The sequence below is a fragment of the Mercenaria mercenaria genome, chromosome 8 (genome assembly GCF_021730395.1).
Source record: "Mercenaria mercenaria strain notata chromosome 8, MADL_Memer_1, whole genome shotgun sequence".
Lineage (NCBI taxonomy): Eukaryota > Metazoa > Mollusca > Bivalvia > Venerida > Veneridae > Mercenaria > Mercenaria mercenaria.
The window spans coordinates 40,276,404-40,420,582 of NC_069368.1; the positions used below are offsets into that span (position 1 = coordinate 40,276,404).

Below are 144,179 nucleotides of genomic sequence, written 5' to 3' on the forward strand. Positions count from 1 at the left end.
TAGGGAAAGACAGGATTATCTATCCCCGGCGCGTGCTCGGATAAATGTATACTTTCCCCGCTAGGTAGGCAAGAAAGCTTTTTCCTCAACCCTCGTGACAGCTTTGATACAAAACCTCGCTAACGCTCGGTTTTTCATTCCGCACTGTCCGTAGGTTATATATAGACAGGCATGTAAGATCCTTACAATGAACAGAAAGACGGAAAGACAACGCAGAAGACTATATCCATACGCCATGGGCGGAGATAATAACAAGGGAAAAGGTGACAGAGCATCAGAACTTTAACTAAGCTGTGGACACGGACGCCGGCACCGGGGCGCTTATGATAGTTTTCTATATATTCGTATAAACGAGCTAAAATAAACTCAAAATGTCATATTACACTTTTATTTTTACTACAGAGCATTTTGATAAAAAGTGTCAACAAATCACATGTGTATAGATATATTCCATGATTCACATTGCACTATAAGCATAGAATCAACTACCACTGAATATTTCCAATATTAACAAGAGATTACTCATTTTGACTACAACAACGGTAAAACATAACATTTAATATCTCTCGGATGTGGTTTAAATTGGTAAACACAGTGAACAAAAAAAGCTGAAAAGTATAAATTTGGTATTTATATGTACTTTACTAGATAGTTTCATAATTTTATCTCATTTAATTGGAAATGATTTGAAAATGTTACCGATTAACTTAAATGAATGTTAACTTAAGATAGGCCCATGCTTTTGGTCCACATAACTTATGTACATGACAAGAACCACTTCCACACAACTTTGCAATATTACTTTTACTACAAATGTGCATAGGCAGGAAAAATACGCGCAACATTCGACACAAAAATAAATGTTCATAGTAAAGAAAAAGCAAAATTTACTTTCCCAGGCTCCAAGTTATCAAAATTAAGCTTGTCTTTGTTCGAGAGGAGCCCGGCCTGTCAGCAGACAGATTCGTTACCTAGCAGTGGATACACAGTCAATATGCTGTCTTATGTTCCAGGATCACTGTACACCTGTTCCAGGATGTTTCAGGATCACTGTACACCTGTTCCAGGACGTTTCAGGATCACTGTACACCTGTTCCAGGATGTTCCAGGATCACTGTACACCTGTTCCAGATCACTGTACACCTGTTCCAGGATCACTGTACACCTGTTCAAGAAGGTCATACACTGCATGATTTACTGCACACGATTTATATTATTTTGTTTTCCATTCACAACATAATGAGAAACAGCAGTTAGCTGTTAAGTGTCTTTATTGTTCTACTCAGCTTTTTTTCTGCAATTTTCGGCTAACACACGTGTTCGTATGCTGTACTAGTACTACAATGAAAATTGCTCACTTTTGGATTATGGATTAAATTAGTGAGTTTTTCTACAACCAGTTATTTTAATGTAATATATCTGCGATTTTGTCAGTATTTGTGTGACAGAATGGTGTAGCTACATAACGAATCTCAGTAAATATTCAGCGGAACAATGTAACTTAGCTGTAAAGCATTAAAAGCTGAATGCCTATTAAAATGAACACCAAAATGCATTTAAAGAACACGAATTTAGAACACATACAGAGATATAATTAAATCTTTATAAGATCTTCACAATGTTTTGTAAAGGTACCGTGTTTGATCACAGTTTCATTGGTCCTAATCGTTATGCTGATAAATTCCCTCGGGTAAAGTATTAATATTAAGAATTTAGAGACGCGCTTTATATATTGACTGCACATTCAACTAAATTGATGGTTTAGATTTTGACAGGCAGAAATGGTACAAGTACAAAATCTTAACCTCTTTATTGCCAAGAACCCTACAGCCTGTGAGCATCTTTAGAAACAATATTCCCCAACAATTAAATAACATTGCAAAACATTTCTTTTAAACTTGATCATTTGCATGTAAAAGAAAAGTTCAAAAATACATGTTTGTTTCTGTGATGTAACCTAAACAATCTCTTGTTCACAAAAACAAACACTGAATGTGCTATTTCGTAGGTAAACTACCAAGAACGTCCAATACATACAACAGCCACTATTTAGTAGTACAACTACCCCATTAGTGTAACGGTACCCTGCATATCTTTTTCAATACTTGCACAGTATATGGCCAAGGTGGCTATCATGGACAATAATATTAACAACATTTCTAGTAATATGTTCGTGCTTAATAAACTTCACGATACATGTATTATGCCATGTCAAGTGACCGACATGCTGTGCTTGAATTAGTGTTACGAATGTTATACTACAGTCAATTCGTCTCTCAAAGTCAAACGTTGTATATAAACATTTCTAAAAAAGCTGAGTTTGAAATTATTATCTTGTCCATGTTTCCATAATTCACATTTTATAAGTTGAACAAAATATAATATTTCTACATGTATATTCGGACCGAATTACAGAAAATGTCATGGTAAAGGTGTGTCACAGTAACTAAAATGTCATCACAAAACTACACTGAAACCGCTAGAAAATGCTATGAATCCAAAGAAACGAACAAATCCTGACAAAGTCTGTGTTGATAATGCTGAACAATCTTCAAGCGAGACCATATCCCGGCAAGGTCACTTCCTCTGGCTTCTGGAGCTGCAGCTGAAATATTGAATCAAAATATTCCATCAAAAATAACGCAAGTCAAAACAGAAACGGCATAGAATAGCAAATAGTAATTAATTTTGGTTGTCTTTATTATCAATATAAGTTAATGTATTCATCCTAAAAATATTAATTCTTATTCGCCTGCATTCTTAAACGGGTGGTAATTTCAATATTTGAAAATGCTCATAAAAACAAGAGTTGGTTAGATGAAGACTCTATGTACGTGTTTTATTAAATTTCAAAATTTCAATGAAAAAATTCGTTAATATACATATTTGACTGTTAACGTTTTAAACATTATTTTTCCATGTTTTAAAGTGTTCAAAGTCGCCTTTCCTATATAATGTTTTGTTTAATCCATACAGAGATATGAGCCAAGAAAACGTGCAAGTGATGTCTTGTAGAAGCCATGCAGAAATTAACTTTATAGCAACTACCTAACTCTTTATGTTCGAAAGAGTTTTGTATAATTAACTGAAATAGCAAAAACGAATTTCTCTTCAAGCGGTAATATTAATATCTGTTGATATCATCCGTTTTGAGTAGTTTGTCTTTGCCGTATTAATTCAAATACGTTTTACAATGATCGGAGTTATCAGCTTAAAAACTCCTTTGATCAGATAAAAAATAACAACATGCGAAGGATATTTCTATTCGGCAATTCAGCCATGTTTTCAATCATTACAATGCAAGCGCGTATCAAGCACAAATGATAACCAAGTTATCTATGTAATTATTTTACTTTTATTATACCTCACTTTTGTCTACAATGTTAAAATCCCATTACCCGAAAAGGAGATATTTTGTCTATCAGAAACATTTTCAGTCTTTTTGACACGTGACCAAGCGAAAGTGACTGTCAGGTCATGTGACCGCGCTGATATTTTGAATGTCATATAAGGGCAAATAACTGCTTCAGGTTTTTAGCCATATGATTGCGTCCCTTGTACACAATGTCATATTGTAATGACGTCGCTATTCAGTGTGTACACAAATGATTACCGCGCTAAAGATGAAACTGTTGAATTAAATGAACCAGAAACATTTTTAAAACTTTTTTATGTGTTTAGTTTTGTTCGGTATAATAAAATAAATACCATTATGGCAGCGTGTGTGACATTGATATTGTCAACCCTCGGAACAGAATGTCACCACTCGGCTATCGCCTCGGGTGACATTCTGCCCTCGGGTTGACAATATCAATGTCACACACGCTGCCATATGGTATTTATATAATGTTTTGTATTCATATCTTTTACATAAATCCTATCTTTTTCTTGCTGTTGCAAGATGTCTAACAAACATACAGTTACACTGTATTCATGAGAACAATGTTAAAATAAAAGTTAAAGTGCATTGCGTGGCTTATTTTGCTTGTCATAATGAACCAAGCAAGAGATATCTGTTGTCTATATGTGTACTTTGAAAGAAAAATACCCTAGATTTTAGAATTTCTATATGACGAAGAAAAAGTAATTAAATAATAAGAAGGTGGTGTTACTAAAGCACTGGAAATTGTTAATATACAATAGTACTGGTGTAATGATGACTTGTTGGGTTTGATACAGACATGAACTGGTACTAAAGCAACAAAGACAGTTAGTATATAAATACATAAGACTTATGCCACAGAGAATTTGTTAACAAACTCTCATATTTACTTCAATAACAACATAAGATATCTACGTTAAAACTGAATATGTCGCATGTCAAAGGTAAAAAACGTCCAAGAGTGTATACTCTAGTAGTTTATAACTGAATAAATGACGCACGTATGTACTGGGAGACACAGTGTAAAGTCTCATTTTTGGCGTAAGGATCTGAATGCCATAAAACATGGCTGACAGTGCAGGGACGAGCAAGAAGATCCTTGGAAAGCATAGAATGCAACCATGCAAGCTAATAGGAGTTCGGTTTGATCGAGTCTGTTCATGAGAGGTAATTAAAGTGCAACATCCCTCACGCCCTCTAGTGCGGGATATTTTTATGTCCGCCACACGGCACTTCAAGAGTGTTAGTTAATAAAATCTGAAAGAAGGTCCTTTGGAAGCGTAGAATGCAACCATTCAAAATAATAACAGACTCGGTTTGATTGAGTCTGAAAAGAAAGTAGCAAAGTTTAGAACTTATCATGACAGTTATTTGTTGGGGTTCATGTCAGTAATTCTTTCCTTTTGCAACATAATTACCCTTTAAGTTAAGCACAATCAGTTTGTTCAATTAAATACGGGTTTGAACCAAGATCATATAAGAAGGCAGATAAAACAAAGGTTATTTTGTGCAGATTGTGGCAATCATACAAACGTTCTTGGCATTTAACAAAACTCATTCTATACATATCTTGATCTCCACCAAAGGTAAAGAAAAACAAATGGGCATGTGTCTATAGTATAAAATTTACCTGATTGGTTATAAATCATGAAGTAAATAATGAAGTATGACGTATATTTTAAGTACGTTGAAATATCTTGAATTACATACTCAACTAATGAAAAGGAAATGTTAATCGCTGCTGATTGGCTGCAGGGGTGTAAACGTGTTAGTACACAGAAGCAACATATACATCGCTAATCAAATGTTAAATGACAACACAGCCACATATTTTTTTTAAAAAGCAACGATACATATTAGGAAAGCAAACCTACCTAGAAAACGTCAATTAAAATGAATATTGTGTAAACAAAACACAACAAGGATAATATTTTGCACACGACCCTCAGATTGAAATATTTATATTATGCATACAAAAAGGCAACATGCATTTATAAACCTTGCACCACAAGTTTTTATTACATATATATATTACTGTTAGCTCATGTATATACCTCTTTTAAAGGCGGGTTATTTGTGTCTGCAAGTAAGGAGGTTTTTTTATCATTTTATACAATAATCAATTTTTATATCAAATAAATATGTATCAATTATAACACTTTAACTATATTCTATCATAGCAATTTCAAGCCAATATCTGGACAATTTTATCGAATTATACTGGTATAAAGTGGGATAATGGTAACAGTGTCTGCAGTGAAAGTATGTCAGTATTAATTGCATCTATACACAGTGTTATAGTCTACACTCTTTGTACGAAGGTAGTAATATATATCAAAATATATATTGGTATACGGAGGCCATTGTTTTAGCTGTCAGATATAATTGTGCTTTCCCAGTCGCAGTACTCATCTTTCAATTTTAACTAGAACTGTTTATAAGATGAAAACAATAAACTAATGTATATCAACAGTGCATTACGGTAGGATGTCGACAAAGACAATTTAATGGACCATGTTCTTTTATCATTATTCTAAATGCAACATAAAGGCTGCATGGAAACAATTTACCACTTCGTCAGAGACCCATTGCAAGTGTTGTTATATCATAAACAAAAGTTGTCACAGAAGACAGCGTGCTCTGCTATTTCGATGCTAATGAAATTGGACACATCTGAGGAAGCTGGAGCTGTCACCGGGGTGTTTAATGATTCCAATGTGGACGAAGATATTGGACAACAGTTTAATTATGTGTCAAATGCATTTAGTTATAACAGAGATAAAAGAAAAGTGTATCAAAATATGAACTAAGTTTAAAAGGGATATATTCATGGAACATTTCTGCAAGAGTAATGCACCATGTGTCACATCATGTGACTAATATTGTGGAACATTTATTTCAAGTACGACTCAAATATGTTTAGTAATAAATAAGACAGAGCAAAAGTGTACCACAACTTGAACCTGAAATTTTAAGTAAAAGGGGGCACAATTAATATCATATGGCTGCCAGAATTATGGGCCTTGTATTATATGATATGAAACAAATGCATTAAGTAACAACAGAGTTATGATGGAAAAGCGTCAAACTTAAACTGAAATGTTAAAAAAAGGTGGACATAATTAATGAAATATCTGCATCAGAGTTATAGACCTTGTGTCACATAATGAAGATGGTAATGTGGTTTAACTATTTTAAATCTGAATCAATTCACGTAATAACAAAGGTATACTGAAAGTGTGCCAAAATTAATATGAAATCTTAAGTGGAAGGGGTAGGGAGAGCATAATTCATTAAAATATTAATGCACGAGTTATGGCGATTGTGTCTTATGATATGGGAAACGGTGTGAAACAACTATTTTAAGTTTGAATCAAATCAATCTGGTAATAACTGAGATAGAATGACAGTGCTTCAAAACTTTAACTTGAAATTTTTAAGTAAAAATGGTTGATATATAATGAAATATTGATGCAAGTTATGGTCATTTTGTCAAATGATGTGAGTGATAATGTGAATGGTTCATTTTAAGTTTGAATCAGATCTCTTCTGTTATAACAATGATGTAGTAAAAATTCTAAGTAAAAAGATGGCATAATTCATAAAAAATTGGTGTAGAAATGGACCATGTGTAATATGATGTGAGTGTTAAAGTGGAACAGTTATTTTAAGTTTGAATCAAACCCATTTAGCAACTAAGAATGAAAGTGCACCAAAACTTTAACCTGTAATTCTATGTAAAATTGGGATACTTGATATTATATTGGTGCAAGAGTTATGGCCATTGTGGCACACATGATGGTGGTGGTGATGAGGTATAACAATTTTAAGTTTGAAGCAAATCCATCAAGTAATTACAGAGATAAAGCGAAAGTGCTTCAAAACTTTAACTAAGGCGTGGACACGGAAGGATGTCAACGCCAGGCCGAGTAGAACAGCTCTCCATATACTTCGTATAATCGAACTAAAAGTGAAAAAAATGTTTTCAGTCTTAAAGGTGGATAATCAGATTTTGGCCATGTAACGGATTTGTTCGAAACTTTAGCATCTGATCATTTACACTCATTTATGTTCACTAAACACTTAATACAAATTAGATTTTCACTGGAGGTATTTTTAAAATTTCATTTTCCTATCCTGGTTGCCCAACCAAGATAGAGTTATTTTATCATAAGTATAAATTTGATAAACATACTTTGCCTAAGGAAATGTATAAATATTAGACATATTGTAATATATTTGTAAAATATTTGCATTAAAAATTATGTATTTAGATGGAATTCATTAGAAACGCAAGTTTGAAAAATTATTATTACCTCCCTTTGCCTATCTTGGTTGCGCAACCAAGATAGATTGGAAATAAATGAATTCAGAAGCTACACACAGCTTTAAAACTTGCATTTTGCTTCAGATTGTTCAATAATTGATATGTCTATCAAATGCAAATGTAAAAACTAGACATTGTATCGAAATAAAAAGAAAAACCCAGCTTTTTATATACTTTCATATTAAAGGGGAGTAATTACAAAATTTTATAAAAATAATAAAATATACATTTCAAATAGGAATCTAACTCTATGTAATCGGTCTTTTTGTTCCTTAAATAATTCTCTACCAGAATATACAAAAAGTAAAAAATGTCATTAAATGTTGATTAAATGTGATTGACCACCTTTAAATAACTTTACGTGTGGCAATTTTTTTTTTGTCAAGTTGTAATTCACTGAAAAGAAAAAGTCAGCAATAGAAGCACAGTAAGATGACGTTTATTTCAAATAAACGTTTTCACAGCACTTTAGGAAAACACATATTCCAACAATAAGGTATTTTTTTATGAAAGTGTTAAGTAACAGTATAAGTTAGAAGTTATTGCGCGAGTATTACAAGTTTGTTAGGTTTTACTGTTAAATCTGATTATTGCAAAATGTGGAGTATATGGTGCAACTAGTGTGAAGTAAATTGTAACTGAAACTGACAAATTTTAATCCAAAAACAAACTTTGTTCATTTTACACATGTTTGTTTCCTATTCAGGACAACAATCAGGTAACCCTAGCATAAATACTTAAGGTCATTATTCTGCAAAGTAAAACAGAAACAAAAAGAGCAACCTAAAATTTATGAAATAGACATTTCTGACAATGTCATGGACATACTGTTTAGAGTAACATCAAAATACAGCGACATACATAGATCTACCTTGTGTTCAAAACAATGTATCATTAGAAAAAGAATTATCCCCAGTAAAGCTGGTTTGCAAAGATAAGGTTTGCAGTTGAAATAATGATTTAATCATGAAAACATTGAATGCACTGATTGTTAACTCTGTGTGTTTAATGCATACCTTTCCATTCGATGCAGCCTCAATCATTCTGGAAATGTCCTCTAGTTTCAACTCCTGTGCGCGCTCTTTCAGTGACGTCATAGAGTGTCCACACTCCATCATTGCACACATTGGGTCATTTGGGTCGCATTTGTTGTACTGTAATACAATCATGTACTAATTTACTAAATACACAACCCTGTGCTGTTCAATAATTTTGAACATGTGGAAATATTAAAGAAAACTAGATCTAAATTATTTAGATTTTTCCAAGAATGCAAATTTTAGTGAACTACTGTAGTTAATATGGAAAAACACGAAGGTAAAGTTATGAAAATCAAATGAATGATTATGTTATCTATTGTTTATAAAGTAATAAACACTCCAAAAATTTCACAATAACATTCCATCCTCTTTCGCCAAAGTACATAGTAATCGTAAGTTGAATGCATCGCCACGCCTATTTAACAGTTATGCATATTTATTCACAAAAATCTCTCAAAAATATACAATTATTTTATTATCATAACTTACTCTTATAACTGGCTTGCTTAAGGATACCTTAGACTTTATGTAAATAATTATATGAGACAAACTTTTACGTCCTACTTATAACTGTGTTAAAAACATAAAGTAGTAGCGAAAATGTTGGGGAAAATTGATTATTTGCACATTGTATACACTTATTTATTTGTTTCTATCATATCCTATCATTCTGACATATGCTGTATTACAGATCAAACAATTTTGATTCATTTTCATCTAAATCCATCAAACGAACGGCAAGGACTTCTGCAATAATCGCATATATATACGCCGCTATACAAGCATTATTTTGGTGCCATTATTGTCATTTCCTACTCAAAATCCTATCAAAATATTGGTTTATACAATTTCATATCAAAGTTCTTCCAAATATTGATATAACCAAATCAGTTGAATAAATGTATTTTTGAGATATAAAGTAAAACAATTTGTTTCACAAACGCGTATATATCGTAACTGGGCATCTAGTCGTTTGACATTATTATAAAAAAAAGCCTGTCATTTTTAACTTGACACAAATGTGATATTTACCTGCTTATAAACATCGGTCTGAAACCCATTCACAATAAGGAATTTAGCAATTTCAACGGCCCTACTGTCCAGACAGTCAAAGAGGGTACTGCTATACCGTGAAACATCCCCGAAACTCTTCAGGCCTGTCACCAAAGATTTCACGGTCTCTAGATCCCCACTCTGTTGATTAAAAATCATGTCAGCTTGATATATTCGAAATATAAAATTCAGCAGTCGAGATATGTACAAAATACAAGCTTTCCAGACGGCCTTAGATCGATCATGTACATGTAGCAATAAAGCAACATAGATAAAAAGTGACAACATGCACTGAAGGTATATATTCTTATAGAATAAGGAATCCGAAACAAAAAATAAGTGCATCGGGTAATTTAAAGCAATGTAACAATACGCAGGAAAACTCTCTGAAGTGTTAAGAACATAATAAAAATGTGAAGCAGAATAGAAGAAATTTAGTTGTTTCTTACATCATACTCATAATAGAACATCAAGCAAAACAATACTCTGTTTTATAAAAAAAATTAATTTAATATACTTTGCTTTGTTTATTTTTGTTAAAATTTTACCATTCGTCTGAATGCATGCTTTTTAAAGTTACCAGTGTCGTTCTAGAAGAATTTGGTTTTAAAAAATCCTGAAATAATCATTTAAAATTCTTCCAAGGAAATTATGAACAAAAGGTACTTTGAAAGGAAAACAAAGAAGAGAATTTACCGAAATTGCACTTTTGAACGTAGTTTCGAAGTCTGTCTCTGACAGGTAAACATTTAAATCGAAATCTTTCACCTCCTTTTGTAACCGTTGGAACTTCTGATTTCCGCAAACATCTTTCTTGTAATCATTTGTTGTCAGACCATTCTAAAAACAAAGAATAAAGATATCTAGAATCATTGCATATTCATTTTTTCTCCCCGCTTATTGGAACAAGAAACGTCAACTTTTTTTTTTTCAAATCTGACGTCGGAATTTTATAATTATCAGGTGTTTGACGTCATTTTAATGTGTGCCGTAACGTTAATTTGTTTATTTACGTCAGTGCTGTAAAACTTTATTTAGACTTTTGAACAAATTTATAATATTTATGTAATATCAATATGTGTAGATACGTTAGTAATATTAAGATTATATGCTTTGCATCAAGAAATATGCACTCGTCCTTTAGCAGAACAATACTGTGCTCCTAAAGTCATACAATATTTTCAAAGCAGAACGAACGCGTGCATATTTCACCATACAAAACTAAAAATTTGTAACTACAAGCAACTTTAGAATTAATATGCAATTGTTTCAATATAAATATTATCAAAACAGACCAGAAGAACATAACATTTGAAATATCAATAAGAGGACCGTAGACAAAAGGAAAAGACGTCACTGCGATAATATCAAACCTAACATGACTTCACAAGCATAAAACTGATATTGTGCGCAACCCTCAGTCTTGTAATGCTATTAGATCTTGCTGTTGGGCTTTTTTTTTAAAGCACTAAATGCGTTTTCTGTGGGTTTTTTGTGTGCTCACTTTCTGTTTGATTTGATCGAAATGAATTATTCATATACCTCATGCGAAGAGTATAACCATTTATCAATTGTGTATATACAATTACGCGTGAATGCAAAACAAAGATCTATCAAATTTAATAAGTAATAATTCATCAAGAGCAGATCACTGTTTGAGATGTATTATTTCGATTCTAACATATTATGGAGGATGATTATGTAGTTACATGACATCAACCGGATATTTGCCCTTTTTTATGTCGGTTTCTTTTCCAGCGCGCCGTTTTGACGTTTGACGCTATGACGTCATAACTGTGACATACAAGCAGTTAATTGTTGCATAATAACACACAACTCTCAGTCTTCTTTGTTTAAGAAATGATATATCATATTCAGTGTATTGTCGCTTTAAATAAAATAATCATTGTTTAGAGTTCAGATGCGAAGGCATTATATAACGAGGGCGCAGCCCGAGTGGTGATATAATAATACGCATCTGAACGACAATGATCTTATTCAAGAGCAAATACCTATATAAGATATATCATTTCGATTGTAACACGTTACCAAGGATTTTAAAGTACTGGCTAGACGACATCTATTAAATATTTGTCTGTTTTCAGTTGGTTTCTTTTCCAGTTAATCTCTGGAACTGTGGGGGTGTCTGAATAGTTAAACACTGCAGTTTGTATTCGTTAACCAAGCAAGTTTAGTAACACATGTACTACACGACTTATTATTGGTATACCAGTAAAATATTATACAATATTAGTACTGGCTTTTAGTAATGTCGATATGAGGATCAAGTGATACTGACCGAGTCAGTCCTCAGACATACAACATTTAAAACTTACAGCATCAAAGAGTTTTGGGTCTGCACCAAGCTTCGTCATCCGATTGACCGTGTCTGCATTCTCTATGAATAGTTGTGCGTAGTGCAAAGGGGTCCTGTCCAGCTGCAATGTGATATAAAAATATGAACACTATAGAAACCTGCTGTCCATCTTTTAACTTTTTTTAAAAGTTCAAATCGAATCTCTATTACTATTGAGCTTTGAAAATGCAAAGCTACTCTTACACGAATTTCACGTGAAACTTGTAGAACGATCGGAAGTTAAGGACTAAGGGCGTACAAAGTGGCGATTAGTGATATGGGTATATGGGTTCAGTTGCTATAGACAAACTTGAAACCTCCAAGGGTTTCATTTTGCTTTTTAGTTTAATGAGTAATACGTTACTTGAAAGACAGTCATTGCCAAGAAGGTATATCAACTAATCATTGAAAGTTTAACAAGATACCTAATCCTCTTTAACAGAATTTACAGCTGCCTAAAATTATGATTGTATCTGAACCAGTCTTAAATATCAAAGACTTTTATTTTGAAATTTTATACTTCATAAATTAATACAAGTAAGTAGACCAAGTAGGGAAATGTTTTCTAAGTTGCAATTTGTCTTACATATTTCTCTTATATAATAACAATTTTAGTTATGAATATTTTTGTACAAAAATGGTTTCCAGCTGAAACAATAATTATCGGTCATATATATTTCTCAAATGTTACAACAATGTACACTTGAAATAATTTCAAAATTTGCAAGAGACGGTAGTATCAAAGCTATAACATAAGTTTAATCTAAAATATGGTACAAATTTTTCGTTGCTATCATAATGAATTCTGAATAATATGCGTGATGAAAAAGTTTAACAAGAGCACCGCCTTGCGGGTGCTGACGCTCATCTGATTTTTTTTGTGTAATAGAAATATTGTCCTACCCATGATTTTCTAAGTCTAAAAAGGGCCATCATTCTTGCAAAAAGCAGGATAGAGTTATGTTTCTTGATGTACAGTGTCCACTTCTGATGGTGAAAAACTGTTGCAAGTTTTAAAGCAATAGCTTTGATAGTTTATGAGAAAAGTTGACTTAAACATAATACTCAACCAAGAAAATGATTTTCTAAGTCCAAAAGGGGCAATAATTATTGCAAAAAGCAGGATGGAGTTATGTTGCTTGCTGTACAGGGTCTGCTTATGATGGTGAACAAGTGTTGCAAGTTTCAAAGCAATAGCTTTGATAGTTTAAGAGAAAAAGTTGACCTAAACATAAAACTTAACCAAGAAATCTGATATTTTCTAAGTCCAAAAGGGGCCATAAATCTTGCAAAAAGCAGGACAGAGTTATGTTTCTTGCTATACAGGGTCAACTTATGATGGTGAACAAGTGTTGCAAGTTTTAAAGCAATAGCTTTGATAGTTTAGGATAAAAGCTGACCTAAACATAAAACTTAACCAAGAAAACTGATTTTCTAAGTCCAAAAGGGGCAATAAATCTTGCAAAAAGCAAGATGGAGTTATGTTTCTTGATGTACAGGGTCTGCTTATGATGGTGAACAAATATTCCAAGTTTCAAAGCAATAGCTTTGATAGTTTAGGAGAAAAGTTGACCTAAACATAAAACTTAACCAAGAAATCTGATATTTTCTAAGTACAAAAGGGGCCATAAATCTTGCAAAAAGCAAGATGGAGTTATGTTTCTTGCTATACAGGGTCAGCTTATGATGGTGAACAAGTATTCCAAGTTTCAAAGCAATAGCTTTGATAGTTTAGGAGAAAAGCTGACCTAAACATAAAACTTAACCAGGCAACGCCGACGCAGACGCCGACGCCGACGCCGACACCGACGCCGACGCCGACGCCGACAACCGCTCAAGTGATGACAATAACTCATCATTTTTTTTCAAAAAATCAGATGAGCTAAAAACTGATGATTTACTACGAATTAGATCATGTATACTCGACGTTTACGTTATAATTTTACAATATAACATCTGTGGAGGAACAAAGTATATAAAGTACAAACTTCCAAAACGAAAATTTCCATCAACTTATTATTCCTAATATAGTTTTTGACTAAAATATTTTATTGAAAATGTAAAAAGTGTTCAACAAATCATTTTTTAACTAAATGGTTTTACTTCTAAGTTTGAACTTGACTCAAGAGTTACAGGCCTGCCGAACACATGTATCGAATAAAAATGAAATCCCATGATAAACGACAGACTAATTAAACGGACTGTCACGACAGTAACATTTGACTTTCAAACATGATCCCAGTACTTGAGTTTTGTGCGCAACATATCAGCACATTATAGATAACATCTGTGCCAAGAAATATTAGGGGATCGATCCCTCTACGGTAACATGCGATATAGCGAATGAGATAAATACTATCGAATTAACAAGAGCTGTCACAGGAGACAGCGCGCTCGACTATTTCGATGCTGGATAGTGAAACTGTGCACATCTGAGGAAACTAGAGCTGTCACTGGTGTGTTTAACGACTCCAATTGTGGACGAAGATATTGCACAAAAGTCCGAGTCTATGTCAAAAATATCAACTTAAAGTAATAAGAGAGGTAAAGATAAAATGCATCAAAACACTATATAAGTATATCCTAAGAAAAAAGGGGCATAATTCATTAAATACTGGTGCCAGAGTTATGCACCTTGTGTCATATGGTGTGGGTGATGATGTTGAACAACTATTTTAGGTTTGAATCAAATCCATTCAGTAATAACAGAGAATAAGTAAAAGTGCATCAAAACTTTAACCTAAAATTCTAAGTAAAAAGGGGAAATAATTAATGAAAAACTGGTGCCAGAGTTATGCACCCTGTATCATAATTATGATGTGGGTGATGATGTTGAACAACTATTTTAAGTTTGAATCAAATCAATTCAGTAATAACAGGGACAAAGTGAAAGTGCATTAAAACTTTAACCTAAAATTCTAAGTAAAAAGGGGAAATAATTCATGAAAAATTGGTCCCAGAGTTATGTACCTTGTGTCATATGATAAGGGTAATGATGGTGAACAATTGTTTAAGTTTGAATCAGATCCATTCAGTAATAATAAAGATAGAGTGAAAGTGCATAAAAATTTAACCTGAAATTCTAGGTAAAAAGGGAAATAATTCATGAAAAATTGTGCCAGAGTTATGCACCTTGTGTCATATGATAAGGGTAATGATATTGAACAATTGTTTAAGTTTGAATCAGATCCATTCAGTAATAACAGAGATATAGTGAAAGTGCACCAAAACTTTAACCTGAAATTCTAAGTAAAAAGGGGAAATAATTCATGAAAAAATGGTGCCAGAGTTATGCACCTTGTGTCATATGATGTGGGTGATGATGTTGAACAACTGTTTTAAGTTTGAATCAAATCCATTCAGTATTAACAGAGATAGAGTAAAACTGCATCAAAACTTTAACCTGAAGATCTAAGTGAAAAGGGGGGGGGGGGATAATTCATGAAATATTGGTGCCAGAATTATGGCCTTTATGTCAGATGATGTGGATGATGATGAGGAATAAGTATTTCAAGTTTGAATCAAATCCATCAAGTAATAACAGAGATAAGTTGAAAAAAGAGAAAGTGCACCAAAACTTTAACCAAGGTGGGGACGCGGAAAGACGCCGACGCCGACGCCGACGCCGACGCCGACGCCAGGGCGAGTAGGATAGCTCTCCTTATACTTCGTATAGTCGAGCTTAAAACTGTGTACTTCCGGCACGTGCACAGAGCGTCCGACTTCGGGTTTTTTGGAAGAATACGATTTTTCCTTCTGCCTTATAAGCGTCCACATAACTTGTCCGAACCGCAACGTCTTGCGCATCAGTACAAATACGGATATAGTGTATACACATAGTGTGCACTTGTAAATAAAAGCACATAGTGAGCACAGTTCATATAAATAAATATACCTCTGCGGAGGGTGCGCCTATCCAAGAGACGGAAATTATCTGTAATACAATACAACATGGGCAGTATTGTTTTTATTCCAAAATTTACCTTTAAATTGATAGGGAATCGACCCTACGCGTAGCGTGAGAAAATCAGGATCGATCCCTCTACGGTAACATGCGATATACCGAATGAGATATTTACTATCTAATTAAAAAGTGTGTCCTTCCGTACTGTCTATTCATTTCAAATGATATGGGATGAGTTAGAGTCGGATCGATTCTCGATAGAGGCAGTGCCTTATTTCATCTTAAAATCCCCTGATGGATGAGTTATAGATCAGACAAGAATTGGACCAACTGACGGGACGGACTCACTAGCGAACAGGAGAGCGAGCTGAAACAAGAGCTGTCGGATGACAGCGCGCTCGACTATTCGAATAAATGATTGAAGAATGGGCTCAAAGTATTACCACAGATATTCAGACAAAAGAAAAAAAGGATCAGACAAACAATGTTCTTGTATTTGTGGATTTTGATAAGTCTTGCACTAAATGGCAATGTGTGAACCAATTCAAAGTTCAAAAAGGGCCATAATTCAGCCAAAATAGTTGTTAGAGTTATGTACTCTTGCCTACAGATTGAAATCATGATGATAAACAAGTGTTCAAAGTTTAAAAGCAATATGTCAAATAGTTTTGACAAAATGTTGACATGTATGAAAACAGAACAAATTTCCAAGTCCAAAAAGGGCCATAATTCAGCCAAAATAGATGACATAGTTATGTACTCTTTCCCACAGATAGAGACTATTATACTGAACAAGTGATAAAAGTTTCAAAGCCATATGTCAAACACTACACAAAATATTAACTGGTAAGAAAAACTTAACCAAGATTTCTAAGTCAAAAGGGGCCATAATTCAGCCAAAATTCTTGATGGAGTTATGTACTCTTGCCTATAACTGGACATGGTGATGGTAAACAGGTGTTGAAAGTTTGAAAGCTTTATCTCAAAAGACTTTGTCAAAGTGTGGACTGGTACGAAAAACTTAACCAAGATTTCTAAGTCAAAAAGGGCCATAATTCAGCCAAAATCATTGATGGAGTTATGGTTTCTTGCCTATGACTGGGCATGGTGATGGTTAACAAGTGTTGAAAGTTTCAAAGCTTTATCTAAAAAGACTTTGTCAAAATATGAACTGGTACGAAAAACTTAACCGAGATTTTTAAGTCGAAAGGGGCCATAATTCAGCCAAAACCCTTGATGGAGTTATGTACTCTTGCCTATAACTGGCCCATGGACATGGTGATGGTAAACAAGTGTTGAAACTTTGAAAGCTTTATCTCAAAAGACTTTGTCAAAATATGAACTGGTACGAAAAACTTAACCATTATTTCTAAGTCAAAAGGGGCCATAATTCAGCCAAAATTCTTGATGGAGTTATGTGCTCTTGCCTATAACTGGTCATGGTGATGGTAAACAAGTGTTGAAAGTTTGAAAGCTTTATCTCAAAAGACTTTGTCAAAGTGTGGACTGGTACGAAAAACTTAACCAAGGTGTGACGCCGTCGCCGACGCCTACGCCGACACCGACGCCGTGGTGAGTAGGATAGCTCTACTTATTCTTCGAATAGTCGAGCTAAAAACGTTAGTCCCAAGAAGTGTTAAACAGTAGGGGACTAAAATTACATAGACCTTAATCGCATTAACTTTTAACACAGTATCGTTAAAAGTCTGTGGATATTTTTACTTGCAATGTAAATTCTAAATGATGTGACAAAGAACTAGGGCGTATTAAAGAGATGGTATATATGAATATTCTTTATTTATTAACAGTATTTAATAAACTTGCCAAGTATTGCCACTGGCTCTTAAAACTAGCTAGTATCATTTCATGTCCTCAATTCTGCATCCCATTTTAATGCGTTTTTTTCTTCTTCTGTAAACAAGTGGTATCTGTTGACCGCTCAAGATAATATGTTGATCGCTCAAGATAAGATGTTGATCGCTGAGATAATATGTTGATCGCTCAAGATAAGATGTTGATCGCTTGAAATGATATGTTGATCGCTCAAGATAATATGTTGATCGCTCGAGATAAGATGTTGATCGCTCAAGATAAGATGTCGTGCGCACGAAATAAGATGTTGATCGCTCTAGATAAGATGTTGATCGCTCAAGATAATATGTTGATCGCTCAAGATAATATGTTGATCGCTCGAGATAAGATGTTGATCGCTCAAGATAAGATATTGTGCGCACGAGATAATATGTTGATCGCTCGAGATAAGATGTCGTGCGCACGAGATAAGATGTTGATCGCTCAAGATAAGATGTCGTGCGCACGAGATAATTTAATCTTAAAAAAATAACATATGTCCTAAACATACCACCGTAGTATCTTGACATTCACGTTTTTAATTTTTTAAATTTTATTTGACGTGAATTTCGTGTAGTCCTAATTAGGGTGATTTTACTAGTCTTTTTGATCTGAAATATTTACGTGTCTTTCCTGAAATTTGCATACATTTGCATATAATGATTTCCGTATAACACGTGTGATTTACGTTACTGACGTATTCACAAGCGAAAAACAACTATTAAATTAATTACTTATATGGTATTGTCCTTTTGCATGTTTACCTGTTCAGTGTTCACGATGTATTTATCAAGATATATGAATATATCTCTGTTATAGTACCTTTTGTATTAATTAATAATTCAGACAAATGCAATGTTGTGTAAAACAATTTTACAAATACAGTTGATCAGGGAATACAGGATCTGATCACACAGGCATACATGTTCAAAACTTGATTATTTTAGCAATTCTGATTTAACCCCCTCGTGGAAACCTTCTACACAGTAATATAAGGCTATTTACAACATTGTTGACAATCGCTTGGAATTTTAAGGTACTACGAGATTTGTAATATCGGGCCTCAGTCGGGGACAATGTAAAGATCACAGCAAGTGGAATCATACTGAGCAGTCTATTACTAAAAACAGTAATTCTGTAAAAAATGTAAGAAATATTTTAAATATGTTAAAGCTCAGCCCCAAGGACAATTTATGGGGAAAAGATGCATTCAGCTACATATCTTTTTATACAAGTGACTCTATATATTGTTGACATAAACACATGTTTGATTCAAGTGGTAACTTTAGTATATATTTAAGTAATTACTCACACTATCTCTTGAGTTGATGAGAACTGGAAACTCTTCTAAAAGATACAAAATAATGTCTTCTCGCCGTTTGAGAATGGCTCTATGCAGAACGGTCCGGCCGCACCTGTCTCGAACTTCTCCGTATCGTTTACAGTTAAGGAGCTTCCTTAAGTCCTCTGTTGCCCCGTCGTCTACTGACTGGAATACTCGACGAACATATGCCTAAAATAATTGGAACTGTAACTTATGATGTCAACAATGACCCCACCTTTCTTAAAAGGCAAATATTCTCTTTTTAAACTAGAACGAATTCTCATTTAATTAACCTCCCTCTCTAAAAGAACAACAACAAACAAACAAAAAACAAAACAACAAAAATAAAAAAATATCAACAACAACAACGGAAAAACAAGAGCTGTCACAGGAGACAGCGCGCTCGACTATTTCGATGCTGGATAGTGAAACTGGGCACATCTGAGGAAACTAGAGCTGTCACTGGAGTGTTTAATGACTCCAATTGTGGATGAAGATATTGCACAATAGCCTGAGTTTATGTCAAAAATATCAACTTAAAGTAATAAGAGAGGTAAAGATAAAATGTATCAAACACTATATAAGTATATCCTAAGCAAAAAGGAGCATAATTCATTAAATATTGGTGCCAGAGTTATGCAGCTTGTGTCATATAGTGTGGGTGATGATGTTGAACAACTATTTTTTAAGTTTGAATCAAATCCATTCAGTAATAACAGAGACAGAGTGAAAGTGCATCAAAACTTTAACCAAAAATTTTAAGTAAAAAAGGGGGAAATAATTAATAAAAAACTGGTGCCAGAGTTATGCACCTTGCGCCATATGGTGTGGGTGATGATGTTGAACAACTATTTAAAGTTCGAATCAAATCCATTCAGTAATAACAGAGACAGAGTGAAAGTGCATCAAAACTTAAACCTAAAATTCTAAGTAAAAAGGGGAAATAATTCATGAAAAATTGGTCCCAGAGTGATGCACCTTGTGTCATATGATAAGGGCAATGATGCTGAACAACTGTTTAAGTTTGAATCAGATCCATTCAGTAATAACAGACATAGAGTGAAAGTGCATAAAACTTTAACCCGAAATTCTATGTAAAAAGGGGAATAATTCATGAAAAATTGTACCAGAGTTATGCATCTTGTGCCATATGATGTGGGTGATGATGCTGAACAACTATTTTAAGTTTGAATCAAATCCATTCAGTAATAACTGAGGTAGAGTGAAAGTGCACCAAAACTTTAACCTGAAATTTAAGTAAAAAGGGGGAATTATTCATGAAAAATTGGTCCCAGAGTTATGCACCTTATGTCATATGATGTGGGTGATGATATTGAACAACTATTTTAAGTTTGAATCAAATCCATTCAGTAATAACAGAGATAGAGTGAAAGTGCATCAAAATTTTAACCTGAAAATCTAAGTAAAAAGGGGGGATAATTCATGAAATATTGGTGCCAGAGTTATGGCCTTTATGTCAGATGATGTGGATGATGATGAGGAATAAGTATTTCAAGTTTGAATCAAATCCATCAAGTAATTACAGAGATAAGTTGAAAAAGGAGAAAGTGTAAAAAACTTTAACCAAGGTGGGGACGCAGAAAGGCGCCGACGCCGGGGCGAGTAGGATAGCTCTCCTTATACTTCGTATAGTCGAGCTAACGGCCCTGTATCGCTCACCTGAGTTAAGTTGCTTGCTTGAATGAATTTCCTTGCTAAAGCTTCAAAAACAAGGAAGTAGGTCAATAGGTCATATTCATGGTCACTGAAAGTCAGTTTTAAGATCGGTTTGCAAAACTGTACATGTCATCCAAATTTCATGGCTATAACTTAAAAAACAAGAAAGTAGGTCAGTAGGTCAAGGTCACAGTCGGGTGACCCCTATCACTTGGGTCATCAGGTAAATATAATTAAACAGTCTAGGAAATATGATCTGATAACTTTTGAAGTATTTTTTCCTATATAACTCATATATCAAGTGACCCCTAGGACAGGGCCTTTTTCACCCCAGGGACATAATTCGAACAATCGTGTTAGAGATCAGCCAGGCAATGATACATACAAAATATCAAAGGCATAGGCTTTCAACTTTCAGACAAGAGGATTTTTAATTTTTTTTTCCTGTATAAGTCTATGTAAAACTTGGGACCCCCAGGGCAGGGCCTCTTTCACCCCAGGGGCATAATTTGAATAATTTTGGTAGTAGACCACTAGGCAATGCAACATACCAAATATCAAAAGCATAGGCCTTGCAGTTTAAGGCAAAAAGATTTTTAAAGTTTTTTCCTATATATGTCTATGTAAAACTAGGGAACCCTGTGGCAGGGCCTCTTTTTACCCCAGGGGAATAATTTGAACAAACTTGGTAGAGGACTACAAGGCAATGCTACATACCAAGAATCAAAAGCCTAGGTCTTGTGGTTTCAGACAAGAAGATTTTTAACGTTTTTTTTCCTATACAAGTCTATATAAACCAAGAGACCCCCCTGGGCGGGGCCATATTTCATCCTAGGGGGTCATTTGAACAATCTTGGTAGAGGTCCACTATATGATGTTACATACCAAATATCAAAACCCTAGGCCTTTTTGTTTTTTACAAGAAGATTTTCTAACTGTTTCCCTATATGAGTCTATAGAAACAATGTGTCCCCCCAGGGCGGGGCCATATTATACCCTAGGGGGATAATTTGAACAATCTTTGTAGAGGCCCACTAGATGATGCTATATACTAAATATCAAAGCCCTAGGCCTTATGGTTTTGGACAAGACGATTTTCAAAGTGTTTCCCAATATAAGTCTATATAAACCATGTGGCCCTCGGGGCGGGGCCATATTTGACCCTAGGGGGATAATTTGAAAAATCTTGGTAGAGGCCCCCTAGATGATGCTACATTCAAAATATCAAAGCCCTAGGCCTTGTGGTTTTGGACAAGAATGTTTTTAAAGTTTTTCCTTTTGGTTGCCATGGTAACCAGAGTTCTGTACGGAATTCAATTCTTTGAACAATTTTTAAAGAAGACCATCCAAGGATCATCACTGCGAAGTTTCATCAAAATGGCCTTGTGCTTTAGGGCGAGATGTTGTTTAAAGGAAAGTGTGGACGGACACCGGACGGACGGACGACGGACGGACGTAGGAAGCCGGGCGGTGAGCGATCACAATAGCTCACTTTGAGCCTTTGGCTCAGGTGAGCTAACAAGAACAAAACAGACAGGAGGACCAGACCACAGTCTACAGTGTGCAACGTTTGGAGAAGACCATACTATGCTCCAGGTGTGGCAAGTTACAGGGGCAGTAGAACTTGATTACATAAATATGGGTGGAAAAATAAACAGAGACAGCTTTAACAGATCGATGGTGTTCCGGAAGGTCGCTTTTCAATGGTCGTCTGCTTTCTACAGTTTACGAGAATGTTTTTCTATATTACGCTCTAGTGAACCCTAAAAGTGGGCCGGTGCCCACATTTGAAAAAGTCTGGAATAGCCACAGCGACCCATAAAGGGCCTTAGCTCCCCCATTTGGACCTTATAATGATACTGAAGACCAAGGTTGGTGAAAATATAAAATGTGGTTCGTAAATCGTAAAAATTAGTCGTTTATTTAGGCTTTTTTCTATTTTAAGCTCTAGCAGCCTCTGAAAGCGCCGAAGCGCCAACATATGAACAAACTATATAGTGGACTCTATAGTAATGCTAAACACCAAGTTTGACGAGTATCCATTAACCGGTTTATGAGAAGATGCCATTCAAAGGTTTTTCTATTTTTAGCACTGGCAGCCCGCCAAAAATGGCTAAGATGACACATCTGAACAAACCTGATACAGGACAATGCCAGCATGTTATTGACCACGTTTAGTGCAGTTCTGACCAGTTACTTCGGAATTAGATGTCATTTGGAGAAAGTGAGGACGAAAGACGGACGGGCGATGGACGATTAGCGATCTCAGGTGAGTTAAAATCATTGTATAACAAACAAATGGCATAGTAAGGCAATATAAAGATTAAGTTAGAGATTTATATTAACACTGTTTCAATAATCAAAAATGTGGTAAAACTTTCATTTTTCATCATTCACTGTCGCACCGGCTTTTTTAATAAAACATCTGTGTGTTTACTTTACTTCACTGACGAGAGTTAGTCCTTGTACGATCGAACAAGATTGTGCGAAGTAACACATTTTATATAACCAATTAAATACAATTAAAAGTAGCAATTGCTGGTATTTTGTTACATATTTTTTGGTTATACATAAAAGAAAATAGGTCACTAATTCTATACTACCGTATAGACTTAGCGATTGATAACATGATAGGTACATGTAGCTTAAAATGGATAAAGTAGCTTTATGCATTTCCCCTTGTTAAATGGCATTTTCATGATTTATGAAGGTCAGTTGCTATTCAAGAAATAATATATCTCATTTTGTGTTGTGTCGTTGAATAAAATCATTGTTTAGAGTTCTGATGCAAATGAATTATATCACGAGGGCGTCTATATAAACCATGTGGCACTCGGGGCGGTGCCATATTTGACCCTAGGGGGATAATTTGAAAAATCTTGGTAGAGGCCCCCTAGATGATGCTACATTCCAAATATCAAAGCCCTAGGCCTTGTGATTTTGGACAAGAAGATTTTTTAAAGTTTTTCCTTTTGGTGGTCAGATTGTTTTATGTTTGTGACAGGCAATCTAACCCATAAGAAAAATAACTCAATATTTCCTAGGATCGCGTCAAATAAGTTGGACTACACGAGGGCGCAGCCCGACTGATATAATCATATGCATCTGAACGATAAGCAATGATTTTATCCGAGAGCAAATCTCTAAAAAGAGATTCTAACACGTTACCAAGGATGTTTAAGTACGTCCTGCCTGTTTTCTGTTGGTTTCTTTTCCAGCGCACCGCTGTGCCGTTTACCGCTAATAATGGCGTAATGATTGTGACGTCAGAAAAATGAATTGTTGTATAATGACTAAAATTTTCAGCCTTCTTTGTTTAATCGGAAAATGAATCGGGTCGTGTTAGAATTTTATTCCATCTATACAAGACTGTAGTGGCATTCTCAACGATAATTTCTGTATTTTAGACATGTAAATAAGTATTATTGTACATGTCTTTTTTATATTCTCTAATATGTCTATTTTGAAGACGTTCCATGGTGTGCACATGTCAGTAAAAATATAATCTCACTTAAATGGTACTTGATTCTGACTTTGCTTTATGTTTTTGTTGTTCAAACCTCATTTATTTATATAAAAATTGTGTACAATAAAATGTTACAAGATTTGGATGTGTATCCTAACAAGAAATCATGGACATATCACACTAAATATTTACTTGAATCTTTAGGTTTTAACCATGTATGGCTGTTTCAAGGTGTTGCCAATAAAAATATGTTTTTAGAAGTATTTAAACAAAGACTGCACGATACTGGATTGCAGCAATGGAGCGCCCAGCTAGAAATCTCGACCAGGGCAAGAACATATAGATTATTTTCATGTTTTAAATATCAACCTTATTTAGAAATGCTTTTACAAGACTGAGAGTATTTGCACATCATTTAGAAGTAGAAGCAGGCAGATGGCATAAGCCAAATAAAATAGCGTTTGACCAAAGAAAATGTAAGTTATGCAATACACTGGAAGACGAATTCCATTTCTTATTTGAATGCCCACTGTATCAAGATATTCGACATATGCATATGAAAAAATACTGCTGGAAAAAGCCAAATACCCTAAAATTTAAAGAATTGTTTCAATCTGACAACATATGGATAGTAAAAAATCTAGCAATGTATATATTTAAAAGTTTTGAAAAAGAGGTGTTATACTTTACCAACAGTAACCATGTCCCCCCACCATTTGGTAAATTTTGTTATAACAATGTATTTTGATCTGTTTGTATAATATGTGTATGATATGCCATTGACATGTTTTCATATTAATGACTGTATATATATATATATATATATATATATATATATATATATATATATATATATATTGTGTACTGATGGGCATACTGCCTTTGTACGAATAAAAATCTATCTATCTATCTATCATGATACTGCAAGTAATTCGTTTTTAAACGGTCCTATGAGATGGGTGTTTGTGTTTTGAAAAGAGCAAATTAACAAACAAACAAATATATAAAAATAAAATACAATACAATACACCACAAAAGCTAAAAACTGTAAAATATACTGTACCTGTATGGGCGCTGTCAGTTTCACAATTTCATATATATTCTTTGTGCTCGATTTTTTGGCAATTTCTGTCATTGATCTACTGCCCTCGCTCATATCCAAAATGTGATCATAGTTTTGTAAAATAAGTTTTTCAATCGTTTCAAACTTCTTCTCTTTCACTAATTTAATGACAAATTCATCAATTAGTCTAACATATTTTGGACGATTTGATTTTTCTGCTAAATCACGAGCAGTTCTTCCTTGACAGTCACGTGCAGACAGATCAACACCGCACTGTAATATATGTCTAAAAATAGAGTCTGACTGATTGGTAGAAACAGCAACATGTAAAATCGTTTGACCCGTGCTGTCGCGAGCCGTGAGATCACTTCCTTTAAGCACCCGCATTGTAATTTTTTCATCATATGGTGCACCAAGTCCACAAAGAACCTGAAAAACATAATTATTTCATTTGATTATATAATCATTCAGGTTATTGAAAATAAAAGTCATACATCCTTACATTTCATGTTCTTACATATGCAATCACAGGGGTAGTTTCCCAATTTACAGTAGAAACAGGTCATCAAGAAAAAAATCTTTGACACAGATCAATCAAATAGGAAATGCAGTATAAAATGCAAGAGAACGCTGGTATTGCCCGAACATTGATCACTGGTTAAGACATATGTATGATCAATTTTACAAAATCTTTCCAACAATGATACAGGTTTATATACTTTCTGAATACAACAAAACAGACATGAATGAGCGAATAATATTCATAAAGTGATATACGACACCTTAACAGAACGTAAAAATAACATATAACAGAATTAACCAGTTTGACACACAATAGTTCTGTGTATTTCAGAATGACATTATAATGAAAAATATTTGTAGAATCTTTTAAGGCGAATTACATTGTTTCGACAAAACCTTCAAGTGTTAAGCATAAATATTTTTGTAAAGGTCTCTTGTGGCTCTACTGAGACAAAAGTTATAATCTTGTGTCTCCAAAAAGCTACAGACCACTGAAGGAAATAAAGCGTTTTTCACATCGGTATTGTTTATCAAGGCTTACTGGAATGGGTAACCCCCCCCCCCCCCACCACTCCAAACGTTTCCCGTATTTATACATAATTTCCTGTTTGAGAGAAGTATATCACAGTTGTTTGTGTGGTAAGGGGTATTACCATCAGTCACTGTAGACATAACCCTAAAACTAATAAGAAAATCTGCGATACTGTTCCTACAAACAAGGAATACTAGAATACAGTAAACCTTGTAGGTCACCCCTACCTGTAAGAGTGGTCCGAAAATTGAGACATTTTATTTCTGTATGTAGCCATAAGGACTATTGTCAGTTTGTTTTTTATCTATCTACAGATTTAAAGACCTTTCTAAAATGTATATGTTCACATATTTTCTGAGTAAGTATAAACAAGAAACTACTTTTGAAAAAAAGTGCATGCCCTCATACAGCTTCAATTGGTAACCGATATGTAATATCTGGGAAAATGTTTGGTCAAACTTCTTACAACCTATATGTTATGGCCCGGACAGGGGAAAAGCCCTATTGACATTTGACCTCCGAGTTTGATCTTGATTTTGGGGCTGGGGGTGAATGACAAGTTATTATATTCTTGGAAACATTTATGCCTAAAATATTAAAATTCTTTGATGGTTGGCAGAGTTATGGACCGAAGTCTGCTTGTTGCGCATGACACACCATCACATTATGGGATATATTTGTGCCATGTAATATTAGATCCCTTTAAGAACGACAGAGTTATGGGTCGTACAGAAAAAACACTACATACATTTGACCACCAAGTGTGCTAGTTGTCCGAGTGTCGCGCATAATTATGGGATACATTTGTGCCAAGTTATACCAAAATCGCTAAAAAGATGAAAGAGTTAAATCTCTTGATTGAGTTGTGTTACAGACCGGGCAGGAAAAAAGCCTCGTTGTTTTTTGACCTCTTGACCTTTGAGCTAGGGGTCCAAGTCTTGTGCATAACGCAATGCCTCATTATAGGGAACATTTGTGCCAAGTAATATTAAACTCACTTGTTGTATGACAAAATTGCAGACAGGACACGAATTCGGGACGAACGTACGGGCGCTGCAATTACTATGTGCCGCCACCAAAGAGGATGCCAGGGCATGAAAATACAAAATTTTCATTCGTGCCAAGTAATATTAAACTCCCTTGTTGGATGACAAAGTTGCAGACAGGACACGAATTCGGGACGAACAAACGTACGGGCGCTGCAATTACTATGTGCCGCCACCAAAGAGGATGCCAGGGCATAAAAATACAAAATTTTCAAGATTTTATCGACTGCGTAAAACGTCACCGTAGGAATAGTGTTCCCAAATTTATCAAAACTTTAAATCTGTTCATCAAATATTAAAACACTTGGAGATGGAGAGCATATTTGAGGTTTTATTACATTTCAGAATGCGTTTAGAAGTCAAACAAGAAGTTTTTTTTTGTATAATGAGTTACCAGTAATTTACAAACAGTAATAACTCTCCTGTATGCTTAATATTTCAAGTAAAATTCATTTCACTGACCTGAAAGAACACTGGTTTGGGTGGATTTTTGTAATCATGATCAGGAGTCCACAGCACTCTTGTGTCTGGTTTGAGTTCCATTATAACATCTACTGCCTCGAAATTGTTTGACTCCCAGGACGCTGCAATGATTGGGCGTGGCGATACAGGGGCGTCCGACCAATGATACTGATAACAGTAATCTTTTGTATTCACGTCCATATTGCTGATAATACCTGTAGAAAACAAAAGTAAGTTAAGCTGTGCATCTTAACTATTACAAGACATAGGTTAGAAGTATGGGCGACCCTTCAACAATAGTGTTTACTATTCATCTTTGGAGTTTGGGCATAGCCCATGGATATGATGACTGAGTATATTTTTCACAATTAAATACTGTGAAAATAGATATATTTGCGACCATTCACATATGTTTTTGGACATTTAGGCAATATATAATATTCTTAAGGTTATGATTTATTGCTTGCGGCAAGTGATTCTGCCTTTGCAATCCGTGTAGGCTGATCATGGTCTGCACTGTTCGCTATTCAGTCAGTAAATTTTCAGTGAACACCCCTTCAAATTATAAATGGTACTGCCCATATTGAAAGATGGACAAGTTCATTATAGAAATTTAGCAGGGTAATGGTTAAAGATTTTTTTTTGGATAAAAGTTTAAAAGCTTGAAACATTTCTTTATTTTATGAACTTTTGGTGTATCTTCCTATAATTTACATCTACACTAACAGTTACAACATTTATTTGAAAACTAGGTCAAACAGGTTCTACTATTTAAAACATTCCCTATTTCTACGGCAAAAATATACCCTGTTCATGAACAAAGACTTAAGTTTTTTGCTCAATGTATCAGGCAGGTAGGAAAGACAGATGAGAGTGGTGTCTTCACGTATAAAGATACAGAATTTTGATAACCCTCTGATGTTATTGAGGATGCGTTAAATAAAAAACATGTCATATTTAAATTGATCAATCATGTCGTTATGCAGTTGCATATTTATGACGGTAACGATAAAGCTTTTAAGCTTAAACTGTGGTTCAGTAACGTCTCTTTTTTGAAAGCAGATTTTATGATGATTACAAGTGCATTACATTCATAATGTTAGATTGCATATACGCACAAAGACAAAAGGTAGGTTTTATGGAGTCAAATGTTAATTAAGAACTTGTTTTCAAAGGCAGACGTTTTTGTGCATTTGTTTTGCTTCAATCAACAAAGAACTTTTCATTATGTGTCACTAATAAGCTTTCTGTGTGGTAGGTAAAATGTTAAGAAATAGCTGAGTACAGTTCATACATACAAATGCAAGTCTGAATCTTTTAATTCCTGTAAAATTGGGAAAAAGTGGACGCTAGCTGGCGTTTCCAACCTCTTCATAGTAAATTCCTAAGCAGTGACCCCTACCAGAATGAAGAGTCGTAAGAAGTTGGCGATATGTATATACTGTGATGAGAAATTTAGGGTTATAAAAACTGACAAAATGTTGATACAGTATAATTATATTTGTGTAACTAGTGAGTAAAATTCTCTGTACTATTCGTGAATAATTCGGCGAAATGTGGATTTGCTGAATAAACTACGGTAGTCAATGTTATCATTTTTTTAATCTTAAATAATAATGCGAATTTGAAGAGTTGAAAAATGGTATGTTTCAGAGAAAAAAGTATATGTAAGATTAATAGGAAGTAATTGCGCTGGTTTTAGTCAGTTCCTAATTAACGGTACATACCATGTGTTTTGTATGATATGTTTACCAGTCTGGTCGATATAGTTCACGACACATTTAAGTAAAATCACATCACTAAAGCAAATAAAAAATCCAATTAAATGCAGTAAATCATAAAAATTATATTATCATGATAAATTATCTCAAAATTATATTTCATAGACCTATAAAGTCGTAAGTTTTTACGTAATAATACATTCCTTATGCAAAGTGTTTAAAAAACCAGTTGCAATAAAAAATCTTGCGGAGTGACTCAAACTATTAAACATAATTTGAGCTGAACTGTATACAAATATAGTGTGTTTCACGGATTTGCCAGAAGTCCCTGTGCGATTTATACCCGTCAAAACTAATGCTGCCGTTGTTTACTGTTTATGTCAAGCTATATTGTTTATACATCTTCAGATATCGAAAGACTACATTACTACAACATTTGTTACAAGACATTTGAATGGCCGAAACAGATCCTGTCACCAGTGTTTATTCTCCAATAACAATTCCAAGGTTGATGCCACTGGTAAAACAGTAAACAATGTAAATAAACCATTGTTGAAAACCGTCATTTCTGTTGAAAAGTGACCAAACAAAAAGCTAGTTGCACTGTCAGTTGGTTTGCTCGAGACAAAATTTAAATGACGTAAGTACAGACTCCATTTAAACCGCAGTAACTTCCTCGTCCTTGGACAAAACAATACTTTTGTGATTCCTCATTTTAGTAAGATCATTTCCTTTGTAAATCTGGAAAGAAATGTCTTGGTAGTTTTTGGTACTTAAAGACTATAAAAATGTAACAAAAATATAATGATTAATTTCTGTTCGCACACTAGAACGTTCTCAAAATAACGCGCAAATTTTTCATTAAAAGTGGAAATCCACTTTATTCAATGTACATGTGATTTTGCAAATGATATACATGAATAAATTTACAAAATACAGAACTCAGTCCTATAATGGAATCTTTATACAATAACAGAAGATATGTATTATATCCATAATATGAGCTGAACGAGCAGAGAGCTTTGTTTAAGAACAAGAGCTGTCCGTAAGACAGCCAAGCTCGACTATTCGAAATATTGTCACAGAAGCAGGAAATTAACCCAAATGTTAATATCAAAAGCATTTTAAGTTGAAAGGGGACATAATTTGACCAAATGCATATCAGAGTTATGGGACTTGATGCTATCAACTAGTTTTATAACCCCGAGAAAATGTTAAGTTTCAATTCCATATCTGCAATAGTTTTGGAGATAGAACTTGCATGTAAACTTTAACCAGAATTTTCTAAGTCAAAGAGGGGCTAATTTGCCCAAAATACATGTCAAGTTATGGGACTTGATTCTGTCACTAGTTTTATAACCCGAAGACACATGTGAAGTTCAATTCAATATCTATTTAGTTTGGAGATATGTAACTTGCATTAAAACTTAACCAGAATTTTCTAAGTCCAAAAGGGGCATAATTTGCCCAAATCAATGCAAGTTTATCGACTTGACCAGTGGGTAGGTAATTGATCTAGAAAAAGAAAAATAAGTTTTAAATTCCTTGCCTTTTAGTAATACTGATTAAGTATGACTTGCACGCAAAACTTTAACCTAGATATTTTCTAAGTCAAGAAGCGGCTAATTTGGCCAAAATACATGTCAGAGTTATTGGACTTGACCTAGTGATGTAGGTAATTGATCTAGAAAAGAAAAAAAAGTTTCAAATCTATATGACCTTTTGGTAATAGCTGTATCTACTCTCACGCAAAACTTTAACCAAATTTTCTAAGTCCAAAAGGGGGTTAATTTTGGCCAAAATGAAGGCAGAGTTATGAGCGTTGCTGCTATAACTAGTCTTATAACTCTACAGACACAGTGGTCACATTTAATAATTCATTTTTTGGAGATTCAGTACTTGCATGTAAAACTTTAACCAGAATTTCTAATCCAAAAGGGCATAATTTGCCCAAAATACATGTCAGGTTATGGACTTGAACCCAGTGAGGTCAGGTTATTGATGCTGAAAAAGAAAAATAATTTATATTATCATCATGCATTTTAAATAGCTTATGTACTTGCATGACAAAACTTTAAGAAAATTTTTCTAAAGTCCAAAAGGGGCATAATTTGCCAAATACATGTCAGAGTTATTGGACTTGACCTAGTGATGTAGGTAAATGATCTAGAAAAAGAAAAATAAGTTTCAAATCTATATGCCTTTTGGTAATAGCTGTATGTACTTGCACGCAAAACTTTAACCAAAATTTTCTAAGTCCAAAAGGGGGCATAATTTGGCCAAAATGAAGGTCAGAGTTATGGGACTTGCTGCTATGAACTAGTTTTATAACCCCGAAGACACATGTGAAGTTTCAATTCAATATCTACATTAGTTTTGGAGATAGTAACTTGCATGTAAAACTTTAACCAGAATTTTCTAAGTCCAAAAGGGGGGATAATTTGCTCAAAATACATGTTAGAGTTATGGAACTTGACCCAGTGAGGTTGGTAATTGACCTAGAAAAAGAATAAATAAGTTTCAAAGCTATATGCCTTTAAATGATAGCTGTATGTACTTGCATGCAAAAACTTAACCAAGGTGTGACGCCGACGCCGACGCCGACGCCGACGCCGACGCCGACGCCAGGGTGAGTAGAATAGCTAGACTATTCTTCGAATAGTCGAGCTAAAAACAAAAGCTAGGTCAAACATACTATTGGGTGGATTTATTATGTGTGGAACATCGGTTCATCATGTTAACAGATGAATGCTAACTGACAATCATTTCATGCAAAAAGCCAATCACTTAATGTTAAATGCCGAGTACTTACTGCTAAATGCTACACAGCAAATAGTATTTACTGCCCACTTAAGTGCTAAATGACAAATGCTAAATATCAAATAGTTTATGCTTATTGTCACTGTTGAAAGCCAGTCCGAGATGAGATATGGAGCAATAAAGTGTTCTACCGGTCATGAGAACATGGGACTGAAACTGTTACTCTATTTTTTTTAAAATTTAACCGAGAAAAAAATTATATAACAAAGGCCAAAAACTATTTTAAGGATGCATTCATCCGCTGATATTTTCAACCCTTCAACACAAATAAGCATTTGGCATTTATTGTTTCGCATTTAACAATTAGCACTGACCAGGTGTCCGAAGTCAATATTTGATATTTGACATCTGGTTAATAGCACCTGGCATTACCATGGCGCACCGGACGACCGAACATATGCTTTTGCAATTTTAGGGCGTTTCAACAATAAAACACTATATAATTAAGTACTGAAAGTAAATGCTTGAATCACACATTATCAAATGGATAATCATTATGTATTCAATGGAACTGCTAACTGTTATGAACTTACAGCTTTATTTTTAAGTCTTACAGGTAGTTTATGATAAAGTCCGAGTAAAAAGGGTTTCAACATTCCAAAAGGATTTACCTTGTTTGACCCACATCCTTACGATGAACCCCATCCCTGCTGTAGTAGCAAGAGCAAGCTCATTTGTGTTTTCATATTTCTCCAGTAACTGTAGGAGATCCACTTTATGTATATCGTTCTCTACCAGGAACTTCATGCTCATCACTTTTCCTTGTTTTACAGTAGTCACGCGGCACCAGTTCTTAAGTAGAGTTTCCACCAATTTTCGATCCGGATTTTCGCAGTTCAATGCACACCACAAACCTGAAAGAATATAAACAATTACATTACTTCAACTTATTTTTATGAAATATATCATATATGTGTTCTAATGTATCCCTTTCGAAAAAACAACAACAACAAAACATTTCCACCTTTTGTTAAAGAGACGTTAAAAGAAATGACACTACCAAAATATATACTGATTTATTTTTCGGTGAAAATTTAAAATTACTTCATACTGAATTTGATGAAAAAAGCGTGCTATGATAAAATTGTTAGTTTTTTTAAACAAAAAAAAAAAAAAATGAAAGAAAGACAAGAGGGCCAAGATGGCCCTAGGTCGCTCACCTGAGAAACACACCATAACAGTGTAAACATGTTTGACATAGTGATTTCATGGAAACAAATATTCTGACCAATTTCCATAAAGATTGCATCAAAAATGTGGTCTCAAGTGTAAACAAGCATTTTCTTCAATTTGACCTAGTGACCTAGTTTTTGAGCTAAGATGATCTACATTCGAATCTGACATAGATTTGATCAAGGCAATCATTCTGACTAAATTTCATCAACCTCGATTGAAAAATACACAGCCTCCATCGCATACAAAACCCTTTTCTTTGATATATCCTAGCGGCCTAGTTTTTGACCCCAGATGACCCATATTCAAACTTGACCTTAATTTCATCAAGGCTAGCATTCTGACCAAATTTCATGAAGATCAATTGAAAAATACAGTCTCTATTGCATATACAAGGTTTTTCTTTTATTTGACCTAGTGACCTAGCTTTTGACCACAGATGTCCCATTTTCGAACCTGACCTAGATCTTGTCAAGGCAATCATTCTGACTAAAGTCTATGAATATCCAGTGGAAACTGCAGCCCCTATTGCGTACAGAAGGTTTTTCTTTAATTTGACCGGGTGACCTAGTTTTTGACCCTAGATGACCCATATTCAAACTCCTCCTAGTTTTCATAAAGACAAACATTCTGATTAAATTTCATGAAGATCCGATGTAAAATGCAGCCCTATTGCATACACAAGGTTTTTATTTGATTTGACCTAGTGACCTAGTTTTTAATCCCAGATAACCCATATTCAAACTTGACCTAGATTTTATCAAGGCAATCATTCTGAATATAATTCATAAAGATCAACTGAAAATACAGCCTCTATCGCATACAAAAGGTTTTTATTTGATTTGACCTAGTGACCTAGTTTTTGACCCCAGATAACCCATTTTTGAACTTGGCCTAGATTTTATCAAGGTTATCATTATGACCAAATTTGATGAAGATCAGTTGAAAAATACAGCCTCTATTGCATACACAAGGTTTTCCTTTGATTTAACCTAGTGACCTAGTTTTTAACCCCAGATATACTCCATTTTCAAACTCGGCCTAGATTTCATCAAGGTAATCATTCTGACAAAAATTCATGAAGATAAAATGAAAAATACAGCCTCTATCGCATACACAAGGTTTTTCTTTGATTTGACCTAGTTACCTAGTTTTTGACCCCGGGTGACCCATTTTCAAAGTTTGCCTAGATTTCATCAAGGTGATCATTCTGACCAAATATCATGAAGATCAATTGAAAAATACAGCCTGTATCGCATAGACAAGGTTTTTATTTGATTTGACCTAGTGACCTAGTTTTTAACCCCAGATATACTTTATTTTCGAACTCGGCCTAGATTTTATCAAGGTAATCATTCTGACAAAAATTCATGAAGATAAAATGAAAAATACAGCCTCTATCGCATACACAAGGTTTTTCTTTGATTTGACCTAGTGACCTAGTTTTTGACCCCGGGTGGCCCATTTTCAAACATGGCCTAGATTTCATCAAGGTAATCATTCTGACCAAATTTCATGAAGATTAATTGAAAAATACAACCTCTATCGCATACACAAGGTTTTTCTTTGATTTGACTTAGTGACCTAGTTTTTGACCCCAGACACCCCATTTTCAAACTCGGCCTAGATTTTATCAAGGCAATTATTTTGACCAAATTTCATGAAGATCAGTTGAAAAATACAGCCTCTATCGCATACACAAGGTTTTTATTTGATTTCACCTAGTGACCTAGTTTTTGACCTCAGATGACCCATTTTCAAACTCGGCCTAGATTTTATCAAGGTAATCATTCTGACCAAAATTCATGAAGATTAATTGAAAAATACAACCTCTATCGCATACACAAGGTTTTTCTTTGATTTGACCTAGTGACCTAGTTTTTGACCCCAGATAACCTAGTTTCAAACTCGGCCTAGATTTCATCAAGGTAATCATTCTGACCAAATTTCACGAAGATCAGTTGAAAAGTACAGCCTCTATCGCATACACAAGCTAAATGTTAACAGACAGACGACAGACGACGGACGCCGGACATCGAGCGATCAGAAAAACTCTTTGCTCAGGTGAGCTAAAAAAGAAACAAAGTGACACGTTAGTGCGGCATTAGTCTGTTTCTCTGTTTGGATAGCTATTTTATCTGGTCCTTATGGGACTTCAATTATGTATAAATTGCATGTACAATTGAAGGTAACTCCAATTTATTGTTGAAAAGAACAAAAAACAAAAACAAAAACAAAAACAAAAAAAAAAACGATTAGGATAGATTTCCGTAGCAGCGTGGTCAAGGTCACTGGTTTTGAATTACTGGGTCCTCCTCGCTGTGGGTTTTAAAGTTAGTTTCGGTGTAGGATTCTTTTATGAAAGGAAGCCATTCGGCTGACTTTTGGACGGTCGGTGGTTTCACCCAAGGTGTCCGCCCAAGCTTCGGTACTTGGGACCTTTCACAACCAGTTGCTGTATGTCAAATAACTGTGTCGGAGTGACATTAATCCGTGTAAAAACTAGAAATGTGTCCATGGGACAATGATGCCCCAACTACATGACATTAAAATTACATTTTTTCCCAGGTCAGGGGCCATAACTCCTACAATACTGAATGAATCTGGACACGAAACCCTAGGTGCACAACTGCACATGCTGACCAACATTCCTGTAAACTTTGGTGACTCTAAGTCAAATACTTTTCTAGCTACGCGAAACACAACATTAAATGACCAATTTTTAACTAAGTCAGGGGCCATAACTCCTACACGACTGAATGAATCCGGACGCAAAACCCCAGGCGCACAACTGCACATGCTGACCAACATTCCTGTAAACTTTGGTGACTCTAGGTCAAATACTTTTGGAGCTACGCATGACACAATAAAATGACCAATTTTTAACTAAGTCAGGGGCTATAACTCCTACAAGACTGAATGAATCCGGACACGAAACCCCATGTGCACAACTGCACATGCTGACCAACATTCCTGTAAACTTTGGTGACTCTAGGTCAAATACTTTTGGAGCTATGCGCGACAAAACATTAAAATGACCAATTTTTTACTAAGTCAGCGGCCATAACTCCTAAAACGACTGAATGAATCCGGACGCAAAATCCCAGCTGCACAACTACACATGCTGACCAACATTCCTGTAAAGTTTTGTGACTATGTCAAATACTTTTGGAGCTAGGCGCGACACAACATTCTCGGAAGGACGGACGGACGGAAGGACGGACGGACAAGAGCAAATCTATATGCCCCCCTCCCTCAAGTGGGGGGCATAAAAAGTGCTAGTAAATTTCAATTTTGATAGATTATAACATTATTACGTAATTCAGTATATTTTCTAAATACATAGGTAATTTACACATAGTACACACCCTTTGATACAGGGTATAAAAAGTTGGTATATAAATGCACTGTACACTGAACACTGTTAATAAGCGGACAAAACAAATTGCAAAAGAATATGAGGAGCTCGAGTGCATTATAAATGATGCGCTAGGACAGTTTTATATGCGGTAATATTTTATAATCTTTGAGCAGAGCGTCCTTATTTATTCGTTGGATTAGACTTATTCTCAATAATACCTAGACCCTTTAATGTAATTTCTTTAATAGCTTTACCATTCCTATAAGAGACGCGAACAGGTAATCAGCCGAAAACGTCTACATTTCTTTCTTTCATCTATTGTAACCAATCCATAAATCGCACATTCAATACAAGATGCTAATCTTGCGTGTAGGTATCTTTCGTTAGGTTTGCCTTTTTCATCAAACTGTACTTTCATTTTCAATATAGAATAAAATCTTTTACGATGACAATGTCACGGGGCGAATTAAATATCAAATGATTACTATGTATACCAAAGAGTCAACTGTATAGATGTCAAGAGGAACTCAAACAACAGGACAGGACATTTAATAGATGGCAGAGTGACAGCAAATCGAGCTTACCGGGTTTTAGTTTTCGGTACCAGTGCAAATTCTCTTCCCAACCGTCTGGTCTCTCTTTTTCGAGAAGTTGTTCAACATCAAGGCCGTTGTTGTTCTTTATAGCCGTGTCAGCACCACATCTGTGGAAAAATGAATGAAATGTTTAAAGTGACAGAAATCCTCATATATATATATATATATATATATATATATATATATATATATATATATATATATATATATATATATATATATATATATATAAAATACTAGTGTACATGTATACATATATCTATAAAGGTTTGTTCTAGCGCTGTTTTGCATGTGATCATTGGTAGAGGTACCCGCAATACATTTGTAGAAAATAACATTCGGACTTTATACAGACATATATCTAAGTCAGATCTGGTGGGCATCGAATCCACAATTGTGGAAAAGTGATAACAGCGGACAACCATTGAGAGTGAGGTATCAGAGATACAATTGTCATAAAATAAATGTGTATACAACACAGATGTATCGGGACAATATCTGTGAATAGTGAAGTATGCTTAAGGGGACGCATATTGCTACATTCACAGTTCATACAGAAATGCGGAAGGGGTGCATATTCAAGAAATCGATGGTGGGAAAATAAACTGATATAATACTGATGGACACCTGTAATATTCAGTATTTTGTGGATACGGATGTGGTACTATGAATGTAATAGGAAAACAGAGGTCGATCTTTGTGAAAGTACATTCAACACAAAATATTAAGCTTTTGTATAAGGAAAAAACAGGTTTTTTAGAATAACAGTGTTCCAAATAATGTTGAAGGGATGAGATTTTCTTTCTAACACACCAGGTTTGCTTAAACATGTAAAAATTTAACGCCACGTCATTTCAGCTCGGGATGGACGCCATATTTCTCATTGATAAAAATGTAAACAAAAAAAAATCAGAGTGGGATTAGCATTGCAAGGGCATAACATGACATTCTACACAATGAATACCTTAGAACAGATATCTAAGATGCTACACAGGTCAGGCGGGTTAAATGCATAATGGCGATCACTTGAAATTCATCTTGAAAAGGTGGTTAATTTTAGTTTATTTACATGGTTTTTAATTTTCCCACGACTTCTCGGCGATTCACTGCAAATGTATTACTGCGCCGGACGAAAGGTAACTCTAATAAACAACGGGAGACAACTTAGGTGTCAGCACGTGTACGATTTTTAAAAAAAACATGTCGATGATTATAATTTCTTATCAAATAATGAATCCTATTCAGATATTCGTCTTTAATATTAGAAAATTATTAATTTCTGTGGACATTTGTCAAAAAATATTACTTACATTGGACTACTTTGCGCATCAAACTGGTTTCCGCTTCAGTTGTGAGGCACTTCCGTTATACTTTTTGACAACAATAACAAAACACAAAATGAGTCAATAAAGTCACTTATAAACCGACTGCTACTTAAATCAGTGTAAGTAAAGTTGTTGTTACAACATTATACATGTTCGTTACGTTATGAGATAAAGTTTACCTTAAACTGCATAATCCATTAATTACGTTTAGATGATATTGCATTTACAACTTATTTGACCCCATTTTTTACGTGAATGACAGCATTCTCGTGCAACTCGTGCAAACAGAGTTATGAAAAGTATGGTGGAGAATTCAAGGACAAATTATAAATGACATTAAAGTGAGGATAACTGTATATTCGTCCAGTTTTGATCATTGACATGCCTGTTGTGTATTAGTAACTTTTGTGAACAAGATTAGAATGTTACTTTTGCACATATACACATTGATTGGACCACTCAACCAAATTTCATACCTTATTTTAGGGATTTTTAAGACAATACATTTTCAAAAGTTTGTTGAATGTTTTTGATATTTAAGTGCATTGTAGTTCATGAATACCAAGTTAAAAATTAATAATGGCAACTTTTCTAGGCCCTTATTGTAAGCCACTAGACTTCTGTAACGATAAATGTTTAATGTATTAAGGGGAATATACTCTTTTAGTTTTGGAATGTGGCATTCCTTGACCACCGTATCTTTTCTTATGCACTACTTTGTAAACAAACTAAATAATATGTTTTAGCTTACATATGCGAAATGAAAAGCAAGACAGTGACAATATTTCACATTCTTTCTTTAAATTAGAATCTGTAGGACATTGATAAATGTTTGGACAAGGTGAAGCACTATTATTTTCGCACCAAAAAGTCTTAATTGTTGACTTTGAATGTACACAATAAGTCTTATGTAATTCAACAATAACTTTCTTGTTTCAGTTTTCTCATTTTTATTTTAGTGAGCAATCCTTTATGTACTTATAACAGTTGAAACAGTATCCATTTCATGTACCAAAACCTTGTACTTTTTTGCAGGTAAATTTTATCATACCCCACCCACTTTTTTCTAATTTCAAAGTATGCGTCCCCTTAATCACCAACAGGTGTACCAGTACAATATAGCCTTTGGTCACCAGTAGGAGTATAAGTACAATATCTGTGAATGGTGAAATAGGAGTTTAATACAATATCTGTGAATGGTGAAATAGGAGTATAATACAATATCTGTGAATGGTGAAACCCTTATATCACCAACAGGTTTATCAGAATAATATGAGTAAATTGTGAAACCCGTTGAGGAGTATCGGTACATTATTTGTGAATAGTGAAACACTTTGGTCACCAGTAGGAGTATCGGTACAATATGTGTGAATAGTGAAGCACTTTGATCACCAGTAGGAGTATCGGTACATTATCTGTGAATAGTGAAACACTTTGATCACCAGTAGGAGTATCGGTACATTATCTGTTAATGGTGAAGCACTTTGATCACCAGTAGGAGTATCGGTACATTATCTGTTAATAGTGAAGCACTTTGGTCACCAGTAGAAGTATCGGTACATTATCTGTGAATAGTGAAACACTTTGGTCACCAGTAGGAGTATCGGTACATTATCTGTTAATAGTGAAGCACTTTGATCACCAATAGGAGTATCGGTACATTATCTGTGAAAAGTGAAACACTTTGGTCACCAGTAGGAATATCGGTACATTATCTGTGAATAGTGAAGCACTTTGATCACCAATAGGAGTATCGGTACATTATCTGTGAATAGTGAAACACTTTGGTCACCAGTATCGGTACATTATCTGTGAATAATGAAACACTTTGGTCACCAGTAGGAGTATCGGTACATTATCTGTGAATAGTGAAGCACTTTGATCACCAACAGGAGTATCGGTACATTATCTGTGAATAGTGAAACACTTTGGTCACCAGTAGGAGTATCGTACATTATCTGTTAATAATGAAGCACTTTGATCACCAATAGGAGTATCGGTACATTATCTGTGAATAGTGAAACACTTTGGTCACCAGTAGGAGTATCGGTACATTATCTGTGAATAGTGAAACACTTTGGTCACCAGTAGGAATATCGGTACATTATCTGTGAATAGTGAAACACTTTGGTCACCAGTAGGAATATCGGTACATTATCTGTTAATAATGAAACACTTTGGTCACCAGTAGGAGTATCGGTATATTATCTGTGAATTGTGAAGCACTTTGATCACCAACAGGAGTATCGGTACATTATCTGTGAATAGTGAAACACTTTGGTCACCTGTAGAAGTATCGGTACATTATCTGTTAATAGTGAAACACTTTGATCACCAATAGGAGTATCGGTACATTATCTGTGAATAGTGAAACACTTTGGTCACCAGTAGGAGTATCGGTACATTATCTGTGAATAGTGAAACACTTTGGTCACCAGTAGGAATATCGGTACATTATCTGTGAATAGTGAAACACTTTGGTCACCAGTAGGAATATCGGTACATTATCTGTTAATAGTGAAACACTTTGACCATCAGTAGGAGTATCTGTACATTATCTGTTAATAGTGAAGCACTTTGATCACCAGTAGGAGTATCGGTATATCGGTACATTATCTGTGAATAGTGAAACACTTTGGTCACCAGTATCGGTACATTATCTGTGAATAATGAAACACTTTGGTCACCAGTAGGAGTTTCGATACATTATCTGTGAATAGTGAAGCACTCTGATCACCAACAGGAGTATCGGTACATTATCTGTGAATAGTGAAACACTTTGGTCACCAGTAGGAGTATCGGTACATTATCTGTGAATAGTGAAACACTTTGGTCACCAGTAGGAGTATCGGTACATTATCTGTGAATAGTGAAACACTTTGGTCACCAGTATCGGTACATTATCTGTGAATAATGAAACACTTTGGTCACCAGTAGGAGTATCGATACATTATCTGTGAATAGTGAAGCACTTTGATCACCAACAGGAGTATCGGTACATTATCTGTTAATAGTGAAGCACTTTGATCACCAATAGGAGTATCGGTACATTATCTGTGAATAGTGAAACACTTTGGTCACCAGTAGGAGTATCGGTACATTATCTGTGAATAGTGAAACACTTTGGTCACCAGTAGGAATATCGGTACATTATCTGTGAACAGTGAAACACTTTGGTCACCAGTAGGAATATCGGTACATTATCTGTTAATAGTGAAACACTTTGATCACCAGTATCGGTACATTATCTGTGAATAATGAAACACTTTGGTCACCAGTAGGAGTATCGGTACATTATCTGTGAATTGTGAAGCACTTTGATCACCAACAGGAGTATCGGTACATTATCTGTGAATAGTGAAACACTTTGGTCACCTGTAGGAGTATCGGTACATTATCTGTTAATAGTGAAGCACTTTGATCACCAATAGGAGTATCGGTACATTATCTGTGAATAGTGAAACACTTTGGTCACCAGTAGGAGTATCGGTACATTATCTGTGAATAGTGAAACACTTTGGTCACCAGTAGGAATATCGGTACATTATCTGTGAATAGTGAAACACTTTGGTCACCAGTAGGAATATCGGTACATTATCTGTTAATAGTGAAACACTTTGACCACCAGTAGGAGTATCGGTACATTATCTGTTAATAGTGAAGCACTTTGATCACCAGTAGGAGTATCGGTATATCGGTATATTATCTGTCAATAGTGAAACTCTTTGATCACCAGTTTTAGTATCGGTACACTATATGTGAATAGTAAAAACTCTTTGATCACCAACGTGAGTATCGATGCATGTTCTGCGAAAAGTGAAACTCTTTGATCACCAACAGGAGTATCGGTTATTTATATGTGAAAAGTGAAAACATTTGATCACCAGTAAGAGTATCGGTACATTATATGTGAATAATGAAACCCTTTGATCACCAACGTGAGTATCGGTACAATATGGTCAAAATACACATAAAAATTAGATGTACCATTCATGCTGTACCACAGAAAAGTGGTAATGGGTTTTCCCTTCGACCAATAATAAAAAAGTTGAAAAATAAGCTATGTTTAGTAAAAGCAATGGGAAGTAATTCTATAAAAACATTGTAAGTTTACAAAACAGGGATCTGCTAAATAAAAAAGACTGATCAATGCATGTCAACGTTATGGCCTAAAATCTTGTATGACCTATGACCCCTAAGTGTGACTTTGACCTTTGAGGCAAACATTTATGCCGAATAAAAAACAATAACAGCCCAGACAAGCTATAAAATGACCTTTGACCACCAAGTGTGACATTGACCTTTGAGATAGGGACTTTGGATTTGCGCGCTATACTCCATCTCATTTAGGTGAACATTTTTACCAATTAAAATTGCTTGCTCCATACTTATCAAAGTTATTGCCTGGACAAGCTCTAAAGTGACCTTTAACCCCTAATTTTGACCTTGAACTTTGAGATAGGAACCTGCGGTTTGTGTGCGACACCCAGTCTAATGGAGGTAAGCATTCATACCAAACATAAACAAGACTGCTTTATGTATGTCAAAGTTATGACCCGGACAAGATCCGACATGGCATTTGACCTCTAAGTGTGACTTTGACCTTTGAAATAGGAGCATAGGGATTGTGCATGACACTCCCTCTCAATGATGTTAACATTCATGTGAAATATAACCAGGACTGCTCGGACTGCTCCATGCATGTCAAAGTTATTGTCCAAAAAAAAAAAAATCCGGACGGACACAATCACATATACCGAACAGCCATTTGGACGAATATGTTTTCGCTCTCCGCAAGCTGGCTCGACAAAAAAAAGTCATCTTGATTTTTCGAACTTGTCTGAAATTTTGTCGAGGTACCATCTCTATTATTAATCAGATCAGTTGCTTGGTATGTTTTTACAGGATGTTGTCATTTTATTCTGCTCAAATTTTATAATTTTAATATTGCGCCTATAAACAGCACATTAGAAGCTTGGTTGTTTAAGAACATGTCCTCTGGGGCTGATCACTGCACTCTCAATGTTAAAAGTATTACATTTATGGATTTGATTTAAACTTTGCATTAAACTAAAGATGTTTTCAGTGAATGTCTTTCGTATCGTAATATAAACCTTTGTTTTGTTATTTAAAAGAAACATCCCATGTGAGCGCTATTCAAAGCAATCAATAATCACAAAAATTTCAGACTATAGCAACTGAAAAGTAAATATCTAAATATAATCCACATGCTGTACAATATGTTCTAAAATATGACACAGTGCGTCCTACCTTTACGAAGAGCCTTAAATAACATAAATACAGTTTATAGCTAATGTTTACCTATGGGCTAGATCGGCTAGTAATAACATGGTTGGTGAATACGTTTAAGGGTGAATTTGTCCCAGGGAGACATTAAATGCAAATACGAAAAATAAAAGAGTTGTAGTTTAGTCAGTACTCGGTGTGACTACAAAAACAACTTATAACATTAAATTTTGCAAAAAGATTATATATAGAATACTTTTTTGTATGTATAAACTAAGGCTTGATAAGTGTGTTGGTTTGTTAACGGTCCGGCTCTTGTTCACCCTTTACCTTATTTCTGTTACTTTCTTTTTTTCAGAAAAGCATGACAATTAACAGGTTCGAACAGATACAGGGACTGTAGCAAAAATCGATGTAGTAAGTGTGTCGTCCGCACACCGACAGCGTGTCGTTATTAGTTCTGGTCCCTTGGGATCACAGAGTCCATTCTTGGTGCTGTATAACAGAGTTCAACTAAAGTCGTTACTAGGGAGGTGCCGAGGGTGGATGCACGAGTGTTAATACATGTGCCACTGCCTCTCATAAACGGACTCAGTCGAACCGAATCAATGATTATTGATATTAGTTGTGTTTAATTCTTCCAGATTTTATCTTGTGGTCACAGACCTGTATCATGATAACTACTGTAACTTTCTGTTAATCCTGAAAATTGATGACTCCGTTAACTATTACCACCACATCACCAGTTTTTACGCCTACACTAAACGCATGCGTATTCGGACCTGTTTGTGTTTGCACGCGTTTTCTTTTCAAGTTATCAGTTACTCGAGAGATATTTCTTACATTTCTGTTTCAGAAGTACAAAGTGCTATGAGTAACGTCCGTGTGACATTGAGGTAAAATTTATGAAAATGGTGATGTTGTTGTTATGTTTTATAAAGTAATGGTAGAGTTCTTTTTGCATCTAATTTGTGTGTTTTAAGCTCACGAGTGTGGTTGGGTGTATTTATTAGTAAGCCGCATAAATCTCTTTAACCGCAAGTAGACCGCGCGTCTCAAATAGTGTTAAGGCCACAGTAATTTGTCATTTTAAAATTAATCTGTACTTTACTTTTCTTTCTTTTCCCTACAAAGACACCTGAAATTTTTCAACAACCATGAATAAATGTCCGTGTTTTATACTATTTTCAATTGCCATCAACGTTTGGGATATGATGGTATCTAGAACGGTCCCGTATTATTTTACAAGATTTGAATAGAAATGAAGAAAGTGTAGGTGCCGAACTGTTAACCAAGAGAGTACAAAATTTTGTGAATAATGGAACGAGATCATATATCACATCTGTACTAATATTTGTCCCAATTTAATAATTCTGTTTATCTATATTTACAATTTTTTTGTGCCCACTGAATACATATTCTGCACAGAAAAAATTATTTATGTGGTCATGAAATCGAGATCAATCTGCAAGTTGCATTTAAGGTAGTTCTGCATATTTGATAAACCGGAAGTAATGGCGTAGCGTCATTTATCCAGAAAACGTAGAATAAAGCCTTTATTCGGAGTATAAAATCATTTTATGAATTAATGACAACTTGTGGGTAAATTTGTTACAACGGCAACTTTACTATCTTTCTAGAGTTAAAATATGATATTAAAACAGCTGACACGTTAAATAATTCCAACAAATGTCTAAAAATCAGCTCGAAATGTGTGTATTTCTTTAATCACTGGCAAATATCTGGAAACAAGCACACAGACATATACATTTTATTTCACCAGATTATAGGCTTTACCAGGTAGAGATAGGTCATAATACACCTACAAATATACTATTTATGTTGTACTACAGAAAAGTGGTCTGGGTTTTTTCCCTACGGCCAATAAGTTTTAAACAAGAGGGCCAAGATGGCCCTAGGTCGCTCACCTGAGAAACACACCATAACAGTGTAAACATGTTTGACCTAGTGATTTCATGGAAACAAATATTCTGACCAATTATCATTAAAATTGGAGCAAAAATCTTAAGTATAAACAAGTATTTTTTTTATTTGACCTAGTGACCTAGTTTTTGACCCCAGATGACCCATATTCGAACTTGACCTAGATTTCATCAAGGCTATCATTCTGACCAAACTTCATGAAGATCAATTGAAAATTACAGCCTCTATCGCATAAACAAGGTTTTTCTTTGATTTGACCTAGTGACCTAGATTTTGACCCCAGGCTATCCATATTCGCACTTGACTTAGATTTCATCAAGGCAACCATTCTGGCCAAATTTTATGAAAATCCAGTGTAAAATGCAGCCCCTATTGCATTCACAAAGTTTTTCCTTGATTTGACCTAGTGACCTAGTTTTTCAAATCAGATGACCCATATTCAAACTTGACCTAGATTTCATTAAGGCTATTATTCTGACAAAATTTCATGAAGATCAGTTGAAAAATACAGCCTCTCTATCGCATACATGAGGTTTTTCTTTGCTTTGACCTAGTGACCTACTTTTTGACCCCAGATGACCCATTTTCATACCCGACCTAAATTTCATTTAGGTAATTATTCTGACTTAATTTCAGGAATATCAATTAAAAAATACAGCCTCTATCGCATACACAAGGTTTTCCTTTGATTTGACCTAGTGACCTAGTTTTTGATCCCAGATAAACCATTTTCAAACTTGGTCTAGATTTCATCAAGATAATCATTCTGACTAAATTTCCTAAAGACTAATTGAAAAATACAGCCTCTATTGCATACACAAGGTTTTTGTTTGATTTGACTTAGTGACCTAGTTTTTAACCCCAGATAACCCATTTTCGAACTCGTCCTAGATTTCATCAAGGTTATCATTCTGACCAAAATTCATGAGCCTCAATTGAAAAATACAGCCTCTATCGCATACACAAGGTTTTTCTTTGATCTGACCTAGTGACCTAGTTTTTATCTCCAGATGACCCATTTTCAAACTCTTCCTAGATTTCCTCAATACAATCATTCTGACCAAAATTCATGAAGATTAATTGAAAAATACAGCCTCTATCGCATACACAAGGTTTTTCTTTGATTTGACCTTGTGACCTACTTCTTGACCCCAGATAACCCATTTTCAAAATGGCCAAGATTTTATCAATTCAATCATTCTGACCAAAATTCATGAAGATTAATTGAAAAATACAGCCTCTATCGCATACACAAGGCTTTTCTTTGATTTAACCTCGTGACCTAGTTTTTGACCCCAGATGATCCATTTTCAAAATCGGCCAAGATTTTATTGTATCATAGCTCGGTGTTTTTTCTTAACAAATTTGGTGCAGGTAAATCGTATACACTGAGCGCAGGGTGCGGTAACTAAAAGTGTGCAGGTATTAAATACCCGCACGCTAGTTACCGCACTGTTGGATAGGAAAGTATGCCAGCGTGTATGGGCGTGTCTCTCACAGCGACAGCGACGTGTATTTAATTGATTTTCTGTGCTCGCATTGGTTTATTTTACCTGAGCTTTACACATTTACAAAGCAAGGATTTTGAGTACTCACTGAACTACTGTATTTGGCAATGTGGAACGCCTATTGAACTACCATATATGGATGGCTATGATACAAAACAGAAAGAACATTAAAACTCTCGGGTAAACGACTTATACTCGGGGGCTACGCCCCCTCGTACAAATCGTTTACCCTCGAGTTTCAATGCTCTTTCTATTACTTGTATCATAGCTCGGTGTTTTTTCTTAACAAATTTGGTGCAGGTAAATCGTATACACTGACTACAGGGTGCGGTAACTAAAAGTGTGCAGGTATTTAATACCCGCACGCTAGTTACCGCACTGTTGGATAGGAAAGTATGCCAACGTGTCTGGAACAGTAGACAGCGAAGGGTATTTTATTGATTTTCTGCTCTCACATTGGTTTATTTTACCTGGGCTTTACACATTTGTAAAGCAAGGATTTTAAGTACTCACTGAACTGCTGTATATGGCAATGAGGAACGCCTACAACTACCATATATGGAAGGCTATGATACAAAACAGAAAGAACATTAAAACTCTCGGGTAAACGATTTATACTCGGGGGGCTACGCCCCCTCGTACAAATCGTTTACCCTTGAGTTTCAATGCTCTTTCTATTACTTAAGGTTATTATTCTGACCAAGTTTCATGAATATCTGTTGAAAAATACAGCCTCTATCGCAAACACAATGTTTTTCTTTGATTTGACCTAGTGACCTAGTTTTTGACCCCAGATAATCCATTTCCAAACTCGGCCCAGATTTTATCAATACAATCATTCTGACCAAAATTCATGAAGATTAATTGAAAAATATAGCCTCTATCGCATACATAAGGTTTTTCTTTGATTTAACCTCGTGACCTAGTTTTTGACCCCAGATGACCCATTTTCAAACTCGGTCTAGATTTCATCAAGGTTATCATTCTGACCAAATTGCATGAAGATCAGTTGAAAAATACAGCCTCTATCGCATACACAAGCTAAATGTTGACAGACAGACAGTCGACAGACGACAGACAGACGACGGACGCCGGACATCGAGCAACCAGAAAAGCTCACCTTGCTCAGGTGAGCTAAAATTCAGGGTTTAATCAAATTATACAGTCAGTGTAGAAAAACTTTTGATCCAAACGTGCAGATCTACCTTAATTTTTATTCTAAAGGCTTTAGAAACAGAACTGTACATACTGGTCATATGTCAAAAATAAACAAACTATCCATTTGACAAGAAAAATATGTTAATTGTGTAGTGCTGGAAGAACCTTTATTTTTTTTACCTTTTTCATTAATGTATTGGTAACATTAAATACATTTTCATGAAATTCACATCGGGAAAAGGTAGGCTGAAGTTGGTCCTTAAATACTTAGAGCTAAAACCCTACAGACTGAATGCTAACATGCTCAATTGACAAAATGGCGAAATCGGAAGAATGTTAGATACAGATGTTACGTGAATAATAAAAATATCCAGATACTTCAAATTTCTTTCATAGAATCAGAAATTAAAATACCACTATCCTTGCTATCTGAAGTTGACGTGAATTAAGACACTTATAAACTATAGCAGTTATATAATGGCTGCCAATTAAGTCTGTACATTCAAGTAAAATATTATAAAATATATATCTAAATAATTAATACGTGACTTCAATTGCTATTAAAGTGTTATTAATTAAAATGTACCAACACATTTCGCCCATCAATGTAAATGATTTACACTAATGAGTACAAACTTAAATTGTATGCAGATACCGACGATACATGACGGAATAAACGGCTGAATAGAAATGAACGTATTTTAAACATAACACGTCTGCGACATTTTGGTATTCTGTAAACTCTTTCAAAAAATGCTAGGAGTCCAGAATTCGAAAATATATTTTCAACATTTCACACAAGAAAAATGATCACAAACCAAACTACTGTAACTGTGTAAAGCGTAAGAAGCATCGGCTTGGAATCGCTGTGGCTTCTAGTCGCACTCGAAATGTTCATTTGAGGACTTCCAAAATGTCATCTTGTTGGAAATTACACCCGAAGGACATCCGGATTCTTCCTAAAACGTTTAAAGCTGGGACAAATAACCACACAGTTTAATTTTCCGATACACAAGTATAGCATCCACTGTACAAAATGTCCACTTTCAAATTAAACAGAACGGATACGGATCCTTTTTAAATTGAGGTAGAAGCATTTAGTTTGTAATGAAATCGTATATTGCTGTAAAAAGTGACCTCAAATGACTTATTCTAAACAATTTATCATTGCAAGTTATTGAAAAGTCATCTAAAGCTTCTCGTTTAATTTCCTTCATCTGTTTCTCCTATTTCGGGGGTATTCGGGCAAAAAAATCGAGTCTATTTTGTTATTTCTTCACGTCAGAATTTAAGCCTCCATTATAGCTTTAACAGAGTACAAATGTCTGATAATTTTTTTTCATATCCAAGATTGCGGAAATGGCCTTATCCCAGATATGGACTGAGGACTCAATTCAATTGTTGAATAGTTTTATCTGTGTTTCCTCATGGGCTATATGTGTAACCCAAGGATGGTTCACTAACAAGAACATGTGAATTCTATACATGTATGTAATGTTGATTAAGGAGGAAAATGAACATGGTTAAAATGCCTTCTTGATTTATGTTCAAAATAAAACAACATTTAAGTATGCCATTGTAAATCATAGTGGTACATAATTACTTGCCGGTTTAATGTCCATTAAGTTGACAGATGAAACGTTTCAAACCGTAGTAAAAAACGAGGACCTTGTGCTATGCGATGAAACATTTTAAGGAAATATCATATATTGCTTAAGGGGGATATTTGTTTATAAAAGATAGTGATTCAAAAGAAAAAAATAGTAAAAGTACATTCTCATTATGCCTTATTGAATGTATTTCCGTACTTCACTGATGCTCTAGCAAGTTATAAATCATGCAAGTACAATGATATTTTATATATCCTGAACAGTAATTTGTCGTGAAGTAAAATCATTGTTTGGAGTTCAAATGTATGGTGGCTGATTTCTGCCATGTCAGGCTTGCGTGTTGGGGAGGCGAAAACAACACGAAAACACGACGTTTAGATTGCGCCAACACGACACATTTACTTGTCAAGTTTTCGAGTTGGCAGGTATGAATATGCAGTGTTGGCGCCCTTTATTTGTCGTGTTGTCGTGACTTCGCCCCGCCGACACGAAAACACGACAGATACCTTATATGTCGAGTTTTCGTTTCGGCGAGGCGAAAACAAGAAAACTCGACACATCTTATTTGTCGAGTTTTATTGCTTTCATTTTGGCGAATACGACAAATATTTTTATAAAGTATTTGTTGTATTTTCGTGTCGGCGGGGAGAAAACACGAAAACTCGACAAATAAAGGGCGCCAGCATGACATATTCATACCCGCCAACATGAAACCTCGACAGATAAATTTTTCATGTCGACACCCTCTAAACGTCCGTTTTCTTGTAGACTTTTTCGTTTTTCGCCCCGCTAACACGAAAAGCCGACAAATAAGGTGTTTGTCGAGTTTTCGCCTCTCTTATACGCCAAGAACATAGCAGAAATTAGTCACCATACAGATGCGAATAATATCACGAGGACGCAAGAATATTTACATACTGTACGCTGATTGTTGTGTACTGACGTCAAGTAACATTAAAATAAATTCACTTTAACACTACTCCAACAAAACACTAATATAGTAAGATATATATTTACTTATTTGTAATTTTTCTATTAATAAGTATTTTAACCCTTTTATTGTAACGGCATTTAGTGAAGTGTGTGAAGTTGGCGAGAAGTTCGACATCCGACATTGAACATTCGATCTCAGAACGACATTGGACATTTGAAGCGTGAAGTTGGCAATAAGTTAAACTTTCGACATTGAACATTCGATCTCAGAACGACATTGGACATTGAAACTGAAAAGGACATTAGACATTCAATTTCAAAATGACATTGGACATTCGATACCAGAAGGATATTGGACATTCGATTTCAGAACGACATTGAACATTCGGTACCAGAACGACATTCGACATTCGATACCAGAACGACATTCGACATTCAATTTCAGAACGACATTGGACATTCGATTTCAGAACGACATTGGACATTCGTTTTCAGAACAACATTGGACATTCGGTACCTGAACGACATCGGACATTCGATACCAGAATGACATTGGACATTCGATACCAGAACGACATTGGACATTCGCTTCCAGAACGACATTAGACATTCGATTTCAGAACGACATTGGATATTTGATACCAGAACTAAATTGGACATTCGATTTCAGAACGACATTGGACATTCGATTTCAGAACAATATGCGACATTCGCTTCCAGAACGATATTAGTTATCGTTTTAGAAAACTTCTTCACTGTCACAGGATTGTTAAGTCTGGATTTCTTACATTATATGCCTTTTTCACGTATTTGCAAATTCTTAATACTGTTTCTTCTCATTTAAAAACATTAGTCTATTGAAAAGGTAAATATTTGGCCAGGATGTATTTGGTAACAGGTGTGTTTTAGAAGTTTTATACATATATTATTCGTCAGTTTTCTATATATTTCTTGTGTCAGTGTAAAATATTTGATTCTGTAATGATGCGGTATAAGCAACAAATAGATTAGTAGCTTAAATGTCATTTCTATACTTAGAGGTCAAAGGTCAAAGAACTGCAGTTTTCCTTGTCCGTGCTGTAATTTAGTAATGAAAATTGAGGGATTCATAAATAAGTGTTTGCCTCAGTGGGATAGTCTGTCAAATGTAAGTACTGGAAAGGTGAGGTCACAAGTTAATACAGCTTCTCTTATCTGGGCTGTTATTTAGCAATGGATGGTGATGTTCTGAAATAACTTGGCAGAAATGTTTGCTGCAATCAATTTTTTTTATAGTATCATAAATGTTAGTCCTTTTGACAGCTGGCTGCATCTACTCTATATACTAGTATGTCACTGCACGTGAAAAGTATTTTATGTGCTGAAATTTTAACGAATGTTTTAATATTTTTTTCTTCATACGTTAATGCTGGTGTAAACAATATTTAAAGCAATTGTATTAGTTGCCTGTATAGTTATGTTACTAACAGCAAAATCAAAATGTGAAACTACTCTGTCAGTGCACGCTATATATTATAATTAGCATTAAAATTATGCATCTTATCACAGTTTTAAGTGTTCTAAATATTATGCTACTGCCAGAAGACTAACATTTAGAGGTTTCCAGAGATAGCTATGCTGACCCTTCTAACACCGACTATGTCCACGGCAGCTTACTAGATCCATACTAAAGACAAGGCCCCGTGGAGCCGCTTCAAATGTATTGTTTTAAGGTTTATTGGCTAACCGGGATATTTCGCTGCTTAAGACACAATTGCTTCCACAATTGTTAATAGCGAAGAGAAAATATATGGCTGAATAGTAAATTTACTTTTTTTGCTCGGTTTTGTGTAGATATTGTAAACGTAAACACAATATGCCGTGTCATTATCATTTCCCAGCACCTGAAGGAAGTTACCCTTTCTAACTGTACTATCGAAAAATGCGACAGTGTTTCCTCCCATTACTACTACTAAGGTAAGTACGTATATTCAGCCGAGTTATAGATATACTTTGACATTCAAAAATGACCTTTGGGCGAGTTCATGAACTAAGGTGGATCTGGTTTTCGGATAATGTCGGCTGATGATTTACATAAGAAATAGGTATGTAATGTAAGAAATGAACCGGTTTGCGATCAAAGACTGCTCAGCGTATTGGTAAGTGCGATTGCCCCTGATACACGGCATGCACACAACCTGTGGGTTCGAATCCCAACAGAATTTCTTTTTATTGTATTATGAATCAGAATTCAAAAAGTACGTAACATATTTTATTGCCTGAACTTCAATATTTACTGCTTTGAATTATTTTGCTTAATTTTTCCCATTCGTGCCCACCCGCTTTGCGCAGTAGGGAGAGCGTTTGTCTATGGGTCGCGGGGTCGGTGGATGTTCTCCGTGACGATTTGATGAAAGACATTTTGTCTGAAATCATTCGTCCTCCACCTCTGATAATTCATGTGGGGAAGTTGGCAGTTACTTGCAAAGAACAGGTTTTTACTGGTATAGAAGCCTGGAATACTGGCTAGATTAACTGCCCGCCGTTACATGACTAAATACTGTTGAAAAACGGCGTTAAATCCAAAACAAACAAATCAGTTTTCCCATTCGTTTTCTGTTACTTTTTTCTCTCTAAAAATTCATTTCATATCAGAAAAAAGTATTATTTCAATTCACAAATAAACAAGGTTAAGATAGAAATTGTTCATATCACGGCCCCGGTGCAGTCAATCCGGTGGCCATTTGTCCAGCTTCAGGGCACCTGTGTTTATAAACAAAACCTTTGCTCAGCTTAGATGAGATAAATGCCCATAAACCATAAATAACTCATTACCAGAAGTGTCATTCTTGTGTTCATTTTCCATCATGTTTATACATTTAAAACAAACAACGCAATAAGAATGAAAATAAAAAAAGATATGTGTCGACAGCTCGTTTTGAACTCGCAAGTAATAAATACAAAAAAAAAACCTTACAGATACGCAAAAAACAGATATATAACATGATTAACAATTTAAAGGCCGCCTTTCAAGGACGAAGACCTACTTACTAAAGATGCTACTTTTAGCCAATTTTCGTTTTTGATTCGAATGTCCAATGTCGTTTTGGATTCGAATGCACAATGTCGTTCGGAAGTCCAATGTCTAATGTCGTTCTGAAATGGATGTCAAATGTCGTTCTGAAATCGAATGTCCAATGTCGTTCTGAAATCGAATGTCCAATGTCGTTCTGGTATCGAATGTCCAATGTCGTTCTGAAATCGAATGTCCAATGTCGTTCTGGTATCGAATGTCGAATGACGTTCTGAAATCGAATGTCGAATGTCGTTCTGAAATCGAATGTCCAATGTAGTTCTGGTATCAAATGTCCAATGTCGTTCTGAAATCGAATGTTCAATGTCGATCTGAAATCGAATGTCGAATGTCATTCTGGTATCAAATGTCCAATGTCGTTCTGTAATCGAATGTCTAATGTCGTTCTTAAATCGAATGTCCAATGTCGTTCTGGTATCGAATGTCGAATGTCGTTCTGAAATCGAATGTCCAATGCCGATCTGGTATCAAATGTCCAATGTCGTTCTGAAATCGAATGTACAGTGTCGTTCTGAAATCGAATGTCCAATGTCCAATGTCGTTCTGAAATCGAATGTCCAATGTCGTTCTGAAATCGAATGTCGGATGTAGATCTGGTATCAAATGTCCAATGTCGTTCTGGTATCGAATGTCCAATGTCGATCTGGTATCAAATGTCCAATGTCGTTCTGAAATCGAATGTCCAATGTCGTTCTGAAATCGAATGTCAAATGTCGTTCTGAAATCGAATGTCGAATGTAGATCTAGTATCAAATGTCCAATGTCGTTCTCGTATCGAATATCGAATGTTGTTCTGGTATCGAATGTCGAATGTCGTTCTGAAATCGAATGTTCAATGTCGATTTGAAATCGAATGTCGAATGTCGTTCTGGTATCAAATGTCCAATGTCGTTCTGAAATCGAATGTCGAATGTCGTTCTGAAATCGAATGTCAAATGTCGTTCTGAAATCGAATGTCGAATGTAGATCTGGTATCAAATGTCCAATGTCGTTCTCGTATCGAATATCGAATGTTGTTCTGGTATCGAATGTCGAATGTCGTTCTGAAATCGAATGTTCAATGTCGATCTGAAATCGAATGTCGAATGTCGTTCTGGTATCAAATGTCGAATGTCGTTCTGAAATCGAATGTCGAATGTCGTTCTGAAATCGAATGTCCAATGTCGTTCTGGTATCGAATGTCGAATGTCGTTCTGAAATCGAATGTCCAATGTTGATCTGGTATCAAATGTCCAATGTCGTTCTGAAATCGAATGCCCAATGTCCAATGTCGTTCTGAAATCGAATGTCGAATATCGTTCTGAAATCGAATGTCGAATGTAGATCTGGTATCAAATGTCGAATGTCGTTCTGGTATCGAATGTCGAATGTCATTCTGAAATCGAATGTCCATTGTCGATCTGGTATCAAATGTCCAATGTCGTTCTGAAATCGAATGTCGAATGTAGATCTGGTATCAAATGTCCAATGTCGTTCTCGTATCGAATATCGAATGTCGTTCTGGTATCGAATATCGAATGTCGTTCTGAAATCGATTGTTCAATGTCGATCTGAAATCGAATGTCGAATGTCGTTCTGGTATCAAATGTCTAATGTCGTTCTGAAATCGAATGTCGAATGTCGTTCTGAAATCGAATGTCCAATGTCGTTCTGAAATCGAATGTCCAATGTCGTTCTGGTATCGAATGTCGAATGTCGTTCTGAAATCGAATGTCCAATGTCGATCTGGTATCAAATGTCGAATGACGTTCTGGTATCGAATGTCCAATGTCCAATGTCGTTCTGAAATCGAATGTCGAATATCGTTCTGAAATCGAATGTCCAATGTAGATCTGGTATCAAATGTCCAATGTCGTTCTGGTATCGAATGTCGAATGTCGTTCTGAAATCGAATGTCCATAGTCGATCTGGTATCAAATGTCCAATGTCGTTATGAAATCGAATGTCCAATGTCGTTCTGAAATCGAATGTCCAATGTCGTTCTGAAATCGAATGTCGAATGTAGATCTGGTATCAAATGTCCAATGTCGTTCTGGTATCGAATGTCGAATGTCGTTCTGAAATCGAATGTCGAATGTCGATCTGGTATCAAATGTCCAATGTCGTTCTGAAATCGAATGTCCAATGTCGTTCTGGTATCGAATGTCCAATGTCGTTCTGGATTCGAATGTCTAATGTCGTTCTAAAATTGAATGTCCAATGTCGTTCTGGATTCGAATGTCTAATGTCGTTCTAAAATTGAATGTCCAATGTCGTTCTGGTATCGAATGTCCAATGTCGTTCTGAGATCGAATGTTCAATGTCGAAAGTTTAACTTACTGCCAACTTCACGCTTCAAATGTCCAATGTCGTTCTGAGATCGAATGTTCAATGTCGAATTTCTCGCCAACTTCACACACTTTATTTAGTGTATATTACAGACACAATGGTATGGTCTGTAAGTACTGACATGACACTCATGAACATTCCATATATTCTGGGTTTTGGGTTCGAGTCCTACGTCTGACCATATCTTTTTTTCAAATTTTATCTGCAAAATTACCAGGCAGAAAAGTTGTCATACTTATTATGATTTTTATGGCACATTTATTGAAACTTGTACTGAAATTAAGCGTTGAAGAAAATGTCGAATAAAACATCTTTAAAAGTATCTTAGATAAAAAGACACATTTTTGTCACCAGCATTTCCAGAAAATAAATACTAAAAGAGAAAACAATTAAAATTCGCGACATATGTTACAGAAAATGTAAGAATAAAAGCAATATCGATATCATTTTATTAAATAAAAACAAATGACAGAGGTGATTTCGAACGCGCGCGGAAGTCGGACACCTAACCAAAACACCACCTAGTCACTGGTTAACTACACTGATTATTTTAGTAATAACATATAAATATTGCATAAACTAACGAAAATGCCCGAAAATGTTGGCGAAGATTAATGAGTGCCAGGTTGTTACTTTCGGACAATAAATAATAGTTTTTTTATATAGACATCAATGCAAAAGTACCGGTTAAATAAAAAAAGAACAACAACAACAAAAAAAAAAAAACAAACAGTACCAATGTTGTTAAAATCGTCTACAACATCCAGATTATGGCCATCGTCCAGTACACTCGCATATTATTGTATTGCACGATAGTGATAGTCTGAAACCTTTCTGAATCAAACACTTCCTTCAGAAAGCCTATAGTTCATGATCATCTTGGGTTTCATACAATCAAATTTCACCAAGTACCAATGACATTATTAACAGGTTTGATACTCTGAATGGTGTTATATATATTTCACCGGATGTGATAGACTAGCATCGAACTTTTCTTCCCTTTCGCGTAATACTTGAGAAATATCATATGTTGCGTTGTTAATGTCTCTTGCTTTCACAACATGTCATGCCTCTGTCAGGAAGACGGAAGTCATGCCTCTGTCAGGAAGACGGAGGTCATGCCTCTGTCAGGAAGACGGAAGTCATGCCTCTGTGAAGAAGACAGAAGTTGATCGTTCATTTTTGTCTCTATCAACAGTGCATGTATTTATCAATGTTTTAGGAACTTGACTATTGGTACTCGCAAATTCAAAACTTTCGGTCTGATATATCTGTCAAAGTAGAATAAATACTCCTTAAGCTGACATAAAGTAAGACTTTACAATAAGCAGTAGCTTATTAACAAAACAACACAAACTTCTAAGTTGAAGTATTTTGATCCAAAGCAAAAAAGGACAAAGGAGCACTATCACACCCTGAAAGATGCTGTTACGGGTCTTCTTTACAAAGGCCCATGCTTGAAAGGTGATTAAAACCAATTTAATAAATCGATGAGGTAAGATCCCAATTGGTATTAGAACTTTCTCGAGTTTGAGAAGCATTCAGAATACATGTATTTGAATATAGAAGGAAAAAAAACCCTGACAATTATAAGGCATTTCTCGAAACAAACTCGAGTTAATTTTGGTTAAAAATGTTAACAACTGCATTTTTAAAGGTCCACAAAACTCTTAGTTATCACATAATCAATATACATGTATAAATGTAGAGAAACGAAAGAAGTTAAAACCACACAAAATTATGCTTACCAACATTTCTTCTACCATCTCGTGAGATCTTTTAGCTGAGGTTTGTTTGGTTCAGGTAAGTCATTAACACGTTGCCACAGAATAGGTGTATACTTAAAATATTTTCAGAGGATTTCAGCCAGTACAGTTATATTTTAGATTAGGTTCAATAAGGCAAAGGAAACACCGCGAATGTAAATATAAAACATGAACATAAGTTTCATATTTCTACAAGTTGATATATGTTTGGCTGTATGATAACTGATAAACAAGCATGTGCATTTTCTTATTAAAGTTTTGCGATTACACAGTTTGTGATGTTTCCAAGAAAACATATTAATGTTGAAATCCATAAGGTATAATCATAATAAATGTAATATTCCTGCTGCGTCATGTGTCAGGATGTAATTTTCAACAGCAGACAATCTTTTAAATTCCTTCCAACAGTTATAGCAACTCCCTCACATACTAGGTGAGAAAAACAAAATCCTCATAAAACGAAATACATAAGACATGTGCTGTCTCACCTTGGATTAAGAGCGGACACAGTGGTCCAGTGACTACAAAACCAGGGGTCATGAGATCGAGCCCCCGCTCCTCCAACGAAAATTACTAACATTGGGATAAGAGTCCCATGTATGGGTGCTTTACACCTGGTACGCTAAAGAACCAGGGAAACTTCTGGAATTGGGGCATCTTCTGTATCTTGCACTATCCTCTTACTAACATTACTAACAGTCTCCTTGTGGTGTCGCCCATATGGGTTACCGTTGGCGACTATAAATAAACTTATATACGTACATACTCCTCATAAAATAAACAAACGGGTCTGTAAACATGGACGATTCCAAACTGAAGGGGATCCATGCTAAAAAATAATGACAAAATACAATACATATCGCATATCCGTAGCCCTGACCAACCTATAAACCGGGCCAGTCTATTTTATAAGTACAACAACACTGTTAGGAGTATATAACTTTGATTATAAACATAGATGGGCATCTCAGGGCAAGAAGTGATAAACTGTTTCTTTATATGAAAGCTTTGTGTGAAGGACAGTATGTAGGAAATAATTGTGCAATGTTTTCATGACACTTCTGGCCCTAACAAAACATGAATTTGTAATTAAAAAACGAAACTTTAAAAATGAGTATGATTTGATTGAAAAAGTTTCCATTTTACTCAAATTTTAGTTTATTTAATTTTAACAAATTTCTGTGAACCAGTCGCTTTATACCTGCAACAGTATTTGTTACAGAAATCAATGGTGCAAGAGGTCAGGCTGATTGCACAGAAGCAATGATGTAACTTTATATCAGACCGTTTTTTATATTTTACATTCACGTGGGCTCAACAGCTTTATCAAAATAACTTCTGCAAATGTCTTATTGTGAGGGAGGTTTTTTTTTAAACATTGCGTCTCGAGCTTTAAATTAAATGATACAGCGGCGAGACAAAGGACTTAAACCAAATGGTTCGTGTTTATCAGCTGCCAAAATACTGATTTTGGCAATTTAATAAAACATATTGTCATTTTTATTGTCTATTTTTCATTACATCGAATATTATTCCGTATCTGATTGTAGATGAATACAATGGGGTTATTATAATAGTAGCGCGATCTGGGATGCTGTATTTGGCTCGAGTAGATTTTTGCCAGGGCGTGCAAGACTTTGCAAAATCCATGACAGCCGAATACAAAATCCCAGATCTAGCTACTGTTATAATGACCCTTTTATTATATACATCCACCTTTTTGTTTGTTGTTTTGTTAATGAACGAAATCTTCATAAAATGGAACTTAGTGCAGCTTTTATGTGCGTCTATATATAGAAGTGTGTCAGGTCATGCATATTAATGAAATTAGTCCGGCAATATATAACACAAAAGGTAAAATACGGATTTTTTCCTGCTTGCTCATGGTTACTTGTTAAATACAAGCCGATTTTTTTACAGACTTTATATTCGTTAGTGAAATACATGCTGTATTTCAGCCAAAGATTCGTAGGCATGTACTGAAACCTTTTATACATGCACTTCAGCACAATTTCATTACAGAGAAAATTCAATAGATAGTTCTTGTGATAAAAATGCCATTAAACTGTCACATTACTGAACTTACTAACATTATATATAATATTATACATATGTAAATCTTTCAATCGGATAAAATGGTAATTGCACAAGGGTAACAATAACGGCTGTATGGTGTGTTGTGGGTAGGATGATCTTGGGGCATGGGAGTGTGACAAATTAGTTGCATTTTCGATTCATCTTGCATAAATATTCACAGATGACTTTCGTCATGATGATCTTGCAAAATTCAAGGTGTAAGACCTAAACCTTTAAACTTTTAAGGTACCGTAACTTTATGGTTTGTTTTAATATAGTGCAACAGGAACTGCCATATATATAGAATTTAACTCTGCCAGCTATACCATTTTGTACGTAAGAACAGCCATATATAGAATCTAACTCTGCCAGCTATAACATTTTGGAAGTGTTGCTTAGGGTATTCAAATATTTTTCATATATCTTTTCTTGTTCCTTTTGAGATAACAACAAAACACATACGCAGAGAATAAGTCGTGATGAAAGATCAAAGTTTAAAAAGGTCGACAAATTTGAGCGTGATAAGTTTTATTGTGAGGTGTTTTGTTATGGTAAAGGGGGAGGGGGTTAGGGCAATTAAATCAGCGGGAGGAGATTACGGGATACGAAGAGAAATATAAAACACTGAACTATTTTTCCTTGTATGTGCGTGTTTGTGTAGGGACGAGGCTGTCGGGAGAGGTTGTATTATCATGGCAAAGAAGTGTGTAAAGTTCTATGTAGTTGTTCTGTTTTAACAGTAACTGAGATACTAATTCAACTTCACATACTGAATAACAATCCTATTAAGTTTGATAACTCTGGGCCAAAAACTTTTTGAGAAATGTTCGGACAAATTCGGACGGAAGGACAATGATTTCCAGTGCCCACTAAAAAAAATTGGGGCACAAAATGACTAGGTGTAAGAACGGGCATTATTTCATCAAAATGAAAGCAAGAGTTCCAGAACCTCTGCCATTCAGCTAGTATTTCTCATTCACTATTGATTATAACTTATGTATGAGCTTGCTTACAATCGCTTACAATGTGTCTTCATACACAAAGCCAGAGCCAGGGATCGAAAAACCTCTGATAACTTCCGTCTTGGCGAGCCAAAAGGCGATTTTTTTTTTCAAATTTCACAATCTGCTCAAACCTAAATTCTGCTATATAACCTAACACTGATATTCCTACAAAGTCCGATAAAAACTATTGAAGGAATCATCCAGACAGTCCAATAGACAGGTAAACAGACAGACCAGACAGACAGGCAGACTTGGGCAAAAAATGTACCGCATCACGAAGAGGGAGAGAAAATTCAACAATAACTCTGACTGATGAATCTTTACTGGTCGCTAAGTGTGAACAAGAAGTCTAACTTTATATACATAGAGTGGAAGTGTATTTAAAATGGTGCGACAATAAATAGCTGTTCTTAGGATAAATTTGAAATTCCGTGTGATTATCTACGTGAAAAGCTTTTGTATATACACGTTTTAATGAGCTCCGCGAACTTTTGAACTCGGGTTTCGTATTGAAGTATTAAGAAATAATGGGTTTTTCACATCTTATAAAACAAATTAACGAGTATGGGGATGAACCGATCATGCTGGACGAAGTCGGGTGGGCCTTTTGTTAAACCACCCAATTTTTAACCTGGAGAAACTATGTCATATTTGCATTATCTAATAAATGCTTAAAAAATCTCTGATATGCAAATGCCTTATTAGTTTTAGTACACTGGGAGCTATGTATTGTCATACTGAATGTTACCCAGTTTGCTTGCGGCAAGTCTGGTTTCCGCCTATCCCAAAATGGATTCCAGGATCTTCCATCAGTAAAGCTATAAAATGACATTCCAAACCAGTAACAAATATATATTATATAATATGTTATCTCACGGAATATTAACCACATTTTTTCCTTGGATGTTTAAGTTTAAATTAAATGTCAAAACGACCTCTTTTTTTTCGTCGGATTTAAGAATCGAAATTAAATACATTGAACACTCTCTCCATTATATTTTAACATATTTTGATTATCTCGGCCAATGCCGTTCCACAAGTGATATTTTTCTACAGGCTCGAGAGAAAACACACGTAAATGCATTCGAATATATCCGTACCACTTATCAAATTGAAGTTAAAACAGAATTTTGAGAGCCAAGAAGCTATAACTACAGACACGCCGAAAATTGCATTTTGTAGCTATTTAGAAATGCATGCTTTAAATCTACAAAGCCATGCGCAATTTTCACTTTATGCAAAAACATCAAGTTGATAGCTACATCAGTGTAAGGCACACCCAAATGTTTATCGGGTCAGTACGTAAGAAAATATATGTATATCCACAGTGTATATATATATGTTTATATACTCCTTAATTTTTTTTATTTACATCAATAAAATTTATAGCTGTGAAATTTATATCTAGTACGATCTCTCCATGCATATGACTGGAATTCAAATTAAATTAAAGTGTAATGAAATGGTTTACTACTTTTTTTGTTGTTGTTTTGAACTGTTGGAGTGAAATTTAATATTCCATGTAAGAATACCCAGTGCAATGTGAATTATACATTGGTGTAACTAAAGAAAAGTGTGCTTAAAACGCTAAATATGCCATCTTCTTTCCTAACAGGACTGTTTAATACAACTTCAATGAAAAATTTAACTATCTAAGGTAAATATAACTTCAATGATGACTTTAACCAAATATAATAATTTCAACTAAAAGGTTAATTTTGATTATCTTTTAAATCATGTTTCAACTTCAATACATCTAACTGAACATCTTTGTGAGCAAGCACCAGATGTCACGGTTTCCAAAAAATTCGTTTTCAGTTTTGTTCAAGTAGAGAAGAGCTTCTTTCAATGTTGCAGATGAACTTATACCGTCAGAGCCAGAAAAGAGTTTTGGGGGACAAAACATATTGGAAATTGGACCCACCGCTAAAAGTCACCATAGAATTCAATATGTCTTCGGGACTGCTCGGTAGTTCTCGGTGTACTCCGTTATTTGCAGCCGATCCCTTTTTTCTTGTTCACCGTTGTATTAATATTTAAAAAATTTAAAAAAAAATAATTATAAGGATTAAACTTGCCAAACTAATATTAAAGACTCGATGTTTTAGTGGTTATTGGCAAAAATAAATTGGTCAATCAACAGGGAACATAAACATTATTTCGCGGATTAACCGGAATAGCGATATTCTCAACCAATCTTGAAAGTAAAGAATATATCTATAACAAAGTGCTAATTTCTATCATCGGTGGACTGAACAGAAGCTCGCTTTTATTTTATAGTCGTAATGAAATTAACGCTTAAAACAATTTTGTATAGTAAGAGAAAAATGATTATCAAGCTCGAGCCTTCATTCAATGTCGAACCAGCTAGAAAACCGAACATAATTTTTTTGAACGTTCTTCTTAAGGTTGGACACGCGCAAGACCATAGTTCAGCTTTTAAATCTCTGGCATTGCATTTCCAGCCGGATGGAAAATATCGAAATGTAATATATACAAGAAGCTAAATATTCTAACCCTGCATTATAATTATTATGTAGATATAACTGTAAAAAAAAACAAAATTCAAATTCTGAATCGAAATTTTGAATTTCAGTCCGCTAACTGGCTCGTTTAATTTAAGATTGAAATATGTTTCATTTAGCTTACGATTTTTAACAGACTCGAAGTTCAACGATTTCTTGAATATAACACGGAATAAAATTGGATACTGACAGTTAATAAAATCAAATTATGGAGCTTCCACTAATTTCTAAACCCACACAAGTGTGCAGTTTAGCCGGTAATAAAATCAGCTGTACCGTTAGGAAATATAAAATCCTTAAGAAATTCGAGTATTGCTGATAACGAAAAATACCGATACATATTTACAGAAAGCTTCAAAATGACAATATAGACATAAAGTATACGCAAAAAGACCATATTCTGAAAAAGAAAAGACAATATATTGAATATTACCTCATCATTTGCCAAGCTAAAATATCTATAATACTACTTTTCTTAAATTTAGATAAGGTAATGGACTTCTTCCCTGCGCAACATACAAATATCTTAACTCGTGCGAAAGGAACTCTACCACTAATATTATATTTGGTGAACTTGGTACTTTACTTCTACTTAACTTGGTAGTCGAGAGAGAAAGTTTGTAATTTCATTCAGTCAATATTATATTGTTATTCATTAGGAATTTTCATACTAACTTTGTTATTTAGCTGAGGTCACGGTCCCAGGCCAAATAATAAATCCGACATGAAATCAATTACTGAGTATTTGATTCATTCACTTTATACCATTTATTGAAATACATACAGTATTTTATTATTAAATTATGTTGTGAACAAACAAACAAGAAAACAAACAAAAAAGAAATAAAACATTTTTCTTTTTTATGATCATGAATTCAAATATCGCCGTAATTTACATCATGATTACTTTCGAAAGGCAAAAAACTAGATCAGTTTAAACTTAAAGCTTATCTAATCTTGTATGTGTTGAAAACCATCGATGCAAACTCCACAAATTTCAAGTTGCAATCAGGCCTTCAACCACAACCAAGTAAACGCAATGCCTAGGCAGAGCGCCATTTGATTCAAAAGGGAAATTCGTAGGCCAGGAAAATGAAAATGTGAATTCAACAATGCAAACATTCGAGTAAAATTGTAGGTAGATAATTCTTCGATCGACACCAATGTATGCTTCGAGGCCTTTCGTTAATTTCGACATGCAGGGTATGGCGACTAAATTATTTATTTCAAATAGGCGACTAAATTATTTATTTCAAATAATTTCAGTAAATTTACCAAGAAGTGTTGACAAAACATTAAAAATTCGAAATGACCTCTATTTTTCTGCCAAAAACAGATCCTGATATTGGCCGGGTTTGCATAACCAATGAGAAATATTGTTTTTGGCCAAGTTCATTAACTAGTCAAATCCAATGTTGGTTCAGAACCCCCCCCCCCTCCGCCAAAAAAAAAAAAAAAAAAAAAAAAAAAAAAAAAAAAAAAAAAGAAAACAGCAAAACAGCGGCATAAGCCGAGATGAAGCAAAATATTGCCTACTTTATCCTACGGTATTACTTACTAAATATTGCGACAAAATATCAATTAATAACAGCAGATAAAACAATAGCTGTCCGTAAGACAGCGCGCTCCACTATTCGGCAATTTGCGGTAAAAAGAATTTATGTCTCAGTAAGAGACCTCCACTTTAAAAGGCAGATACACCAAGATATAAAAAGACCCAACTACTCATAGGGGTTAAAGTTATTTCCAGAAAACGAAGTTTGTCAAAAAATTTAAGTATGAAAGGGGCGTAATTTGGTCAAAAATACAAATCAGAGTTATGGGGATTGTTACCACACATGCAGATGATGACGATAAAGATACATTTTAAGTTTCAAGTCATTATCTTATATTGCACTAAAGTTATAATTATCCAGGAAGCGAATATTGCCAAAAAACTTTTAAGTATGAAAGGGGCATAATTCTGTCAAAAATACAATTAGAGTTATGGGGATTGTAACTACATATGCAGATGATGATTATGAAGAAATATTTTTAATTTCAAGTCATTATATTTTAAAGTACAAAATATATGTCTATAAACGAAGCCTTCGAAAAACAAAAATAACATGAAAATAATTCCAAGTATAACAGCTTGGTGACCTTGACCTTGGGTATAATGGGCACAGCCCCTGCACATACTTTTTTTATATACTGGACAGTGTTTATGTGAACTTACATAAGTTATAAGCAATAGTAACAAAGATATGACAGAAAAACAAAGGTTGCCGAAAAACTCTAACCTTAAAAATAACCTAAGTATAACACCTTGGTGACCTTGACCTTATGTATAATGGGCTCAGCCCCTGCAATACTTTGTTTGTATGCTGGACAATGTTTATATGAACTCACAGTAAGATATAAGCAAATAGTAACAAAGATATGGCAGAAAAACAAAGGTTGCCGAAAAACCTTGGTGACCTTGATCTTTGGTATAATGGGCCCAGCCCCTGCACATACTTTGTTTACATGCTGAACAATGTTATTGTGAAGTTACAGTAAAATATAAGCAATAACAACAAAGAAAAACAAAGGCTGCCGAAAAACATTCACCAAGAAGCTCACGCCGATGCCGATGCCGACGCCGGGCCTATTCTCCGAACAGTGGAGCTAAAAAGCATTCTGATGTAGCGTGAAAACTGAGTTGCATCGATTGAGTGACTTATCAGAATGAATCTGTGATATATAAGGAAACTTTTTTTTTTTTTTTGGCTTTTTATAAAGGGTTTTCCTGTAAGGTACTTTTCGTTGAAATATAACACCAATTTTCTAACGCGTTAACAGCTCTATATCTCATTGTGATATCTATTTGGTCATTTATACTTTTTCTTTGCTTTCATTTTGTGAAAAAAGGGTTTTATCTGGACGCTTAAATATTCCAAATACTTCAATGTCTTCAAGCAGCCAATATAGGGTTTGATGATCTTATGACTACCCGATATTTGTTTAACATTTGGGTTACGCTGTGCATTTTTTCTGTCTTTCAACACGTTTTGTTTTGCGAATCGATGCCTTGTTGAGCTGGAATAAACTATTTGTAATTCAATTTGCCGTACAACCCCGAGGTAAAATCCACCAACCGTGAATGTGCATATAACATAAAAACACAATAAAACTTTTATTGCTACGTTGTACATATTCAATGTCAAATAAACTGCGGTGTATGAAAATAAATTGTAGCGTTTTCTAAAACTAATTGCTATTCAATACTACAAAACCTATCTAATATCTAACAAAGTCGTAATTATGTCAATGTTTGTTCGGCCTGGACGCCAGAAAAAAATCACAAATTTACCAATATGTTAAATGTATAAGAATTCGCTATCAATTTGGGTTGCATTAAACTTTTTTTTATCTTAAAACATATAACAACTAGAGCATTAATACACCACAGACCGCTGACGCCGTTCTGACACAAGGAAAGTAAACTGTTGTGATCATAACCTCTGACTTGTCAAAGTGTGAACTTGACCTTTGCGTGCATTTTGATGTGGTCCAATATTGACGCTAGCTTTGCAAATATCTTCCAGATAGTTTAGAAAATAACTTTTGTAGCAGACACGAATTTGCTCAACAGATCTTTGACCTTAAAGTGTGGCATTGACCTTGAACTAGTGACCTGGATTCTGCGCCTTACACATCATCTTGACGAGGTTAATAATTACAGGACGTTTTATGAAATTTTTCTGAGCGGTGTACAAGACATGAAGGGGAAACGAAACATGGACGGTTGAGCGAACAGACGGACAAATGAACATGCATGCCTCATATAATTCCATATACTTTGTATCTGGGGGTATAGTAAGACACTTGAAGTTTTGGTTCGATTTACAAATGCGATGGAAGAACCACAACCAAAGGAAATAGAACACGCGCCTTACTTCTAGTTTTCAAGTTTATTTCTGACATCTGATAACGCACGTTACTGATAAAACAGCTCTACTTCACTAAAAATACTCGAGATGAAAAATAAAGGGTCAGATTGTATAACGGTTTTTAAATATTCAGCCACAGAGGAAATGGGAACACGGTCAGCTTGAAGCAATTTGCTGGTCGTAAATGCAAATGTTTCACTTCTCAAAATTTCTGTAATCAATTGTTATTTTTATAGACCTTTTATTTAATATCTATGAAAAAAAGTCATATTTATTGCTGTGTTAAATAAGCCCATCTATGAGATTGTATTATAGGATGGAACTGGCTAAACAAAGCTCTCTAATTCCCATTAATCTTAAAGAATTGCTTCTTCTATCTCTGTAACGTTTGTCTTCATCTGGATGACACTGGCCGAGATTTTACTTGAGCGTTAGACAAACATACCAATAACAGTGAATAATTCTCAGTCTGGGGGTCCGGATTTCCCATGCCAATAATTCTCAATCTCGCGGGTCCGGATGTATCATGCCAATCGTACATTTGGTATAACTCTTAGAGACGAAACGGAAGTCTTATATGAGTATATGGAAATATTTCTCTAGGTGAAATGCTCGGGGGAACTAGTGAGCTTATTTTTGTCTGAACTTGATAACTAACATTCTTAGTGTTTTCAACCAGCTTACCCATATCAGTATTTTGCCAAAGAACACGTGCAAACATAATGTCAAAAAACTCTCAAGTACATCCATTTTATTGACAAGATTATGAAACCGCACAGTGTTACCTTATCGGTGGGTTGATTCATAAATACTCTTGTTATCATCCACTATAATATGATGAAAATCAAGAAATAAATGTTAAGCTGTATGAAATTACAGTTTCAGAATGCTGGATGCAGTCTAAATATTAATATATCATCCGGCACAGTCCGTTGCAGGTGTTGGTCTAAAATTTACAATAAAAAGTTTAACGTTAGTTATTCTGTGGTTAATGCGCTAATTTTAAGACCTCAACGATCACAGTAGAACAGTTATTTTCTTATTAATCATTTTTCTTAGTTGAAGAATGTTTTAAAGAAGCGAAACTATCATTCGAAAGAAAAATTAGGCATAGCCTTTGTTAATATATAAGATTTCACGGTTGTCATTGAGTTTTACAGAAACTAAAAAGAGCTTATGATACAGAACAGAAAAGGAAGTCTAGGGTGACATTTCCCTTCCGTACCTAATACTGCGGAGTTTGACACAAAAAATCACCCACTTTTATGAAACAAGATGTAAACAACACGAGGAAACCACAGTATTTCCTTGAATGTCTCACCTAGCATTGATTATGACACACTTTGGCTCAGAAACTATCATAATTTTATTATTCTGTTGACACCGCAGATGCCGCATATTTCAATAGATTAAACATATGTAACCACTAAAAGAAAAGAAAGATTTCACTGAGGATCGGCCCATATATCTATATAGATTTAAAATCCAAGGTCATAACAAACATGGTTGATTAGGAAATGAATGGATATAATGACATGTATTGTCATTTTGATTGCCCTGTTCAATAACTATATAGAATCAATATCAAAATTTAATTGCTGTTATATTTTCATAATAGCCGGCTTCTACTCCTATATTCTATATCGTTTACAGACAGAAATGGAAAATCACAGGAAAACCTTTGGTACTACTTATGAACAATTAAAGTCGAAAGGGGTGAAAGGTCATGTAGTACTACTTATGACCAGGTCAAGTTGGAAGGGGTGAAAGGTCATTTGGTACTACTTTTGACCAGGTCAAGTCAGAAGGGGTGAAAGGTCATTTTCATTTTTCAGTTCAAATTACCAAGATATTAACCACATTTAAGAATGTTCTTTTTCTGTGTAGTAACTGAGTCTTTTTTAATTTGTTTTCATTTTTATTATTACTTACACCTTTAATCTTAATGGTTTATATATTCAACAAATTATCATACCATTTCTATGGACTTTCTTGTTGTGTCCATAGCTTCCTATAGAGAATATTTTAATGTTACACTCACTTCTTCGAAAACATTCTGTAGAAATACATGAATGCGTGCCTTCCTGGTTGTATTTTACAGTATTTGCTGATCATTTGTTCACAATTAACTTTTAAACCTGATAATGGTAAAGACAAAACATGTACTAAGGAAAACTAAAAAGTAACTTCCTTTTATGGTACATGTATATATTCCATTCGTGTGGATTCTTTTATGTACATTATCATAAAATCAAATATGTTGTTTCATTTATGGCCACTACCACCTGTGCACGTGAAACTGTCATACCAAATTCAAAGCGTGCATTTACAAAGCTTAAGTAGCTTACAAACCCATGAACCCGGACGATTCTTCGAAACTTCCCACTTTGTTATAATTTAACGCATGTTTATTATTGTTGTGATATCTCAAAAATGTTATTTTGCCACAAGACCATTCAGGATTCAGTTATTTCGGTACGTTGGAGTTGCCAAAAGTATATCGGGCTGTATTAGAAACATAACTACATCAATACAAGCTTTAGGTGCTGGAGTCACGCTTCAGTATGCTTATGGTGGATTTATTATGCAAATATAATAAATATACACATTACGAGCATTTACTTGAACAAATTCTTTCAATTATTAGAACTTGACAGTTCCTAGAGTGACCAGAACTACCCAAAATCAGAGATTGGCTATTCTTACAGGGAAGAAAATGACAAAATTTCTCGTGTTAAACAGCAGTTTCTCATACGTTCCATATTGCTGCTTGCTGCATATAGTTCCACAGAGTTACACATTCCTGCAGAAAGAGTTATAATAAACATATGACATGAAAGGTGGGCATATCAGCAAAGTTGGTGTGTAACATAAAATAACCAGAATTTAACTCTATTACTACTTACATGTATATAGTTACATGTTCATTAGAAAACATAAACGGCAGTGTATTGTAAAGTAACTACTTTCAAAAAATCTTTAAAAGTCCCCTTTGTACGATAAGATTGTAATGTCATAAAGTGCATTTACAGTACATAATTAGTCATAACTGTTTACCAAATACAGCGATTGATATGCGATATCTATAGTACACAGGCCAATGACATGTAAACATTAGTTTATCTGGTCTCCTCATACACCGAATTGGTCCAATTTATACCTAATATGCAACTGATATAATTGTATTTTATGTATTCTAGCATGAAACTAAAACACCTTTTTATGTATGCGCGTTTCGTGGCAAAGGGTAAACGTAAAACGACCCCATAACGGATAATTGAAGAATGAACGCAGATATTCTCGCGAATTTCATGGAAATTTAATGACGTTGAGGAAAAATATATTCATTATTAGTTTTCACACGCTTTATGCTAGAATAGCGTTAGCGCATGTTCATTCCGTGTTATAACATCTTCGTAATCGCTTGGGATTAGTTGGTAAACTCGCCCGACAGGGTTCGAGTACCATCTAGCCGCTCGGGATTCTGCTAATGTTAAAACACGAAAAAGCATGCGTTATCCCTAAAATTGTTATACAAATGCTTTTCAAGGCACGGAAAAAATTGGTTAAAATATGTACTTATCACTCATAAGACAAAATTGAACATTATAAACCTTTTATATTACAAACATACAGAGACAGTAAAGCCGTTTAAATATTATTTTTAATATCTTCATAAATGCACTATTATTATTATTATTATTATTATTATTATTATTATTATTATAACTCTTATTTACATTAAACAGAACGATAGTGCTGGCATAGTTAGCCATTGAAGGTTTGTAACAAAGTGGTAAGTAAGATTTATTCTTAAATATGTGAATAAGAAACCATCTATCATTGTAAAAGTTTACAAGGCATAGTAAATTACTGAATTCATATTGAGAAATCTGTTCTCGTTTTTAACCTTCACAATTAGGTACCATTTTCCAGTGCACAATTCACAGTTTGGAGGCCATGTTAAAAATCTTTGAAAGACAATTCGGTGATTTCATGATTTCAGCTACTAACTGACATAGCAGTAAAATCGAAAAGAAAGTAGCACCAGCAGAACAACATAAAGCCGATATACTCAAAATATTAATAAGCAGGCAAACTGTAACATAAATATGTAGGCATCATGCAGGCATGAGCAAAAATGCCAGCAGAGGAATATGAAGTATGAAACCTTACTAAATATTAAGGGAACAAAGTATAAAAGAGTACCATGCGTGGAACTCTGTTCAGCAGTTAGTTAACTCAGTATTATAACGGAACAAAGTTTGCAACTCTGTTCAGCAGTTAGTTAACTCAGTATTGTAACGGAACGAAGTTTGCAACTCTGTTCAGCAGTCAGTTAACTCAGTATTATAACGGAACGAAGTTTGAAACTCTGTTCAGCAGTCAGTTAACTCAGTATTATAACGGAACGAAGTTTGAAACTCTGTTCAGCAGTTAGTATTATAACGGGAACGAAGTTTGAAACTCTGTTCAGCAGTCAGTTAACTCAGTATTATAACGGGAACGAAGTTTGAAACTTAGTTAAACTGTAAGTCAACTTAGTGTAAAGGAGCGTTAATTGTGAAACATATCTAGATATTGTAACTGAACATAAAGGCACATGTAAACAGAAATTTAAGGAATATGAATTATAAAACTCAGCTAGACCGCATGTAACCTGAAAATATAGGAACATGAAAAAAAAAAGGAACATGAAACATAAATTTCACAGGTTTATAAAATCTAGACAAAAATTAGCCAGACGTTAGGTGGCCTGAAAATAAAGGAACACGTAACTCAGTTACACAGTAGCCACATTAAGTATGAAACTATCTAGACAGCAAGTTATCTAAAAATTTGAAAACATGAAGTATAATTTTCGACTGGACATCTGAACACCTAAACCTAAATGAACAAGTAAACAGAGAGTTAAGAAACGTGAAACATAAACCTCAGGAGGACAGTGGATAACTTGAAAATAAAGGAAGTCAAATGTAGAATTGAATAGATTGACAATATATATGAACAAGAAGTATAAATTTTCCTAGATAATAGGTAACTTATAAAGGAGCATAAAGTATAAAACTAAAGGAGCATAAAGTATAAAACTAAAGGAGCATAAAGTATAAAACTATCTCTGATAGGCAGCAAGTCACTTAAAAAGTAGTAGATATCTTTAACTTAATAATAAAAGAACGTTAAGTATAAAACTTTGCTAGACAGCAGCTAACCTAAAAGTAAAGGAACATTAAGCTTGACAGTGCTTAACTTAAAAAAAAACAAGATCTGTCGGACAGGACAGCACGCTCGACTATTTCAAAGCTTAATAGTGAATTCGGGATTATCTGAGAAAACTAGAGCTACCACTGGAAAAAATAATAACCTCTGATGTGGAAGATTATGTTGGGTAATAGTTTAAATTTGACTTAAATTCATTTTATGGAAGATTATGTTGGGCAATGGTTTAAATAGAATGAAAGTGTATCAAAACAGTAAACAGTATTTGTAAGTATGAAATGAGTATTATTCATGGAGCATTCTGCCAGAGTAATGCACCTTGTGTAATATGATGCGGGCGATTACGGCAACGATATGTCATAAATTTAGTAAAAAACAAGATAGAATGTATGTGCTTCAAAACTTACACTTGAAATTTTAAGTAAAAAGGGGGGATACTTCAAGAAATATCTGCGCCAGAGTTATGATCCTTGTGTCATGTGATCACAGCGGTAATATATGACAATTATTTCAAACTTAACAGTTGGGTAATATGAACTGAATAATAGATATAAAAGAGAACGATGACCTCCAGTCTAAATAAACTGAAATTAAAGCTACACGGGTTACAAATCTCAGCTATACAGCAGAAGACTGAATGTATTAGGCACAAGAATAGTAAACCAAACTCTTATATCTAGTTGATGGGATAAGAATAAGGAACACAGAGTAACATGAAAATATTGAAAAAGTTACTATATCAGATGACAATGAAAGCTGATCAACGAAGAAAGGAGAATTTCGATTATACTATGAAGTGTTTGGTCATTTATCACTCGTCCACCATGCAAAATTTGTCAACATCCCCTGAGCAAGCTAAGTTAATCCTACCGTTTCTTGTTTCTTTCATTTAAAAGTTTTATACTAAATTTCTCTTAAGACAGAAGTCTTCATGACCAACTAATCAAAGAGATTATTTAACGCAAAACGATTTTGCAAACGCATTAACACGGCAGTAAGAAAACGAAGTCTTTGTTTAATATGTGCAGTTAGTCTACACAGAATCATAAACAGTTCAACTAAAATCCTTGTAGAACTGCTCAAACAAGTAACTACACTTTAATCCAAAACAACGAAGTACAGAATACAATGTAAATAGAAGTTAATCCTTATTCTAAAATGTAACTAATATTTATAGATTAACATGCAATATAAATATTTTTGCTATAGTTAGTTATAGCACGTGCCAAGATGGGCAGACCTATGGCAATGGATATTTTGAATTTCTACAATTCATTACTATATTATTATTGGTACAAAAATACCTCATTAGGGCGAGGATAATCCTGTATCCACCCTTGATCCGCATGGCCTTGTGCAAGCCCGTCTCCCCCATGTTGTCTCGAGCGTCAATGTCTATATCTTTGCATACTAGCATATAAACCCCGGACACGGTTTGTCCGGTGATAAACCGGTCTCCGTGCTCTACAATAAGATGGAGTAAAGTCCCTCCAGTCACATCGTCCCTTATATTAGGGTCCTTTCCACTCTTAAGGTAATCCATTAAGGCCTTTAAAATGGCCTCTGTTGTACCAGTCTGAATTATTTTAAACAATTTTAACTTTCTCAAACTCATTTTGTACCGTTTTTTCTTCTCAAAATTAGTTAAGAAAAAGAAACAGAATTAAAACAATCTGTTGAAAAATCTTATCATGTTTTAAGCGTAGCGAAGCTAACTATACAAAGAAAAACATATTACAATATGTCATATAGCGAGAAAGTAAACAGTGAATTCAATACGTCGTTTCTGTTACGCATATGCGACAGGTAAACTCAGGTGTGTTAAATGTACACAGTATAGATTTTCCTGCGCGTTGTTATCATCCAATGTATCATTAACAATATTCTATTTTTGTTCCGTAGTAACTAACAGCGTTTTAAAAAAGAATACATTCCACAGGCTCCGCTGTCAAGGCGGACATTTTAGTCCGATTTTGTCTCGTCTTTAAACTTAAGCTACCGAACAAATATAGAAGTCCTTAATATCTTACTTATCAATACACAAATTTAAGCTTTCTATTTTACCTTTCACAGGGAGAAGTGGTGCGAGAAATTATTGAATATCGCGAGACTCTCGCGGCCGCTCAGGTAGAACGAACATAGGTTAAGTAGAAATTAATGAAAGCGCCTCGGGCTGAATAGAGTGGTATTAAGACTATATATATATGTACTGAAATATAACTAGAACGCTATTTGTACAAGTATTTGTTCTATTAAACTTACTTTAAACGGAAAAGAAACATTATTGTTAAAACTATCTTTGATAAATCAACATTGACATATATGTACACTTTATGTATATTTGTTAAACACACACCAAACAGATTAAATTGATATTAACTTGAATTTAAATCTGAAATGGCGATGTTTTTTTTTAACGTTTTTTAGGTTGAAAATGTAAATGAACACCTGTGGACTCTAATTCCTGTACATCCTTAATATCAGGTTTCCAAAATAAATCACTGATGAAAATATTTTGAAACGTGTCTTGGAATATGAAGTTAAAAAACTAAATCATAAAGTTTAACTCTAGCGATTGTAAGTTTTTTTGTGTGTTATAAACATTTTTTTTCTGAAGCTATTAAATTCAGCCCAAGTGTCAGCGTATTTCAAGATGTCACTCATGCAGACTGAATTATTTTATTCTGAAGTATATTTATGTCTAACATTCAACTGTCAGTTGTAAAACACTTCTGAACAAAAATGCATCATCTATTTATCGCAAATATTTCATTCTTGCAACTTGTACGCAAACATTTGTTTCATATTCAATTATCATTATTCGTTAAATCTGATAAATTGTGGCGGTTCCGTCTGTTATATACGATACTTGACCCGTGTACGTATAAACAACAAAGACAAATATCAAACAGGCAATGCCACGTACCAAACACGCATCCACCCAAAAACGAAACCCAAAGCACGCATACGTGCACACCACATGGACACACACACACACACACGCACACACACGCGCACACACAAAGCCACCACACGAGGACAAACACAGTCGAGTGTATTCAAATTATCTCTTGTTTAATGTAAGTTTTAATTTTGTTCCAGTCTGCTTTTCTGTAAAGATGTATTTCTCTTATGCTTTTGTTTATTTATTTTTGGGTTAAGGTAGTTCTGCACGTTTTGATCGAAATTGTTTCTACAATGTAGAATTTGATTAAACTCTGGTTTTTCAAAACTTCAGAATATTCCTAGAAAATTCAGCAAATAAAAAAGATAGGGTCGTGTGTTTGGTTTTTTGCTAGACTGATTTGAAAAATAGGTACCTCACGCAATAATTCATAACGGGAGTCTATGGGAAAATCATAACATTCATAACATTTTCGTGTATAGAAATTTTTCTACAATGTAGATTTTCATGAAACTTCTCACAATTGTAAATAAAGACATGTCCTATGATTTGATGAAATAAAATGTATAGGTCCATGTGCTTATTTTTGAGATATTTGACCATGATTAAAGTAAACCGGACATTTCACGCTAATTTTAAGACATTATTTTGAATTATTTAACGTGTGATGTTTTAATATCATATTTCGACTTTAGAAATATAGCAACAGAGCCACTGTAATAAATTTACTCACAGGTTGCGATTAATCCATTAAATGATTTTCATTTCCGTACGCCGAATCAAGTCTTTATTCTACGTTTTCCGGAAAAAATGACGCTACGCCATCACTTCCGGTTTATCAAACGTGCAGGACTACCTTAACATCTGATAATATTTCTACTTCTATGTGATTTGCACGTCAGCATCTAGCATGCTGTGTAAGATAGGGTTTTCCCAACCGGAGCGACATCTTAACCACGCTTTCTCCAGGATATTACAATATTTTTCTTGCCTACCTGGCAGGGAAGACAATATTTTTACTTTTGCTAGATAAGCAACACAAGCGTATTTGTGATGCTTCTTAAAAAGTGTTACAATGATTTAAAAGGGAGATAAAAGATCTAACAAGTTTATTAGTGAAAGAATGGTGTTTCTCCAGCCCAAAAGACAGTGCGGTTAAAAATCTCGCGGTTTTCAACTCCATACTTGCCTTTCAGCCAGACGATCCTTTGTATTTTGATTTCAGCAGACAATCACCTTGAATATAAGATTAAATGCACTTCAGTATAGAAACAAAGACAACCAGTTGAAACAATAGTCACATAACAATAACAGCTGAAATAGCCTAATGAAAACTGAAATATGCCAGTCATATTACAATACACGTTAAAAACTGAAAAATATAGTCAAATACATCTGTCACATTACAAAACCTGTTGACGCACAAACTGTTGACGCACAAACTGTTGACATTTTCCTAGCAGAAAATTCTCAAGATTTACAAACCATGTTGAATGCCTTGAAAGATTGGTGTAATCTGAATGATATGCATATAAATTGTAATAAGAGCAAGGTTGTTCATTTTAGACCAACAGCTGTTGATCGCAGTAACATTTTTACATGTGGTGAAGATATTATTGAAATTGTAGATAAATATACCTATCTTGGGCTTGTACTTAATGAGCACCTTGACTTTCACATAACAGCTAAATTTGTTGCCCAGAGTGCGAGCGGTGCACTTGGTTTGGTAATTGCTAAATGCAAATCAATTGGTGGAGTCCCGTATAATGTGTATACAAAACTGTACGACTCCATTGTTTGGCCTGTTATAAATTACGGTGCCGCAGTCTGGGGCTGTCGGTCATTCTCTTCCATCAACGCTGTTCATAATCGGGCTATGAGGTTCTTTTTGGGTGTTGGAAAGTATACCCCAAATGCAGCGTTGGTTGGAGAGATGGCCTGGCAGCCTACAGTTGTCCGCCAGTGGAAAAGTGTGATTAATTTTTGGGCTCGGCTGTGTAATACTGGTAATGTTCGTTTGAATAAGCGGGTCGCACTGTGGGCAGCATCAAGGGCTACCAACTCTCGTAAAACTTGGTACACCGTAGTAAAGGCTAAACTGATTGAATGTCATTTGCATATGTATTGTGATATTAGGAATCCTGCTCCTAAGCAATATATTACTGAGACCGTCTGTAAATCACTCATGGACAAGTTTGTAAATGATTGGAAGGAAAGTTTAAACAGTCAAGTTGGTAAATCGAGAAAAGGTAGAAATAAGCTTAGAACATATTGTACTTTCAAAAGAGAACTTAGTGTAGAAAAATATTGTCAAATGATATTACCACCTTCACACAGGTCGGCATACTGTAAATTTAGGTGTGGGGTAGCACCAGTCAGACTGGAAACTGGTCGGTATGAGAATTTAGCCATTGAAGAAAGAAAATGCCCATTTTGTGATACCGTTGAGACAGAGTCACATGTACTGTTTAACTGCTACTTGTATGATGACTTACGAAAAAGTCTGTTTGAAAAAGCTTTGTCTGTAAATCCTCTGTTTGAAAATATGCCAGAATCCGAAAAGCTAGCATTTATTTTTACAAATAAGGAGACAATTAGATCATGTGCCAGAACCTGTTTTCTTATTCTTAATAGAAGAAAGTCTTATCTTTGTAAATAATGTCATTATAATTCTTAACTTAGTCATATTCGTTTAGCTCATCTAAGTAACAGTTGCTAATCAGTTCATCTTAGATCTGATCTGGGTGATATATGATTTTTTAAAAAGTTTTTTATATAAGCGCATTAGTGCCTGTATTTCTTCTCAAAATTGTAATCTTGAACTTCGTCTTAACTGTGTTTTAATGAAAGATTAGCAGCTACTACTTAGTTTTACCATGTACTGTAGATTATATAATCAATTTTATTATGTACCTTTCAAAGTGCATCATTTTGTATTGTAAGAGGCAAAATGGCCCCTTCTTGCTGTGGTGCATTTGGAATGCACGACTCTGAAACAATTTCATGAATTTATTAGCTCGTCTTTTCGAAGGATATGTAGAGCTATTGCATTCGCCTATGCGGATAAAGTCAAGTGTCTGTGTTACTGGCTATTGACTTAGAATCTAAATAGGTGTTGATTATCAGTGTACGCCAGGAGTGACAATCACCATAATTATATTTGAATTTGACAGAATTATGCCCCTTTAATTGTAATGTAGTGGTTTTGGATAAAGTTTCTGAAAAGTTACTTATTATTGTCACTATTACAGATTTTGACTTGAAGCTTAAAGTAGTAATTATTATAGTAGTCTACACCAGGAGAAACAACCTCCATAACTCTTATTTGAATTTTGGTAGAATTATGCCTGTCTTTTAACTCTTAATTAAGAGTCAGGCACTGAGAAAGGTCAAGCGTGCTGTATTACGGACAGCTCTTGGTTGCATTTATGGTTTCTGAGTGGTGGGTCCCAGGTGCATTGGAGCAAGTGGTGTCACAGCTGATACAGTCTCTTATAGTCCTACTTTTAGAGCGGCTAGGTACTTAGTTTTATTTATGTATAATTGAATTGTAAACTTACATGTTTGCATAAAGATGAGACTAAAATAAAAATAAAACAATACATGCATGCACAACACAACACAACACAACCACAACATAGTATACACATACACACAACTTCAGTACACACACGCACACACACAAGCACACACACACAAACATGCACCACTTGAAATGAACACAACACAAAATGCAACACAATACACTCGCAATAGTTTTACTGTGATTTTAATAGTGTAATGTACTATTTTTTTAAAAAAAAAAAAAAAAAAAAGTCTCTTGTAATTCTATATAGAATGGCCATTTACTTGTATGATATGTGATTTTTATTGTTTGTATATGTGTATAAAATGTAAATGGATGAGACTATAATAATAAAATAAATAAATTACAAACTGAAAATGTAGCAAAATTTGTCAGTCATATTACAATACCCGTTATGAAACAAACAAACTGAAAACTGTAGCAAAATATGCCAGTCACATTACAATACCCGCTGAACTGTAGCAAAACATGCCAGTCATATTACAATATTCTCTGACGTACAAACAAAAACTGTAGCTAATTATGCCAGTCACACTACAAAACCTAAATAAAAATGAAAATGTAGCCAAATTTGTCAGTCACATTACAATATCAGTTTACATACAAACCCAAAACTGTTGCCAAATACTTTATTAATACCAGCTGGCATACAAACCAAACCCTGTTGTCAAATATACCGGTCGCATTACAATACCTGCAGGCATATAGATAGAAAACTGTTGTCAAATAAAACAGACGCATTACAATACCTGCTGGCAAAAAAATAGAAAACTGTTGTTAAATATAATAGACGCATTACAATACCTGCTGGCATATAGATAGAAAACTGTTGTCAAATAAAACAGACGCATTACAATACCTGCTGGCAAAAAAATAGAAAACTGTTGTTAAATATAATAGACGCATTACAATACCTGCTGGCATATAGATAGAAAACTGTTGTCAAATAAAACAGACGCATTACAATACCTGCTGGCAAAAAATAGAAAACTGTTGTTAAATAAAATAGACGCATTACAATACCTGCTGGCAAACAAATAGAAAACTGTTGTCAAATAAAACACACGCCTTACAATACCTGCTGGCAAAAAAATAGAAAACTGTTGTTAAATATAATAGACGCATTACAATACCTGCTGGCAAACAAATAGAAAACTGTTGTCAAATATAGCCGACACATTACAATTCCTGCTGGCAAACAAATAGAAAACTGTTGTCAAATATAGCCGACACATTACAATTCCTGCTGGCATACAAATAGAAAATTGTTGTTAAATATATCTGTCACAGTGAAATACCCGCTGACATACAAATAGAAAACTGTTGCTAAATATACCAGTCACATTACAATACCGACTGGTATATAAATAGAACACTTTTGTCAAATCTAGCAAACAAATTACAATACCCACTGAGATACAAATAGAAAACTGTTGCCAAATATACCAGTCACATATCAATACCTGCTGGCATATCAATAGAAAACTGTTGTCAAATATATCAGTCACTTTACAATACCCTGCTTGCATATAAATAGAAAATTGTAGCTAAAATACCTGACACACTACAATACCGGCTGGCGTATAAATAGAAAACTGTTGTCAAATAAATCAGTCACATTAAAATTTCCCCTGATTTACAAATAGAAAACTGTTGCCAAATAAACCAGTCACATTACAATACCGGCAGGCATATAAATAGAAAACTGTTGTCAAATATACCAGTCATATTACAATACCCGATGGCATAAAAAAGAAAACTGTTGCCAAATATATGTGTCACATTACAATACCCGCTGGCATACAAATAGAAAACTGTTGTCATATAAACCAGTCGCATTACGATATATACTGGCATACAAATAGAAAACTGTTGTCAAATATACCAGTCACATTGCAATACATTCTGGCATACAAACAGAAAACTGTTGTCAAATATACCAGTCACATTACAATACATGCTGGCATACAAATAGAAAACTTTTGCCAAATATATAAGTGACATTACAATACCCGCTGGCATACAAGTAGAAAATTGTTGTCAAATATAACAGTCGCATTACAATACATGCTGTTGTACAAATAGAAAACTGTTGTCAAATATACCAGTCGCATTATAATACATGCTGACATAAAAATAGAAAACTGTTGTCAAATATATCAGGCACATTACAATACCAGCAGGCATACAAATAGAAAACTGTTGGCAAATATACCAGTCACATTGCAATACCTGATGGCATAGAATTAGAAAACATTTGTAAATAATTATATCAGACACATTACAATTCCATGCTGGCATATCAATAGAAAACTTTTGCCACATATATCAGTCACATTTTAATATACGCTGGCAGAAAAATGGAAAACTCCTGCAAAATATACCAGTCACATTACAATAACCGCTGGCACAAAAATAGACAACTGTTGTCAAATATAGCAGTGATATTACAATACCTGCTGGAATAAAAATAGAAAATTGTTGTCAAATATATAAGTCACAGTACAATACCTGCTGGCATACAAATAGAAACTGTTGTCAAATATAGCAGTCACATTACAATAACAGCTTGGATACAAATAGAAAATTGTTGTCAAATAAATCAGTCACATTACAATACACGCTGGAATACAAATAGAAAACGGTTTCCAAATATATCAGTCACATTACAATACCTACTGGGATACAAAAAGAAAACTGTTGCCAAATATATCAGTCACATTACAATACACACTGACACACAAATAGAAAAATATTGTCAAATATACCAGTCATATTACAATACCTGCTGATATACAAATAGAAAACAGTTGCGAAATATACAAGTCACATTACAATACCTGCTGGCATACAAAAAGAAAACTTTTACCAAATATATCAGTCACATTACAATACCCGCTGGCATACAAATAGAAAACAGTTGTTAAATATACAAATCATATTACAATACCAGCTGGCATACAAAAAGAAAGCTGTTACCAAATATACTAGTCATATTACAAAACCGGCTGGCATAAAAGAAAACAATTGCCAAATAATTATATCAGTCACATTACAATACCTGCTGGCCCACCAATTGAAAACTGTTGCCAAATATATCAGTCGCATTACAATACCTGCTATCTATATGCCAGCAGGGTATTGTAATTTGACTGGTAAATTTGGCAACAGTTTGCTATTTCTATGCCAATACGTATTGTAATGTGACTGATATATTTGGCAACAGTTTTCTATTTAAATACCAGAGGGTATTGTAATGTGAATGATATATTTGACAACACTTTTCTATTTATATGCCAGCAGGTATTGAATGTGACTGATATAGTTGCCAACAGTTTTCTATTGATATGCCAGCATGTATTGTAATGTGGCTGGTGTATTTGGCAAAAAATTTCAATTTATATGCCAAAAGGTATTGTAATGTGACTGATATATTTGGCAACAGTTTTCTATTTATATGTCAGCAGGATATTGTGATGTAACTGGTATATTTTTCAACATTTTTCTATTTATATGTCAGCAGGTATTAAAATGTGACTGATATATTTGACAACAGTTTTCTTTTTATATGCCAGCGGGTATTGTAATGTGAATGACATATATGTCAACAGTTTTCTATTTGTGTGTTAGCGGATAATGTAATGTGACTGATATATTTGACAACAGTTTTCTTTAATATGCCAGCAAGGTATTTTAATATGCATGGTATATTTGACAAAAGCTTTCTATTTATATGCCAACAGGGTATTGTAATGTGACTGATATATTTGACAACAGTTTTCTATTTATACACCAGCAGGTATTGAAATATGTTTTATATATTTGACGACAGTTTTGTATTTATATGCAAGCAGATATTGTAATGTGACTAGTGTATTTTGCAACAGTTGTTAATTAATATGTCAGGAAGTATTGTAATACGACCGATATACTTGGCAACAGTTTTCTATTTATATGCTAGCAGTTATTGTAATGGGACTGGACTATTTGACAAAAGTTTTCATTTAATATGCCAACAGGTATTGTAATGTGACTGATATATTTGGCAACAGTTTTCTAATTGTATGCGAGCGGGTACTGTAATGTGACTGATATATTTGACAACAGTTTTCTATTTATATGCCAGTGGTAATTGTAATGTGACTGGTATATTTGGCAATAGCTTTTTTTGTATGCAAGCGGGTATTGTAATATGACTGGTACATTTGACAGCAGGTTTCTATTTGTATGGCAGCGGGTATTGTAATATGACTGGTATATTTGACAACAGTAGTCTATTTCAATGTCTGCGGGTATTGTAAAGTGACTGATATATTAGGCAACAGTATTCCTTTTGTATGCCAGCGAGTATTGTAATGTGATTGGTATATTTTGCAACATTGTTCTATTTTTATGCCAGTAGGTATTGTAATGGGACTGGACTATTTGACAAAAGTTTTCATTTAATATGCCAGCAGGTATTGTAATGTGACTGATATATTTGGCAACAGTTTTGTAATTGTATGCGAGCGGGTTCTGTAATGTGACTGATATATTTGACAACAGTTTTCTATTTATATGCCAGTGGTAACTGTAATGTGACTGGTATATTTGGCAATAGCTTTTTTTGTATGCAAGCGGGTATTGTAATATGACTGGTACATTTGACAGCAGGTTTCTATTTGTATGGCAGAGGGTATTGTAATATGACTGGTATATTTGACAACAGTAGTCTATTTCAATGTCTGCGGGTATTGTAAAGTGACTGATATATTAGGCAACAGTATTCCTTTTGTATGCCAGCGAGTATTGTAATGTGATTGGTATATTTTGCAACATTGTTCTATTTTTATGCCAGTAGGTATTGTAATGTGACTGCTATATTTGACAGCATTTTTGTATTTGTATTCCAGCAGGTATTGTAATATGACTGCTAAATTGGACATCAGTTTTCTATTTGTGACCCAGCGGGTATTGTAATGTGTCTAAATATTTGGCAACAGTTTTCTTTCCGTGTGCCAGTGTGTATTGTAAAATGACCGGTATATTTGCCAACAGTTTTCTATTTATATTGCAGAAGTTATTGTAATGCGACAGGTATATTTGACAACAGTGATCTATTTGTATGCCAGTAGGTATTGTAATGTGACTGGTATATTTGGCAGGGTTTTTCTATTTGTATATCAGCGGGTACTATAATGTACTGGTATATTTGTCAACAGTTTTCTCTTTGTATTTCAGCGCATATTGTAATGTGACTGATATATTTGACAACAGTTTTCTATTTGTATGTCAGCAGTTATTGTTATGTGACTGGTATATCTGGCAACAGATGTTTATTCGTTTGTCAGCGGATATTGCAATAAGACTGGCATATTTGGCAACTGTTTTCTATTTGTATGTCACTTGATATTGTAATGTGATTAGTAAATTTGACAACAGGTTTCTATTTGTATGTCAGCAGGTATTGCAATTTAACTGATATATTTGGAAACCGTTTCCTATTTATTTGCCAGCATGTATTGTAATCTGACTGGTATATTTATCAACAGTTTTCTATTTATTTGCCAGCAGGGTATTGTAATGTGACTGATATATTTGACAACAATTTTCTATTGATTTGCCAGCTTGGTATTTCAATGTGACTGATATATTTGACGACAGTTTTCTATTTGTATGCCAGCTGGTATAATTGTAAAGTGACTAATATATTTGGCAGCAGGTTTCTATGTGAATGGCAGCAGGTATTGTAATGTGATTGATAGATTTGACAAATGTTTTCTGTTTCTATGCCAGCAGGGTATTGTAATGTGTCTGGTATATTTGGCAACAGTTTTCTATTTGATATCAGCGGGTATTGTAATGTGACTGACATATTTTGCAACAGATGTGATTTGTATATCAGCCGTTATTGTAATATCACTGATATATTTGACAACAGTTTTCTATTTGTATGTCAGCGGGAATTGTAATGTGACTGATGTATTTGACAACAGTTTTTTTATTAATATGCCAGTAATTAATGTAATGCGACTGGTATATTTGACAGCAGTTTTCTATTTGTATGCCAGCAGGTATTGTAATGTGACTGGTATATTTGGCAAGGGATTTCTATTTGTAATGTGGCTGCTATATTTGACAACAGTTTTCTATTTTTATGCCAGTAGGTATTGTAATGTGACTGCTATATTTGACAACAGTTTTCATTTTTTCTATTGGTATCTAGCCCATATTGTAATGTGACTGCTAAATTTGCCAACAAATTTGAAAATGGTTGACTGATATCTTTAGCAATAGTTTTCTTTTTGTATGCCAGCAGGTATTGTAATGTGACTGGTATATTTGGCAACAGTTTTCTCTTGATATGCTAGCGGGTATTTTAATGTGACAGATATATTTGACAACAGTTTTCTGTTTGTATTCCAGCAGGTATTGTAATGTGACAGCTACATTTGACAATAGTTTTCTATTTGTATGCCAGCAGGTATTGTAATGTGACTGCTAAATTTGACAACAGCTTTCTATTTCTATGCCAGCGGGTATTGTAATATGTCTTGATATTTGGCAACAATATTCTTTCTGTGTGTCTGCGTGTATTGTAAAGTGACCTGTATATTTGATACAGTTTTCTATTTATATGCCAGAAATTATTGTTATGCGACTGATATATTTGACAACAGTTTTCTATTTGTATGTCAGCAGGTATTGTTATGTGACTGGTATATTTGGCAAAAGTTGTATATTTGTTTGTAAGCGGGTATTGCAATACGACTGGTATATTTGGCATCAATTTTCTATTTGTATGTCAGTTGATATTTTAATGTGACTGGTAAAATTGAGAACAGTTTTCTATTGGTGAGCCAGCAGGTATTGTAATTTGACTGACATATTTTGGTAACCGTTTCCTATTTATATGCCAGCAGGTATTATAATGTGACTGGTATATTTGGCAACAGGTTTCTAATTGTATGCCAGTGGGTATGGTAATGTGACTGATATATTTGACAATAGTTTTCTATTTATTTTCCAGCAGGGTATTGTCATGTGACTGGTGTATTTGACAACTGTTTTCTATTTATTTTCCAGCAGGGTATTGTAATGTGACTGATATGTGTGACAACAGATTTCTATTTCTATGCTAACGGGTATTGTAATGTGACTGATATATTTGACAACAATTTTCTATTGATTTGCCAGCTGGGTATTTTTAATGTGACTGATATATTTAACAACAATTTTCTATCTGTATGCCAGCTGGTATTGTAATGTGATTGATATACTTGACAAAAGTTTTCTTTTATATGCCAGCAGGGTATTGTAATGTGACTGGTATATTTGACAACAGTTTTCTATTTGATATCAGCGGGTATTGTAATGTGACTGATATATTTGGCAACAGTTTTTATTTCTATGTCAGCAGTTATTGTAATGTGACTGACATATTTGACAACAGTTTTCTATCTATATTGTAGCAGTGTATTGCAATGTGACTGGTGTATTTGACAACAGTTTTCTATCTCATTATTTTGGAAATTATTTTGCACTCTTTTAGAGACTGTGACTGTGATTTTTAAGAGATTGAAGTAACGTGAACTGGATGATTTTATTGTGTAAATACATTCCAATATGAACTATTTTATAACAAATACAAAAATACAGTTGTTTGTAATAACTTCTGGACATGTCGCAATAACCCACTTGTTCTTACTTAATAATAAACAGCTATCTTAGAGTATCTTAATGTTCTAATATTTTATTAATCTTATTTGATGCCTGATCGTTTGTTTAATGCTTACTAAATATTTATTCACAATGATATTTATGCTAATTTATGTCATATGTCATTTAAAATGTCTTACTTTTTGTCGTATTTTTTATGTATTTGTAAAACGCCATTGAATATATTTTACGTAAAAATAGGCGTTTAATCAAATAAAAAAGTTTCAGTTAAACAGCTTCAGTTTTATCTGTATGCCAGCTGGTATTGTAATGTGATTGATAGATTTGACAAAAAGTTTTCTGTTTATATGCCAGCAGGATATTGTAATGTGACTGGTATATTTGACATCAGTTTTCTATTTGATGTCAGCTGGTATTGTAATGTGACTGAAATATTTGACATTAGTTTTCTATTTATATGCCAGCAGGTATTGGAATATGACTTGTATATTTGACAACATTTTTCTATTTGTATTCCAGCGGGTATTGTAATGTGACTGATATATTTGAAAAAAGTTGTCTATTAATTTGCCAGCAGGTATTGTAATGTTACTGGTATATTTGATAACATTTTTGTATCTGTATGCCAGCGGATATTGTAATGTGACTGATACATTTGGCAAAAGTTTTTTATGCCAGCAGGTATTGTATTGTGACTGGTATATTTGAGAATATTTTTCTATTTGTATCTCAGCGGGTATTGTAATGTGACTGAAAGATTTGTCAACAGCTTTCTGCTGATATGGCAGTCGGTATTGTAATGTGACTGGTATATTTGGCAACAGTTTTCTATTTTTATGCCAGCAGGTGTTGTAATTTGACTGGTATTTTGGCAAGATTTTTTCTATTTGTATGTCAGCGGGTATTGTTCTGTAACTGATATATTTGACAACCGTTTCCTATTTGAATGCCAGCGGGTTTTGTAATGTGACTGATATATTTGACAACAGTTGGCAATACCCGCTGGCATACAAAAAGAAAACTGTTGTCAAATATATCAGTCACATTACAATACCTGCTGGTATATAAATAGAACACTGTTGTCAAATATACCAGTCAGATTACAATACATGATGGCATATAAATAGAAAACCGTTGCCAAATATATCAGTCACATTACAATACCCGCTGGCATACGAATAGAAAACTGTTGTCAAATATATTAGACACGTTACAATACCCGCTGGCATATAAATAGAAAACTGTTGCCGAATATAATAGTCACATTATTATACCTGCTGGCATATAAATAGAAAAGTGTTGCCAAATATATCAGTCGCATTTTAATACCTGCTGGCATATAAATTGAAAACGGTTGCCAATATACCAGTCTCATTATAATACCTGCTGACATATAAATAGAAAACTGTTGCCAAATATACCAGTCACATTATAATATCTGCTGGCATTTAAATAGAAAACTGTTGCCAAATATATCAGACACAGTTACCAATTTTTTTACCGGTATTCATTCCAAATGAAAGGCAAATCCGTGAAATTACGGTAGCAATTCATCGTTAATTTGCCGGTCATATCGCATAAATCCCCCATAAATGTTATTTCATTTCATATATTTAAGAAATAATTAGTTCCCAAACGTTGTTTTTCGTAGCATAACCCAAGATTTTCGTTCTTATGCGAAACAATATATCTCTCAGGCCTACGGCCTTCGTGATATATTCTTACGCATAGGAACTCAAAACTCGGGTTATTCTACGATAAATCACACTTGGGAACTTATTATTTCGATTCTAACACGACATACTAGTATCAAAAATGTTAGAAAAAAGTGGTAACTACTTTTTACGACCGTATTACGCACCTGGATCCGATGACGTCATTGCACGCGAGTGGTATATTGCAGAATAACGTCGGTGACGTCATATTACTTGCACTTTACCAACGTGGTTTTGAGACTCTCTTGAGGCTTATAACTCTTCATGTGAGGAAGCTATCCAGCTGGCTTACGGAATGTTGATGGCTCTAGCATAATGCCCGCCCATGATGAAATGAAATCTTCCTCCACCACAAAAAGCTGGAAATCGCCATATGACCTATAATTATGTCGGTGTGAAACCCAACAAAAAGAAAATACATCATTCGCAGTTCATACAAAATCAATGTCTTGATTTTTAATGGAACGAATAGGGAGAATGAAAATATTTAAAAAATGATACCCATGGTGCCAGATAAATCTCTAACAAAGGTAACTGTAACAAAAGACAGGATCTGTAAAACAGTAAGACATACAAATAATTATAAATGAATCGTTTATTACGATGGATTTGGTTAGAAATTTAACATCAAAAGCTGTTCAGCCCGATTGTGTTTTAAGAACTACTTATCAGTGCGTCTATAGTTGGTTGGCAGTTTCATTTCTATTAAGACATATAAAACGTTTATAGAAACGGTTACATAATAACATAGATCTTTGCTGTCAAAAACACTTGCGTATAGTGCAATGCAAAATATAGTAATTCGCAATCTTTGTGAAGTTTGGATCGCAAAGAACGTTTTATTACCGTGGTTACGCACAACTGTCATGATTTGTATGCAGCTGCTAATTGGTCCAGTGATAACCAAATAGTTTTCCAGAAATTACTCCAAGTACTGCAAAACGTCAAGAACACCTTACTTTCAGCGTCACCCGGACGTTAGAAACAACGTTTAAACTGAGTGAGTATTTCTCAGTATTTTAGTCTTCTATGCAGCGGTATTCCTTACAATGAAACTAACGGAAGTAACCGCTTGTGGGAGCGGGAGTTTGGCTGGCTATAGCATGCGTAATGTCGTCATCAGACATGGATAATAGGGAAGTTATTACGTTCTGTATATTTTTGTTGTTGTGCAAACTGAAATTAATGAATAAATAAAGTAAACACCACAGCAATGTTTTATCGTCCATGACTTGGTATTCGAGATGGCCAAAAATTGCGTTTTAAAAAACAACCCTTGTGAATCCTGAGATAAGGACGCAAACCTTATTTGAGATGATCAGCATGAGTATGATATTGATACAGTTAACCTTATTCTAGCCGAACAACAAATTATGTTATCAAAATGATATAAAGTAATTCATAAATATAAACCTATGCAGAATAAATGGAAATTGAAGTCACAGCCTCGTAAACGTCGTTGAATAAAACGACCGTGCGACGGCTTTATTAGTGACTGTTTCCTATAAGATATTACTCCTGACAGTACGATCATAATTGAATTAAATTTGCAGTAAAGTACCTGTCAGGACGTAAATTATATGAACATGGTCCTTATTTACCTTTAATTTAAGGTGATTGAAAATACAATTTTATTCAAGTCAAATGCAACCAAACAAAATCCACGAAGGAAAAACTGAACCACTAATGTAAAATACATGTATAAGATTTAGCAACATATATACTAAATTATGAAAACATCTGATATACGTAACAAATATTAACATAAAGCGATACCGCTGCAGTAGTGCCTACAGATCAATTCCAGTTAAAATGCTATACAAAGTCTGGTTGCACAGTTTTGATTGTTTTGACTTCCAGCGTTTTAGGCGAAAATATTTTCTTTCAAAATCCATAAAAAAGTGAGATTTCTGGGAGTGACTAGTGGTACAAAGTTATTGACATAACATTTTTGCAAGATATTCTTAGAAATAACCAAATTCATCTTGCCTCCTACAAGTTTCTTGCATTTCTATTGGTCAATAGACGTCACGTGGAGACAGGATATATTCCATATCCTGCTAGTATATTTCAGATATGAATTTTGATTAAAACAAAATGGTTGCCACACTGCTGGCTTAATTAAATCAAGTCAGATTATTTATTAGCTCCAGTGATAGTATCGTTTCCGAGAGTAAAATGCCGATTTCAATGAGCTTTTGTGTTTTGTGATTTAACCAAAACACAGGTCATTGTGCATTTTATGGCTGGTGTAAATCAACTAGTGATGACCAAACAAATGATTTGTAGGATTCCAGTCTGCACAGTAAGTAGCTTTGTTAATTTACAAAATGTGTTGATTATAGCATGTAAGTAAATGGTAGTCGGCAAGATAAAATCGTTACACTGCTTGTTGGTGACAGGATACGGGATATACGCTGTCTCGAAAATCCATATCAGGCTCGAGCTTCGCTCTCGCCTGATATGGATTTCCTCGACAGCGTATATCCCATATCCTGTCACCAACAAGCAGTGTAACTAATAATATTGTATAGAAGGTTGTAAAACGTTACACTGCTTTTGAAGGCAGAAAATTTACATTCTTCTTGCATTTTTACCAATATCTAACTTTTATTTCCACACATATTATCATTTTTCAGTGTCAAATGTACATTCTATGTCAAACTTGATGGAAATAAACATGTTGAAAATTTTCACCCGAATCGTAGGCAAGTAGCTACAATTTGTTTCTCTCCGAGTTTCTGGTCAAGACTTTGAACAATGTATTTGGAATGATTTGACAGAAAAGTGGTGACAAAAACAATATTTTTCCAAATAAGAGGAATTTTTGCCACTTTTTAAAAAAGAATTTAATTATTTTCATGATACTTTTTACAGCTGATAAAACAATTCGACGCATTTTAAGAGATCTCTGACCATATGATCTCTTTCGACCAATCAAACTTCTTGTAGCAAATACAATTGTCATTTTTTTTATAACTAGAAATTATATCCGAGGTGTGTTTTGATAACGGACTTTTGATCTTCTTCTTCTTCTTGTCGTTCGCGACTACACTGTCAGACCAGTAGCCTCGATGAAACTTGTGGTTTGCCGCAGATCCTCAATGCCTCCATACAGTTTCTGGTGGATTGAGGTATCTATCGGCCAAGTCGCAGCTCGTTCCTGGTCATGCCTTTTACATCTCTGAAGTATATGCTCCGCAGTCTGATCTTCTTCACCACATGGACAAGTTGGCGATGATTTCAGTCTGTATTTCTTGTACATGTGAGCATTGAGCTTGTTGTGCCCTGAGCGGAGCCTGACCATCATCACTTGTTCAGACCGATCAAGGAGATGAAAAGTATCTTCCTCCATCCTTGGTCTCTTTAGTGCCTTGATGATGGTGACTTTCTCCTTGTAACTCACAGGTTCTGTTGGTTGTTCTGACTGAGCTCCTAGCTTAGCCAGTTTGTCTGCCTCTTCATTGCCTGCAAGTCCACAATGGGATAAAATCCACTGAAGTGCTACTTTGCAGGTTATACTCAGGCTCTGCATTCTCCTGGATAGCTGCGGAGCTTTATTGTTGATCAGAGCTTCCGAATGCCTTCATCCTCTTGCTTCTCGCGGTCAAGACGAGGAACAGCAAGTCTCACAGTCACTGAGGACAGATCATTCGCTAGTGGGTTTATAGTGTCTTCACTACCTAGGGGAGTTGTTGGTATGCTCAGCTCAGTTTTGAACTCTCGGTTGAGTTTCTTTGCCTCATGTACGAAGCTGCTACCTTTGAGCCGATTCTTTGTGTAGCCATCTAGCTTGGCTTTCATGGGATGGTCTTGAAAAGACCTGAACTTCTCTGCTTGAAACAGAACCTTTGCATGTCTTCTGGCTTGTAACGGCTGTGTGCCTGTTAGCTTCTCCATGAAGGAGATTGGTGTAGACTTTGTAGCACCTGTTATGGTCCGCAATGCTTGGTTCTGAACCTTGTCTAAAGCCTGTTGGTTAGTTTTGACAGTAGTGGACCAGGCAGTTGAGCTATACTCTAAATGGGGTCTCACTGTTCCCTGATATACTGTCTTGAGTATTTGCTCATTTGCTCCCCACGTTGTTCCAGCAAGTTTGCGCATCATGGCAAGCTTCCTACGGGCCTTCCCTTCTGCTTGACTAATGTGGGGCTTCCAGGTTAGCCGTTTGTCAAAGGTCACTCCGAGGTATTTTGCCTCGTCTGCTTCAATCAGCGAAGTATTTCCCATCTTGATTTTACCCGCCCTCTGCTTTGACCACAGGGAGAATAGTGTGGTGGACGATTTCTCTGTATTGATCGATACACACCAATCTTCAGCCCAAGCTGAAAGCTTGTTGATGGCTTCTTGCATCCTGTATGTGGCTGTAGTGGCATGTTCTTCCTTACACCATAACACCAGATCGTCAGCGTAGAGAGCAGCCTTAACCCCTTTCGGTAGGTCAGACACCAGATCATTGATGAAAAGCAAGAAGAGTGTAGAGGATAAGACTTCGCCTTATGGGACACCATGACGCAACAGGAACTTCCTACTGCTGGCATGTTCTAAACTGACTCTTGCTCTCCTGTTGTGGAGACCTCAGCATGTGACCTCCTACTCCAGTCCTCATCAGCTTGACGAGGAGTCCATCAGTCCAGACTTTGTCAAACGCCCTCTGCAGATCAATCCATGCTGTAAGCACGACTTTCTGCTCTTGGAAGGCGTCCTTTATCTCTTGCCATAGATAAGTGGTCTGGTTCTCAGTGGAGCGGAATTGTCTGAAGCCAGCTTGTTGCGTTGCGAATAGGTTGTTAGTCTCCATGTACCACTTCAGGCGTGCATTTACAATCCTCTCCATGGTCTTTCCAACACAACTGGTTAGGCTGATTGGGCGGTAGCTTGCTGCCAACTTTGGATCCTTCCCTTTCTTGTGGATGGGGATCATGACTGCCTTTTTCCATATCTGTGGAAGCAGTCCTTGTGTCCAGCTGTAGTTGTAAATTTCCAGGAGTTTGCAAATTGTTTCAGTGCCTAGATCGGTCAGCATTTCATTTGTGACTCCATCTGGTCCAGGAGACTTCTTTGTCTTCAACTGCCTAAGAGCTGTCTGTAGCTCATGCAGTTTAAGACCCTGCTTCATGCATTCTGGTGTCACTTGGCTTGTCTGCCTTTCCCTTTTTTCTCTTCGGGCTTCCCTTTGCCGTTCCCTGTTGATGGGGATGTTGGAAACATCTTTGTTGCTAGAGGCAAAAGTGTTTGCCGCTTGTTTACCCGTCAACAGTTCACCATTTTCTTCCAAATTTACTGAGCCTCTTCCTGTTTCTTCATCGTTCAGCTGTCTCGTCAATCTCCACAGCTTTTGGTCATCTCGCTCTAGGTTGAGCGAGGCTGTTTTGTTTCTCCAGCTCTTCCTCTGTGCTTCCTGCCTGTGCCTGAGGAATTTGGCCCTGGCTTGCTGTAGAGAGAGGTTACTTTCTTGTGAGGGATTGTTTTCTGCTTCCTCCCTGACTTCTGATAACTTTGCCTGTAGATTCTCCAACTCATCACTCCAGTAGGGCTTATAGTCCTTTCTTGCTCCCCTTTGAATTGCGCTGTAAGCAGCCTTAAATATACTGGTGTTGAAGTCTTTGACAACCCGGTTGATGTCTCTACCTTCTACTCTGATGTCTTTACAGAGCTCATCACTCAGACTTTGGTAAAATGTCCACCTGGCCTTCTTGTAGTTCCATCTGGGGATGTTAGGTGAAGTAGAGGCTATACGGTCCATAGAAAGTTGGACTGGGCGATAGTCGCTACCTCCTAGTTGTTCATTGACTTCCCGCTTGACATGTCCATGTATGTCATCAGTACATAGAGCAAGATCAGGGGTTGATGTTGTTCGCCAGCTTCTGGAGTAAAAAGTTGGGGGATCCAGGTGGTCATATCCCCAGCTTTGTGAGTGACTGTTAAAGTCTCCTACAATGATGAACCTGGTTTCATCAGTTGTAACTTTGTCAAGTGACAGAGCTTTGTCACTTGGAGAGTACATGTTCACAAGTTTCAAACTAAACTCGTTCTTTCTGAGGCTCAGAACTTGGAACTCGGAGTCATCCATATGCGTGTTGGTCTGGACAGCGCTGATGTTGTTCCTGACCAATGTCATGATGCCTCCTTTTCGTCTGCCAATTCTGTCACAGCGGAAATACTGGTATCCTCTGACTTTGAAGGATATCTCTGGCTGTAGGTGAGTTTCTTGAATGCAACAGACATTGATGTCTTTCTCATAGAGGATATGCTCAAGTTCAGCTTTCTTGTTGAAGACACCCTCCGCATTCCAATGCATCAGCCTGAAAGGTTGAAGCGGATTGTTTCTTCTCCTTGGTATTTTCCTCCTTCTTCTCATTGCATGTTGTGGATTGAAGGAGGGACCCCCCCAGTAGCTGTGGGTGGACTCTGTCGAGGCTCAGAGCCCGGCACTGAATCCCCCTGGAGGGACCTCAGAGATTCAGCACCACATTGTTGAATACCGGATGGCTGTGTAGTCATAGCGATATTGCATGGTGCTGTGGTTCGTTAAGAGAGTGCCAATGGCCCAGCACCTCTGTCTTCAACTCTCTGGGGTTCTTTCGGGGTTACCTCACCCTTAGTTCCGAGTTAAAACCCTATCCTGGGAACACAGGAGCTATTTGTCCCATAGCTGGGGGTCTGTTCATAGGCATCAGGGCGTGTGCCTGGCATGCCACATGTCTGGGAGCAGACTTCCTCCGAGTCCCCTGCAGTTCTGCCTGAGGCCGCAAGTTGCTCAGTTACCGTGTGGCGCCAACTCGGAGGCACTGCAAAAGGGCGTGTCTGCAGAGAGGCTATGGACTGGCAGGGAAGACTTACGCACTCGGCTCCTTTTTCACAAGAAGGCTAGCCAGCGGTGGAGGCTGAAAGCGGAAGGTGACAAGCACACAACACACAGCACACCACACTTGACGCATCAGCAGACCAATTGCCACACGGACTTTTGATCATAATTTCTTATTGCTACTTTAGTTAGATTATGTTTAACTAACAAAAGAAGTCAGATGGATCTTCAGTGGTCTCTCAACAAGGCCAAAACTGAACCACTAAAACACTAAACAATCACATTGATTTTGCGTATTGAAGAGCTATAATAACAAAAATAAGATGTTGTGAGTAAAATCAAATGAAAGTAGGCTATTTCGGCGATACTGCGCAATGCATCTGCTGTCTGTATATTAGTACAATGAGGGTATCCATATACAACATTCTACTTCAATTAGGTTCTTTTAAAAGTTCATTAACTGCTTAAGGACTCATTGAAATAGAATATCATTTCGGGCAAACTGAGATAATAATGATACCTATTAACTACCCAGAATGTATCGATGCCATATGTCGACGTTACCGTCTGCTGCTGAATGAAGAGAAATTAATGACGATGTCGAGAAAAATTTGATAATAATTATAGATATCAACCATCCAAACTGCACGAGTATGCACGACCGATGTGCACACGGATTTTTAACAAAATATTAATAATAGGTTCTGGAAACTTCAAAGCAACCCGATATATTACATTTGTATAATTAATGTGTCATAAGGATTCATTACGATAAATTCTACATTTGGAAATTTCAAAGTAACTTGATACACCTTTATACAATGCACCTGACGAACTGTAAAATATCAATAAAAGCTGAGAAGGAGACAGCATCAGTTGATGGTTTTCCACTTTTTTATATTCTTTTTATTTTATTGTACTAACTGCATAGAGGTTTAGGGATAAGGTTGTCTATGCATTTGCCAATAATTGTGCCCAAATAATTGGTATTTTTACCATTTGGTTCAGATAAAAAAAATCTGAAAATGAGACTTTTAACTTTTATATGCAAGGAAAACAGAATTAAGTTTATCAAGTAGGGTCTAATCTCCGTAGCCCATACTTATATCATTCATGCGAAGTGGTCATGCCTATTAAAGAAGGTGCAAAAGAAGCCATAAACATTAATGTTGGTGGGGTAAATATATACCGCACATCAAAAATGCTTTTGTACTAACGTGCTATTGGAAGTTTTGGAAGTTTCTTATAATCAGTATGCTGTTTTGACTTCATATGAACTTCAGCTTCAATGCGCCTGTTACTCTGTTTGTTAATATGTATTTCATTTCAGTTTGATATAACTTACCGTCAGGGGAGGTAACTAGAGTCACGGATTGGGACTAGTCCAAGGCAAGTTATTGAGAATGGCCAACCCCTTCCGGTTTTATGACAGTACTATGGTAAATAAAAATACACAAGTTATATTCAGAACTGGAAGTTGCAAAAACATTAATTTTGAAATGAAATTTAAATAAAAGTAAGACTATAATTAAAGCTAGCCATACATATGAAAATTCTTCAACATACTTGAAATCGAAGACAAGGGACACTAACGCCGAGCTAAGATGTAGTTTATCACCCCGAGTTATATCGGATCATTAAAATTAAAGTGATATGTACAGCTGCGTTTGATATACTCCATTCCCCTCGTATCATTTCGAAATAAATTAACTGCTTTAGTAAGTATACAGATAAGATAGATACTATTTTTTCTATTGTATTTCCGATTTCGTTTAAAAATTCAAAAGTGATCTAAGGACTTTTCTGCGATGAGATGTATCATCTCACGTGTGTATGTGACTGAAGCTATTTGTAGGTTGTTTCAATGAAAACTCTTAAGTGCTTAAACCGTTTGTTTGCCTTAATTGTACACATTTATCCCAAAGATTTTAAACAAATTAACAACATGTGATAATACTGAAATGAAAGACAGATCATTAATGATACATGGACGTTTGTATTGTGTTCCAGTGAAAGCTGATCCCCTCTAGTATATGTTATAAAGGGCAAATATACATTTCGGAAGATGTTAACGGCATATTTCTCAAGACAGTTTATTTTGGATGTTCTCTTTATGTTTATAGTAAGGTACTAAGTATTGAGCAAAGGAGTAGCCTAGTCATAATTCATTCTAAATTGTGTCGACTCATTTTAATTCATTTCACGCGGAATTTTCCGTATTGTACAAGAGTATCCTTAGATACGGCGATTTACTATGATTCTGTACAACAATCCTGTTGTCAGAAAAACTAATTTGTTAGTGAAAAATATTTTTAATCGGGATAAAAATTACAGAAAATGTATCACATCTTTCATAGATAGATAGTGGTAACGCCTTCATAAATAGATAGTGGTAACGCTTTCAGGGTTTGCTGATATCTTTCATAGATAGATAGTGGTAACGCTTTCAGGTTTTGCTGATAACTTTCATAGATAGATAGTGGTAACGCTTTCAGGGTTTGCTGATATCTTTCATAGATAGATAGTGGTAACGCTTTCATAGGTAGATAGTGGTAACGCTTTCATAAATAGATAGGATAGTGGTTACGCTTTCAGGGTTTGCTGATATCTTTCATAGGCAGATAGTGGTAACGCTTTCAGGGTTTGCTGATATCTTTCATAGATAGATAGTGGTAACGCTTTCATAGGTAGATAGTGGTAACGCTTTCATAGATAGATAACGGTAATGCTTTCATAGATAGATAGTGGTAATGCTTTCAATGTTTGCTGATATCTTTCATAGACAGATAGTTGTAACGCTTTCATGGTTTGCTGATATCTTTCATAGATAGATAGTGGTAACGCTTTCATAGATAGACAGTGGTACCGCTTTCGTAGATAGATAGCGGTAACGCTTTCATAGATAGATAGTGGTAACGCTTTCAGGGTTTGCTATTATCTTTCATAGATAGATAATGGCGATGCTTTCAGAGTTTGCTGATATCTTTTATAGATAGATAGTGGTAAAGCTTTCATGATTTGCTGATATCTTTCATAGATTGATAGTGGTAACGCTGTCATAGGTAGATAGTGGTAACGCTTTCATAGATAGATAGCGGTAACGCTTTCATAGATAGATAGTGGTAACGCTTTCAGGGTTGCTGATATCTTTCATAGACAGATAGTGGTAACGCTTTTAGGGTTTGCTGATATCTTTCATAGATAGATAGTGGTAACGCTTTCATAGGTAGATAGAGGTAACGCTTTCATAGATAGATAGCGGTAACGCTTCCATAGATAGATAGTGGTAACGCTTTCATGGTTTGCTGATATCTTTCATAGACAGATAGTTGTAACGCCTTCAGGGCTTGCTGATATCTTTCATAGATAGATAGTGGTAACGCTTTCATAGGTAGATAGTAATAACGCTTTCATAGATAGATAGCGGTAACGCTTTCATAGATAGATAGTGGTAACGCTTTTAGGGTTGCTGATATCTTTCATAGATAGATAGTGGTAACGCTTTCATAGGTAGATAGTGGTAAGGCTTTCATAGATAGATAACGGTAATGCTTTCATAGATAGATAATGGTAACGCTTTCAGGGTTGCTGATATCTTTCATAGACAGATAGTGGTAACGCTTTCAAGGTTTGTTGATATCTTTCATAAATAGATAGTTGCAACGCTTTCATAGATAGACAGTGGAAACGTTTTCGTAGATAGATAGCGGTAACGCTTTCATAGATAGATTGTGGTAACGCTTTCAGGGTTTGCTGATATCTTTCATAGATAGATAATGGTGACGCTTTCAGAGTTTGCTGATATCTTTCATAGATAGATAGTGGTAAAGCTTTCGTGGTTTGCTGATATCTTTCATAGATAGATAGTGGTAACGCTGTCATAGGTAGATAGTGGTAACGCTTTCAAAGATAGATAGCGGTAACGCTTTCATAGATAGATGGTGGTTACACTTTCAGGGTTTGCTGATATCTTTCATAGACAGATAGTTGTAACGCCTTCAGGGCTTGCTGATATCTTTCATAGATAGATAGTGGTAACGCTTTCATAGGTAGATAGTAATAACGCTTTCATAGATAGATAGCGGTAACGCTTTCATAGATAGATAGTGGTAACGCTTTTAGGGTTGCTGATATCTTTCATAGATAGATAGTGGTAACGCTTTCATAGGTAGATAGTGGTAAGGCTTTCATAGATAGATAACGGTAATGCTTTCATAGATAGATAATGGTAACGCTTTCAGGGTTGCTGATATCTTTCATAGACAGATAGTGGTAACGCTTTCAAGGTTTGTTGATATCTTTCATAAATAGATAGTTGCAACGCTTTCATAGATAGACAGTGGAAACGTTTTCGTAGATAGATAGCGGTAACGCTTTCATAGATAGATTGTGGTAACGCTTTCAGGGTTTGCTGATATCTTTCATAGATAGATAATGGTGACGCTTTCAGAGTTTGCTGATATCTTTCATAGATAGATAGTGGTAAAGCTTTCGTGGTTTGCTGATATCTTTCATAGATAGATAGTGGTAACGCTGTCATAGGTAGATAGTGGTAACGCTTTCAAAGATAGATAGCGGTAACGCTTTCATAGATAGATGGTGGTTACACTTTCAGGGTTTGCTGATATCTTTCATAGACAGATAGTGGTAACGCTTTCAGGGTTTGCTGATATCTTTCATAGATAGATAGTGGTAACGCTTTCATAGGTAGATAGTGGTAACGCTTTCATAGATAGATAGCGGTAACGCTTTCATAGATAGATAGTGGTAACGCTTTCAATGTTTGCTGATATCTTTCATAGACAGATAGTTGTAACGCTTTCAGGGTTTGTTGATATCTTTCATAGTTAGATAGTGGTAACGCTTTCATAGATAGACAGTGGTAACACTTTCGTAGATGGAAAGCGGTAACGCTTTCATAGATAGATAGTGGTAACGCTTTCAGGGTTTGCTGATATCTTTCATAGATAGATAATGGTGACGCTTTCAGAGTTTGCTGATATCTTTCATAGATAGATAGTGGTAAAGCTTTCATGGTTTGCTGATATCTTTCATAGATTGATAGTGGTAACGCTGTCATAGGCAGATAGTGGTAACGCTTTCATAGATAGATAGTGGTAACGCTTTCAGGGTTGCTGATATCTTTCATAGACAGATAGTGGTAACGCTTTCAGGGTTTGCTGATATCTTTCATAGATAGATAGTGGTAACGCTTTCATAGGTAGATAGCGGTAACGCTTTCAATGATAGATAGCGGTAACGCTTTCATAGATAGATAGTGGTAACGCTTTCAGGGTTGCTGATATCTTTCATAGACAGATAGTGGTAACGCTTTCAGGGTTTGCTGATATCTTTCATAGATAGATAGTGGTAACGCTTTCATAGGTAGATAGCGGTAACGCTTTCAATGATAGATAGCGGTAACGCATTGATAGATAGATAGTGGTAACGCTTTCATGGTTTGTTGATATCTTTCATAGACAGATAGTTTTAACGCCTTCAGGACTTGCTGATATCTTTCATAGATAGATAGTGGTAACGCTTTCATAAGTAGATAGTGGTAACGCTTTCATAGATAGATAGCGGTAACGCTTTCATAGATAGATAGTGGTAACGCTTTTAGGGTTGCTGATATCTTTCATAGATAGATAGTGGTAACGCTTTCATAGGTAGATAGTGGTAACGCTTTCATAGATAGATAACGGTAATGCTTTCATAGATAGATAATGGTAACGCGTTCAGGGTTTGCTGATATCTTTCATAGATAGATAGTGGTAACGCTTTCAAGGTTTGCCGATATCTTTCATAGACAGATAGTGGTAACGCTTTCATAGGTAGATAGTGGTAACGCTTTCATAGATAGATAGCGGTAACGCTTTCATAGATAGATATGGTAACGCTTTCATAGATAGATAGCGGTAACGCTTTCATAGATAGATAGTGGTAACGCTTTCATATTAGATAGATAACGGTAATGCTTTCATAGATAGATAATGGTAACGCGTTCAGGGTTTGCTGATATCTTTCATAGACAGATAGTGGTAACGCTTTCAAGGTTTGCCGATATCTTTCATAGATAGATAGTGGTAACGCTTTCATAGATAGATCGTGGTAACGCTTTCGTAGATAGATAGCGGTTTCACAGATTTCCTCGAATAAAATAAAAGTCTTTGTCGTCACAATCTATGTACCTTTAACGGCACACGCATATCATTTCTTTGCTAGCCGTTATGTCACAGTTTCCCTTGATAATTACATGTTCAGTCTGCCTAAGTTGACACTTTGTTAAATGTTAACATGTGTCTTTTTTTTATATTCACTGGAAATGTTTCTTAACTACAGAGTAACGTTTTCAACGTTATAACAAAATTAAAACAAATGATTCAGGGTCACTGTATTTATGCATTTATAAGATTCATAACGTTCAACTACAATTATAATACGTGTGATCTATGTGGTTGCATGTCTCTTTCAGTCATTTATGTCTAATGCACAGCTGCTGACTTCTTTTCGAATACTTGAAGACGACGTTTCATGTTCCATAATCACTGTCACTGGATCCTCATACATTGTCGGTTTATATTCTAAATGTCTAAACGTAATGGTGATCTCCAAATGCTGGTATCTTCTGAGGTTTGAGAGCTTTATCATATTTTACATATTGCTTTTGCAGGTTACTAATTCTTGAACATTTTTGTACTATTCCTAGCTTTATTTCTTAGTAAAAGAATGAGAGTTAACTCTGTCAGAATAAATTTGAAAATACACGGTAATAAGCTCCCTTTAGACACAAATGTTTTATAGTTGTATTAAGGTAGTAGGGTACACTTCGAATTTGGTCCCCGTCAATATTTGTAATAATTAGAACTTCGTGATTTTGGATGTCTGTAAATTAAGGTGAGAGGTAATGATTGTTAATTCTTTAGAAAATTTATACAGCCGATACATGTAAAACTCTGATGTCAGTTGTAAAACTACCTGCTGCTAACTACCTGCTGCTAGCTTTGTATGAATCACTGAGACACCTTTTCGCGGAATTATTCAAATCACGGAAGGGTTCTGTGCTTGTTGACTGATACTCAGGAATATTTTCGCTATTTTGTGAAAAACGAGTTGGATGGGCCCCCATTCCGGTCATATCCAGAAGTTCAGTAAGGACTATTAAATTGAGAAATGCAATAAAATCGGGCATTGTTCTTGCAGCGGGATCATTGCAGGCTGTTCAAAAGGTGCAAAATTGATGATTTTGGCATGCTCTTTTTAATGGATGGTGTAAAACTTTCGTTTTCATAACTTTATTTATTCTTGTGAGAATCCTGATCTTGCCATTAATTAAAAGCACAAAACGTGCACGCAATTTATAAAATGGCCACCCTGATTCTGCTCATAAGGGAAGTCCCAAATTGCGACTCGCTACATGTAAGACTGTCTGTGCCCAAAACTTTCGAATCTAAGTGTACCCTGCTACCTAATGAAAGCTATCACGTGGGCTTAGGGGAGATACGTCGTTCTACCAAGGCAGCCATCCTTGTTTTGGGACACCTAGGAAGCGGGTTTTTAAACCTACAAATGAGTTAAAGCCAACAATTTTAACTTCAGTTATGCAGACCCGCCATCAAATTATTTAGAAGTGCCAAATGATGTGTACTTCCTGAAAAATGGAATTGTTAAGGAAATGAAAGTGCATTTGCAATTACAAAACTAATATCTGGAACCTATGATTTGAACTAGTTCCCATTTTTTCAGTATAAAGAAAGAAGAATTCAGGATAAAATCAGAAAAAATCACGCTGTAAGTTGTTTACAAAGGTGTGAAGTTTTTAACACTGTCTGTAATGCAAATTACAAGCTTACAAATCTCAAGTATGAAATACAGCGAGATGGATATATCAATAATTGATGACAAGGACGTTCCTTTACAATAATAAAATACGTAATTTTAAGTAAGTTAATTAGACAGCAATGAGAACAACGGAATTGATGGCACGCTTTCAAGTGTGTAAGAAACACGTCAGTCTGATATGTATTTGAGACAGCGTATACGTACTAACACATAAAAGCTGATTCTATCTTCGACATTTCATCATATATTTGTTTCAATATGGTCGATTGTAAATGTCAAATGACGCCTACCAGAAAAAACATCCCCCCACCTCCCTCCCCCCACCCCACCAAAACAAAAAACAAAAACAACAAAAAACAACAACAAAAAACAAAAAAAAAAAAAAACAAGAAACAAGGAATATAAAGTAAACTTTTAAAGTGCTTTTAAATTGTATGTTTTAGGAACAAGAAGATTATCTATCGGTTAGCCGTGCCTAATGAGCAACCCAAAATGTTAACCAGAGAGTAATTATTTAGACTATGTATTCCACTTTTGCTTTCTGTAAATATTTGTAGAATAATATGTGCAATAACCGTTGTAAACGTTATTTATTACGGTAATACATGCCAATTTTATTGCCTACATCCGCAGGAAGTCTCAGACATTTTTGCAGGTGTACCAGGATTATTACCTCTATCAGCCACTCAAAATCAAGTATGCGCTACACTCAGTAAGCATATAACACAATAGAACATCAAATATCAACAGATTATATTCCATTGATTAATGAAGCCAAAATTATAACATCAAAACATGAAGCTTGATATATTTAAATGTGCAATACATTATGTAAAATAAATATGTAAGTTATTTTAGGTCGATCGCAATGACTGCTCATAAATATCCAGGTATGCCTTCAAGACGTCTAAAAAAGTAGCAATATCAATCATAACTAAGAAGGTCTTTGAACAGACTCAATTAAACCGGGTCTGCAATTATTAGTCCCCTACTGGTTGAAAACCAGTTTCGGGGACTATAAGAATGCGCTTTTCCGTCATTCCGTCCGCCCGTCTGTCCGTCCGTGCCCGCGAAATGATGGTTATGTGACTGCATAACGGTACTTTCTCTTTGATGTCATTCATTCCGTTCTGTTTATGTGACCTTTTTCTTTTTATGTGATTGTTAGAACAATAGAGAGAACAATGGGGGTGTCACATAAATACCGTTTCGTTAGAATGTCCGTCCGTCTGTCCGTCATCCATGAAGGGATTTTAATATTACTTGGCAAAAATGTTCCCCATGATGAGACAACGTGTCATGCGCAAAATCCGGACCCCTAGCTTAAAGGTCAAGGTCACTAGGAGGTCAAAGGTCAATAGGGCTTTTTTCCTGTCCGGTCCATAACTCTCCCATCCTTGAAGGGATTTTAGTATTACTTGGCACAAATGTTCCCCATGATGACATGACGTGTCATGCGCAAATCCCGGACCCCTAGCTCAAAGGTCAAGGTCACAATTGGAGGTCAAAGGTCAACAGGGCTTTTTTCCTGTCCGGTCCATAACTCTCCCAACCATGAAGGGATTTTAATATTACTTGGCAAAAATGTTCCCAATGATGAGACGACGTGTCATGCGCAAAACCTGGACCCCTAGCTTAAAGGTCAAGGTCACAATTGGAGGTCAAAGGTCAACAGGGTTTTTTCCCTGTCCAATCCATAACTCGCATATCCATGAAGGGATTTTAATATTACTTGGCACAAATGTACCTCATAATAATACGATGTGTCTTGCACAACTTTCAGACCCCTAGCTCAAAGGTCAAGGCCACACAGCAGTCAAATGTTAAACTAGCATGAACAGGGTCTGTTTCGTGTCCGGTCCATAACTCTGACATTCATTAAGGGATTTTAATATCACTTGGCACAAGTATTCCCTATGATGAGACGATGTGTCATGCGCAAATCACGGACCCCTAGCTCAAAGGTCAAGGTCACAGTTGGGGGGTCAAATGTCAACAGAGTTTTTTTCCTGTTCCGTCCATTACTCTGCCATCCATGAAGGGATTTTAACATTTCTTGGCACAAATGTCCCCCATGATGAGACAACATGTCATGCGCAAAGCCCAGATCCTTAGCTCAAAGGTCAAGGTCACAATTGGAGGTCAAAGGTCAATAAGTGTTTTTCCCTGTCTGATCCAGAACTCTGTCATCCATCAAGGGATTACAACATTACTTCGCATAAATGTTCCCCATGATGAGACGACGTGTCATGCGCAACACCCAGTACCCTAGCTTAAAGGTCAAGGTCACACTTTGAGATCAAAGGTCAGGAGGATTTTTTTCCTGTCCGGTCTATAACTTTGTCATGCAAAAAGGATTTAGATATAAGTTGGCACAAATATTCCTCTGCATGAGACGAGTTGTCTTGCGCAAGAACCAGGTCCCTAGGTCTAAGGTCAAAGTCATACTTAGAGGTCAAAGGTCAATTTTAAGAATGACTTTGTACGGAGCATTTCTTCTTCATGCATAGAGGGATTTTGAAGTAACTTGGACCAAATGTTCACCACCACGAGGCACCCTTGTTTTTAGAATTACATCCCTTTGTTATTACTATAAATGGATTTTATTGTAACTTTTTTATTACTGGCGGTAGAGAAAAATCGAGACCACTTTTCTGTGGTACAACATGCATGTAACATCCAATTTTTAGGTGTATTTAGACCTATCTCTACCTGGTAAAGAGTTTCTTGCGGACTTATATTATATAGATTTTTTTATATTTTTTTATTTTTAGGATTAATTTCTCATTGTTGTTACTATAAATAACTTATTTGATAACTTTTTTATAATCAGCCAAAACAATTCGATATGAAAACAACTGAGTGTTTTTATATATACACATTTTAATCCAAGTGTGTTGTTATAACATATTGTGTATATAGTACAATACTGTTTAAACAACATTGACAGATATCAGTTCATTATGTTATACAGCAGTAGAGAAAATTAGGTATCTCCCAGTAGGGGACTTTGTATTGCATGGCAATACTTAATTCACTTGTTCTTCTTGGTTTCATTCTTTGCTTCCAAAGGATCTTTTAACAGATTTTATTTGTAACGATCAATTGCTGCTTAGTGACATTAGTACGAACTAAATTTTTCAAACGGTTTTGTCAAGGTAATGAGTATCTTGGCTGATTTGAGCCAATCCGTCTTTTCGTCCCGCAATCTCGCTAGCGCAAATAGGGAACGAGGGTGAAGGCGATGGCGAGGGCGACAATTCGCTATCAAGAGAGGTCACCGGACGAACACTCGCGAATGAGCGGTGATGGGGTCAAAGGGCGGAAAGCCGTGATTGTAGAGCTTAAATGTCAGGGTCGCGCAGCGAAAACTTGATGTAATGTGTATTTTGGCTCCGCCACCTCGACATTAAGTCTCCAGAATTTTGGCTCATTAATATATGCCACACGGGAATGTACTTTTCATTTTCAGAAAATTGTACATTTTTAATTTGTATCAAGTGTGATTATAATTATGCAGTGGCCGCATGATTTGTCTAAAATAATTTCAATAAAAGGTGGAGTACAGTTTTTGGCAAAACAAGTAAAATTTAAAAAAGATTGTCAATTAAATTTGGCACAGGTTATATTTTTGACTTTATCGCAACGAACATTTTCTTTTTCAACATATTGTGTTATATGTCATGCATGTCACATGCCCTTATGGGCCTTGAATATATCAAGAAACTTGAAACTGAAAATGTGTGATGTTGACGTAATTGTTATTGAAGTTTGAGGGACTGCCCATATGCAAAGCCACTCCGCGTTTCCTCCTCGAACTAGGAAGTTTATCTTTTTGCGACTTAGTGGAAGATTGTCTCCTTTCGTGCTACTTTCTACCGCAGCATCTGTAATGCTAGGGTGTAATGATGACCATTATTGTCTACTGTCCTGTGCTTGCATACACTTCGGACAAGTCAAGTGCCATTATTTTTGTTGTAGGAGCTGTATTAACGTTTGTCATTAGTAACCGTTTTTATGTGCCCAAGGAGTGTTTTTAGCAACGGTTCGTTCACAAACACAGCAGGGAGTTTTGCAGACCGGCGCCAGCAGATTTGTGGCAACAGCTCCACCTAGAAGTAGCATTAGTGCTAGAAAAAGATGGTTAGAGTTAAGCTTTTTATCTGCAAGTTGGTGACATCGATGTGTAGCTTCACTAACTCCTTTGAAAACATTGACATGCCAAATCGTCGATAGTCCGTCTCTGTGTTAGTGACTTTCTTATCGTTGTGCACGAACACTGTTATAAGAACAAATGAGGCTATTAGTACTCCATATAAATATACTGATACAGGTTAACGATGATACAGGGTAAATGAGCAGGTAAAAGTAGTCCGAAATACTGCAAAGATACATCAACAACGCCAACGTTTTGGAACAATACATAACCTGTACTTGGTATATAACTTTCGCATTCTAAACAGCATAAATTTTCAAATCATTGTAAAAAAAAGACAGCGCACATTCAAATATGTTACTTTTTACGCTGGAATATAAGTTCATACGTCTGGCAACATAATTATGTAATATTTTACGACACAGGACAATAACTTAAGTCAGAAGAGAAGCATGAAGTCTTAGATGCAAATCGTGTGTAGCGCCAGATGAATAGAGCAAATGGTTATGCCAATGATCATAGATAAACAAAAATAATCGTGTTTTGTTAGACATAGATATATAAGTTTTGTATTTTAGAAATGATGTAAAAGATGTGTATGCTTACTCTCAAAAAAAGGTTATGTTTAACTCATTCTTATTTCATTTATTGCACATTTGCCGGCATGTTTTGAATACTACGCTTGTTATCGGCTACCTAGAATTCTAACAACTACGTCGAACATTTAATCATACGCATACATAAGACGACTGCTTCTGGAACTAGTGCTAAAATAGCCATATGGATATTAGTCCAAAAGATCTTAAAATAAACCACATCAATTAATGGTTAATGGTCTCTCGAGTCATGGTCATGAACTTTTTGCAGACAAATAAACATTTCGTACAACATTATGTGTCAACCACAACTATTTTGGTGCCATTTCGCTAAACGCATTTTACAGTGCGAGATGACTCTTCTATATAATCTTTGAGAAGAGTTATATAAAAACGTTTATATTCTGTGGCAATACATAAAAATGACCAATATTTCTGTAGTAATGTTAGGATGTCTAAGGACTGGCAGCTGAAACACAAGACTTCATTATTGGAACTGTACATGGAAATTAATGTCAAAATTAGATACACAGCGATAATTTTTGTTTAAACCTTTTCTGTGTGATCCTTACTGCTTAATTTCAAATTCAACTGGACTATGATTAGAGATGAGTATGGACATAAAAGTCGTTTAATGGCACTGGTTTATGTTGTTGACGGTAATGTTTTGCTGTGTGATCTCACTTTACCAGCTATTGTATTTTTCAAATTCACTTTATCAAAAAGTGTTCCCTTATCTGTTATGGAAGGTTCCAACTTAAACCTCTTGCATAATAATATTATCAATAATAATTATAACAATAACAACAAGTGAATGAAGTATTGCCATGCAATACAAAGTCCCCTACTGGAAGGCACCTAATTTTCTCTACTGCAGTATAACATAATGAACTGATATCTGTTAATGATGTATAAACAATATTGTACTATATATACAATATAATATAACAAAGCACTTGGATTAAAATTTGCATATATAAAAACGTACAGTTGTTTTCATTTGGATTGTTTTGGCTGATTATACAAAAAGTGATCATAGTTATTTATAGTAACAACAATGGGAAATTAATCCTAAAAAAAAAAAAAATCTATATAATGTAAGTCTACAAGAAACTCTATACCAGTTAGAGATAGATCAAAATACACCTAAAAATTGAATGTAACATGCATGTTGTACCACAGAAAAGTGGTCTCGATTTTTCCCTACGGCCAGTATTAAAAAAAGTTACAATATAATCTATTTATAGAAACAACAAAGGGACGTAATTCTAAAAAAAGTGTGCCTCATGTTGGTGAACATTTGGGCCCAGTTACATCAAAATCCCTCCATGCTTGAAGAAGAAATGCTCCGGACAAAGTCATTCTTGAATTTGAAATTTGACCTCTAAGTATGACTTTGACCTTAGACCCAGGGACCTGGTTCTGGCGCAAGACAACTCGTCTCATGGTGGTGAACATTTGTGCCAAGTTACATTAAAATCCCTCCATGCACAAAGAAAAAATGATCCAGAAAAAGTCATTCTTGAATATGACCTTTGACCTCTAAGTGTGACCTTGATCTTAGATCTAAAGCCCGGGCTTTGCGCACAACATGTTGTCTCATCGAGGGGACTGTTTGTGCCAGCTGATATTTAAATCCTGTTTTGCATGAAAAAGTTATAGACCAGACAGGAAAAAATCCTATTGACCTTTGATCTCAAAGTGTGACCTTGACCTTTAAGCTAGGGTTCTGGGTGTTGTGCATGACACATTGTCTCATCATGGGGAACATTTATGCCAAGTAATATTGTTATCCCTTGATGGATGACATAGTTCTGAACCGGACAGGGAAAAAACCTATTGACTTTTGGCCTCCAATTATGACCTTGACCTTTAAGCTAGGGGTCCGGGTTGCTCTTGACATGTTATCTCATCATGGGAAACATTTGTGCCAAGTAATATCAAAATCCCTTCATGGATGGCAGAGTTATGGACCGGACAGGAAAGAAGCCCTATTGACCTTTGACCCCCAATTGTGACCTTGACCTTTGAGCAAGGGCTCCAGGATTTGCGCATGACACGTCGTCTCATCATGGGGAACATTTGTGTCAAGTAATATGAAAATCCCTTCATGGATGAAAGAGTCATGGACCGGACACGAAACAGACCCTGTTCTTGCCATGTTAACATTTGATTGCTAAGTGTGAGCTTGACCTTTGAGCTAGGGGTCTGGGTGTTGTGCATGAAACATCGTCTTATTATAAGGTACAATTGTGCCAAGCGATATTAAAATCCCTTCATATATAGGAGAGTTATGGACCGGACAGGAAAAAAGCCCTGTTGACCTTTGACCTCCAATTGTGACCTTGACATTTAAGCTAGGGGTCCGGATTTTGCGCATGACACGTCGTCGCATCACGGGAAACGTTTGTGTCAAGTAATATTAAATTCCCTTCATGGATAAAAGAGTTATGGACCGGACACGAAATTGCGGAAGGACGGAATGACAGAATGACGGAATGATGGAATGACAGAATGACGGAATGACGGAAAAGCGCATTCCTATAGTCCCGAAACTGGTTTTCAGCCAGTAGGGGACTAATAACAATAACAATAAGAAGAAGAAGAAGAACAACAACAATAATAATAATAATATAGAAAATCTTATTTCCAGTATGGCATTCTATGTGAAGGTTAAATAAACTGGTATTTTGTTTTCTTGACTTTTGAATCTACCATGAAAACAATCCCGTAGTGAATTATATTCATCTGGCATAACAGACAGATATGTTCCATCATTACTTCTATGTAAACAAGAATTTGTAACAGAGTTACCAACGTCCCCCGCCTAGGGACCATTTTCATATAACATATTGCATGCCAATACAACATCTTTTAAGTAATAGGGCAACAAACTAACAATGTTAATAAATCATAACTGTATACCATATGATTCATAAGGATGTTATGTAGTTTGAAACTGTCTGGAAATCTTCAATTTTTGATTGATCTGAGATAATAAAATCTATATTTTAAAGATTTAATATGATTTTATTTTTAAAGTGGTAAGGAAAAATAAATAAAAAATATAATGAAAAGGTTTATCATATTAAAGTGAGGTAATTAATAAACAAATGAAATGTATGACATTTATATGGTACTAAAGAAACTTGTTTTAAATTACACACCAAAACAGTTAATTCTGGTGTTGGTGCAGAACTGCACTACATATCGACCAAATTTATTGCAACCATTACGATAATAATGCTGTATTTACCTATATATACTATAAAATTTTAACTTGTGCCTGGGAGTTTACATATGTTAATAGCTTTTTTATCTATCAATACCAAACATCTTACTTTAAACATAATTTAAACATAATTTCATTTTTAAATTAGTGGGGAAAATTATATAAAACACATGTTTTGTACGTTATCATATAAAAGGGAAGTAATTTCATGTACAAAAAAGAAAAGAAAATGGACTTGTGTGCCCATGACCTTGTCCATTCCACATGGCACAATGTCTTGAAATGTTGAATATTAATGCCTAGTTATTTAGATACTCACCCATGCATAAAAAGTTACAGATCAGACAAAAAATACCAAAAAAAGTATTTTTGGTGTGTGTAAATCTTATGTGTAGTTTTTCCGAACTACTAAATACATGTGTTTGGTTTTGTGTAACGAATCCAAACTCACAGATGAAACAGTTTCCTTTATTTTTTTTTTTTATTATGTCAAAACAAGCCTTTTCATTTTGCATATCTTACGGAGAGCGTACGGAGGGTTAAATAAAATCTTTATCGCACTCCTCCTTAATATTATTTGGTAAAACCACTTTTGGTTTCCTTTGACTGGCATGCATGAAACTGGTTTTATATTGAGATTCAGAAATGGGGATACATTTCAGACGTTCCAGACGATTCAAGTTTCATCTTAGATTAATATCAATACAAATAAATCAGTAAAGAACTCCCTCTGCTCATTTATGAACTGTCTGGCAAAAGGAAATTGTCCTCTGAAGAAACCAGACACTGAATGTAACTTCATTGTGTTCACTGGTCAATTCAATTTTTGGTTGCGGGTTTATCCCGCTACCAAAGTTAAAGTGTATTTCTGACAATCATAGCATCTTTATTTTATTCCGAATCATATCTAAATGATGTGCTACACAAAATAGTCCCATTCCTGAACAATGCGGATGAATAAGCTCACACTGACCATTTAGATTATACAAGATCTATCAATGATAAGGTACACCAGCCCATGGTTACATCACAAGCTGGGTCGAGGCATATTAAATTTGTATTTGTTTCTCATTCATGTATATTCATAGACTGGCATTTAAACAGAAAATAAATCGACCAAAACCAGCAACCACAAGACATTTCAAGGCTTTGATCTTTTATAGGTATCCAAGGAGCTTGATAACACACCACCTGCCGTAGAAACTGATTTATATTTGAAAGCATTAATTTTGTTCGATAAAGTGCAACGTTCTAGAATGTCAATGAACTTTCGGTACGCTCACGAACTAGTGTAAGCACTTTTAGTATTTACTTTACAAATTACTTTTGTTTTATTGGCAGAAGTAGAAAAACTGGATTCATACATTCTCTACAAACACTTATTGGATAGATATAATACATCTATGTTGTTCTTTCAAATATCGTAAGTAAAAAATCTGAGTAGATCATATACAGCTGTAACTGTCTTTAAGTTAAATTATTTGGCAAGGGTTAAACACACTTGTCGTGGCTGAGTTATTTGTCAGTTAACATTTATATATCGTATTCATTAATAACTTTGTGTTTAAAATTATTTATATTGCACTCTCAGCTACCTTCGAGTTTTTATTCTGGCATAAATTTGGATTTGCGATAACGAATGGTTTGTAAGTCGGCAATATTTAGATTAATGACTAGTTTTTAATTTTTCTGACCTGTTGATGAAAACTACAAAGACCCTCTTCCTTTGATAAAACCAGCCGTATGTTATCTTGTATTTCATGAAAGGTTACATCTAACAACATCTATAAAAAGATTCTTTGAAAGCACAGAATTAATTGCAAAGTCTGCATGTCTGAATCTGTTCACGACATATAATAAAATCAACATCCGCACAAGAATATTGTCAAACAATCATCCCTGCCTCCGAGCAAATCACGTGACGAAAGCAAAACCATGTTATCGTTAAATGGTGACACGCCAGGTAACGCCTGGTAAATCAAACGCTTGCCATAATGTACGGGCAAATTGACATTTATGCCACCCTGTAAGTTCATAATAAAAATATCCAATCTATATTTTTTTGCTGCAAACGATTCGTCAAATTCTTTGAATGTCTGTAACCAAATACTGTCAAATAGTTTCATTATTGTCATTTTAGCAGGCGCACATCACAACACAAGAAAAAAGTAAATTTAGTTAATACCGTTTTATGTCGTAGTACAAGCAAAATAGATAATATCTAACTACTGAGATATAACCTTTCCTGAACAAAATTTAAAAAAAAATGAAAAAAATATAACTCGTCTATTATTCAGCTCAATTTAAACATGATGGCAGAGTCACTGTACCGATAAGGATAAGTAGTTTGTAATGAAATATGCAACACCCCTCACGCCACATAGTACCGGCGTAGGGGAAGTATATCATGATAGCTTAAGCAACACTGATTCTATGCACAGGAAAGCATTTACAGCTGCAATACGGCACTTAAATATTGCTGATGTTTTTAAAAGAAACCCGTTTTGAAGCAAAGCACGTAAACAAGCAAATTCATAATAGTGTCGGCTTGATTGTCTCACGCCTCCTTAAACCGGTACTCCATTAAAATAAAGCTAAATTAATTCAATGATCCCAAAGGATCTGTAAATGTAACAGCACTGAGTCCAAGCATGGGGATACATTTACGGCCATCACAAGGTAGTAAACGTCTGTGGTTCTGCAAGTAAATCATTGGAAGTACATTACACAAACAAGCTAAATAATATCAGTTCATAAGTACCTCAAACTAAAAAGAATTCAACTAGTTTGGACCATAAATTTCATTCAATTGTGTCATGAACTGGAAAACAAAAACATAATGATTTCATGGGATTTTTTAATTCTGAATACGTGTAGATATAAATGTAAAATGGAAAGAAAACTTATTGCTAAATTGAGCCGTGCCATGGGAAAACCAACATAGTGGCTTTGCGACCAGCATGGATCCAGACCAGCCTGCGCATCCGCGCAGTCTGGTCAGGATCCATGCTGTTCGCTAATAGTTTCTCCAATTCCAATAGGCTTTAAAAGCGAACAGCATGGAGCCTGACTCGTCGCATACCCACTATGTTGGTTTTCTCATCGTACTAAGACTGGTGCTTTTATTTCCATACATCATTCAGCGGATGTCCTCTGAGAGGGTAATTTTATGTTAATAACGTGCACGTGTTTGTTTTCACATCCTTCTTAAAAGGCCATCCTCCTTTTACGATGCTAATTAGACACATCATTTGAAACAGCCGCATAAATCTTTCATGATCATTTCCTGAGACACAAATCCTGTTAGCCCTGATCCCACAAACAATGACATTTAACACAGAATATTAAAAATCTATGGGAATACGACACGCACCGACATCAAGCAGCCTCTCAGTATGTCATAGATCCAATGTTTTATTCCAATTTCAATAAAATATTTAAACATGTAAGAACATGATTTATTTAGACATTTTAAACATTGGACCCAAAACCAAATTAACACGTCACAAGGGCTGAAAATTTTACTTCCAGACTCAGTTAGGCTTCACCGAGACTTTAATCTCTAAAATTACACAGTTCCAAGAATAATAACAGACATAAACACATTTGTATCCAGTTCAGACATAAGTGCCTAAAATCTATCATAAATAGAGAATGCACGATAAGGTTATTGTCTCAGTTGTATTCAGCTTCTCCAAGAATCGACCAATGTAGATTTGCGATTTCATGTTATACGTAACGCAATGACGTTATTTGGTACTATTGTCTGTTTGATATAAACGGAGACAGGCAGAGTTAAGGAAATAACTAGTTTATCAAGATTATAGAAGTTTAGGAAAAGTCATACAACATTAAAACTGGACTCTGCAAATTGAATTTGAAATAGAACTGATGAAAAAACTAGTCCGTCAATGTCGTCAATGTGGGTGGGGCCAATTCTGCTATTCAGTCATTGACGTGATTACAAGTGTTATCGGACAGTTTCCAAAATAGTTGCAATGTTCAATGCTCTTGTCGTTAAGTGGAGTATGCAGTTATAGGGTTTGTCGCTTAATCCCCTATAGCTATCAGATCATGTAATAATTAAAGCATTGAAAATGAAAACACAATTATAAACCATTCGTTTTATACTAATAACCCAACGTTATTTATTATTTCAAGTACACAAAATGAAATAAAAACCTCATATATATTCCAGACTGTATTGTATATCCAAGTTGAGCAATTACCTCATTAGCAAAAAGCAATGTTGTTAGGAAACTGTTAGTTCAATATCACACATTTCATCTTCTGTGATGTTCCATAATCTGAACTATTAATTCTTTACAAACTTTGCATTATAAGCAGTAGTAGAAAAACAATAAGTTTGTTATAAACCTATGCTATGAGACGCAACTCTGCCTGAAATTTCTAATCACTACCATTTTGTTCAACTACTTCAATATAAATATCATAGCATCGCATGAGAATTCAAGCAATGAATAGTTGTTTCAAGGCATAAACGAGGATCAAAATGACAGTTGATAATTGTTTTCCCTTCGTAATCAACCTTCAATCTAAAAAGAATTATGGCAATACGAAATGTTGGTTGGATAAAATTCTCTGACATGTAACATTATGTCTACAGATGTCTACAGGCGTAAACGGGAGAAAGCAGGAGCATTTCATTAAAGCGTCCCTACAAACGTTCGGAATTATCATATTCGCTTTCGTTTGCATCTCCGTTCAACAGTTATATTACCTGAAGGGACAATTTTAAGTTTACAGTATTTAGGTCGTATACTGAAATATTTATGTTTAAAAAAGAGAAATTCTGGTTCGCATCATTACCTAGGAGGTTGTATCAAAATTCAACAAGTATGAAGTTAGGTGACATGGGATGCGTGAAGGCTAAGTTCTAGCTGGCAAGAATCATCACAAATTGTCGCAGAGCGATAAAATGACAAAATATGTACACAAAAACAGTCATTCGCTTAAATTTAGAAGCTTTCTTAGATTTTTGTTCCTCCCACGTAAGTTGCTTTATTTCATCTCCCAAGATAAAAAATCATACACTATAAACTATAATTGCCTAATTCTGGAAAGTGTAATACTGAGCTTACAGAGCTATCTCTTGATTTAAAGTATATATGAAAGTTACACTCAATAACCTTTAAAGCAGAAGCATTTAGAAATAATAATAAGTATGTATACGTATACATATACATGTATATCTATATATTAAACTTTTGGGTAATATGTTAACAACCTTTGGCGCCATACGTAACTCTAAGATTATATCCTGTGTCACCCAAAATATAATATTGTGTTACTTCAACAGTTGTTCAAACGATTGTATATGAATACGTACTGTCTAAGGAGGTAACACATTATAATATGGGCGGAATTATGTTAAATATTTGAAAATGTTCATGATATACAAAATTCAAAGGAAACTACAAAACTATTCTTTCAGTTACATCTAGTTAAATTATTAATACATATTTGAAAGCAATATTCTACTTTGAAATTTTCATAATGACATGTTATTGGAATTAGGCAATACGAAATACTGGCACGGCCACACACCTATTATATATAATGTTATGTTATTATTGTGTATAGTCTATTCTTATGTTGCCGAAAAGTTATGATGCAAATACTACGATCATACAATACTTTGAAGAAACGCGAATTAAAACAATTGCAATGTAAATGATTAGATAATGACTGTGTGGGGGAGGGAGGGGAGTAGGGGCTGGCAGTTTTGGGTTGGCTGGATTATTCATTTACTTAGAAAACTGGGTCGGATCTTTCTTTTATTTTGAATATTAAGTCCGACTATTTATTCACTTTGAAACGTGGGCTAGTACATATCATTGAAAGTTTTAAAGATATCGGGTTTTTTTTTCTGACAAAGAAATAAGAAAGAGCCTTAAATCTTAAAGAGACATCGATGTTATTCTAAGAGCTATCTGGTTAAGGTATTCTGCACGTACAAGTAAAACGCACTTTTGCTGCTTAAAAAGATATCATTTTATAGTACATAGTTAAATAAAAATGTTAAATTGAAAGTGATATCGTAAATCCATAAAGAGAGAGTACCTTTAATTTCTGTATGCTTTTAATTTCATCTCTATTTGTTATACCGAATTATGACGTATGAGGGAAGTAAGAAGAATTTCAATTTCATTTTGCCCTTCTGTAGTGTAAATTATACTACTCAGAAAACGAGAAGAAAAATCCCCCCTAGTATTAATAACACTTATAAATGATGTGCACACGAAATGAGCACATTTTTATGCTGTTAGACTTTTGTTACACAGCTTGACAATATATGCCGGGTTCGCCAACCTCAACATGAAGCAGGTAGTGTTTTTTTTCTTCTTTTCATTGGTGTACAATTTACAGATGTGTTAAGCAATCGTTTACCTCTATCTGTTTGTCGCAAATCGGGCAAGCTCCATACCTGATATACGCTTAAAGGGATTAAAAGGTTATATGCGAACATGTCCTGTTCGCACCGTATCTCACACACTCCTTGAAGGATTTTCATGAAAGGTGAAACGACGGCGGTTTAAGGGGACTAATAAGCACTGTCGAAGGAAAAATGGAAACAAGAGGACCAAATGGTCCGAGGTCGCTCACCTGAGAACAGCTAGAACAAGGTACTTTTTTGATTTGACCGGTTGACTCATTTTTTACCCAAGATGACCCATATTTGAACTTGACCTTGATTTCATCAAAACAATCGGCAGGGTCAAATTTCATAAATATCTAGTCTAAAGTGCAGCCCCTAGGGCTTACACAAAGTATTTCTTTGATTTGACCGAGTTACCTAGTTTTTGCCCCAAGATAACCCATATTTGAACCTGACATAGATTTCGCCCAGACAAACAGTCTGATAAAATTTAATGAATATCCAGTCTAAAATGCAGCCCCTAATGCATACACAGGGTATTTCTTTGATTGGATCGGGTGACCTAGTTTTTGGTCCAAGATGACCCAAATTTCAACTTGCCCTAGATTGCATCAAAAGAAACATTTTGATCAAATTTAATGAATATTCTGCTTAAAATGCGACCCCTTTTGCATAGGCAAGGTATTTCTTTGATTTGACAAGGTGACCTAGTTTTTGACCCAACATAACCCACATTTAAACTAGACCTAGCTTTCATCAAGACAAATATTCTGATCGAATTTCATGAAGATCCACTGAAAAAAATGCAGCCCCTATTGAATACACAATGTTATTATTTGATTTGACCAGGTGACCTAGTTTTTAACCCAACATAAACCATATTTGAACCTGACCTAAATTTCATCAAAGCAAACATTTTCATCAAATTTCATGAACATCCTGCCTAAAATGTAGCCCCTATTGCATTCACAAAGTTTTTCTTTAATTTTACTGGGTGGCCTAGTTCTTGACCCCCGATGACCCCTATTTAAACTCGACCTAGCTTTCATCAAGACAAACTTTCTGATCAAATATCATGAATATCCAGTGTGAAATGCAGCCCCTTTTTTGATTTGACCGTGTGACATAGTTTTTGATCCCAGATGACCCATATTCTAACTTGACCTAGATTTTATTCAGACAAACATTGTGATCAAACTTCATGAAGATCAAGAGTAAAATGCAGTACCTATTGCATACACAAGGTTATTCTTTGATTTGATCTAGCGACTTAGTGACCTAGTTTTTGACCCAAGATTATCCATATTCAAAATTGACCTAGATTTAATCAAGGTAACCACTCTGATTAAATTTTATGAATATCCAGTGTAAAATGCAGCCCCTATTGCATACACAAGGTTTTTCGTTGATTTGACCGCGTGACCTTGTTTTTAACCCCAGATGACCCATATTCACTAGATTTCATCCTGACAAACATTGTGATCAAATTTCATAAAGATCCATGTAAAATGCAGTCCCTATTGCATACACAAGGTTATTCTTTGATTTGACCTAGCGACCTAGTTTTTGACCCCAGATTACTCATATTCGAACTTGACCCAGATTTCATCAAGGCAACTATTCTGACTAAAAAATATCCAATGTAAAATGCAGCCCCTATTGCATACACAAGGATTTTCGTTGATTTGGCCTAGTGACCTAGATTTTGACCCTAGATAACCCATATTCCAACCTGACCTAGATTTTATTTAGGCAAACATTCTGATCAAATTTCATGAAGATCCTGTGTAAAATGCAGTCCTTATTGCATACACAATGGGTTTCTTTGATTTGAGCTAGTGACCTAGTTTTTGATCCCAGATAACCCATATTCAAATTTGACCTAGATTTCATCAAGGCAATTATTCTGCCCAAATTTCATGAAGATCAATTGAAAAATACAGCCTGTATCGCATACACAATTTAAATGTTGGCAGACGACAGACAAACGACATTCCGCGGACGACGGACATCGAGCGATCTAAATAACTAAAAAAGAAATGGACAGGTGGAAAATGAAATTAAGGAAAAATTGGTGTAAAAAATCAAGGTAAGAAAAACACTATTTTCAATGTTTATATCCCTGTGACCTTGTCCTTTGACCCCGAAATCAATAGGGGTCATGTACACATCAAGACCAACATACATATGAAGTTCCAAAGTCCTAGGTAAAATACTTGTCCAGATATGAAGCAGAAACCATTTTCAATGTTTAGACCCCTGTGACCTTGATCTTTGATCCAGTGACCCCGAAATCAATAGAAGTCATTTACGCATCAAGGCCAATATACCTATGAAATTTCAAGGTCCTAGGTGAAAGACTTGTCCAGATATTGAGGGGAAGCAGTTTTCAATGTTAAGATCCCTGTGTCCTTGATCTTTGACCCAGTGACCCCGAAATCAATAGGGGTCATGCACATATCAAGACCAACGTACTTATGAAGTTTCAAGGTCCTAGGTAAAGTAAAATACTTGCACAGATATTGAGTGGAAACCATTTTCAATGTTCAGATCCCTGTGACCTTGACCTTTGACCCAGTGATCCCATTCTCACTTTGGACCAACTAGGGTAATAGGGGATCATTCTGACCAAGTTTCTTGAAGTTTGGATAAGTAATTGTTTAGAAAAATGAATGCACAAAAAGATTAACAAAAAGGTTAACATGAAACTCATTATTTTATCCATCCCGCCCGCCAATCCGCCCGGACAGCCCTAACCTACAAGCCAGATTTTTCTTCGAAAACCCGGTCAACAAAATACAAGTTACTATATAAAATAATTATATCAATGAAATAAAACTGACATTTTTACTGTTTCAAAGCATTAAAGATATAAGCATCGCCGAAATGAAACGTAAAAGAAATCTGAAAACTTCACAGAACTATCTGACAATTTTTCAACACAGATATCGTAACGTCACAACTTTGTGACGTCTTGACGCAATGCACGTGACGTTTCGTGGGTAGAATGGGCAAATTTTTGTTAAAACCTTTAAAATCACAAAAAAGAGAAAATTTGTTTCTTCAGCATGTCAGATCGAAATATATTTCATCGAGTGAACACCATATGCAATATTCTACGCCACTCATGAAAATGTATATTCTGGTGTTCACGAGTTTTTGAAACACCCCCACAACAATGGTATACGTCACATCTCTGTTTTCTATAACGGTCTCTGTCAGAACACCGCGAACAGGTATGGAATGAAACAGGATGTGGATAGAAATTTATAAATGTTACGTACATAGATATAATTCAGTGTCCATAATGATGTATTCCATTTAATGACATACAAATATAGATATATTTATATTCATGGCAATATATCGTGATGATCAGATAAAATGATCTGACAAATGTAATATTCCATGAAACACAGACAAACATGACAGACCGTAATTGAGAGCTTTTCTGACTGCAGATGTAAATGATAAAATCCCCAATATTTTCAATGGAGTACCGGTATTTGATTAAGGCGCCAACGACGAGCAACGGAGCTATCATTGAAACTGAATTAAAACGGGTGCTATCATGTTTATTTGTTTATTGAAAATGAACCAGTATATGACTAGTCGGATGAAATTCTTGTCTATAATGGAATATTTTCATGTCATTAAAATGGCAACATGTTTCTTTACGTATGGCACTTGAATTTAATGTATTGCAGCGCTGTGCATAATGTAGCTGAATTCTGCCATTCCGTTATAGTATGTGACTTATATATTGGGCGCGCTTATTGTCGTTCTTTCAACATGCCAGGACGAAAAACTATTTTGCCGTTCCGAAGTGTTGGCGTGCTGACGCGTTTAAAAGGCGCAAATATGCCAGAACAACAATTAGCATGCCAATACGAGAAATAAACGGTATTTTTCGTATTGGCGCGCTAATTATCGTTGAACCACGTCAAAATGACAAATAAGTGCGTAGAAACGACAAATACGGGTTTTGTCATATTGGAGCGCTAGTTTGTTGTTTTGGCGTGTAAGCGCTCTTACAATGCGCCAAAACGCTAGAGCGAAATGACAGAATTCAGCCACTGGACGTTATTGAATTGAAAGAACATGCTTTTTTATTCTCTTCTTCTTTTTGAAATTCAATACACAATTTTCAAATTAGATTAAATGTCGCGCTTATTATTCGACATAGGCATTTAATCGCATATAATCAACGCTAGTTATTGCGTTATTTGTTTATGCTCTCTTTTATAAATAATATTGTAATGTCCAGCATTGCACTAAAGATTATAATTTAGGTGTATGTATATACGTTGAATGCAGAAAAGAAGTATTTAATTGTTTAATCAATTGAAACATCTTTACGTTTTACAGTTAAGCACGGCATCTTATAAAATGAGGTGTCAGATAGAGTCACTATGTGTCCTATTATGAAACAAATCATGTGATGGATTATGACACACACTTACTTCTGAACAGACAGTCTTTCTGATGGTTTACGAGATTTATACAAATACCTATTTCTGATATTTTTCGAGATTTGACCGGACAACTATTTCCGACAGTTAAAGAGATTTAGACAGACATCTATATTATAATGTTACCGGATGATTATAACAAGATTTAGCCAGACACATATGAGGGTCATTAATGATTATTTTCTGCTTTTAACATTGTCAGAAATACCATAATCTTTCGGAAAATAAATGTAGTTCTAGGCAAACGATGCAGTGGTTATACTACCGATAGATTGTAATAAGGGGCCTCCGTGGCCGAGTGGTTAAGGTCGCCGACTTCAAATCACTTGCCCCACATCGATGTGGGTTCGAGCCTCACTCGGGGCGTTGAATTCTTCATGTGAGGAAGCCATCCAGCTGGCTTACGGAAGGTCGGTGGTTCTGCCCAGGTGCCCGCTCGTGATGAAATAATGCACGGAGGTGCCCCTGGAGTCTTCCTCCACCATTAAAGCTGGAAAGTCGCCATATGACCTATCATGTGTCGGTGCGACGTTAAATCCAAAAATTAAAAAAAAAAGATTGTAATAAGGTCCTTACAAGTGGTGAGAAGAATGTGCACGACACAAGACCACGCTCCTCCTCAACATGTCTCGGAATACGTGCACTATGCATATGTATAATTATCAAAATGCGATGAAATGTCTGTGAAAAGATAAATAAATACAAACAATGTCTCTTCCTTCTTGAGTTACTACCTTGAGTTTGTTCGATCTCTTGCTCGAATTACAACATTTAAATCACAAAGAACTGCGACCATTCCCATTTTGTTCCAGACAGCTCAAACGCAATCTGCGACAAACGTTTTGGCTTGGTGAGGAAAAAAATCATCTTTGTTATCTTAATTTGCGGACAGACCTATTTTTCAGATATTACAGAGTCAAACAAACAGCGACATAGAACAGAGCAGAACAGGAGTTTTATTTTCAATTTTGATATACAGACATGCCAATGGGAGTGTCTGATTGCCTCAAAGGTAATTGGCAAGGCCAATTTAATTAGCGGAAATCTCTTATACGATTTGTCACTATGTTTGACAATCAAATTAATTTTGTTTCCTTACATTACAACAAAAATTTCTTTGCTTTAATTTAATACAGGTAATGACTTCATTAATTGGAGAGCAAAGACAAATTCTAATTTTTGTTGTAATATGAGGAAAAACAAAATTAATTTGAATGTCAAACATAGTGACAAATCATATTAGACACATTTGGAGCTTGTATTCTTAACAATACTTGACTACAGTTTTACGACATATTTTTATACATGCTGTATTATTGATTTTTCTATTCTCCGTTTATCATCTCATTGTTTCTATATGTTGTCAATATCTATATACTTTTACAGTTTCAACGTCTAAAACAAAACAAAAATAACATCATTAACTTGTCGACCAATATCATTTATAGATTATTGAGGATGGAAATGAGACATATTTTTGTCAGTATAGGAAATTTTACAAAGGAATTTCCCGAATGAGATTTCATCTATTATATAACAATTTGAATATCCGTCAGATATAAGACAACAATGCGATACAATTTCTAAGATCGTGTTAATTATTCTGTGAATGTCTCTGTGAGCGCATTATATTATAGCTGGCATTGTACCTACCTGTTTGTTATTTAAAAAGAACTCAGCTGAGGTAAATTCATGGCAAATCATGTCGTCGTATTCATTGCACTTCCACTTCCTTAAATTTTAAGTCGGTGTTCAAAGGTTATTGAAACACCAATCGCTTAGATATACTGGCGTGTCGTGTATGGTTACGTATGCAATCCAGTCATTGTAGAAGATTGAACATTTCTGACTAGTAGCAAGAGAACTATGTAAGCAGCTTAACGGGACTGCTTGGTAAAATACTCCACTGGGGCGTTATAATTTCTCTATTTTGAAATGAATTAAATGGAACCAGTCTATATACAGAAAATGTACACATTCCTTTCGAGAATATCTTTAGAATCGACTTGTTTTGCTCCAACAAAATAACAAAGAAATAAAAAAATGTTCTTGATAACATTTTTTTTTATCATTTCCATGGCAATAGGCCTGTGTCACAATTCAAAAGATACAAAACAGTCCTCAGTGCCATAACTGGTCATGAAAACACAACGAGGCAGAAAATGACAATGGAGAGACAATGGAGATAAAAGGGAATGTCTAAAGTCCAGATTAAGAAGCATGAAAACTATAGAATATGTTAGGTTGGAGGCTCTAGGTCCTCCACGAGGATTTTTCAAATCCTGCTAGACAGAATGCTGCGTTTCAATGCCACTGCGCAAGTCAGGTTTAAAAGTAGATATACGTCGTATTAGCTTGGAAAAGAAAAGTAAGGTATGGGTTTCTCTCTAGAAAAGTTTGAAATCCTGCAAAACTAAATTGTGCATTTTAAGCCATTTTATAGAAAACAAGAGACAGGAGACTGCGCGCTCGACAATTTCGATGCTGGATAGTGAAACTGGGCACATCTGAGGAAACTGGAACGGTCACAGGAGTGAAATTGCTTGAAATTCTAAGTAAAGGGGGATAATTCATTAAATATTGGTACCAGAGTTATGGGCCTTGTGTCATATGATGTAGGAGATGATGTGGAACAACTACTTTCAGTTTGAATCAAATCCATTTAGGAATAACTGAGATAGAGAGAAAGTGCATCAAAACTTTAACCTGAAATTTTAAGTAAAAAGGGGGAATAATTCATGAAATATTGGTGTGAGAGTTATGGCCATTGTGCCATATGATGTGGGTGATGATAAGGAATAACTATTTTAAATTTAAAGCAAATCCATATAGAAATTACAGAGAGAGAAAGTGTAAAAGAAACTTTATCCAAGGTGAGGACGCGGAATGTATACTTCGTATAGTCGAGCTAAAAATGTGCGTAAATTTTGATAGTTTTAAGTACAGGTAAGAGTGGAGGTTCAGGGGACCTCCTCGAAAAATTGAGAATTATACAAGACAAATTGCTTATTTCAAACATTCAGTTGTCCTTCCCGAAAACTTGAAAATTCTACAGGAATATATTACGCATTTTTAAGCCATTTCAGTCATAAAAATGAACAAATCGGGTTGAAAGGTACACACTTCTGGCCTTGGTAATTGGAGGATAACTGAGGTGCAGCCGGGAGTGTTGGAGGTTAATCTCCGAGAAACTGTACAAGACACTTCGTGCTTTTAAAGACATTTTAGACACAGAGATTGATTCATACAGCCAGAATCATTATAATGATTACCTTCTAAGGATTTTACCACAGAAACATGCGTGAAATTAGTATTAATAATATGAATATAGTTACTCCCTGTCGTAAAAGGATACCATGACTTGAATTGAACGTTCTGGAATCATGTCTTAAAACACAGGAGAAAAGTGGCCAGTACTACCCTAGGGATAAATCTTCTGAATGTCGAAAACGCAAGGGGGCCTCCGTGGCCGAGTGGTTAAGGTCACTGACTTCAAATCACTTGCCCCTCAACGATGTTTGTTCGAGCCTCACTCGTGGCGTTAAATTCTTCATGTGAGGAAGCCATCCAGCTGGCTAACGGAAGGTCGGTGGTTTTACCCAGGTTCCCGTCCATGATGAAATAATGCACGCAGGGAAACCTGGAGTCTTCCTCCACCACCAAAGCTGGAAAGTCGCCATATGACCTATGATTGTGTCGGTGCGACGTTGAACCAAAGAAAAAACAAATTTTTGGTTCTAAGACACCGTTTCTTCATATGTCTACCGCCACGTATTGTCATATTGTTCAGTTCACAAGAAGTTCAAAACGAATACTTGCAACACACAAATTGTGGCTTATATTTTCTGGTCCTTTGGGATCGTGGAGAAAATTCATGTTTACTGTAATAGAATTCCGCTTAAGCTGGTGCTAGGGGGTGTGAGGTTTGTTGCACATCTAATTACCTCTCATGAACGTACTCAATCAAACCGAGTCTGCTTTATGTTCCTTGATTGCGTTCTATGCCCCCAAAAGAATTTTTGATTGATTTTTATTACCCTTAAATGGCCAAGTGCTATATAACAAAAAATGTTTAAAAAGTATGGAAATAAAACTCAATTTATTTTCCAGAATAATGTGTAATCCTTAGAAACGTGCAAGCTGAAAATAACAATCTTTTAGAACATGATATCGTCAGTCGCTAAAGTGAGAAACTCTCTGTATACTTCAAAACAAATAAACTAATCTTTCAAAGATTTGATCAATGTTGATTTATTTCATATTGTAGTTAAAAGAATGATGCCACATATTTATCTGTCATAATAGATTAATTCTTGAACGGACAGCACTTTAATGGATAGCTTTAAAGCTGAATCTCAAATTCAGAGAAATTCTAACTTATACAAATGTGATCATAGTATTATGAAAGCGATTACAATATCAATTTTAAAGGCATCAAACTCGACAAATTCAGTAAATAAATGATAGTTTATACATAACACTGATGCAGTATTTCAATAGAAAGAATTTCATTCATGGACCGGGTATTCCTTTAAACAGTAAAGAGTATGTTAAAGAATTTTAGCCACATTTGTCTAATTGTTTTTTTTCTCTCTAAAATTGTAGTCCATGTTGGCTGATGTAACAATAAGAATAGGTATATGTATATGATAAAAAGGTCTTTAAAGAGGTTCTTTGATCTGCATTGATGATTTCGTCTCTCGCGGATTTAGCCAGACAGGATCACACAGGGCGCACATTCCTCGTGGGACCCAGGCCTGATAAAATTTACTTGAGCCGACTAAAACAAAGCAGATCACGGTACCCTGTTTTATGTAGCCGTATTGTTCTTGTATATCGGATATTACAATATTACCAAGACCTTGCGTATTGTTTGGAACTGGATTGTATCGGGAAAAGGATTTGCTTCGATTATTGCTGGTAATCTAACTTGTCCCGTCCCGTCACAGTCTTCAGAATAATATTGTTGTAATGCAAGGAAATTATGCTGCTCAAGATTTACACCGACGGAAATGGAACAAGAAGTTAATCTTCCGCGGCGTATATGTTAGTGTAAACTTATATTCAAATTTTAAGCGATGTTTATCTAGATGGTTATTACGTAGATCAATACAGCGGTAGAGTGAAATATGTCAAATATCAGATTCCATCTCATAGCATTAGAGTGAAATATATTGCATTTCGTAGCAACGCAGTAGATAAAATAATCAGTTGTGTATTTAACATGAAAAAAATGAAGTTGAACGAAGATAAACAAGCTTGTTGATCTGTTGGTTACAGTTTACGCATTTACAATATACTCGGAATAGGGTCATATTATTATGTCTAATAGAAATGTAACATATAGCGAGAACATCTTAAATAAAGTTAAATACAAATCGCCTCCACATTCCACGCAATAGACATTTACCCTTTTTGTTGTTAAAAAATAACATTAAAAGGGAAACTTCAAAATTTGTTTGAAGGAACCACCGTATCTTTAGACCTAGACTGGCTACCGAGTAGATAATGTTTATGTAGTTTTCTTTTGAAAAATTTTATTTTGTCTACATTTTTGCTTTTATCATTTTGGGGCAGAATTAAAATTTAAATAGCCTCAGGAATTAACTACAATAATTAAGTACGAAAAACATACGGTCTGAAGACAGATTAGCTGATAAAATGCATTGAAAAAACTCATTTATTTCATCTTATTTTATTTATTTATTTTTTAAATTCAAGGGACTATAAGTAGATACACAGTGAATGAATTGATTATGAGGTTATGTATTACTAATCTCTTCACTGGTTGCAATTAATTTAAATCGAGATGATACAAAACATTCTTCTGAAATTGAAATGCATATTTTCGGTACCTAACCTTCAACAGTAAATGTTTCACTTTTCTTAGACGGACAAGGGCGACTGGTGTGTCGAATTCTTGAGGATATATATAATGTTCAGATTCCAGTTCTTCATAACAAAGTATTTATACGAAGCGTTGAGTGACTTCTTTTCTATATATTTTACTCGTTACAAGAAGTAATTGTGAGCAGTGAATAGTTTCGCTGTCTTAAATTTAGAAATTCAAAGATATTTATTTCTTGGAACTCACTTTGCGGCTGTTTCTAATTTAGTTAAGTTAAGAGTCCATTTATATTTACAACGTATTCCAAGATTAGAATATCCATATTTTTCTGTTAAAATATCTGATACGAGTGAGTTTCGCAATAGATAATGCCATTGAATGAAAAAATATTTTTGAAAGGAACTCCATTCTAAATTCTAAAATGGTTTCTGATTTCTGAAAGACATTCAAACTGAGCGAAATAACTTGTAAACAAATTTCTTGGTACTTTTTAAAGATTACACCCCCATCGCATAGAAAATGCTTTAAACACCGCTCCAATATGCCCGTAATTTGTTTCTGATTGTCTCCCATGTCACCATAGAAAACCTTTATTCCATTTTTTATTGAATATCTGACACGTTGGTAGTAATCAAGTTAGTTCTCCAAATATGTGTGTTCATTTACATTCGATTGTATAGTACGAGTGAAAGAAAATCAATTTATCACACAATGGCGGAATCTAAAATATTTTGACATTGTAGAGGATGTTCAATGCTGTAGGATGAGAGAGAGAGAGAGAGAGAGAGAGAGAGAGGCTTCCCTCAGTTGCTGAACTGCGTTCAACATTGTTCAAAATAGTTTTGAATATAAATCATGTATCATGTTTTGCCAGATAATATTGTTTATTTAGTCAATAATTATCAATAAGTAACAGACAGATTAAACATGTCATTTGTTTAGGAAAACATGTCTTTATTGTTATGGTAGTGCTTATTTACTGTTTTAACATTAATCTGATAATGTTTCTGGCAGTGAATCACATTCTTTTGAGGTTCGCTTATTATACTTGTTCAGATATTGTTTAGAACAAAATATAGGTACAGAAATGATTCTGCTATGACTTACAGAAAATTGAAACGAAGACTAAAATATACTGAAACTCCATATGCTGCTTATTATGAATTTATGTAGTAAATGCCAAAGGAATAGCTACGTTCAAAGAATGTGGTCTCCCCAAGGTCTCAGCAAAGAGATATGATTTGTTTATTTGAGAGATCAATTGTTGTGTGCAGTGCATGTATATAATAAAGCGAAGAGCACTCGTCTGTAAATCACGTCAAGAATTAATAGATGTAAAGATGATAAAATAGATAATAGCAATTATGACCATTATTAACAACGCTAAAACGCATTTGTTTTGTTCCCTGAAGTAGATGCACATCAAATGAATAAATAATTGAGAAGTTTTAATTATACGGAGCTATTTCAAAAACTACTTACAACCAAATGTCATTATCTCCATGTGTGTTATGTGAGAGCATATTTGTCTGTGTCGGTATCTTATTTTCCATGAAATACAAATAAACAAGAATAAAAGTCCAACAGAAAGACAACATGTTTAACCTTTAGCCCGGTGGCAGGAAGTGATTCTGCCTTTGCGACCAGTGCAGACCGAGATCAGCCTGCACACCCATGCAGGCTGATCATGGTCTGCACTGTTCGCTATTCAGTCAGTAAATTTTTAGTGAACACCCCTTTGATTAATAAGTTGTACGGCTCAAATTGAATGATGAACCAGTCCATTTTAGATATGTAGCAGGCTAAGGGTTAAAGAATGCAGTCGCCCATAGCAGAGTCCTCTAGGAAAAAGGTTAACACGACTCAGTTCTTTGCAGACTTTGAAAAAAAGCATTTATCATTACGAAATAAATTTCAATGCCTGGTCCATAAACCTGGATCGACGGCATAGGTATGCGCTTTGGTTAAGGAATGGGATCGTCAATATGAAATGTTTTAGTATTACTGATATGAGTTCTAATTGTGTCAAACTGCAGAACGGGACAGAACTTAGCATAAGCAGTCGACCATGCTAAAATACTTCGTGCATATTATTTTTTATCCATACTAGTATTCTTTTGAAATTTTCACACTGGATAACCCACTGGCGCCAAATTAGAAAGAAAATGCCTCAAGTTTCAAGTTTATTGAATAAGCTGGGCCTCATAGAGGCATCAGTCACATAAAACAATAATACAGTACAGACAAAAAAGAAAACATGAGATATGATATGTTGACATATCCATAAAATCCACAGAATAAAAATTAATCAAATGATATTTGTCATTGTCAAGAATGTAATAAGACTACATACCATACATACAGTGTAATCCAACTAATTAAATGACATCATATTTTTTTGCAGAATATTGCGAGTTTTAACAATGTACTTTTATCTGTGCTATTCATTAACATAGAAAATGTAATAGAATTAGGACGTAAAGCATGTTCTCTAGCAATATACTTTCTTCTATCATCACTAAAGAATTGACAGTTAAATAAACAATGAAATTCGTCACCAAATGAGTTTGAAGTACACAAGTTACATACCCTTAGTTCTCTTGGTATATTATAAAATCTACCTGTTTCAACTGGTAATTTGTGATTCATACATCTAAAACGAAATAGTATTTTTGCCAAATGTGTAGGTAATATATCCAAATTATTTTCAAACCTAAATTCATTCTTGTAAATTCTATAATTTAGACATTTGCTAGATTCTGTTACATCACTATACCAGTTTTGAATGAATTGATCTTTAAGTCTATTTTAACAATATTTTTAAACAAGGAAGGTGAGGTGGCAACATTGCTAATCCAATAGTTTGATAAACCCAATGAATCTAATAACTTACGAACATTGCTAATCCAATGAAGCTTAACTATATCATTACTATATAGGGTGTATGAGGTATCATATAATATACGACATATTTTTTCATGTTTGCTATTCAAAATCTTATTCCAAAAACACAATATTCTACTCTTAATATGAACAGATAATGGTAATACCCCAGATCCCCATAAAGCATACAATTTGGAGTACTCTGTTTCAAGTTCAAAATAAGTTTATAAAATTTTAGCTGAAATTTGTCTATAACATCAACATTCTCTATCCCCCATACTTCACTTCCATATAACAATATAGGTGCTATCATACTGTCAAACAAATGTATTTGCATACTAACAGGTAAATCTAATTTTCTAGCTTTAACTATAACAGAAAACATAGCTTTTCTTACTTGTTCCAGTAAATGATTCTTTGTTTTTACAAATTTACCATTGTTTGAAAATTTAACACCAACATATGAAAAATGATCAACAACCTCTAGCATACTACCCTCAAAGCTGAAAGATGGAAGATTACGTAAAGCTCTTTTACTTTTCCAAAAAACTCTGTACATGTTATACCCTACCCCTAGGTATTCTATAAGAACCATGGCCATGAAGGGAAAATGTTACTAACCCGTTTCAATCGCGCATTTCATACTTAAAACACGCAGTTCGGTAAATGTGTACTATGGATATCAAACAAGTTGTAATTTATCTTCCATTGTGTACCGGTCACATTTCTTCAATACATTTTATCTTAGAAAAACAACGCGTAGTTTATTGTTATTTCAACGTTACACACACAAAAAAATTGCTTGACCTTCCCTGGTGAAGTTCACTTTTAGATTACAAAATCATTCTGACTGGCTGTTGTGAAAATGTATGTCAATCGTCATTTTACTACACGTGTTCGCTAAAATGTGAAAATGCAGCAAAATGTGCAAAATGAATAAAATAAACAGAGCAGATGCAGACGACTTCAAATTAAAGATCATATACAAGATGAATTCCATTCATTATTTCCAGTTTTAGTGTAAAATTGTATTTTTTTTTTAAATTCTGTTTTTGTTTGTTTACATTTCGCCAAACATGTGCACACTTCCGTGACCTCTAGACCGGATGTTCATTAGGGAAGGTCAAGCTAGATTTTTCTGTAACGTTGACGAAAGCATAAAATATGTTGATAATCTCAGCAATATGGAATATTGAGACAAGGTGACTGGTGCACGATGGAGGATAAATTATCGCTTGTTCAATATTCTAGGTATACCCATCCACCAAACTGCGCGTTTAAGTTGAGAAATTTACGATTGAAACGGGTTAGTATATATTCCCGTTCATGACCATGGTTCTTATAGAATACCTAGGGGTAGGGTATAACATGTACAGAGGCATTTTCTTTCTGATCTGGCGCCAGTGGGATAACCGGCTATCCTGACGCCCGCTGGACAAAAAATAAAAACGCTAGAAAATAACCCCGCTAGAGTTTCATTTATTTCTATTGGAACGAAGCTAATCCTTACAATTCAACATGGCAGTTTTGTTAGGAATGGACATGGCTTACAATTACAATTTCTGGTCTGAAAATGTTCGATTCCCTAACAATTTCTTCAGTCTGAAAAATCTAACAAAGTTCCAATGTTTTACGCAGATTATGAACAATCTGTAGAAACTTCAATGATTCGGTTTAACAGATGTGTCTTTTCAGATCATATGTATGAAATTTCCTGTTTCTATGTTATATCTGAAAAAAATTAGCCGTTAAACATGTATAGGTGAACAAATATGACTGTCGGAAACGACCTGCGTTATTTGCAATGGGCAGTCGTAGAACTCGAGAATACAGGCGTATGCAAGTTTTTAAAAACAGTCATGTTGTCATTTGATGCGCTACTATGTCCCTTAGGTATGTTTTGTATCTTTTTAACCTATTTATTTTTTTTTCCAATTTATATCGTCTTTTATTTGTTTATAGCTAATTGTACACATGCATTCAGTATACAGATACTTATATATGATCCCTTAATGCCATGTCGAGTAATTCTGGTTGGCTCCATTATCAATCATCTACTGGTTTTTGGGCTAAAGGTTTGCTGGGTTCAGTCCGTCGTTTTGTCCGTCCGCAAATCCTTGATTGTGCTGTAACTTACAATCCATGAACCTATTTTCGGCTCAAAATATGTTACTTAGAGCAATATATTTGTAAAAGTATTTTGTGTCTGGACTTGTAATTTCTATATGCATGGACCACACATCATTCCATAGGTTGAAAAAGCAATATTTCTTGTCCGGAGCATGACTTTGTATTACATGACAATTTAACTTGTTTTAATGTGGCCTTTCCTGTGGGACTTCTGTATTATTTATTCTTTAATAAAAGTATTAAGTATTAAGTAGCAGGTTTACAAGTATTGCCAAACATTAATAGTAAGAGCTTAATCACTTGGTTCACGTAATGAGTGTATTCTAGTTTCAAAATCTATTCATGTTGTATAATAATAATTATTTAAATACTGTTATGTAGCCAGTTGTTTCAATCTGACTAAAGAACAGCTCCAATTAACGCTACGGTACCCTTACGGTAGCCAATCATGGCTCTATCATACAACATTTTTAGGCGAAAGTAGTAGTTACAATCCTATTTTGCCGTGCATCTTGATTTCTGATAAATTACAATATAACTATTGTCGCTCTTCTGTTTTAGAGCAATCATATGTAATTTGTGATTGGTACTTGTAAATTTCTAGAATGCGGAGCCCAATCGTGCATTCCCCTGTAAGGAAAGCAATTTTCGGGCATGACTTGTAAATGCACATTTCTTCTAATTCCTTTCCTTGACATTCGATACTTATAAATATTGTATTAGTAGCAGACAAGTCGTGTTAAGAAACTAATCGTCCTGATTGGTTCATATAAAAACAGATTTGCCAAAATGAAAATAGCAATATCGGAAATCCAAAATATACAGAAGACGAATGTGAATGGGTCATTCTCAGATCTTCGTTTAGAAGATCAAGTACTTTAGGCAGATTGCCAGTTGTTTCAGGGTATTGTATACAGACAGTCAGGAGTGTTTGATGGGTTCAAAGAGATTGTCATCATCTAATTAAAACATGACGACAAGGTAAAAGGAGAAAGAATCGAACTTTAAGTTAGAAAATTTGGATATAGAACTAAAACATTTTGATTTTTTTTTATTTCAGAACATGCAGTGTTACAAGTATTCTATCGCTTTCAAACGACGACCTGTTACAACATGAAAGTAGTCCAACATCTACAGGGGTGAACGAGGATCGGTCTCTGGTAAAAAAAAAACACACACAAATGATAACTGTGAAAAAAAAATATATAAGGAACTGTATAATTGTTATTACTACATATTCGGATATAAAACATACGACGATATTATAATCATTGGCTGCACTTTCAATCAAATGAAAAGTTTCAGAGAAAACATCAATATTTAAGGTAGAAATGATCCTCTCATCTTAGCATATGGATGAATTAAATTGTAATATTAAATGTATGCCAATATAAATTAAATATAATTTATATTCAAATGACTACCAGAAGCAATTATTTACACTTGCTAAAACCGCGGAAAAAAACTTTCTAAAAGCTGGAAAATTCAACATACGAACTAAATAATGTCAGTGTGACTGTAAACCCAACAAACTAAACAACTTTCTATAGTATCTTTCGTATGGTGAATAATTGACAAAAATGCGAGGGCTTGGTAAAAATTTAATAAGGGTGCGAAGGAATACAGTCATATTTGACAAAAGCCGCTTGAAATGAAATAGAATCACTTTTATAACTGATTAGGTTTTGGTCGAATCACTACCAATAATACGTTATGCATGTAGACATAATCAGCCGAGTTCAGCAACAGTATTCGACATTCATATTTTTCACCCATTCATGTTTAACGGCTTATTAACATTTGTTTTACTCAGAAAGAACGTAGAACCCGGAAGTTTCACACAGTGGCTCAGAAAAGATACATCTATTGAACCAAACCATTGTAGTTTTCACATATTGCTCATTAACAAAGACATTTACATAAAACTTTGGAAATTTTATCAGATTTTTCAGACTTAAGAAATTGTTAAGGAATTTCTACAAATATAACGGTCATTTTCAGACCAGAAATTAGAAATTTAAGCCATGTCCATTCCTTAACAAAACTGCCAAATTGAATCGCAAGTATTGGCTTCATATCAATAGAAATAAATTATTTATTTTGTCCAGGGCGTCAGGATAGCCGGTTATCCAGTGTGATTTTATCAAGAAATAATTTATAGAAAAATACATTATTTCTCTATTGACACCCGTTTATGCGAAAATGAACACTCCGACGTATTACTGAACTTCAATGACGCCACCAAAGTTTGAACATCAAGTAATTAGAATGCAAAATGTATCCGCTGACATTATTGTTAATATTTAAAGAACTGGTTTTTAGGATAACACATGTCAGGAATTTATTGCTTTCGTACATTCTGTAACTACAGGTCGAGGTACATGTTGCGTTGCGAAGTTAATATCTTTTGTATGTGCTTAAGTTGCGATACGAAATATGAGATTTATTTCAACAAGTGACACTCCGTCAAGAAAATGAAATAGAATCAAAATTGCTGGAAAGCCTATAACATTATTTCTGTAATATCTTTATATATCAAATAACTATAATTGTTATACCATTGCCAAAAACTATATTGTAGATTTCAGGCAAAGATGCGGATCAAATATTAGTGGGAACAATAATTGCTCAAATAAAATTGTTTCCCCATCGCAATTACCCTTCAATTTAAAACAGGAGATAAATCTATACTCGTGGTAATATGTCATGGACTCTGACAAATGTAATATTCTACGAAACACACAATAATTCAGCAGATATAAATGGAAAAATCATCGATATTCTCTCCGGCGTACATGATTGAAGCATCCCCTAGACGCCTGCAATGTTCAGATTCTAAACTATTATTTAAGATGAATTAAAACGCCTGCTACCAATTTCTGTGATTTATCAATATTTGTTATTTGAAAATAAACTAGCTTATACTTGTAGTATGATATTTGGGTCGTACATTCGATTGAAATGTACAGCATTGTAATATAGTTCGGTGCTGTGTGCAAGTGGGCACAAAAGCACTGAATTCATAATACAACACATAGAGAGCGTTGGTCTGAAACACGTTCATATAACTGACTTATTTCTTAATTTTTAAATGAGATATCTCTTTATGTTAAGAGCACAATTACAAGTTCTTATAGTTTTAGTCAATCTAAATTTTATCACATTTAGCAGATGATATAGCAACTGTGAAAAACACTTCCTTTTTGAGACATACATATTCAAACACAGTAAAAGCAGATACTTTGTATCAAATAAGGTTTAATAGCATTTGAAACAGAAACATGTAGTAAGCTAATCATAAGTTTGTCTAATATTTGATGGACACTAGTATTTTACTAAAACAATTATTGGTATGCCAGGCAAGTATATTGTAAAACACCCTAATATAATGACTGTGAAACACATACAGACAGTTGAAAAAGTATACTAATCAAAGTATGATTAAGACAAAGGAACTTAATGCATACACATAAAGAAATATATATGTAAGGCATTCAAATGATACAGGATCGTGTGATTATAAAACAAGTATACACATTCTAAATACATAGTGTTGAAAGAGGCATAAAGCATGAGAAAAACATGCAAAATCACTCCTAAGATGAATAATAAACATATACTCTATGCCAACTTTCTAATTGGTCACCCCCTTTAATGAATATATTTTACCAGGATCTCCAGATATCATTGATTACAGTTATTCGCATACAAACGGAAAAATGCATCATCTGAAACGAATATTTGAAACTTAGAATGACTAATTAGAAAAATGTTAAGTTTACATTTAAAATATTGACCATACAACCATACAACTCAACTGGTATAAGTGAAATAGTTTTTCGACATATGTTTGTATTACTGTGTAGTTTTTACTCGTAGTAAGAAAAGGCAGTGTCCTACAGCAATCAGATCTTGCCAGTTAAAACAAAACGTTATCGTATCTCATCTTACATCAACATTTATAGTCGGATATTTACACAAAGATTTCTGAAAGGCAAATATTTGATTTGCCTTTTTTTGTTTATATATATATATATATCTATACTGGAGAAATTTTGCACAGATGTAGCTGTCAGATGTATATTTAATCAAACGTTCATTACAACCTGTGATAGAACAAAAAATTTGGCATTTGGACGTTTCAGACTTGAAGTATACGTCTCAGACTTGAAACGTTAATAAATACTCGGAAATACTACAACCTTTCTAACTACAACCTTTCTAATGATGCAGTTACATGAAAGAGCGTGTCAGAATATGTTGTTTTTTCAAACTTAATATAATATTTGCCCTGCGAAAATGGGTTCTAAAGGACATGAACTGTTCTAGAACATCAAGAATAGTTCTTGAATCGTTCATGCCTGTTGATGAACATGTGAACACGAACTGTGCAAGAACACTGTTTAAAAGGAGTTCAAGAAACGTTTAAGAACTTATCGAATTCATAAATTGTTCTTTAAACTGTTCTTGAATTTTTAAGGACTATTCTTGTATATTATGTGTACTTAAAGTGTTAAACTGTCATTCATGTAGTGATTTCAAGAACAGCTTGTGTATATTATAAGAACTACTATGTTCTTAGCATGTTCTTGAAGCAATTTCTAGAACAATTTCAGAATAAATATGAAACTTCAGAGTGGTCTCAGAATGTTCTTGTAGTACCCTTAAAGTAATCAATCATGGACAATTTCACCATATTTTAAGAAATACAGTGTTCATTACATTTTTTATTTATGATAACAGTTTTCTGACATATTGTCACAACCAGTTCAAGAGTAGTTACAGAACTGTACTGTTCTCAAAATGGTATGATGAAAAACAAAAAGCAATTAAGAACAGTTTTAGAACAATATCCTTCTATTCATTCGCCTTTTGTAATATATATTTTCAAGAACAATTTGAGTAAAGATTTAGAACGCTTCTTTTCTTAAAATGATACTAAGAGCAATATAACTAAAATCTGACATTTTGTAAACAGACCCTGTCTTCTTTAAATGAATGCAAGCGACTATTATTTGTGTCAAATGAGAAAATACACCGAGTTAAAGATATGGTACATGTTTTGGCAACTGTCAACCATTTATAAGTTAAGGTATTAGACCCGTAATAGAGTACCTCCTTTTGAAGAGTATTCAATTCCTACCATAAACCTACTTTGATGGATTTTTTTTCAGGGGGAGGGGGGGGGGGGGGGGGGGGGGGGGGGGGGGGGCGTAGGTTCAAGCCCCACTGGGACCATTTTTTTTCCTTATTTTCCTTTTTTCTAGTAAGTTTTTACTTTTTTCAAGACTTATTATTGATTTATTGTACAAAAGTGGAAATTTTTCATTTGATAAGTGATTTCTTGCTGTTCAAAGTGAATTTACCTCTGAAACAGAAGGGGTAGAGTTAGACATCTTTAAAAATACTGAGTTACATGCGGTAAAAGTTCTCTATTTTGCCTTTACTCTTTAGATTACATATTGTGGAAGAAATGTAGGTAGGTTTTGCTTCTGCCCCAAGGTTATTTTTAAATGAAGTGAGCAAAATTTAAAACAGTCCCACAGGACTCGACCTTAATTTTTCAATGTTGGAGTTAGAATTCTGTCTCATTTAATCCGTTTACTTAGGTACCCTAGAAAAAAGATATTGACTTTTTTTGTGTGTTGTATAATTGTTTAGCAATGGCTTGATGATTCTTTTATCAAAATTAATAATATAATAAATTCTCTTGATTGACTGTGGCCATCACTTTGAAATTTGTCTCTACTTGAGATTGAGGAAATACCATAAATTATACAAAATTTATAGAAAACGGCACGGTAAAAGTTGTTTAAAAATTGCAACACAGTGCGAAACACACAACTTTAAGAAATTACCAAGCATTTTAAAACATTACTATTTGGGGTCCAATACCTTAATTACATTGACAGTTAATCTAAAATATAAAATAGCAATTGATTTTGAAACTTCAAATAAAAAGCCTTGCTCATTTTGTGTTATGTTACTTTGAACAATACAGTACAAAACAGTTATCTCGACTTTCCGCCATTTTGTTGCATGCTGGGAAATGTTTTGCATATTCAGCAATTTTTGAAAAGTTTGTGTAGCAAATAAGAAGGAAACATTTATCATACTACGGCAAGGAACGGTTTAAAAGGAACATGAGGACACTGAATATTAAATAAGTAATTATGGTGTTGTCATTATCATGTATTTTAAAAAATATAGAATCCTTTTAGAATGTCACAAGAAAGGTTAGTATATGAATTTAAATATTGAGATTAGAGTAAATCATATATTAACTTAATGTTTTGTATTTTATGCAGTAATTGTTTACTTCTTATTTCGACAGGGCAGTAACCTTTTTAGAACAGATTAGGAATTGCAGATGGTGAAATATTCGAGAACAGTCCAAGAACTGAGCACAAAGTGTTCTTTAGCTAGCAATGGACTGTTCAAGAACTGTTTGGGGCGCATTCAGGAATGTTTTATGAAACGTTTTAAGAACTTCACCAGAACTGGGTTAGAACAACTGTCCTTCATCTGTTGTTCAAGAATCTCTTAATAACAGTTTAAGAAATGTTAAATGGGACTCTTTGGGGACCTTTCAGTGACAGGTTAAGAACTTTAGCTCATTAATATTTCATGAATTGTACTTGTATTGAGACCTCTGAAGTGTTCGAGAACAGTTCGAGAACTTCTGGAAGGAAAATGTTAAGAACAAAGAGTTCTTGAGTTTTTCTCATTTAACATTTCTAAAAAAGTGCTTAAAGTGTATGAGAACAACATTAAGAACACTTTTGACACAGTTCTAAAACTTTGTTCATGAAAACTGCAAGAAATGTTCATGAACTCTCTTTAAAATTCCACAGGGGTTGGCAGGTGCTTATGCGAAAGATATTATTTTGTCTACTGAAACAATGTAACAGCTAAAATGAGTCTGAGGATGCAAACGAATCCGCTCTAACAACGATTTCCGAGTAATGCGGTAAATAAAAGACGGGTTTTTTTTTAATGATCATAAGATATACACTGTTTTATACTAAATTAAAGATAATTTTATTTGCTATGTAACTATATTTTTTATCTACCACCTGGTAACACGTACCAGATTTTGCGTCATTAAAAACAAAACGATGAGAGATGTAAAAGAAAATATCAAGTTGTAAGTTGAGTGTGAAAACGGCATAAAATCATTTTAAAAACATAAATTATATGACATTGATTCGCGCTTTAGCGGAAATGGCATCAAAATAGTAGGTTGCGTGTATAATTATCAAATTTATTTCTCAGATTTATTTTCAGACAAAGCAAGACTGTATGTACATTTTCATAAACGTGTTTTCTAATTATATATTAGTAAAAAAGATTTCATGGAAATACGATTTTTGTTAAAATGTCACATATGAGGAAACAAGTTTCTCATCCGATAAAATGTTCTCATAAAACGTTTTTTTTTTTTTAAATTTTATTTCAATCACATTATATAGTGTTTTACAATGTGCAACGCGTAAAAAAAGGTTATAGCAGTTTATTCATTTTAGTGAACACATATTTCATATATCTATATTAAATAAACAGTGTTCACAGAGCTGTCAGACTTAGCTAGAACCATTTCAGAGTACAACTCGTTACCTCTAAAACTAATACAAAATGAAGAGAAAAGACTGGGTCATATGCGGTATCTTCTAAAAGACATTTGCTGACTGCAAAACCACACCAAAACTTGGTATTACTGCTGGTACTAAGACTTTGTTTTACTTTACCAACTGCAATATTCTCTCTATTTGTTCTACGAAAACGCCAAAAATACATCAACAATCACATTTAAACCAATCTAGCCTTAATTTATACTTTGGTGGGATGAAGAGACTTATATAGGAGTAAAAGGATAATTTGTATCCAAGAAAATCTAAATTTATTCCACTGACTGCCGCTTTGTAATTTTCTTGATATTTTAAAGCTCTCGAATGTCATTTCGATGCGTTGTAAAGAAACCGTGATTATATTACCGTTGCCATAGAAACCGTTAATGAGATGTTTATAATGCAGCTGCATTAATGTTTTAAAAAGACTTTGTTTTCATGCGAACCCGCTCTTTCTTCGTAATCTAAGTAGGAAATGTTTCATCAATTAATGCACGGGGAAACTCGAGATATTAACAACACGAGAGAAAATGTAAAGTTCAGTCATTATTATGGAAGCACTATTCATGTAAATCAGATATGAAGGCAAATACAAAAAAAAATCGTTAGTTTTTATTTCTTTTGGTTCTTTGTCCTTACATTTTGTCTCAAGCCGAGTTAGTAATTCAAGTCACACGAAAAGTTAATAAAATAAATTATGATATAAAAATAAACAAGAGTGCCAGAATGTCACAATATACGTCCGTGTTGGTTTTCCCTACGGTCAATTATTAAAAAAGTTACAAAATAAGTTATTTATAGTAATAACAAAGGGAAGTTAATCTTGAAAAAAAAGAAATAAGTTCACAAAAAAAATCCTAACCAGGTAGAGATAGGTCAAAATACACCTTAAAACTGGATGTAACATGCATGTTGCACTACAGAAAAGTGGTCTTCATTTTTCCCTACGGCCAGTCTATTTATATTAACAACAAAGGAAAGTAATTCTAAACTAGGGACCTGGTTCTTGCGCATGGCACTCTGTCTCATGATGTTGAACAGTTGTGCCAAGTTACATCAAACTCCCTCCATGCACGAAGAAGAAATGCTTAGGACTCTGTCTCACGGCGGTGAACATTTGTGCCGAGTAACATCGAAATCCCTCTATGCATAAAGAAGAAATGCTTCGGACAAAGTTGTCATTCTTGTATCCTTTCACTTCTGAGTGTGACCTTGACCTTAGACCTAGGGACCTGGTTCTTGCGCATAACACTCCATCTCATAACGGCGAAAAATTGTGCCAAGTTACATAAAAATTCCTCCATGCATGAAGAAGAAATGCTCCGGACAAAACCATTCTTGAATTTGACCTTTGACCTCTAACTGTGACCTTGACCTTAGACCTAGGGACATGGTTCTTGCGCACGACACTTCGTCTCATGATGGTGGACATTTATACCAAGTTACATCAAAATTCCTCCATGCATGAAGAAGAAATGCTCCGGACAAAGTTTGTGGACGCCGCCCGTCCGCCCTTCCGCTTGCCCGCCAAGGGCGTTCCCATAATACATCCCGTCTTTCAGACGGGCGTATAATAACTGCAAAATGTACAGCATGCTAAGCGAACAAGATCTGATATATTGTAACATCACTGCTTGTCTCACTGGTGAAATGTGTAATTTTTAACTGACTTGCCTCACACGTCAATTATCTATACTTTATTGCATAATGAATAATGCATATAATTTCGGTATAAATCATTTGTGCAAAATGCTGAAATTGTAAAGACTATACCAAGCAAGAGATTTTAAAAGCAAGTAACAACGACTAGTAACTTAAAATCAATCAAAACAAATATCGATGCAACAAATATTAGTAGTAATGTAAAGTAGCGCTTCTAGGTCAATCTGACCCCATTTAACCTTTTGACCGCTTCTAAAAAAAACCAAAAAATAAACAAGTTTTCATAGTACTATATGAAAACCTATAGTAAAATATGATTAAACACTTCTGCCAAATTTTTACCAAAATCCTGCCACGAAAACAGAGTACACCGAGAGATAAAATGTAGAATAGGTTTGGCCTAATATAACATACAGGAAGTAAAATATAGTGTGGTTGAATTAAGACCACATTTATTTTCTGTTTAAATCACTCTTCTACTTCCTTGTTTTGTAATCCTTTTACATAGATAAAACAACTGTTAAAGACATTAGAAATGACACAAAATGTACACAATACCAATAAATACATTAATAATTATCCATGAAACAAGAAAATTTCAAACTAAAAATAACACAGACCGGGAAAACCAAATGCTAAATATAACAAATATAACAAGGTCAGGTTATTTACAAATCTATCTCCCTTTAATAATTGAAATTAAAAAACAAATAATATCTCCCTTTGATAACTGAAATTCATATAAATTATTTTAATTAATATTGGAAGAATAAAATTACTTTAGGAGTTGTTATTATTTAAAAACAAAAGTAATTGAATAAATTATAACACATGAAAATAAAATTATGATAATTTCAAAACTATAACATTATTATAATAAAGAATATACACTATAAAGAATTCTTCCGTCAATGTCGTGATAGCACTGAATTGCCTAACTTCGTTCTTGTCTCTTGTTTCGAAGGTTTCGGGAGGCAACGAACAATGGGGTTGAAGGTGATTCTGGCTGCAAAACCGGGCAGGTTTGATGATTTAGGAAAAACCAGCTGTATGGTGAGCCTACAGATGAGGTCTCTTAGGAAAGACTAATGGTTCACCCCGGCGTCGGGTGTGCACGTAATAAATTCTACCTGGCGTCGGGGTTAAAATAAATGTACGCAACATGGCTTTTGCACTTTTTTAACAAACAAACAACTGAAATCACTCAACCGTTTGAGTATGCCATAGGCATATGCATGATTGAATATACGCTTTTGAATATTGTTCAACCATGCATCGTCGAATGGTTTCAGTTGTTTATACAACATTTTACGAACATAGTTTTTTAATGTTATACAACATCCCCGCGTT

At 34.9% G+C, this 144,179-nt stretch overlaps 1 protein-coding gene across 2 annotated transcripts; it reads right to left on the reverse strand.

The window, feature by feature from the left end:
- Nucleotides 1-372: 372 nt before the first annotated feature.
- Nucleotides 373-75,394, reverse strand: LOC123566547 (uncharacterized). Of its 2 annotated transcripts, XM_045360756.2 has the most exons (12): nt 74,612-75,394; nt 37,665-37,783; nt 33,158-33,400; nt 28,006-28,220; nt 25,444-25,872; nt 19,226-19,426; nt 12,139-12,240; nt 10,499-10,642; nt 9,782-9,943; nt 8,726-8,863; nt 5,437-5,462; nt 373-2,605 (listed from the first exon to the last, which is right to left on the reverse strand). In XM_045360756.2, exons 1-11 carry the CDS (start codon nt 74,920-74,922, stop codon nt 5,442-5,444), a joined length of 2,085 nt encoding a protein of 694 aa, XP_045216691.2. In that variant the 5' UTR covers nt 74,923-75,394; the 3' UTR covers nt 373-2,605; nt 5,437-5,441. The 2 variants fall into 2 exon arrangements, with proteins under 2 accessions (XP_045216691.2, XP_045216690.2); XM_045360755.2 differs by lacking the exon at nt 5,437-5,462.
- Between the last annotated feature and the right edge of the window lie 68,785 nt (nt 75,395-144,179).

Coding starts and splice junctions, on each gene's coding strand:
- LOC123566547 (XM_045360755.2), bottom strand. CDS start 74,922: ATGAGTTTGAGAAAGTTAAAATTGTTTAAAATAATTCAGACTGGTACA. Junction 12,241..19,225: donor TCATCAACTCAAGAGATAGT/GTGAGTAATTAC, acceptor ATCACATTGCAG/CTGGACAGGACCCCTTTGCA. Junction 2,606..8,725: donor AGGCTGCATCGAATGGAAAG/GTATGCATTAAA, acceptor TCAATATTTCAG/CTGCAGCTCCAGAAGCCAGA.